We start from the raw sequence: 144,179 nt of genomic DNA on the forward strand, positions 1-144,179 counted from the left end.
GCCTGGGTTTTCCTTCTGGTGAATAAAACAGCAAACCTTCCATTGGTGGAAACAAGGATGAGACTACTGAAGTTTCACAGCACTTTTGTCAACCCACATCCAACTATCACTTTACAAAAATATGTTTATATACTAGCAAAGGGATTCTTGAAATAAGGGGCACATATTGCATTTGAAAAGGAGGATACAGGAAAACACCTACATGAATGACAATCTCTGTCAGATATTTTGTAACTGAGAGTCCTTCATAGATGAGTTATGACACATACCACTTTGTTTTTCACAGACTGTTCCCATGTCCCCTCTCCAGCTTCCACATGTATTAGTTAACCAGAAGCTTTGGCTCTACCATCTATAGTTCATAGCTGTAGGAAGAAAACTACTTCAAATCAAGAGTAACTGCATGTTGTGCTTTAAGTGTAGCAACACACATACCTAATTCACTATGCCTTTTGTTGTAGAGGATTTATAATGAACAATTTTTCATGAATACTTCAGGGAGATGGAACACATTTGGGAAACTCCACTTCTCGTTTTTCCACAGGATTTTCTGGCATTAGCAAAAACATGCTACAGCCAGTATTAGGCCTCAGTTTTTATTCAAATTTAGAACAGGCTGTGACTTCTGAACAGAGCTACTTCCATTCAGACAGCCAGGGGCATAGACCTCTTGTCTTTATGAGAGAGAAAATACATGTGTGTGGTTAACCGGTAGGTGCAGAGGTCATGTGTAGGTAACCAGCTGCTGAATTGGGCAGACTTGTGTGGAGAATGCCCAGCCTCCTGGGATTTATTTTTAGCTTCAACTTTTGCTTGGGAGGGTATTTTGGGCATGGTATGTTTTTCCTGTAGCTGGGAAGTCAGTGTTTTACTTGAAAGTGCTCTGGCAAATTTTCTTGTTCAGGACAGTTACCTTACAAATTGATCCTATTGCAGTCTGCAGGGCAGATTGTAGAAAAGATGCAGAAATACCTTTAGCCACTTTTTCACAAGTAAGCCAGACACTCTCACCAGCTGTGCTCTAGGGCACATGTCTTCTGCCCGCCTTTATGGCAGCCAGTTGCTTTTGCCTGAAAATTTCAATCTGCTTGTAGTTCAGCAGTTCAGCTACATTGTGAAAAAGTTTTCTTCTCACAGTGTCATCAGTGGAACAGCCTACATACCAGGCTGGATGTAGCTGATTCCTAAAAAATATGGCTTGAATTTGTCATAAACCAGGGTGTCAAAGCCAAAGAGCACAAACCAATTAGAAGCCACTGGTAAGGGTGTTAGAACAAGCAGAGTAAGAATCACTGTGTTATCGATCATCTGTCAGAGGACCATGCCATCAACACCAAATATTCAAAGGTAAGAATGACATTTGTTGAACATCCATTTGCAGCTACAGGCCATCCCTTCTTTATATATTTTATACGAAACTCTCTGTATTTGTTGATGTTGGTGTTAGGTGGGAATAGACATCGTCCAGAGAACCAAGGTCAAACTTCTCAGTGGCAAAACATCACCAGTCTCTGTTCATAACTGTTCATGGTGAGGAGGCAAAAATGGATCACACATACATGAAAGTGCAGTTCCAGTTTATATCCTGAAGGAAGCAAAGACTTGCTAATGTACTTCTGCATAATGACTGTACAGTCACATACTAACTCTGTAATGTCTTTGAAAATGAGTATGCCCTTTCCACAGGAGAGATCCACAGGCTTGTGAATCCAATAACTATGTTCTTCTGCCTCTCCTTGCTGTATTCTGCTATAAATTTGACATAATCATTGGTCATGATGAATGCCACTGGCCTAAATTCATACAGAACTGATACACTCCTTTCATACATTTCAGATGCCTTGTCAAGTAGTGTCTTCTGGTGATCTGGACAGCCTCTGGGTAATGGTTGAGTCTCTGCCATAGTTTAGTGCTGTGGAGGTCTGTCATGTGGAAAAGGGAGTCCCAGCAGTACAGGTTCCACTCTGAGTCATCTTGTTTTTCTTTTTTGTCAAATTCAGCGCAGTCACACTGCAGTAAAGTCTCACTGTCTATTGCAGAGACATTCTCATGGAGACAAAACACCACCAGCTTCAAACATCTCTTGTATCATAGTCATGTACCATCATTTGAATCTTACTTCAAGGTCCCTTTCCAGCCAAGCCATTCTATGATTTAATGACCTTTTCTTTCTCTTTTCATTCTTTTTTTTTTTATCTTACAACTGTCTTCAGCCCAATGGCTGTAATTCTGTAATTTTTCCAAGTCCAACTTGCTTTGCACTGCTGCATTACTGACACATTATGCTAACTTAGTGTGTTGCCCTGCTGCAAGCAAAGTCTCTTGGTTAAGGTTACAAAACTCAATGCAAAACTGTCAGTAGACAGTAGGAAACTGCCTATTGATTCCGATGCTCTTTTCCTCCTCTGACATATGCTGATTTAACTCGCTGTTAATCTTCTTCTGTTCCTTCAGTGAGCTCCTCACCAGTTCCTGAAAAGCAGGGCACCTTCTTGTCTCATCACTTTCCTCTCAAGAAAATAATATTCCTTAGAAATACATATAGATTCTGAATGAAATACTATTTCCCACTGTCCGGGGTTGAGCTGGCAAAATGCCAACTGGAAGTAGATGATGGACCACATCTATTCTTATGAGCAAAAAATGCATTTTGAGTTATATTGAGCACACCAATACTCACAGAGGCAGTTCATGAAGTATACTCCTCCCTCCTCAGCTAATTCAATGTATAAAAGACATAAACCAAAGACCTGTCTTAATGGCTGGTGGCATAGAGCAAAAGAAGTCCCATTGGACCTTTAGATTTGAAAGCATTGCTGTTTCTATCTCAGTTTTATTTTCATGGAAAACTACAGAGCTGAAACCCTACAGTCTATTTGTCCCCGAGAATTAGACTCCATGTTTGGAGCAGAGTGTCTTGCATGAGAGAAGAGTGCTTAAACTGAGAACCATTCTCAGAAAGCGTTGACTTCCTTTCAAAAAGTAGCAAGCAAAAAATTACAAAATAGATGGTTGATATGCTGGACAAGACTCCTTCATACCTTATTATTCTAGGGACAGCCTTGCTTTTCTTTTCAGGTTGAGTTTTAGACTCAAGAATGAGTAATGTCTGCCTTCCAAACAACTACAGAAACCAAGGGAAAAGGCCACACCTGGAAGTACCCAATGCAATGTGCAGTTGAGTTGGCAAGGGACAATTTTCTGTGGAAAAATTACAATTCATTGAAATTGAAAGCTTTTTTCCAGGGAACAAAAGTAATCTTTTTTTATCTATTTAATTTGAGTTTTGTTTGAAATTGTCAGAATAACCTACTTTCATTTTTTAAGAGACAATTGTTCAGAAAGATGTTTTGTAAATACCAATTTAGTTTTAAAACTGAAAGCCCAAATGTGAAATAATTGGTCTACCATTCAAAATATAAATTAACATAACTCAGAATTTTCACAAATCGCTGAACAGTTCAGGATTCTCATTATTTTATTTGAATGAGGGAAAAAAATTCTTGCAGGATAAAACCCCCTGTTTCTCTCTCTACGCTGACTTTTGTGAATTTCTCATATGATGTGTTTATGTCATCGCTGTCCAATGCATTCTGATGCTGCTGAGAGGCTCTCGGGGGTAGCCATAGAGCAGCGGTAAAGCTCTTCTACAAGCAGCGCTGTGGAGTCTGTAACAGCAATGTTACAATGTGGACAGAAAAATCAGGAGTGTATCAATGGGGACTTGTAGAGAAGTGTCCAGGAGGTACTTCAGGAAGGTTAGGAAGCAGGACACTGGTGTTAGGTGTATAAGACTACTTTTAAACAAAGGATTGTAGTGTGTGGCTTAAAAGTAGTCCTGGACCATCTTATATCCTATAGTGAGGCACTTTGTTTCCTAAAAATAGAGTGATCCGAAGGAAGCTTTGGTCCAAAGTGTGAGGAATAAGGCTTCTACTGGAAAGGGACTTTAGACATCATTAATGGTTGAGACTGTGGCCAAAATTTGAATTTCTGTATATAATGATTTTCTATATTGCAAAGTAATATATAATTATATAACTCCAATAGTAATACGTATGTTGACATATTTAGTGATGTTTTACAGTCAGATTTGCAATACCCTGCCATCTCAGGTTTAAGATAGCCTTGGAAAGGAGGAAGTGATAAGCAAAAATGCTGCAAAAATAACTGTTAAGAGAAGATTTTTTTAATTCTAATAGCAGCAAAGGTATTTATTGACAATGTTGGAGGCAAGCCAGTTCATAGTGGGCAAAAACTTGTCTAACTTGTTTGTGTAAAATAAGCCATTTATAGCCTTAAGTTCATAGTTAACACCCTCTAATTTCTATATTAATGACTGGGTGGAATCTTGGGCTGAGCTTTTCTTTTGGCTTTGAATTTGGGTAGTGGCCTTCTGACTTCATCCCTCAGGGTTGGTCTTGAAGCGTCTTCATCACTGTTGGACTTCTGCCTCTTCTTTGTTTGATGACATGACCTGTCAAACTTGGCTTTAGTGCTGCAAAATCTTGGCTCTTTACCATTTCATCCTATTGAAATGTCTAGCTTAGTTTAATGTATGACTTCTAACTCATGGTACACTAATTTCTATAATTACTAGACAATTTGTCCTAGAACAAACTGGCTTTAGCACTTTATGCTGTTTAGTGGCTGTGCTGTGCAAACAACACTTTGCAGAACAGAATTAGAAATTTCACAGAACTAGGGGTTTTTTTGGTCTCTTTTTCAGGGAGAAAGATCTAAACTGTACTGGCATTATTTCTTAGAATTCCCTTACAGATCAAAGACACACTGCAGTTGAATTTTCCTTAGTGAGAGCTTTCCTTGGGCAAAGAATTTATAGGGAACAGGAGAGAAACCTGGTAAGTAGTAACTGAAGTGTGGTTGTGGTGTAATAGGACTTACATAAATACAATGAAGGGGAGAGTAGTCTTGCTGTGTCTCTTGTAGTCAGTCATTCTTTTCAGCCCCAGAAAGTTGGAGGCTTGCTGCTGAGCTTGTGCACAAACCTAATGTGGTGGTCCCAGGAAATAATTGTCTTTGTTTCCGTTTTCATTCCTCGGAATACTTTACCCTGCCTGCTGATTAAACAGCACTATGCCACATGGCAAGAAAAAAAGGAAAAGCAAACAACAACCAACCAAACAATAAACCAAACACACCAAAAAGCCAACCATACAAAACTAAACAAGTTTTACAGTAGTTTGTTCAAATCCTGGGGCAAAGATTATTAAACTAAGAAAAAAAATGGTGTAATTGGGAGCAGCCATGGTAATCCTTTGGATGAGTAACCTTACAGGCTGCAGATAGCTTTGTCTTTTCTACACTGTCCAACATTGCTATTAGCAGTTTCAGTGAAAGGCACCGTTGAACATTAATCTAGTCTGTAGTAAACTGTGCCATCACAGCCTCCACTCGGTAATTATAAATTAAGCTGTTAGTAATGTCTGAAAAATGAAGCCTTCTTTGGTGGTTTGCTATTATCAACTTGTATTAATGAACTTCTTCCACACCTCTGGCACTCAGGGAATGTAATTAAATCTCTGGCATTCAGGGAATGCTGGTTTACAGGAAATGGGCTCACCAAACCTCTGCTTCAATTTTCCTGATGGTTAAGTGAAAAGAGAAGAAAACACTTTAACAAATAATACCTATCTGCTGTTTAAGTGAATGAAGATAAATTTCACTCACTTTACTCTGTCCAAATGTGTGCCCAGAAGAACCTCCATCTTTTCACCAGCCTTCATTGCCAAAGGGTTCTATGTTTAGCCCATTCCTTAATAACTTGCAAATCCACCCGCAAGTTTGCAGACATTCTTCCACAATGCAAAATTACCACAGCTGTTTCTGACCACCCTCAAGTTTAACATCCACATACTACTATTGCCCACCAGAACCCAGAAGCAGAGACATTAGAATCGTAGAATCAGTATGGTTTAGGTTGGAAGGAACCCTAAAGATCATCTAGTCCCAACACTCCCTGCCATGGACAAGGACACCTCCCACTATCCAGGCTGCTCAATGGTCCATCCAACTGGGCCTTTCCTCTGAGGAGGGCAGGATGCTGCCATCTGTGACACCTAGGAACATAGAGGTACGAGCTTGTCTGGTGAAACATGGGGTGAAGAAGGGTGAGTCTACCTGTACCCTGCTGCTGGTTAAGTCTTAACACAGACAGACCTGTGCTGCTCACTGCCTGCCAGACTGAACCCGGGTTTGTAGAGTCTTCCTTGGCCATGAAAGAGCAGAGGCTTCATGTCACAGCAATGTAAACTCTCTACTTTTTTTCATTTCAATGAAGACGTGTTCCTAGCTGAATTTCTGTATAGATTTTTTTATGTGTACTGTGCAGCAAAATCCTTATTGCCTTGACAGTAATAAAACCCAAACCCAAACATATAAATTTTATAACTGTGTACTGTCTATAGCAATAAATAGCAATTTTCATTTAGGTCATGTCCAAGACCAATGGGCCCCTTTATCCTCATCCTGCCCAAGGAGTAAACATGTTCATTGCATTGCAGCTTTCATTACCAAAATAACAGCACTTTTCCTCATGCTCCCTGTACAATGTTTTCCACCTTCTATTACAATTTGGGAAATGACTACAGTAAAGTCCTGTGACAAAACAAAAAGTAAAATGCAGCTCTTCAAACCACAAGTCACAGTGTCCTATCTCCTGTGCTAATTCAATGTCAGTGATACTCAGGTCTTCTCCAAGGTCAGAGTACCTTTTCTGCTCCTTTGTAGCTCCTCATATTTCATTGGAATCTGTGCAGTAAGGAGCTGTTTGTTGGGATGGTATTGCTGAATTTTACTGCAGACAGATCTTGAGCATACAGAGGACCAAACAATAAAGAGGTATGCTGCATTGACCCTGGCCACCAGCAAAGCACTTTCCAAGGTGCTCACTCACTTCTCCCACCAATAGGATGGAGGAGAGAATCAGAAAAGTGATAAAATAGCTGTGTTGAGATACAGTTTATTAATTGAAGAAAAACTGTGTGTGCAAGCAGATCAAAACAAGAATTCATGCAGTACTTCCCTTTGGCAAACAGATGTCCAGCCATTTCCTGGAAATTAGGACTTCAGTGAGCATAGCAATTACTTGGGAAGAAAAATGCCATAACCAAGAATATCCCCAATTCCTCCTCATTTGCCCTGAGCTTTTATTGCTGAGCACAGCACCATGTAGAATGGGGATAGCCCTTTCGTCAGTCTGTCTCAGCCATCCTGGTTGTGCTAGCCCCCAAATTCTTGAGCACTTGCAACCTACTCACAGAAGGAAAAGAGAGGGGATAAAGAGAAAACTTGGACACTCTGCAAACACTACTCAGCAATAGCCAAAACACGAGTGTGTTACCAATTCTGTTTTAGTTACAAAAATCTAAAACTCAGCACCATATGAACTGCTATGAAGAAAACTAACTCCACCATTGCCAGACCCAGTACAGGAGTAAAGAGTGAAACTTATCAAGCTAAATAGTCTCTGAGGGAGGGATTGTCTTTTTCTGAGGTTGTAGAGCATCTCATGTAGCAGGATCCTGACTTCTGTGTTGGGTTGTTACAAATAAAAAATTATTACATTCACACACATGAGATTTTCCCTGATGTTGATCTTAAAAATCCTCTTTGCTTCACTTACTTTTGAACATTTCTTTGTAAAAGAGAATCAGAGGAGAATTCAGAGATGTGTTGAAACATGATGCTGCGTTTCTGTACGAGAAGGAAGCAGTGCAGGGTGAGAATCAGCAGCAACCTAGAAAATCCATCTGTAAGTGCTGGGCACCTGGGAGGCTGTCAGGATTGTACAGTTTTGCCATTTGCATTTCCAGCAGAGAGATTAACAGCTTGACTTTGAGCTGACAGGGCAAATGTGCAAGAGAAAGGTGGATCTGTGGGGCAGCCCACCTGTCACTTCCTTTTCTGCAGGACATAATGAACTTTACTTTGTTCTATGAGACCTGGAAAAGAAGCTCATCATTAGAAAATCCATGAATTAATGTAAGTGAAGTCTAGAGGAGGGTCCAGATCTTTGGGAATAAGAAATATAAGACAGCAAAGTAGGATGAATTTTATTGCTATTTAAAAATACTAACAACTTGGGGATTTTTTTTCCACATAAATTGCATTATTATTGTCTTATGGTATGGTGCTTCATCCTTCTGTTTTGGTTAATAACGGAGAGGAAGTAGTTTCAAGTGTTAGCTCCATGGCAGGCAGCAACTTAACTAGCCATGTAGTTCATTTCCAGAGGCAGCACTAATTTTGAAGATGAACAGCATTTGTCTCCAACTCCTTTTATGCTGTCTGCTTCACTCACTGTATCTGAACATAGTGTCATTACCAGTAATGATCATGATGTCTGCACAGTGCTCTCTCAGTAAGATGCAGGGACACTGCTCAGTAATTGCACTGTAGCACTCTTCTCTTTGCAGTAAACCCACAAAATTCCAAATCTGGGAATATGGATAAAAATAAAGAGAAGTTGAAATGAGATGAGGGAAATCCTCATCTGAGCCACTGCTGGATACATATAGGCCTCAAGGAGTTATTACAGCATAGGTCCATCCTTTTTTTCTTTTATCAGTCAGCTTGCACTGTTACCTGCACCCTCCTCGTTGCAAGGTTCCCCCAGTAACATACCCTGGCTGCTCACCTTGAAAACAGCTCTATCTGTGGATGGGAAAATGGGGAAGGTTATCATGACTGAAGTATTTGGTCATGTAAATGGTATCTCTTTTAGCATGAACTTTCTGTAACTGATGACAGAAAAACTGGAGACAGGAAAACCAAAAAAAATAGAGTTCTGGGATAGAGGGATGACATGGACACAAACCCAGCTGTCTGATGACCTGAGACAAGCTGGTAAACTCAGTGGTCAGTGGATTCTGTGGTGTGAAGATATAAAGTGTAGATATAGCCAGTTTATAAGTTGATGTTATTTCAGCAGGTGTCAAAGAAAGCAGCATAAGAACAACATAAATCTTTATCATTAATGGTTCCACGAAATGATGTGTGTTGTCTGCAATCAGCTGAGCAACCTCAGTTGCTTCAATCATCTCATTTCACATGTGAGTTTTTTATGTTTGATTGTAAAGCTGTGGTATTAGATCTTATCTACAGAGACAAAAATTGGGAGGATCCTAGGACTCTTTTTTACATTTATTAAGACTTTATTAATTTTTTTTTTAAAAAGAGAAAACATTCAGTTGGTCATCTTCATTGAAACAATGGAGTCAAGTATTCTTCCCTTATAAAGCTGAGATGTCAAAAGAGATTTTTACTCCTAAGACATTTACATTATATTGGCCTTGAAATCTGTTCCATTACCATCTTTCTGGAGGCAGTATGCATTGGAAGGCCCTTGGAGACATGCTTGTAGGGACTGGCCACTTTATTTGCTTTGCCTCCATCACTCTGACCCTGCTGGATTACATGTATGTTTCCTGGGTCAGTGGTCCTCCATTTTCCTTCTTTGTATCAGTAGGTGTCCCAGGTGAGCTCTTAGCCTCTATCCATTCAACCACTCCATATGTCACCATAGACAACACAAGCACAGACAATAAAATATACAGTTTGATATAGACTTGCAATTTGGTGCTATAACCAAAGGCGATGACAAATCCAAGTGATTCCCAGAGACGGTAATTTGCAAAGGCAGCCTCCTTGTGTTTCTCAAATAAAATGCCATAGAGTCCTGGAAGGAAGGAAGAAAAGACATAGCTTGTGAAGATTAAGTCTTTCACCATTTATTTTCTGCAAAGGGAATAAATAGGTCACAATAGGGAAGACAGACTCTCTTTCATAAATATCAGAGAAAGGATAACACAAGCCTTGTCTTAAAAAATTTTGTGCTACTGTGAATTGTTGTAAGTGAAGAACCAACAAGACAAAACAGAGAATATCAGAGCAAAAGGAAATGAAAATGTGAGGAAGGAAGAAAGGATGGGCCCTACTGAAGTGAGATGGCAGGAAGTTTATTTTTCAAATTTTCAGCCACAAAACTGAAGGCTCTAGCACTAGTGAACGAGAAAGTAAGGAGGAAGAGGAGATATCCAGAAATGGCTTTTAATATTGTAGAGTCTCCATATATAAGTATTGATAAGGTCATAACAAGTCCTTGCAAGTTTTCACAGAACAGATGGTTCTGACTAGGGACAACATGGTCCTCAGGGGCCAGGTTGCTGCCATGCTTCACCAGTTTGGGGAGGAACTTGCTTGGAACCTGCACACTCTGTCAACCTGTTATTCCAACCATATCTTTCACCTGCCTGAGAATGTGCAGAGACTGTTCGTGCAAAATGCATGTCCCTTTTATTCACAACAACTCAGTCTCAGAGAGCCCCTAGGTGAGGCTCCCACAGTCTTGCCAATGGTGGCAATGTCTGCTTTTCCTAATTGCCAAGCTGAGAGAAACAAACTGACCTAAAACACTTAAATTAGAAAGTTGAGAAGAGTGCTAGGATAGGGTTCAAATTCAGTATACGGAGAAAATTTGCATCTCTGAGATAACCAGGTTTTCAAATTTTCAGCTCCTGGATGGGTTGGCAAATAGAATATCCTTGATGCATACAGAACCCCTAGGCAGCAACTGGTAAACTTGCTTTACATAGAGACTTAGTTAAACAGATCACCCTAATGCAATTGTGTTCACTGGGAAGTTTCCATTAAGTCAGTTGCACAACAACTGGGAGTCAGGGAGGGATTCCAAGCCTCAGGTCTGACTAGTAGAGATGACAGGAAAGGGGAGAGAGCCTGCTTTCCTCTCTAGCATCAGTGATGATAAAGAAGGAGGTGCTTCTTCTGATTCAGCTGTGGCGTGCAGAGAGGGAAGGAGAGGAGTATCAGGAACCTTGACACTTCTCATCCACTTCTTTAACAATGTATCTGTTTGAAATACGTACATTCAGCCAAAAGGCACAGAGGAGTACAATGTTCTCTGAAAGTCTGGGTAGATTCAACTATCCCTTCAGTTTTGTTATGTAGTGGGAGACTTCAACTGTATGTAAGAACCTACTGAATCCTGATGACTGCAAGAGGACGTTTATTGAATTAATTCAACTTAGACATAATGGAAAATCTGGACAAGTGCAGCACAAGATATGCTTAGTTCATTGAATTAGCTGAGTGGAGTGTACTGTGAATTATATGATAATACTTCATAGTTTTGTCTAATAAATGAACAAGTACAGGTTGTTCATAAAACTCTCCTAATATGCCCAGTATTTTCTTCTGGAAAGGAATTAGTGAGGAGAGTTTAATATAAGAAGGTTTCTGATGCCGTGACAGTTCTATGTGTAAAGATTCTAGCTTTCAGGCAGTACATGTTTTCCCTTGCTATTTTGGAGCCTTCTTTTCCAACCAAAACAATGGGAGAATTGAATGAGGATCTAACCCAAGGTTCAGTTATAGGAAGGGCTGACTTGGCCAGGATGCACATGTGGTGTTAGCTGGCAGTGACATAGGAGCTCAGTGATGGTTTTGCCTCAAACTTAAGTATTTGTCAAAAACAGTGTGGTGCAAATTGCCTGGCTGAAGTTTCAGCAAAACTTGGTGGGCTGGCTGAGTAGAGAGGCTGCTAGGTTTGCATTTTCACAGTTCACTTCCATGGAAATTATCTTGCCTGTTTTCCTATTTTTTCCCCTGGTAATAGTTGGCATGGGTATATGACAAGACTACTGGAATTACTTGAGTCAAGGTTTATAAACTCTTTAGACAGGTTCGCATCCTTTTTCAATATGTACATCAGCCTGTAAAGAATTTGATGTCACTGTAGTCTATCTAAATACCTCTGTGCTACACAACTGTTATGCAACAAGTGCAATTGTTGTCAATGGGTGATAATTGCACCTGTGCTAAATTAAACAAGAAAGGGCAATACAGACTCTAGAAATGAAGCAGCTTTCACTGGAAATAAGTGAGTGTCCACACACGCGAACAAAACCAGGTTAGGAAACCTTTATAAGATGAAGTGGCTCATCCACTATGAGCCTACATGTCCTCTAGGGGGTACTCGAGTATTAACTATCCACAGCAGCACAAAGTAAGCCATCTTCAATTACCACAGAATGCCTCCAGTATGTGGCACAATGCCACTGTATGTATTCACTGATCAATCTACTGAGACCCTAGCAGCAGTCATGGGAGTTTACCAAAGGTAAGCTTAGTCACCAGTGCTGTTTTAGAGGTCTTATCCCACCTTATAATCTTTGATACTGGGAATTCCTGGTGTGATGTATATCTGTATAAAATTTATGAAGGAGAGAAGATATTTAGTCCTAAGTGGGTATGTCAAAATGAAGGTCCTGTTCTGGGATGCATCACTGTTGGTTAATGTCACTTCACCTCTCTATTAAGGTTTCATGTCATCACTCAATATTTCACTGTGACAACATGACAAAGCAAACTTTGTGTAATTTTATAACTGGGAGTTGTGAAACAGCTGAATAAGGTACAGACAAAAAAAAAAAAGGAAAAAGACACTATGCAAAGAAAAGGAACATTTGGGTTTTTTTCCAAGCTAACACACAGATGAAATTTCCACGAGTGTCCTGTAGGAATCTGGGAATGGAAATGACCTGTTTCAGTGCTGTAATAGAGATCAGTCTTTATCACATCACTGCAGAGTTCACTCACCATCAAGCAAGCATGAAGCGTTGTCCACTGCCTATCTCTCATCTGGGACTTTGGGAACTACAGCCACTTCCCCTCTGTAATACTTAGGTCCTCCATACTTATTCCTTTTTATCTATTGAAGGCCTCAGGTCCATCTTTGTGAGGCATGCAGAGACCTTACTGAGGAAATGTCCTTACTGAAGGCATCTCAAATGTATGTAAATCCTTGTAAAAAGGGCACAAGATGATGGAGCCCAGGTCTTTTCAGTGGTGTTCAAGAAAAATGGACAAGAGGCTTTGGACACAACATGAAATACTGGAGGTTTCCTCTGACATGAGAAAAAAACATTTTACTTTGAGGGTGAGCAATGGTACAGGCTGTCCAAGGAGGGTGTGGAATCTCACTCCTTGGAGATAATGAAAAGCTGTCTGGACATGGTCTTAAGTGAGTGGCTGTGGCTGAGCAGCCCTGCTTGAGCAAGGAGGTTGGACCAGCGGATGCCCAGAAGTCCTTTCCAAGCCTATCCCTTTTGTGATTCTTAAAGAAGCCCACTGTCTGAGAGCAAGGCTTTCTGAAAAAGATAGAAGCAGGACAAATTGTCGGCCCTTTATCACAGTGGAAGACTAAGACGTGGCTCTCAAGAGAGTTGAGAAGAAGCTTGCTGAGCTTCTGAGTCAGAAGGATGTGGCTGAGGAATCAGGAAATGAATGAACAGTTTTACTTTATAGAGAGCAAATCCTCACTGATGTCCTTCCATGAACCTGAGTGATGAGAGCACTTTAAAATTTTTACTTAAGGCTCAAGGCTCTGGGTTAGGATGTGAGAAGATGAGAGGGTGTTCCATGATGTATGTGCTAGCTCTTGATGTATGTGCTAGCTCTCCTGTAGGGGATATGAGCTGGAGCTGCTGGAGGGGCAGAGAAGGATGCTGGCTGGTCACTTCCTTATTTGTAGATGCAGGGACTCTACATGTGCTTGAAAGGAGATTGCTGTCAGTGCTGGGCAATGGATTGCTGTGCTTTCCCTTTGGCTCTCCAGGAAGCACATGACAGTTTATCTGCTGGGTGAAATCATCTCAGCTCCTGAAATAACCAAAGCAACCAGAGGGACAGAGGCCAAGGCACATAACCTGATGTGTGCCCAGAGGAGCTAGTTCTGCCACATGCAGTTTCCTATGGCATCTACCAAAAATTAATTTGAGACAGAGGAAAACAATATTGATGAAATAAGAGGCAAAATACAGGAGCCGATGGGAGACCACTCAAATTTCTTACTGACCCAGGCTCTGGCATTGATTTAAAAAGACTGTGAATGACAGTTATGAGCAGACTTTCCTTCAAGTCATCACAGAATGCAGCTATTTCTTGCCCTCTCCAGCACTTGAAAGTCTGGCTTTAGGGTCTGTAAGAGAACTTCCTCTAGTTTTCATTAAGGGATAAGTTTAAACAATCCCTTACAGAAGTCAGTTTGTATCAGTTCATTATCTGAACTGTCAGTACATAATAATTAATTGCACAGCATCACAAAGCAGAATAAACCCAATGCATCAGATTAAAATCCAATGGTATACTTTCAGTAACAGGCTCATGGGTTAACAATGTAAGAAATAAGGCAAGTATACAGTCGTATTTCCCAGTGAAGTCCTCCTAACTCTGGTAATCAAAGATGTAGGGACATTCTGAGTTGGAGATTTCCTCTGGATCACCAGCCTTTAATAGCTGCAAGAACATTTTCCCCTGAAGTGATGCAATTGCAACATAAAAAACCTTCACATTTTTGGCAATGAATTCCGTACTTTGATTTTCCATTGTGTGAAAAAATATCATTTATTTTGATTTCTATAAAGGCTTCTGCCTAATAGCTTTACCTGGTGCCACTAGTTCTGTTTCTAATAGAAACAGTGAATTTTGAATTTCCTTCTTCATATACTTAATTACTTTCTGCTTTCTGTACTTATAACTTGTCCAGGCTAAAGAACTCTAGCTTGTAAGCCTTCCTTCATGAGGAAATGTCCCATGACTCTGTTTCTTTTTATCACTTTCTTATGCCTTATCACATTGGATTATGGTTTTTGAAATGAAGTAAATCAGAACTGTATGGATTTGCTTGGTTGCATAATGTTGTCTGTGGTTTTCTTCTTCAGTTTTTGTCCTAGGAACTCCTAACAGCCACTTTCCTTCTTCTTTTGTTAGTGAGCTTTGAGGTGATCTTTTATCCAGAGTGCTCTCCGTTATTGCAAAAGACAGACTAAACGTATCATTCTCCTTAGTTTCTAATTTTCTTGGAAATACTTATAATCTTCCAGAATATTTATTCTGAATACTCATTATCACCTTCTGCAGTAATCTTTCCTCTTCACCTTGAAGAGATGAGTTTAATTTTGCTTTCTTATTCCCAACTTGTTCTTATTTCTTATACTTTCCCATGAGGTAACATATTTCTTTTACATGCTATCTTAAAGTCATTATCATTTTTATGCATGCATTGTTCTATAGAAGCAAGCATACAGATTTTTGTAACTCAAGAGAATACATTTCATTGTCACCACGACTTACCATTAGTTTGTGTTTGCCAAACAGCATCAGATAGGCCCCAAAGAGCAGGGAATACAAAAAACACAGCGAGCTGCTTAGGATGAGGTTTCCACAGCAGTAGTGCTATTATACAAGCGGTGTTTGTAACTGTGGCTGTTGGTTTAGAAAGAAAGACAAGACATACAGAGGCCATTATATACAGGGCATTTAGTGGTAGATAATGTTTTTTATTCTTCACCTCACTACAGCACAAGACAGTCTTAAAATCTTCCTGGTTCGCTGAGATTTGCGCTGACTGAATTGATATCACATGAAATACAAAGCAATGCAGGCCTTTGACAGTCTTCAATTCATAATTCTGAGCACTGCCCTGAGTTGAGAGATCCTCATTGCTGATATGGCTGTTAGATCAAACAACACAAACTGCTCCTTAGGAGGAGATGGGACTGCTGAAAGACTTGCTGTCACCATGTGAGTCGGGACTAAACACCCTTCTGCTCTCCTTGCCAAGTCCTTAAATGAGGTTTCCAGGGACAGAAGAAGCACTTAAGTATATCTAGAGGGTCTGGCAGCTTTTGGTCTTTCTTTTAAAAGGTGGCTTGTAAATGAGTCACTGATTCTTCCCCCTGCAGGTGCACTTTCACAGACTGAGTATAGAGACCACTAATCAGAACTGAGAGGTTCAGAGGTCTTCCAGTACTAACACTATAGTTTGGTTTCTAATTGTTTTTATTATTACTATTATTTGGTGTTTTTTTTAAATCTGGGTTTCATAAGTGTGAGACACATAGAGATGTGAGACACAAACCTGGAGCAGATAGAAGAATCTTTGAACTAGAGACTGTAGCAAAAAGACTTTAAATTTTTTCTTCCTTGCCCAGATTTAAAATTTGCTGTGGAGAAAATGCCTAGAATATCTAGATGCACACTGATCCAGCTAGTGGTGTTTCTAATAATACAAATTACTGTGTAGTGAAAATAAGGTATTAGTACACTTCAGTATGCATAGTGCATATGGAGGCACAAAAGAAATATCTCTTGGTATTTTTTATGCCTCCGCTACTCTGTTACTCAATGGAACAATGTTCTCTGGAGAGGGAGATGTTCTTAAATATGCAAGTCTCTTCTCAAAACAAAATGAAAATTACTGTCCTATACACAAGCCCTGAAGTTATTCAAGCCTGACATTCTGGTGTATGACTTGCTTTTATTTTTCTCCCTACTAGAACACGTAGTGAAAAGGACACCGGGCCAACCTTTAAAAATTTTGCTGAAATTTCCTAGTTCACCATTGCCTGAGACTCAGATCAACAACGATTTGCTTTTACTCCTTAAAGGTGAGGAGTTTTCAGCCCAGTGGAGAAATTCTTCTCTGTTATGGTGAAAGTCTCAACATCTACGTTGTTAGGTCATTTTTCACTGTCTGCACTTGACCTATAAAGCACCGAAGCTACAGGTCACCTTCTGCATAGATAGTGCCCTCAAAAGCAGGGTGAACTTACATCATCAGCAAAGTGATATAAGGCAAAGGCCTCAATTCAGTGCTTAACTGTGAACTATGCTGCCTCTCTTCTCATGAATGAAGTTCATAAAGTTTGCCTCTAGACTGATTTTGGTTTTAATTGACAGCCGACAGCAAGTTATTCCTTTGTAGCACATGCAAAGGGAGGAGCACTGTTTTTGCTCTATTACATGAGGTGATCAGACATACAAGAAACCTTTGCATACCTAATGCAAATAGAAGTTTTCTACCCGTGAACTGAGAGATCTTTCCAAAGAGCAGAGAGCAGAGGGAATTTACAGCTGCAAAGCAGATCATCACGTAGCCAACGTACTGTATCCCCAGGGCACAGGTCACATATGCCTGGAAGAGAAGAGACAGTCATGCCACATTTTCTTCAGTGGAAATATACAGCTAAAGTTCAAGGGTCTTATCCTGAGTATTTGGTTAATAGCCAGCATGGACAAGATCACAGGAGCAGAGCTGGAGAGTTTGTTGACAAGTCCCTGATCTATTGACACAGTTGGCCTTCAGCAGCAATAATCCTAAACCGGTTCCCAATCAGACTGATGCCATGCAAACAGAACAGTAACAAGCAGAACAAATCAGAACACTGCTTGCTATACAAACAAAACTTCTGGAAGTAGCATTAGGAATTTTTTGCCCTTTCCTTCATAGCCCAAGAGATGAAAATTGACAGTTGAAACTATGGTCATTACAAAGCAGCTCCCAAGAAATGAAGAGAACCTCATTTACAAGAGCATATGATCAGTGGAGGTGACCATGGAGTGCCCCCTTCAATCCATTCCAACACAGCAGCAAGTGCACTCTTCCATCTGCTTATATGCAAGGTTTGAAAGCTGAAGCACCAAAGCAGCAGCTCAGGAAGATTGTCCCCTTTCTTTGGAGGCTTTCTCAACAAATGCCTGGAGAACACACTTGTTGTGTGTCTAGGCTTGTAGAGAAACTAGAAGAGCAGAGGTGGTTTTAATCATTTCAATCCATCAGATTTTGGACCTGTTGGACTACTGACTGGCGAGAGCTTTCAGCTAGCCACATTGAGGACTTGCCCTCTTACCATAAAGGCTGTGAAAATAAAATACGTGATATATGTGCTGACTTGCATTTATACAAACTCCAGGGAAACCAGAAGAAAGGAAGATATAAAAGCTTTGCTGGCTTCTGGCTTTTCTCCCAGTTTGTTATTTACAACAAGCTGAAGAGTTTGAACCTGTAGCTCTCTGCTGTGGCCTCCACTGGTGAGTTAAGCTCTCTACTGCACCTTTTTTGAGGCTGTTCCAAAGGACATTTACTGCTGGCCTCTCCTGTTTGAAGATGTCACTCAGAGTTCATTCAAGTAGAAATAAGCAGTAATTTAGCAATCCACAACCATTGAAAACCTCTTCATTTCACAAGTAAATATAGATCAGATGCAACAGTAAGATGCAAAGGCAAAAAAAAAGTCAGACATAAATAGATTTTCATTCTCATCCACACCTTTGTGTAGTCACCAGAAAGAAATCCCTGTTCAAACCCACTGTACATTGTCAGAGGGATTAGAAGACACTGCCTTTTGTCTTTAAGATGCTTGAAAGTTGCTAGGAACGTAGACCAAAAGGATGGTGTCTCTAGTTTTTCTTTCTCAGTCTCTGCTTGATCAGATTTGATCTGGTCCAGAAATATAATAATCAGCAACACAGCTAGCACACCACTAGCTGCAAAAAAAACAACAACAACAAAACAAAAAGTTCATGAAAAACTGAGGAATGCTGGAAGAATGATGGGAAGTCACTTGCTGCTGTTATTGTTCTGACTTAGTGCTTAGCTCTCTGTGGGATATTTTGGCAGATGCCTCTGATTCCTCTTCAGTGTAAAGGCCATTTCTGTGTAAACATGGCCTGATCTACATTCACATCTTCTTCAGACAGCTGTACAAATCCCCTCAGCTTAACTGTGACTGTCCTGTTGTGACAACCGCTGGGCCAGCTGTGCAGCCGCAAAGGGTGATGGCTCACCCTTCCAGGGCAATCCAGGGGCGCAGGAATGGGGAGCTGGCCAGAAACAGCTCCCTTGGGAGCTATCAAAAGGCTTTAAATCAACATGAGAGAAGAATATTCACTTCCAGTGCCAAGATTTTCATGGCTAGGAGGGTTCTTCTTTCAAATACATGGAAAGAAAAATAAATGCTGTTTTGGATCCCAGATTATGTTGTGCTTTTCTTTTTTTTTTTTTTGTTTCAGCTCAGAACCATGTTTAGAGTATAGAATATGTGCTGTTTTAAAGATGAAGATGAACGTTACAGCTTTGAACCCATACTTCCAAACAGAAACAGCATACAAAAAAATACATAGGGTAGGTATTAAGAAAATGATCATGCATGTATGAGCCTAGATTTTTTGCTTGTGTAGTGAATCGATACAATTTTCTTCATGCTATTGTAAAGATAAACGTGTCTCATAATATATATGAAACAGCCATAGATTCACAACTGACTGCTTCATTATGAATGCAGGGCATGGCTTTGTTTCCTCTCATACCTACACTAAGTAGAATTTCATTGATGGAACAAGTAGAGTTCAGAGTAGGAGGAGAACCAGGCACCTCTTCCCATCCACTCTGGCTGTTTAATGTGCTCCTATGGTATATGTTATGGCTATTGTCTCTTCTGTGAACTTTTAATGTCCCAATACATCAGTAGGTTTACAACAAATTGACTCAGTTTTTTATGGTTTATTATTTTTCATCCATGTCTCCCAGAATGAAATCATATTCCCCAGAGTTCTGGTTCCCCACTGTGGCTGAGCTGTAAACCCTTCATGATGTTAAGTCTTTGCTGGTTCTGCCAGGGTGTTTATTAGTACATATGGGCTAATTGCAGGACTTACATGGGTGAGCACAGGACATGCACAATTTCAGGAAAAATATTCTAACAAATATGTCAAATGAATCAAGAACAATTAGAGGAGATAACAGCATGGCTTAAGAGTGAGTGGTATGAACATAATAGAAATACTCACAGTCCTTGAGAAAACTAAACAACAAAAGACTTAGTATTGCCTCCACCCAAGCTGGGCAAAATACATACTCAGACACCAAATACAGGACACGTTTAAAAATGTCTGTGAATGAAATATTAAGCTATTTGCTTTCCCTTGAGGTAGGAAAAGACATATCTTTTATTAAGAGCTTAAAAGAAAAATGAAACCCTACTGATGCTGGGTCAGTAGACAGCAGGGTTACATTCATTTTGCATGAGCAAAACCTCAGGGAGTGCTGTATATGTTAGTCATCAAATTTAAATTTAAACTTGTGAGACAAACCTGCCTTTAGGAGAAAGTCATCAGCTTCAGTACACTTTTGAAGGGAAATGGGGGGATATTCTTTACATTTTCTCACCAATTAGGAATGGAGACTGGGGACAGAGGAAGAGTTTGCTGCAATGCCCTTGTCCAGTGAGAGCTGGGTCTGCCGTGTGATAAATTCTCTGCATCTGCCTCAGCACAGAGAGTACATCTATGTTCAGAGACTGCAAAGATATTTTAACAGAGCTAAGGTGGTATATTGTCTTGCCAGATACTTTCCTTTATCCACAGAATAACTTCTTTTGAGCTAGATACTTTTTAAAATTTTCTCACTCAATGTATCTTTACACATCTATTTGTTTTTCCAATTTTTTATGGCATCAGCCTTCCCTGTGCTTGATTCTCTTATAGCTTTATGCAACAAAGCTCTAGAGCAGCTGTATTTAGTAAATGGGAGCCATGTCAATTTGCCTAGTGCTTCTCTTCGCCTTTGCTTCTCACACTGAGGTATTCAAGCATCACAACTGAGTTGACAGAAGTTGTCAAATGTCAGCTAGGATCTAAAAACCTCCCCTCAAATGATTGTTTGTTCTGGCAGTTGTGGTTCAGGTCCACCTCTAATTGCAATGTAGTTCTTGTGCTAAAACTGTTTATTTGTGGTAGAACACCAGTCAGTTCTAGTAGGCAACCCCACATGACTAGAAGTTGGTGAGTTCAAGTATTGCTATCTGGGCTGCTCTTACCTTCCTGGACCTCTGCATGCATATATATAAATTTGCCCTATGCCATCAGCAACTAGATCACTATTACTGATCCTGAAAATAGTGAATTTTAAATTATCTCATGCATGACTGGATAAGCTGCTGGAATCCTGTAATTGTAAATGTGTGCATAACTTTGAGTCTAGTCTGTAGAGGAAAACTGACTTTAGGTGAAAAAATGGGGTCACCACACTGGGCTTCAACTTTATTCCAGGTGAAAAGTGTAAAGAATGTCTTGCTCCTTTAGGTAAAAATAACACAGCTCTGGTATAAAGCATTTGAAACTGTTTAGGAAGGAGTCATTTACAGGTCTCACATATCTTATTTCCTTTTAGCAAATTGGATTGAAGGAGAAAGTCAGAAACTTAATCTGCAAAGTCATGTTTGATTTCAGAAGTACTAGGTTCCCCATCAGTGATGCTGATTAAAGATTGTGTGTATTACTTACCAGTGTAGACCCCTAACAGTGTGTAGATTAATGAGTTGGAGGGTTTTGCTGACTCAGTGGTGTTGGTGCTATCAGTCAGGCAGTTGTATGCTCCACAGCATGCCAGGTCTTCTTCTGAAATTTCCACTAATTCAGTAAGAACCAAAAGAAAGGTGGGTCAGTGAAGAGATCAGATAAGTGCACACTATATGTAAGGATATAAGCAGAAGGGAATCCAGTGCTTGGTGATTAGTCCTGGTTTCAAATCCTTCCTGATTAGAGGTGATTAATTTCAGAATCCCAGTTTAACACAAAAAATTTGGGTTTAACAGAAACAGTAGCTCAAGACTAAACACTGAATTAATGGTTACATGAAGGAAAGGACTAAAGTTAAAGGCTGAAATCTGAATCCAAGCTCAGTTTGCAGTATTCAAAGTTCAAGTGCATATCTCTACCTCTTAATCATAACACCCCACGAGGCAGGTCCCTTGGTTTACACCACCACTGATTTGACGGCCCAGAGTTCTTACAGCCATTACACATTATCCCTCTCTAGATGATTTCTGTATTTGTTATAGGAACAGAAACACTTCAACACGTCTTTTTGATTTATAAATTCAAATTATGATTACCCAGGAACAGTTTTTCAAGAAACCTGCTTTTCCTGGATTTATTATTTTATTACTAGTTTTATAACTTTCTGAGAACATACTTGAAACTAGATCAATTCAGCAGTGTTTGGAGTAAGACCTTTGCTTTGTTCCTTCCTATCAGGGTTGTGATGGGCATATGTCAGAGTCACACACATGCATGTGCTCATGCACACTCAGTGTCACCACAACACCATGCACACTTTCTCCAATACACTCTTGATAAAGAATGGATACTAAATCAAAGTGGAAGCCTGAATAAGCTGTGTATTAGAGAAGGATGATCAAAAAACCATGCAATTATTTGAATGCTTTCACTGTAGAATTTGTCATTGGTCCAACCACAATAAAGGGTAACACAGTTGGATTACAATACAATAAAAGCTGCTGCCATGTGAATCAGCGGTTTAACTAACTCCATAAACATATTAAGGCTTAACATGAGATAAAATTTAATAATGTAAAGAAAATCATTACCTTATTACCACCACTGGCTACTACTATAGACCTTAGCAAAAACTGGACAATCAGATCCTCAGCAAAATTACTATATGCAAAAGGTAATTCACATGAGTGAAGTATGGAAGTATGTAAAATAAGTTTTTTATCTGTTCATGCATCATCTGAAGATGAACATGCAATTAATGACATGGAAGCTCCAAAGTAGGGTTTGCACTGTTTCTCTGGAATTAAGGCTGCAATACTGATGAGTGAGCAAGGATGACTCCTGTAATTTACACTGAGTACTGTCCTCTGTTGTATTATTACCTCATGGTGTAACTTTGCCTTGCTGTGTCTGGATGCAATGATGGAGGCAATGAGTCAAGTGTAGGTATATGTCTGAATTCTGCACATTTTGACTCTGCAGATGCATACTACATCCTTCTGACCACTCAATGAAATTATACATTTTAAGTATATGGACAATATGGATGGATACCTTTGTTGCACTGTGAGAGGAGAGAAAAATATGTGAGTGATTGGAGATTCTTGCTTCCAGATTAAAGCTGAGTCTCACTGAGAAGGCACAGTAGAGAAGCTTATGGTATAACTGTTCATCACTGTTGCAAGGATATGCAAGACTTTTGGCTTTGAGAGCTGTACACAGCACATCTTCCAGGAGCACAGAATTTCCTGACATTCTATGTAATTAATAAAAAAAAGTGAGTAAAAGGTTTTCCTTAGAATTTGGAGGAACATCCTCAAACAAAAAACTAGGAAGGGATTTACAAAACCAAAAAAAAAATATTTTAGTCCTCTTATTAAAATTATATGTGTTGTGAGGCAGAGAGTAAAATGTTGCAGTCTGTGCAGACCCCACAGCTGCTCCACAGCCTCTGCCCCGCAAGTGAAATTAGAACAGACAGTCCCTCCCGAGACATCACGTTGCTCAGTGATCAGGTCAGCAGGGCTCTGCTGCCCTTGAAACAGTCTATTAGCATTCTGTTCTAATGGTGTTCATCTCTTGTTATACAGGTTTAAATGAAGCCTGATTCTCCAGAAGTCTCACACCTTGTGACAACTACTTTGCCAAAATCAAAGATTCAAAGATTGAAACCTGATGCCAGCTCCCTGACATTTAAACTAGTACTATCTGAATACTCTTCAGAGGATATACTGCTTAACTGAGCCAGGAAAGAGAGGTAAATTCTTGGTATTCATAGTAGCAGTGTATAATGGAAATCTCTTTCCATGTCAACCTACTGTGACTTTGACAGAATAAGGAATGCACAGGAGACTGTAATGATAATACACCGTAGCATTTTGAGTTTCTTAGGTGGCATTTGAGTATTAATTTATCTTCACAATTGGCCTTTTAAAGCTGACACCAATTATATGCATGGGAAATGAGGGCACTGCTGTTGAGTGATTTCTTCAAGCTACATTGGCATCTGCTGTCTCAGCCTGAAATACAGCAGAGGAGCCCTGGCACGCAGATTCCTGTCAGCAGTTACTGCTATTTCTTTTTGACAGTTCTGTAGTGCACTCATTTTCAGCAAGCACCAGCATCAGCTTGACTACCCTTGAATGTTTAACAGCAAACTAATCCAATTCAACTTTGCACTGGTGTTTTGACGTTTTGCCTTTTGTTTTAATCCACTTTAAACAGAAGTCAGATGTGAAGGACTGTCACTGCCAGTAGCCTATCTATGCCTTACAATATATGGGTGGAATTAAAACAGAATTCAAGAGATTTCTATTTTTGAGCTATTTGTCTGAACACACTTTATGACTGATGAAGAGTTGATAGAAAATAGACACTTTCAGAGAGCAATTTAGCCCATCTATTTCAGACATCTATCTTCAGATGAGTTAACTTACATCTGAAGTGCCTGTTTCCACTGACTATGGAAGCTCAGCTGCAGAAATTTACCTTTTATCTATCTAGAATCAGCTGATTTTTATAAAAAAAGTGTCAAAATTTTTAAATATATTTTACCTTTGGTGGAAGATTGGCTAAATATCAAGGATGAGATAAGATTTCCCCAGATACCGGAGGACTGAAATACCAGAAAGAAGACCCCAAAGTATTGGTTGATAGTGTCTTTTGCATTTTTTCCTGCTTTTTCAGCATATGAAGTGCCAGCAATGGTGAGGTAAGTGCATTTGGCAGACCAGAGTGGTGCTCCTCCTAAGCCCAGGATCACAGAGGTAGGAATTAGTGTGTACCTGCCAAAGAACACTTTATTTAACATAGTTGTTGTCCATTAGCATAATAATCATTTGCCTAAGGATCCAGAGGCAAAAATAGACATAAAAGAAATAGACTTACCTTAGGTCTTATGGTATGAGACCATAAATCTGTTACATGAAATCGAGAAATGTCAATCTTACAAAGTTTGGGACATGCAAGCACTCCCAGCTCTGTCCAGGGGCTAGGTCTAAGCTAGGCTGGCTAGGTCTACACGTATGGGCCTTATCTTCCTGTAACTGAGAATTAAATTGCACCTGCACTTCCGAAGATTAATCACAGCAACTTTCCTCCTCAGAGTTGCATCCTCTGTCTCTGGAAAGTTGTTCATCCACCTCTTAAAAGCACAAGGCAGGAGCTAACCTCTCCCTGTGGTTCTCTTTTCCCACAGCTAGTGGCTGGAAGGTAGCCTTCCCTTCAACCTTTTGAAAAACAGCCCTAAAAGTAATTTGGCTTTTAAATGAAATTTTCCCCTAAAGAGGAATCTCTGCTACAAACATGAGTTAGAGAAGTAATTTCAGGTGGGTGAATGGATGAATTCATTCTGACTTTTTGCACATTTTCACCTCTCTGACCAACCTGCTACTGGATTTATTTATCTCTATTTCTTGCAGATAACACATTTGCATCCAACTTTCTAACCTGCAACACAGTGGTAGAGTGGGAATTGAGAAGAAAAAGAAGAAACAATTTTGCCCTTACTTATTTTGTTCAAACACAATAGACGGGGTTAAAGTATTTAAATTGTACCAGCTAGCATAGAAGTTCCCTAAGGAGAAGGCAATGTAGCAACACATAGAGATTGCAATGGTCCACTTGCAGCCCAGCTTCTTGATGAGGATTGGAGGGAGGAACATGGATGATAAGATGAGTGCAGCATAGAGAACACTTAGGGAAGCAACACCCAGGCCTTCTTCTGAGTTGAGACTGCTCTGCATGAACAAAATCAGTGATTGAGACAAATTTTACCACAGGTACATAGTATTATGATATACAGACAGCGGCTTCCAATAGAAATAGAAAGACATAGCATCTGGGGCTGGGTATTACTCTCTCCCTTCCCCAAAGCCTGATGATGGATATATGGTTTTCCTCACAGTGATAGGACAGTTATGAAAATCTGATACAAAATCTGGTGCGGATTGCTCAGATTCAAATCGTTAGTAAGTCAGACCTTAGATTATTTATTTGTATTTCTCTTTGAAAACAAGTTGAATGAATGATAACGTCTTTTCGTGGCTCTCACTTATTCACAGAATCACAGAATATGCTAAGTTGGAAGGACCCACAAGGATCACTGATTCCAACCCTTAGCTCTGCACAGGACCATCCCCAAGAGTCACACCATGTGCCTGAGAGTATCATTCAAATGCTTCTTGAACTCTGTCAGGATTGGTGCTGTGACCACTTCCCTGGTGAGTCTGTTCCAGTGCCCAACTCCCTGAGTGAAGAAGCTTTTTCTAATATCCAGTCTAAACATCCCTTGACACAACTTCAGGCCATTGCCTTGTATCCTGTCACTGGTCACCACAGAGAAGAGATCAGTGCCTGCCCCTTCTCTTCCCCTCATGAGGAAGTTGTAGACTGCCATCAGGTCTGCCCTCAGTCTCCTCTTCTCCAGACTGAACAGACTAAGTGACCTCAGCCCCTCTTCATACAGCTTCCCCTCAAGGGAGAGCAGGAATATATTCAGATCTACATTGGAAGAGCTGACTTAAAAACTGTGGAAGATTCTTTGCTTTAACCTACAGATCTGATAATTTCTAAATTCTTCAGAGGCCAAGGTCCAGTATCCTAATATGCTTACAGCAGCCCTTGGTAGCTGGAAATAATTTATTCATCCACATTTTGACAAGGGAGGAATAATGTTTTACTGATCTAACCAAATGTTATAGTTTTAAGCTGAAAGTTGTTCTCCTCTTGTTTTGACACTGTGAAAGTTGAAATGAGAAAATCAAGCTGGGAGACCTGGAAAAGCTTGAAGAGTGTGACTGTGTGAATATAATGAGGTTCAACAAGTCCAAGTGCAAGGTGCACCTGAGTCGGGGCAATCCCAGATATAAGTACAGACTGGGAGAAGAACTTATTGAGCCTAACCCTGCAGGGAAGTACTTGAGGATTCTTGCAGTTGAGAAGCTGAATTTGAGCAACAATGCATGCTCTCATCCCAGAAGGCCAGCTACTTCCTGGGCTGCATTAAAATAACTGTGACCAGCAGGTTGAAGGAAATGACTCTGTCCCTCTATTCTGCCCACGTAAGACTCCCACCTGGAGTACTGCCTCTAGTTCTGGGGTTCCCAGCAGAGGAACGACATGGACTTGTTGGGGAGGGTCCAGAGGAGGGCAATGAAGATGATCAGAGAGATGGAGTACATCTCCTAGACAGGCTGAGAGTTGGGATTGTTCAGGCAGAAGACCCCAGAAAGACTTCATTGAAATCTTGCATTACTTAAAGGGGACTTATAAAAAAGTGGGAGAGTGATTTCACAAGGGCAGATAGTGTTAGGACAAGGGGCAACAGTTATAAACTAAAAGAAGAAAGATTTAGGCTAGATATTAGGAAGACATTTTTATTATGACAGTGATAAGGCATGAGGCAGTTAAATGCCTCCCTGACATCCGATTCCGTCAGATCTCAGAAGCTAAGCAGGGTCAGCCCCGGATTAGTACTTGGATGGGAGACCTTCTGGGAAATGTCAGGTGCTGTATGTTCTAGTCCTGAGGACTTCCCTGTCACTGTCCAAGCTCACTCGACCGTGGCAGATGAACCTCAGGACTTAAACGGTGGGGCCAGTTCTGCGCACGCTGTGCCTCACCTAAAATCCACTGCGCAGGCTGGAAGGACAGCCCTTCCCAAATCTTCGTTCGTGAAGACGAGCCCCCCCCCCACCACCACCACCACCAAAGCTGAGATAAGGCATGGGAACAGGTTGCCCTGGGAATCAGTGGAAACCCCATCCCTGGAAGAGTTCAAGGCCAGGTCAGATAGGGCTTTGAGCAACACAGCATTGCAGAAAGTGTCCCTGGCCATGGGAGGGCAGTTGGAACTGGATGATCTATAAGCTCAAACCATTTTACAATTCTGTGTTGCTTATCAAAGTTTTCCTATTTGTTTTCATTTAAAGCTGATGTGATCCACTATGATTTTGGAAGGGGAACTGGATGCTGAGGGGGTAGCACTAGAGAGCGCTGGAGGAGACCAAGGCTGTTGGTACTTCACAGAACACTTTCAGGCCCTGTGGTGGCTGTGCAGTCTGGCCATGCAGGACTGTCATGGCAGTCGTGCTGCACCCTTGGTGAGGAACAGGCACCACGGCAGGGAGGTGAGTAGGTTCTCCATTGAGCAGTGTCAAAGTATTTGAGAACTGGAATGGTTGTTTTGTAAACTGAGAGAGAGGCTTCCTGATCTCAGAGGTTTTTTTTCTGAAACATCACATGCCTGATTTTGTCAGCTATAGCTTCCAAAAATTAGAAGCCAGGCCTTCAGAATTGTATAATTAGCTGAATTGTTACTGTCTAGGATTTCTTTGGGGGGTCTGAGTAGTGAAAAATGGAAATGAATTATGAAAATTTTTAGTGTTCTGGCACTTAACCTAAATGTGCACTATTTTAGATAGTGTGACTGACTTGCAGCTTCTTGGGTTTATTTTCCTCTGCCTCATTAGTCTCCACAGCTCATAATACCTCCATCCAGTTTTGTAGCTGATTTGCAGAACTTACCTGAACTCAGAATCTGACAATGTCATAAGAGAAAAACTGTTCAAGGAAAGGATAAGAGAGATGTAGAGGGACCTGTTTCTGAAATGAGGTCAGCAACCCCTTGTTATTGCAAACAAGTGCATCCTGTTTTGTGTCAAGTTCCAGCTTTAAGGCATACAGATTGCCACTCCAGTGGGAAAATCCAATCCAACTGATCATGGTCATATGTTAATAACCTGCCTAAAGTTGCTTATGAATAGTTTATAACCATTTATTAGTCATGAGACCAGCAAAGTCTTCTAGTCTGAGAAGTCTCTCCTTGTGTGTATCTACTCTGAAGTATTCATAGACAGCAACAGTAACCCTCGGTCTTTTACTTTGGCTAAACAAATGCTCTGTAATGGAATCCTGAGTGTTCAAGTCATTCTAGAAAGCCATCTCTACTGCTATGTTTTAGGATGTTAATGCCAGTACAAACCACAACTCAACTGCCTTTGATTTAAAGTAATATTTTTTACTATTATGTTATATCACGATCCCAAGAATTACTCTATTATTTTATACTTAAATTATTCAATGGTTTGGGCACAAATTTTTATTATTTTACATTGTTGTGCAATAATAATAATCATAAACCCACAGCAATTTAGAAATACTCAAAAAAACCTCTTTCCAGAAATGGAATTTGTTTTCCATTTTGCAATATCTTCTTTTGAGGAAAATCTCAAGTAAATTTTGTTTTTATTCAAATAACTTTGTGGATCTAAAGAAGTAGTAAGCCAAAAGTATTCAAGCTATTTGAGAAATACTAGAATACCACACCAAGTTAATGTCCTAACCCACCTCTGAAAAAAATATTATACATGCCTTCCTCACAGAGACCATGGGAAGATGGATGTGTTTCATACTACCAGCTGTTCTGATGCCCTTCCAGGCTAACTGTCCTGCTAACTAGTGGAAGATCCCCACTTACCTGTAGACTCTGGAGTCCTCCATAAGCAGTAAAGAGAAATAAAAATCCAAAAGAAATGACCAAAACATTCTTAAGATTCCTTTCCATGTTGATTCATAGAAGACAAAAGGTCTGCCAGTGGGCAGAGCTGATCCAATTATTCCAGGGGATGATTTGAGTTGGAGAAAACCAGCTTATGTCTTGTTGGAAAAGGTCACTTCTTTCTGTGTTTGTAGAGGAAAGAGTTGTTAATTATTTGAAGATTGGCCAGTGAACTTTACTTTTATCAGTACTGAAAACTTGTTATGGAGTCGTTACTCATTCACCTGTAGTGACTCAGGCAGTAGTTGGCAGTCCCAACATCCATCATGTTTTATTACATAGGTATATAAATCACTTGCAATACTTGGACCAATTTGAGTATTGAAGTTGTACATTATATGGCTTTCTACTATGAGTAGCACAGAAAATAAAAAATAATACAAGCAGTGAAATCTCTTTCTGGCATAAAGATACAGTAATCCATAAAGGGCAAAGATTGAATGATCATACTGGAACCTGTATTTGCCCTGTTGCTTAACTAAGGTTGCAAAAGCCTACAAGGAAATGAGATTGTGTTACAACACTCTCTGCATACACCAGCTCTGTAGCTGTGCACCACAGAAAAACAAGCCTGCTGGTTGCTTAGCAAATGAGAGAATCTTAATTCATGGGAAAACTCATGACTTTGATCTTTGAAATGTATCAAGTCATATTCACAAAAATAATTCTCCCTCATCTTTCTTATCAACTCAGAAGCTAAGAAGAAAGGTGGATTGAGCAGATAAAGGAAAAAGTAACTTCTCTTCCCCTCCCCTGGGCTTAAGCCTGGCAGAGTGAACAAGACTCTTCCTAAGGCTGTGGCAGTGGAGGGTTTTGAACTTGGGAGCAAAGTGAAATCCAAAGAAGTCCATGGTCTAATGTAAACATATTCAAGTGGAGATGGTCTGTAGAGTGTTCATAGTGTCCATCGGGGATGCACAGCTAAGACTTGGTCCAAATCCCACTAGATGGCACAATTTTGCTTCCCACGGGGACATTTGAGGGTGAGGGGAGAAAGATTTAACACATTAATTCATTTAATACATTAAAGAGGTCACAGCTAGTTTCTGCTTTGGAGAAAATAGCAGTAGTGCCTTTTCATTTTATCCCTTTGTCTTATAATCTTAAATGAAATAATGCAGAAAACATAATCTTTTCATTCTCTATTGTTAATGATTCTTCTGTGTTGCAAGTCTAGATAGCAGATTTTTATTTTACAGGCTACTATGCTCAGCATGCAAACACATTGAACTAGATCACACTGATGCTCTTGTTTGGCAGTATTTGTAAGTCTCTGCAAGGTGCTTAGACCTTAAACTGGTGGTACTTTCCCCTATCTTTTTAGGTTTATGTACCCTTACAATTTTCAGGTGAAAATATTTCACAAGAAGTTTACACCTGGTGATAGCATACTTGTTTCTGTTTTGGACCCCTTAGAACAAGTCTACAAGATTATAGGGATTTGCAATCACAGGTTTAAAACAATTTGGAAAATGATTGAGAATATGTGAGATTAATGCTTATCCTAAACAAAACTATAATTATCACCTGCTCCAGCAGAGGCAAGAACCAGGAATAGTGCAAAGAGCACTCAGTTATAAAAGCATTTATTTTAGTTTTCCTTCTTGACATTAGTAGTAATAACAACAAAGATTTTAAAAAATCAACGTTAACTGAAACATTATTTTTAAAAGTTGTGCTGGATAGGTTATCTGATCAGCACTTCTGCTCTGGAGGCTTTCCACTGATCAAAGGCATTTCAGCCTGTTCCACATCCCTTACCCACACCTTTGGGTTATTCAACTGACTGGTCCCAAGCCTCTCCTTAGGAATGTGCAGAATCTTTACCAAGGAGATCTGATAGGGCCAAGAATCTTTTCCTTTGGTACCAGGCAGCCAAGGCTCCAGCAGGCCTGCTATGTATCACCCTTGACACCTCTTTCATTCTTTCTGCCAGTCACTAAGATTACGTGAGCGAGGCTCAGAAGCTGTGCACTGCATTTGGGGCTTAGCTCTCGCACAAAAGACTGCAGCCACCAAACTGAAACATCTCCAAGAGCACCATCACAAACACAGGACATAGCAGAGGCTGGTTAAATTGATGACTCCATCCCACAGCCAATTACATTTGTTTTCCAGTGTTTATTTTCTCAGTGTAAATGAGAACACTCTTTGCTCAAAGGATTATAACACCAGAGGCTAATCTTGGGGTGGGAAGGGGGTTGTGCTTCATTATTATCTTTTTCCTATTCACTCTATTCTGGTTAAATATATTGTTTAGGCAATTCTTTTAACAACAATAGAACAAAACCACAACACCCAGAACACTCATCATAGGATTTTCTGTCTCCAGAGGGTTTTAATTGGTTAGTTCCTTAGTGGTATAGAGTGTCACTTGAATCTATCTGTAGAAAGGATGAGTGCCTATACAGTGTTTTCTTTCTTGCTGTGTAAGCCTGGCCTCATCGCTCTCTTTGTCTCCTCCTTCACCTGCACTTGTGCCCTGCCTATTTTGGAGTTGAAGCAGAATGACTAAATGTGACACACGTCTTGCAAAGCCCAGCCAGTCCAACAGGTGCATTGGAAAATCCAGGCTGCTACATGTTGAGAGATGGTTACAGCTTGGATGTGACACACATAACACTGGGCTGAACAGATCAAGCAGTAAAAGCTGTTTTCTCCTAGGAAGAGGGTCAGAAGGGAGTTGCCAATCAGTGAACTCATTTTGCCCACAAAGTTAGAGGAAAATAACTTTTGTTGTGCCAAAGGCTCTAGAGTAGTGACTTGCTCCTGTTTGTCTCTAAAGGTCTAAACATCTCACTCTCCTCCAGTATTTCAGATCTCATTTCCAGATTTCCTGTATTTGCAATCTGTCCTTTCAAATACTTCTCCTTTTTCACCATGTAATGCATCCACAGGTACTGTCCTTTCAGCTGTTCTCCAAGGATTCCCTCCACACGCTGATGTCCATCTCAATCTTCCTTTATGTCCTTGATGTATGCTGTCCTTCCTTCCTTCCTTCCTTCCTTCCTTCCTTCCTTCCTTCCTTCCTTCCTTCCTTCCTTCCTTCCTTCCTTCCTTCCTTCCTTCCTTCCTTCCTTCCTTCCTTCCTTCCTTCCTTCCTTCCTTCCTTCCTTCCTTCCTTCCTTCCTTCCTTCCTTCCTTCCTTCCTTCCTTCCTTCCTTCCTTCCTTCCTTCCTTCCTTCCTTCCTTCCTTCCTTCCTTGCTGTTCCCAAGACATCCTGCTTGTGTCTCACTGCTTCTCCCTTTTTACTTCATCTCTTGAGTGCCAGCAGACATTTTGATTCTTAAAGGAGTGACCTGAAAACTGCTGGTTATGTTCCCATCTCACAGGCTGTTACACTCCTTTTAGCAGAGCTAGCTGTAAGGTCTCTCTCCTCCCTTAGCACTGCTCTTAATTTCTCACGAGGCCCTTTTCCTCCAGCTCCACTACCTATCCCTTAAGGAGGAAGAGAGACACTTGGTCTTCTGGGCTAGCAGACAGCTCATGGTAGAAAGGGAGCCAAATGGAAAAATATCAGAGGGTGCAGGCTTGAATTGTGACTTTTTTATCAGTAAGATCATGTAGGAGACTTTTCCTGCAGGACACTTGTCTGCTCTGTTGAATGCAGCTGTCCAAATAACCAATCTTGTCTTTATAACACAGACAGGATTTAATTTAGGATAGGATGATGTGATACCAGTCCAGACTCATTCATAAATTTTGATGAACTGGAGAAACAGTTCCTTAAAGTGTTGGGCTTCTTAGAGATGTTACTCACCTCCTGAGATTTGCATTGGTTTTGGCTGGACCTTTCAATGCATGAACACGTCTATGAGAGTATTCACAGATACTAATTCAAGACAAGGGAGAGATTCAAGCACTTTGAAGATAAGCCCCTGCCCTGTGTAGCAGCCAACCCCCCTGCAAAGGACAGCTAAGGAGATCGGCCTCTTCAGGCTAACAGCTGCCTGGAAACGATCCCTCATTTCTCCACCAGGGCTGTCTTGCATTTATTCTCTTATAATAAAGTGCTTTCATCTGATTCAGAGAGCCCAATCTCATTTTACCTTCTTAAAACTGTTGCCTGATCACTGACATTATACATGTGCCTTGCCCTGCAGTTTGTATGTTATAAAATAGCTTTGATAATCCCATTTCTAATGCTAAACCAGCAACTGTGACTCAGTTGGTATGATTTGACACCCTGGTAAAATAAACATGCCACTGTTGTGATCTGTGCTTTTATAGTGAATGGGTAGGAAGGCGGATCCCGCATATAAACACTGAACTTTTGTATGGCAGTGGCTGTGAAGTCTTAAGAGCCATTTACTGGAAAGTGCCTGACTGCATACTGGTTGTTCACATGAGCATGCATCAGAAATTCCTTGTACACACCCATGATGAGGGCTTGGAGGATGGGACTCCGTCAGCAACCCAAATCATATATCACATTTTCACCCTTTGTTTTTGTTTCAGAGGTGGCTGCTCATGTTACTAATGTCCACTCTCAAGCTAGCACAAGAAAAGGTCTATAGTTGTCAGTCAGGAAGCCCCTACTTTAACAAGGCTATCACCTAAAGATTTGTGATGAGTTTGTCAGCCTTTGGAAATAAAAAGAGGAGGAGAATTGGACTGCTTAAAAGCATATTACTGTAGACATCCCGGGACATCCTTACCTCTGCTACCTTCTACCTTTCATTTGTGCATTGGTTGCACCCATGACTGGAGACTGACATAAGAGGACTATTTACCACCTATTTACCACCCACCCACTTGCCATCGATGTAAATATCCAGGGTAGATAAAAGGGAAAGGTAGCTTGAATCTCTTTCTCTGCAAGCCTTGCTTTTTTTCTCTAAATATTCTACAACACATGAAACAGCAGGAGCTACCAAGTTGCAGAAGTTCAAGCAGGGGCTCTTGACAGTGAAATATTTTAAAAGAAAAAAAAAAAAGGTCTGTACAGGCTGATATGAGAGAAAAGTGCTGTTATGGGCAAAATAGAACATCTATTAGAATTAATCAGAATATGAAATCCTGCAGAAAATTTTGATGATGGAACTACTTCCCTATCCCAGTAGATACTGCCAAGTGCTTGAGACAGGTGTTTTACCTGGCTCTCTGTGTGACATGAAATATGGGGAAGGTCCATAACTTTCCCCTAGCGTGACAGAGAGTCTCTTCCAGGTCTGAACAACAGATGCCTTCTCTTGTCCCAGTATGAACAAATCATGCAGCTACCCAGGACACTGTTTCCCTATCAGCTGACCCTGACCCTTTTCCCCTGTCCACATTCCTGCCTTTTCCCTCCAATCACAGGCCCATTAGTCTGAATATCCTTGAATTCAAACAAATCAAATTACCTTTACCAGTGGCTTCCTGTACTTTGAAATTATGGAGTCAAGATAGACATCCCTGGAAACAGGTACTGAGTCCAGCTGAGGGAACCTCTTGATGGTTGCTGCTCTGTGCTTCTAATCTTACACTGACCTTTACAGAAGCTGCCCCAGTATGCTCAAGAGGGTTGCAAAACTCCTATCCCAGCCTTCTTGGGAAATCCTTTATCATTTTTGTCAGTCTCTAGGTGAAACTTGAACCAAGAAGCAAACAGCATCTAGGAAGACAGGACACATACAACTCCACCTCTTGCTTATCATCTGAAATAGTAATAGCTACCATTTTGTTTTGGCTCTTGCTTGCATATTCACTTATTGTGAAATGCCAATATTCCATCAAACTACTCCCATCTCCACAGAAGTACCGAGCCTGCTAATTAGAGCCAGTCTATCCATTTCACGGAAGTTGTTTCATAACTTCATGATGGTAGGGCATATCAGTCACCCACACTACAGTATGATGGGCACATAGTGAGGACATGAAGGTGAAAAGTGACCTCCTATTACCACTACTTCCTTATTCATTTAACAGTACCACAGGAATAGTTAACTGCATAGGGAGTTTCAGCCTGAGTTACACCTGGAAAGTCATCCTTGTTGGTTTTTTCCTATTAAAAGTCACTCATGAAGCCTGTTTTAAGATCCACTGCAATCACTGGAAGACTGCCTACTTTGGAAACAGTTCCTTCAGTCCTCATACTCCAGTGGATGGATACCCTTGGCTTTCCCACAGAAGAGAGTTAAAATTTGGTGAAGTCAGCTTAAGCATTGTAGGACAACTCTGAAGAAATGTAGAGGAAAAACTTTCAGATCAGTCAACAGGAAATCTAGAAGCAATATCTAGTTCCTAACAGACTGCTGATTTCCATAGGCTCTCTGTGAGAAAATATACTTCCATTCTGTTTGCTGGATTCCCTAAGGCCAACAAGCAGATCAGACTGGACTAAATATGTCTGTAGCTACTTAAACAAAAAATAAATATGATTAACTGCTAGAAATCACAAAAATTATGCTAAACATTGATTCATCCATGCCAGACCTCTGGAGGTATGGTAGTTTTAATTATTCAACATTAAAGACTGGTTTAATTGAGTTTTATCTTAAACATTCTCCTTCAGAGATAGCTTTTTAAGTGACTGTAAGTCCTTTTTTAAGCAGACAAATAGAAAGAAATCCAGAGTATACTACCAGAAAATCTAAGTGGGTTTTTTTATTTTGAGATCTCTGCTCTGCAAGGGAGGCGGAAATTAGGGAGTAAAACTACACCATATGGAGAAGGAGCAACAGGGAGTTCACTGGTGCAGATAGAGAAAAGCAGACAAATTAGTCATATCATTTTTCTGATTACCAAATACTTAAACTATCAAAATCTTCATATCATCTTTAAATATTTTAATGAAGATAAACTTTCACAGCTCTCTATTAGGAGAGCAGAACATGCATGAAGAGGCTTTCAGTAAACTTACAAAATCCATGCTGTAAAACCCTGTAATTAATGACAATTAATTTTGATTTTTGTCATTAATTATTCTGGTTTGTTTGTAAATATTCCCAATTCCCTCTGATACTTTCATCTCCTTGAAGCTGAACCTTTCCTGAGCCTGGAGGCTGTTTTAAGTTATGTCCCCTGGTGGTGTCTTTGACCAGCATGGGACTTAGATGGTGCAGTATGCATGGGCTATTTGTATAGAAGGCCCTCCTACAATGAGAAGGAATGGTAAAAGTAAGAGGGACTTCAGTATGAATCTAGCTGTTCATGGTAGCTGTTGACTGGAACTGTAATGAGACATAGTTTGGTACCTAATGATGCAGCCTATAACCTAGCTGTCTGTTGTACAGACTGCCTCTGCAGAGATGAAAACCCAGCCAGGAGGAGTCATCTGTTTCTTGTCCTTGGCATTGCTATTGGAGAATCACCAGGACCTTAATCCCAGGGGCCAAAAGTATTCAGTCCTTGGTTTTGCAATGAGTATAGCTCAGATCTGTGCTTTGGGTTGCAAGCATAGTTTTACCCTTTTTAAGTCAAGGTCCTGATATGGGTTTTTGATTAATTATACTTTTAAATATTTCTCCTTTCTATTTACGTTTTGGGTGTAGGTGCAGAATTCCAATGGAGATCAGCTTCTTTGGCAGGATGAGTAATGCAAATCTCAGAGAAATAGATTAAATATTTCAGCCTAAAGAGTTTGCTGAAATTACAATTCAAAATACATAAAAGTCCTTTCTTTTCAGCTTTTAAACAGAAGCACAGCTCTCCTAAAGATGTAATCTACAAGGCATGTTAAAGGTTCTTGACATTTGAAATTATAGCTCCAGTACTGAAGAGAGACTGTCAGTTTGCAGCTTTGTGCTTTTTCTCCCTGCAAATGTGAGCAATTTCTTTTAGCCCTCAGTACATCACCAGTATATTGTTGTTTGTGGAGCTGCCTGGATTCAGTAGATGAGAATCAATAAATGAACCATTTACTGACTGTGAAATTGACTTTTATAATTGAGAGAATGCTGAAAATGTATGTATATCTGATGGAAGCAAAAATCAAACTGCATTGCAGCAGATCTGAAATGAGTAAGTTGGTTCTTTTGCAAAGAAGTTAGAGAACTGCATGAGCATTGGATGGAAGGTATCACTGGACATCAGCTACTACAGCCTTCCACTCCAAGCAGTGTTGCCACTAGCACTAAATCAGATCAGCCATGAGGCCTGAAACAACATAACCTGGACTGAAGTTAGTGTTCCTGCACCAAGGACTACTGCAACACTTCTCTCCAGTGAAATAATACAGGACAGTGGGAATTTCCTGTTGATGGTTTCACTGATTAATCCTATTCTTCAGGCAAGAAACCCTGCTGTTGAGATATTACCCACACCCACAAGTGAGCATCATTGTCAGTCCCTAGATGCTTATGAAGAGAGCCTATTGTTTTACAGACTGCTTACGTACTCTACATAGTCTTACACAGTAAGTAGTATGGGGTGGCCTCCACTTGTTTAAATTGATTGTAGTGCAAAATTAGGCTTATAGTCATGAATTGTGCCTTAGTCTTCATTTTTAGGTTCATACCTTGAATCATTTTACAAGTAATGGACTAGTGCAAATCACTGTGTTAAAACAGCTTGTTCTTTGGAGGACTGAGAATTCTGGTCTATATACAGAGCTAGAAAATCTATTATTTGTTTTTGTGGGGTTTATATACTTTTCTTATCGAGTTGCCACCAGACCTTTTTTTCTTGAGTGGATCATTCTGATACTCCAAACATTTCAGGATTTTATGAACTTCCTTTCAGAATTCAGAGGCACTGTTTGACTTGCTACTCAGGTGTGCTCTTTCTGTCTGGTTGAACTCCTTCCATCAGATCAGATCTCAGGTATTGAAATTATTTGACACCTTGCCTTGGTAACTTCCCTGGACTTGCTCAGCATACTAATTCTACTCAGGGATTCTTCCATATCTATTCAGAGCTTGCCACTTTCACCTTTGTCATGGCTGATCTTACTTTTACTCTGCTTATCTTATCATCTTTCCCTCTCCAGTGTCTGAGCCATGAGTTGATAAAAAGAGAAGCTGAATGTAGCAGAGACAGTTGACCTGTCAACTCGAACCTGGAAACCTGCTTCTTCAGCATCTGACTCTCTTTAACAAAAAACAGGCGTGGCAAATTACCAAAGGGATTTCTGCCTCTTCCTGCTTTCCCTAAGAACTTTCTGTGAAGACCTATCACAAAGCATATAAAGGGTGGGGAGGGGGGGGGGGGGGGGGAACTGTCTTCTGCTGCCTTTCAAAGGCTCAAAGGCTCCTTTAGAAGAGCACTGGGAGATACTTCATGAAAAACAAAGCCAGACATCATGTTAAAAGCTGCAAAATCGGCATGAAGATCCATAAGGGCCAACACAGGCTTAAAAGGATGGAGTTTTAGGAGTGTGTAATGTGTAGGTACTGTGTCCTGACATTCTGTGTTTATATGCACTTACTTTACACTTTGACAATTAATACAGAGAACCCTTTATAACCTGGGGCCAGACCTAATTTTTATCTAATATACATGAGCTATTGAGCTTAAAGATCAAGGCACATATTTGGCAATTTGCTAACATGAAATACCACTTTATTTGTATGTGGCTATTAAATTGCACTGTATTTAGAAATGAGGTAATCAAATAATACTCTGTTGTTCCCCAGGAGATAGAATGTGGGTACCAAGAGGAAAAGTTGAAACAAAAATGTGGCATTCAACTTAAAGAGCTCCTCTAGTTCACAATTTTTTCTGAATCTCTCCCTGAAAATGTCCAAGTAAAGAGTTAGTGTGGACCTCTCTTGGCAGTCTATTTCAGACCTCACCTATCATAAACTTCCTTGAATATATAACTTGAGTCATTCTTCCTTCTGTAGGAACTGAATACTGAGGCCTCACAAATGCCACGTAGAACAGAGAGGTAACTTTGTATGACCTGCAGATGACACCCTGTCTATAAAGTCTTGAATGACACTTGTAAAATCATCTTGAATTCTAATCCTGTCTTAGTTGTAGTCTCTTCCAGTGTCATATCGTCTGCAGTGTAGTCAGTTCCTTCTCTGTTCAGGCCTCCAGATCATAAGTAAAATCAGTAAGCAAGAGTAGATCCAGGACAGATACTAACAAAACCTCACTCAGTGTGTCTTTCCACTCCCATTGTGAATCAGGGTAAGTAGTCACTGAGTGTAGCTCTCTGTGAGCTTGCACACAAACTGCACTGGTTTTGTCAACACTCTAGCTGTCTTACAAAAATGTCACATGAACCAGGGACAGGAACATAACCAAATAAAAGATAAGTGACTCCCACTGCTTCTCCTCTAGCTTCTAAGTCTATTAGCCATTATAGAGAGGAAACTCTACTGGTGTGACACAATATTGTTTTTCTTAACAAATCCATTGCGGATGCTACTCATTTCTATTTTCCTTTCAAAAAATATTTTGTAAAAAATTTTACTAACCAAATTTCAGAAAAGACCAGACCTGTTTAAGGATGTGCAGTTTAGTCTGTCTGAGTTCTCAGGTGAACCTTTGAAAAGTGGTCTTGTCTGCATTGAAAAGATACACAGGATCCCTGTAATCGAACCTTCAACAAGATGCATTTACTCTAACAGCAAATTCTCTTTTGCTCCTTTGCAAATTGTAGTTTTCCTTTGTTTCCGTGTTTTCTGCACCACATAATCTTTCATGTGTTATCATGCATTTGTACCATGTAGCCTTCAGGGAACTGGTGAGGAGGAACTTCCAAGACAGTGCTGCGAAAGCAGCTACAATACTGCCATGTTCTTCACTAATTTCCAGGCACTGAGAGCCCAGCTGCCCTCTGGGGAGAAAGGCATTTTGGTCTGAAACCTGAAGTTGGGCAGCAATGGCTTGGCATAGCACCATCAATACTGTCTCAAACACATCCTCACACAATCTTGTCATCTATAAGAACAGACACATATATATGTATCTATTGCATTGGGCAGTCCTACCTACCTAGACAACATTGGACTTTTAGTCATGCACAAGAAAGTCACCGCTAGAACAAGATAAACAAACATGTGTGTTTTCTCCAAATGGAAAACTCCAAACCATCAAATGAGTGTTTAACACCCAGTGCTAAAGGTAAATATTGTTGTATGACTTCTGCTCATCCTTAGTTTCCCACAAAACATGGTGAAGACTCTAATAAGATTGTGTTCATCAGTACTCAAGGTCTACTTTACCCAAATTTCCTATTCAAACAGACATGTAATGTTGCTTTATAAGCAAATAAAATACAAATGATTTCTTCATCCCACATATAAACATATAAAATCCTTCTGGGAATTACACACTGTAATCTTTCTCATATGCTTACTCAAATTCTCCCCAATGTCAGTTTTTACTGATTCCCCAGAACATCCTTTTGCACAGTCCTGCACACACATTTTGGGTGTTTGTGCTATGCTACCCAGTAAATCCAGGGAGTTTGAATTGTGTTGTATATCATCACATGCACAGTCGTATGTGGTGCCTCCTCTCTGTTCCTCTTGAAAGCTAATGGATAGGAAGGTGTATTGCTGGCTGATAAGCTGTTATTGCCCATTCAGAGGCACTGTTTTCAGAGTGAAATCTAGGATGGTCTAATAAGTTTGTACTAAGAGGAGAATAATCTAGGATTGCTTCAGTCTCAAAGGTCACATCAGATGTGAACCACTGTACTTTCACTAAAGTCAATGAATTTAGGCTGATTTACAATAGCTGAGCATTATTGCCTGTATGTAATTAATCTGTGGGATTTGGGGTATTTTATGCCTGATCCGGCATCCATTGAAAGCCAAAGCACACTAATGAGACTGTATGAACTGCCTGTAAAGACAGGAATATCGTCTTGCCTTGCTGGTGAGTGCATAGAAGTTCTGTATTTCTAGTCTATCCAAAATCATTCTAAGAGTAAACAGTCCTCTCCTCTTATATTTGACAGGAAAACATAGAACAGAAGAAACAGCATGTTGTGAACCCTTTTATAACTTCTGAGGAGTTAGAAGCAGATCCACAGAAGACCATGAATTTGCAAGTTTGTAACTCTCTGATATCACTCTTATATTCCTTGCGAGAGGAGACCTAGAGCTGCTTCCTGCTATTTTGCGTTAACTAGTACGTAGGATAAAACACAGGATCTGGTATTCAGTCTGCCTCTTTCCCCACAAAGTGAATACCTGCATCACTGATTTACAAAATCATTCATGTTTTCCTCGATCTAATACATGGCAGAGATAGATCATAAACTAGCAAGCTGAACACCCTTGCAGGAGGTAAGTGAAATGGGCTTGAGTGTCTGCAGAAAGAAGGGCGAATTGAACATGTTTATCACAGACAGTCCTACAGAGGTGTATTAGGAGCATCTCAGCATACTTGGGTAAAATCCCCCTGAGGAGACAGGCCCTACAGGAAGCATTCCCTAGCCTCTTATTGCTAATTATAGGTGTAATCTACTAAATGCAGCCATCTGGGAAGTGATACTATTTAAAGTACTTAAAGACCCTCTAGCTTTGTAAGGTACTGTGTAAAATCAGGTGCTATCCCAGTTTACAAAGGCTGTGGTAGATTATCTATAAATTTCATTGACTGGTGGGTGGGACTTAGGTTTTAAAGATTCCTGGCATCCTTTCATGGATGGATGATTTGGAATATTAAAGGTAGCTTCTCTTTTATTTTGCTTGACTGCTTTGCTGAGCTGTCAAATATCTGACTGTTGTGAACTGGGATTAATTTTTTTTCCCTTCCTAAACCCTCCAGAACTTTAAGGTACTGAATTAGGAGAATACTGATGTCAGCACAAACAAAAACCAAAACTCCTCCTTTGGAGAGATCACATGCAATACCAGTCAATCATGCTGAAGAAAAAAGGCAAGATTGGGAGGTGGAGGCGGTGGGCAGGGAAGGAATGAGTGGAGGGAAGGGAATTTTAGATAGGAAGAGACAACGACAGAACAAAAAAAAAAAACCAAAAAAAAAAAAAGGCTGAGAAGCCATGTGTTTGCTATCTACAAATAAACACACTGCAGTAAAATATTTGTGTAGGTTAAAGGACAAAGATGGTGCAAGATCAAAGAACTATGAAGTAGCCACAGTGAAATAGAGGCTGCATATAGGCAAGCTGTCAAATCATTGCAGGAAAAACATTCTGGGGTGTTTTTCAGAGAACGTAACTAGCGAGAAACCCAGATAATTTAAAAAATAACAGTATCAATTTACTAAAGTGACAAATGGCACCTGTCAGGCTGAATTCACTAACCCAAGATGTCCTGCTTAGTCCTGTGTCAGCCTTTCAGTAAAGGTGTTTTTCTTTTTAATTTTCTGGGAGGTTTATTTTTTATCTAGGGACAAAATGTGCATTCTGATTGTTGTTCAAGGGACAAACTAAAATATTCAATTTCAGTGTATGTTATTCATTCAGGAATGCACATTCATGCAGGAAGATACTGTTCTAGCAGCAGATAAGCTGGAGGAGAGACTGTACTGATCTGGGCCCCAGGCTGTCTGAAATGATTTTTCAATGTCCTCCATTCTTTCTGCTCATGAAATCACAAAGACAGCACCACTGATTCTATATATTTAAAATTATAATCAGAACCCTTGCTGTACCTCCTAATATAATTTTGTCTTTAAGGCAACAAGATTTCAAGAATGAGAAGTATGTTTGCCACTTGGTTTTGGAGATACAAGCTTCACTTTTTATTGTTATAACAGCTCACTGCGTTTTTTTAAAATGAGAGCTGAGATCCTTGTACATAACTCTAGAACCTCGAACTTCACAAAAATACCAAATAGCATGACAGAGAGTAAAACAAAGTCTCCATCAGCATGCCCCTACATTTTCAAGACAAACTCATAAACCAAATCAACCTCTCCAGGAAGTATACTGGTGTAATCAGTATTTATATAACCCATCCTTGCTAGCAGTGGGTATGGAGAAAAGGTGCAATGTGAGAGGTGTATTGATTTGTTGTGGGAGCAGGGATCAGGAAAGGCATAAGGGTGAGAGGCTTCCCCATGCAATCTCCATTACTGGAGACACATGAGTCGGACTTTGCTTGAGCAGGCAGAAAAGGAGGGACTACTCTCGAGCTAAATCAGGAAAACTTGGGTCCTAGAAGAACTATAAGGAAGAAGACAAGTTTTTTTGAACAAACTATGACTTCACATACTTGTTTTTAGTAAATGAGACCCAACAACCAGCAGTGAAGGCTGGAAACAAAGGTATTTCTACTTCAGAGCACCCTGGCAGGTTGACACTCCCCAGCTACTTGGAGCACTAAAAGTAGCAATGCTGGAAGCTCCCCAGTTCTGGACATTGTGTTCCATTTAACAAAAATCAGCCTGACTGTGTCCAAACAATTGGGGGGCCTGTACACAAAGTTATGTGGTCAATTAGTCAAACATAACATTGCACAGTGTCTTGACCTTTCAGAACTGGAATGAATTTGCCAAACAGGAAAGAGTAGGAATGAAACAGAACAAGTAATTCAGAAACCCTCTGGGTATAATTTGCCCATGCCTTGAACCTCCAGGCTCATTTCAGGTCTCCCAGCAGAGGAATTCGTAAGTGTCAGCATATTTCCAGGGGTGAGAGCAGAATCCTGCATAACCTGCTCCACTACTTCTGCCTGTGTGAATTAAAAGAATGTGGTGTTTTATCCCCAGTTTGCACTGACAGAAATGTGTGTCTCTATGTACCTCTGGCAAGTGTCTATCCTTGTTGGGTTATTAACCAAACGTCATTGCCTGTGACTGATACACAAAAGTAAGGACATGAGAACAGCTGTACTGGTTCAGGCCTCGGGTGCCTCTGCCCCATGATCTGTTTTCTGACTGTGCCATAGGCAGCAACATGGGGAAAAATCAGGTTGGAGCAAGAGCATTCAAAGCTCCTCTCTTATGATATTGAGTTGTTTTCAGGTTATTTTCCAGAGTCTGACACAGTATTCTTTAGTAACCCTTAGCTGATCTCATCTTCAAGTACTTTGGGTCTTTTGGCTCCCCAAAAGTACAAAAAAGTACTTTGGGCCCCAAAACTGTGTCAACATAATGATGCAGAGTTTTTGGTATTTTATTCTCTGTCTTTTTCCTAATAATTTGTAATACCTGATTTACTTTTCTTACTGCTAAACCAGCACTGAGTTTATAAAATATATATTTTATAGGTGGCATGGTTTAACCCAAGATGGGAACTAAATACCACACAGCCACTCAGTCACTCCCTTCCACCTTGGTGAGGATCAGAGAAAAAAGATTATCCCTATGGGTCAAGATAAGAACAGTATAATAATTGAAACAAAATATAATAGTAGTAGTAGTAGTAGTAGTAATAAAAATAATAATATAGTAAGAATAATAATAATTTTAACGAAAAGGGAGACAACAAAAAGAGAGAGTGAAGTAAAACCCAAAAGAAACAAGTGCTGCACAATATAATTTCTCATCACCCACAGACTGACGCCCGGTTCAACCCATGAGTAGTGATGGGTCCCTCCAAGCCAACTCCTCCCTGTTTATATACTGGGCAAGATATTCTATAGTGTGGAATTCTATGGTCAACTGTCCCAGAGATGCTCCCTCCTAGCTTCTTGTGCACCTGATTGATGGCAGAGCATGGGAAACTGAAAAGTCCTTGATTTAGAGTAAGCAGTGTGTTACCAACATTTTTCTCATTCTCAACTCAAAGCACAGTACTGTATTAGCTGCTAGGAATAAAGTTAACTCTATCCCAGGTGAAACTAGGACAGGATGAAAATTCATGTGTAAGTAGGACAACTTTTGTCTTTATTTTCTTTGAATTCACCTAGTCCCCCTTTCAAGCTTTCCTCTAGCACCAAATACTTGACTGAATTGAGGGGCACATGCAAGGGCTGAGAAAAGAGAGAAGCAGCAGTGCCTGTAGGTGGAAAGACAGCTAATGCAGTGCAAGCTGAAGAGCAGTGTCCAGCTTTCCTTGCAGTTGTCTGTCCTGTTGTCAGCAGGGGTTAAACATTGCCTTCACTTTTTCTGCAGAAGGTTCTTGAGGAAAGATGGGCAGCGAAATGTAGAGAATGAGATACATGAATGGTACATAAGATACTCTGGTTGCTGCTGAAGGAAGGATGACTTCCCAGCACCTGCTGAAAGCTGCTGTCATTTCACCTTACCCTCTGTCTGGCCTGGGCACACCACCCTGTGCAGTGCTTCTATAAAGCTGCCAGCAGATGTGTCCCTCAGGAGCAGAAATGATCAATGCAGCCTATGTGTCAGTAAGACAACAGCTGTCTGGATTGTTCGGGGGTTTTTTTCTCTTCTCACTGTGAGAAGATGTTATTCCTTGATAGCTTCTCCTGTGGAAATAGCCATTGCAGTCTATTTCACAGGTTGCTACAGTTCAGAACATTTTCAGAGAGGTCTACAGGGCAGCCCCCCTGGCCCCAGCATCCCACTCCTTCTTTGCACTGCTAGCCCCCAGCCACACCTCCTTGGCAGCCCTGCTTCCAGGACCTGAGGGCATCTGCAGCTACTCACAGAGAAAAGATTGGAACAAAAGGAAAAAAAAGAAGTAACTCATGAATAAATGGAGCTATATCCACCTTCATCTGACAGTTGTACAACTGCCTTCCCTGGCTTTGGGCCAAGTTGCAAATTATTTTTGCCAGTCTCCCCCTGCGGAAAGGCTGTACAGGGATGCAGTGAGGGCACCTGGGCACTGAAACTAACTTTCCATGCTAGGTCAGAGCAGTGACTCAGTAGGAACAGTGATGCTTTGTGGGTTACCAACAATGGTACAAATGACACCATGATCAAGCAAGGGGTTTCCTAGGGAAGCCTCCTCCCTCATGTTATTAGTGTGTCAGCCCTCCTCTGAATGCCACAAACTTAGGAAGCTTGTTTGTATAATATGTGGTAATGGGAGATTACATTTGCACTTCTTCCAGGGAAAAATAAAATTAAAGTAAATTTTAAGTTGGAGATGGATTTATATTGAAAAAACAGGCCTGGGCACTAATGTCAAAAGATTTGTACTGGATGCTCAGACTATCCATTACCTTAAATGAGCACAATGACCATTAGATCAAAACACGAAAATTTGCATGTGAATACATATGTGAAGTGCATTGTTTGAATTTTTCTCTTCAGGATATTGATTTTATTTGAGTAATACAGTAGTCTTCTACCTAGGCATTCAGTGAAAGGGTATAGTATCAGGATACCCTAGGGATACTCCCTTTTTAGTTGCCTGAAAAAACTATTACTTACAAATGCATTAAAGTAATGGCTTCCCCTTAAACCCATTAATTCTCAGTGATATGGGTCCTTCCGTGTATTTATTCACCACATCCTTGTTGTGAAAGCTCATCACGGCACTGCACCACTTGGGCTGAGGAGAGGTGTGTGCAAGTGGAACATTCAACACTGTGATCAGCAGCATGACTGGAGAACATCCAGCCTTTCCGGACCTGCTATTGTTCACCCACTGCACTAACATTTTGCAGCTCCTAATATTTTGCTGCTCTAGGCAACCACCTGTTGTTACAAAGCCAGTCTGCCATGGAAACACTTCCAGTTCACCAGCAACTGCCATGAATTATGTCATTGCAGAGATATTAGAATGCAGTTAGCAAGTGTCTGTGTTGGAACCTGAAACAAGAAGTACTCTATTGCTTTGGGAATATACTGCCTTCGCTCTAGATCATGACAATGGAGCTTGGTGCAATGCTTCTGTATCACTTGACCTTCTGTTTATGCTATGGCAGGTAGAATCGTGCACCCAAACCCTGACTTTAATAATTATTGGTGTCTTTCGTGAAACACAGTACTAATACAGTATAAACCAGTACAGCGACCAACCCCATGCCGACAACAGCTCCCCATAAGCCCAGGATGAATGGGCCATATGAGCTACTGTGCTCAGCATGGCCAGGAACAGGGAATGATGTGTTGGAGCTGTCACTGCAAGGCAGTCACGGACTCAGCAGCATTCTTTCGTAGGACCACAAGCATTGCTTATGAACAGCAGTGGAAGGATGACAAGGACTTGTCCCAACTATTCTGCACACACACAACTTGTGGCCCTTTAAAGCTGTCCTGTCTGACCTCGGTGATTCAACATAAGGGACACCAGAGAAGTAGAAAGGAAATACCACAGCACCATACAGTTGTTTCCAAGTGAGAGGGTTTCTGGTAGAGAGCCAGGTGCTAATACCCTGCCTACGCCAGCTGTCAATGGAGTTGTGTGGGGGCCAGGTGCTTCTTGCTGTATGTGTGTCAGAAGAGTGCCTGTCCTCATGCAAACCAAAATAGGCTGTACTTTTCTGTAAGCTGAGGTCTGCTATTCCACTTGTGCGCAGGATATGCAGTACATCTGGAATAATTAATTTCTCAGCCTATTGTTACTTTCTTGTATATCAGATGTTTGCTGCTTCTGAAGCCTGTTGACTGTATTCAATATCACTTCCTGTTTAACTTTGTTATTCCGGTCTCCACTTTTTTTTTTAGGGTCCATCTTTTGATTTTCCCTTGATCTAGAGAATTTGCCTGGAGTATGGATGAGTCACAGATACCATATTTCCTCTTCTCTGAAGCACATTTACATTTTTGAAGAATTACAGCTGACAGCAATCAGCCATACGTTCCAAAATATCCTTTCAGGGAGGAGAAAGGAGGAACAGTGATGCTGAAATCAGCCCAAAAGGTTAATGTCTGAGAGAGGAAGAGAGAGAGAAAACACAGAACCTTAGAAGGGCAGCCAGATGCAGGCAATCACTGTGCAGCATTTGGTGGCAGTGTTTCAACTGATAATGTTCCTGTAATCAGAGACATTCTGTCATACCTGTCAGCAGCCATTCAAGCATATCACCAGCAGCTCCACATTCAAATACAAGAAGCAAAAGGCAAAAATATCCAGGGAGTCAATTAATTTCCTCTGCTTCTAGGCTAGCATTTTCTGAAGTGAGAGAAACTTAATTTTTAATGGGGTGTAGAAGATGCTTCTAACCCTGCATTACCCCATCAGAGCCATTGTACTGGTTTTCGCTGAAATAGAGCTAATTTTCTTGACCATAGCTAGTATAAGGCTGTTTTGGATTTGTCATGAAGACAATGCTGATAGAACAGAGCTGTTTTGGTTATTGCTGAGCAGTTCTCAGTGTCAAGGCCTTTTCTGCTTCTCACCTGCTCTGTCAGCAAGTGGACTGGAGGTACACAAGAATCTGGGAGGAGACACAACTGAGACAGCTGATCCAGCTGTCCAAAGGGATATTCCATACCATATGGTGCCATGTCCAGCAGTAAAACTTAGGGGGAAAAATTTGCCAGGGCTGCTATTGTTCAGGTCATTGGTTGGCTGGTAGCAAGCTGTTACAGTTTGGGTTTTTTTTTTTTACTTCACTTATTTTTTTCTTGATTTTGCTTTGTTTTAACTGTTGTTATCTCAGCCTGTGAGTTTCCTAGCTTTCCCACTTCCCATTCCCTTTCTATTCCTGCTGAAGCCAGGGGGATGTAATGAGCATCTGAGTCATGCTTAGCTGCCTGACAGGGCTAGCTCAGAACAGACACATAGCTCCAGAGGTATTCCATGTTATGACTATCATTTGAAGTCTTGCAGTAATGTACTATTTAAGCTTTTCATTTTTGTCACAGAGATCAACTGAAAATGGAAGTTCCCTGCTTGTGTCCCAAACTCTTTCCTAAATAAGGTCTTGTGGTTTTGTTTCTCACATTTCTGTGGGATTTTTTTATTTATTTGTTTGTTTGCTGTTAGTTTGTTTGGGTTTTTTATGTTTTTTTTGTTTGTTTTTAATAAAGCTGTAGCAAGTATTTGCTTAATAGAGAAATCTACTACTGAGGTCATTAAGGGCTAAGGTTTAAAGGTTCATCCTCAAATTGTAAGGCTGTAAGGGGCTCAATAACGGAAGTCCTTTCTATAGGTATCAAAGTGAAAATCAGGCTTCTTATATGAAGTCATTGACAAGACAGGCTAATTCCAACTGTCTCTTTCCATGTATCAGAGTATCTCACATAAAAACCCATCAAGCACTCATCGATATTAGAAAATATTTCTGTAATGATCGGTGATGACCCACTGCAGTCCACTGGAGCCCTAGAAAGGGTCATCCTGACCTTCAGTCATGACTGGAAGATCATGTTACAATCTCACTGCACCAAACAAGTTATTCCAGTAAATCTTTTGCATTGTACTTCAGCACAAGGCAGGCTCTGTAGCTACTTTTGTGAAGAATCATAGGTAGGAAGGGGTCTGCTGTTTGCATCTGTGAGATTTCACTACACAGCTGTGAAATGCTGCTATGAAGATGCAATGTGCATAACCATCCTGCTTCCTACTTATTTCCTCATTCCCAGTATCCTGCTTTGCATCACCCAAAGTAGCCAAAACATTAACAATTGCTCTTATTGCTTACAGACGGTGCATGGGAATGACGGGACAAGAAAGTGTGAACACTCAAGGAGTGTGTTGTGGCAAGTTGGTTCCCTGGAGGTTTGCTTGGTGGGGGATAATCTGAGGTGGGAAGGACAGGATAGCAGAAGAGAGTGAGATACTCATTATGCATAAAAAAATCTCTGTCTACTTGTTTACGTGTCAGAAGATCTGATAAATCTCAGAATACTGAGGAAAACAGTGATGGAATGGGAAATAGTGATTTATTTTTGATTTTCCTCTGCGTAGCTAGAGCCATATTTCCCAAATCCATGTTGAATATTTCACTTCAGTAAATAATCTGTCCCTTACTTTCTCAAAGTCTACATTTGCTCTCATGCAGTTCTCAGGAAAGCATGACCCTTTCTTCTCTCCACGTCTAAAAGACATAATGTTGAGGAGAGGCATGAAGGCAGTTCTATATGAATGGTCCTCCAGCTCTTCACTTACTTGTCAGGGGCAATCTGGTTTAATATGACCACTGCAAAATGAATAGAGTTACCTGAGCAGTGTTCAAATGGGTCTTGCAATCTGTGAACATTAGAGATCCCTAAGCAGACTCCATGTAAGTGGGTAGCACTGTCCTAACAGCATACAGAATCTTTGAAGAAAGACTAAGGAATGAATGGATAAGAGATTGAGGCTTCTAAACTACTTGCACCAGGAAAAGTATTGCCTGTGAAGTTTGCATGGCCACTTGCTCCAATATCATTGGTTATTGGGGAGAAAAAGCACAAATGTTTTGAACGCAAGCCTGCCTGCTGTGGTTGGTGTCTGGCAATGGGTTACATTAATAAATACCCAGTGATAGCTTCACTGCTCTTGTAATCATTCTAACAGTATTTTAAATTATTCTTTGTATGCTCAAGGGAGTGTTATTTACAAACAATGCAGTTTATCTTCACTACTTTTCTTCAATGTGTATAGGTGTGTCAGCCATGGAAGGGCTAATGAAATAGCCTTAGAAACTAAAGAGGTGGAGTTCCAGCAAGACTTGTCTTTCCCAAGTGTTTCTTGCCCAAGACATTGGGAGAGATGGAAGGGTCTGACCCAGTAAGTCCCTGCTACAGGGAAAATCCCTCTTGACCATTGGCCTTCAGTGCCATTTAGAAGAGTGTTCAAATTCAGAGCATGACTGAGGAACAAGAGGACTCCTGCTGAACTTGTCCTTTCTTGGGAATGGCTTGAGAGCAATCTGTTAGGGATTTTTACATAATTCATGTCCCTACAGCTTGCCCATCCCTAGCCACTATTGCAGAAAACCTCAGGATTAGCATAACAATAGTGACTGTGGTACTGGCCTTTAAGATCAACTCAATGCTTTCAAACTTCAAACAGCCAGACACCTGGCTGCCTCAATAAGCATGGATTAGCAACTCTGACTATCTCCCTAGACTGCATTCTGACAGTTCTTCTTCAATGAAAATATGAGGAGTCTAGCCAGTGGAGCTCACTGCCCCTACTAATTAATGGCACACCTCTGACTTTTCCATTCTTCAGAAGTTATCAGTGACCATTCACGGGCCCTGGTGACAGTGTTGGATTTTTTCCCCAGGATTTAGTGATCTAAAGCACTACTGCTAACCTCTCTTCTAGGGCCAGAAGTAGTGAGAGTACCAGCTATCAACCATCCAACCACTTCTGCCCATACACTTATTCAAAGTGGTGCAGGGTTTTAAGTGGAAGGTAGTGTCTTATTTATGCTACATTTCCCTCTTGACAATGTTGGAGTTATAATGTGAGAAGTTTGAAGAAGATAAATCCAAAGTAGACAAGGGTAATCAGTTTTTCCCTTGGGATTTACTACTGCCAGTTATGGTTGCCATGCGAGAGTAATTTGGCATAAATCTCTAAGGTTACAGATACTATAAACCATATGAGAGAGGAAAAAGATCTAGGACTCCCCTGTTCCCAAAATCTTTGTCATAACCACTTGTCCAATGTCTTTGTTGTCTCACTTAACATTAGTGCTGTGAATGCTGTTAAAGTGTTGGGATACTAAGGATAGGACCCTGACAAGTCTGAGATGAGAGAGATGGAGTTGGAACAAAGGCTCATGCAATATAGTTCAGCAAGACTCAAGGTAGAATTGGTCACATCAGCACCCAGGAATGTCAAACCCCCAGGAGTCATGGCCAAGATGCTTGACAGGGTTACTTTCAGGTACTGATAAGGCTTCAATGTACCTTGCTTTATAGCTACTCTCAACCTCCCTTGCTAACTCTGTGCCCTGTATCTCTAGTTTCTCCTATCTTGGTTCTTTGGAGAACATTGTGCCTTCACTAAGAAGACACATGAGGTGGCTTAGTAGCCTGAGGTTTCTTTGGGTGATGTCTTGCCAAGGGTCGAATTCTGCTTCCATTCTGCAGAATAAATTCAGAGCTTTTCAATAGAAAAGTTAAGGTTTTCACTTCAGGCTGACTGAAGGAATGGCTAGAGTCTACCTTAAGGCTTCAAGACCTTCTGTTGTATTCTTCATCAAAATCAGTATATATTGGTGAAATACTTTGTGTTTGACTTGATCAGCACTTCTATAGAATGGCTAATTACTTAAAATGTTCATAATAGTTGTGCACATCCAGGTATCTTTATCTTCAAGATACCTGTTTACATTCTGTATTTGTTATGAGTTTAAAGATCATAAAGATGGTCAAATGATTTAACACCTCAGATTGTAACACTTTTTGAACTTCCTGCTCTGCACAAATTCTGTTCTTCCCTTTCAAGTGTAAAAATTAGTTCAGTGATTAACAAAGCTACAATTGAAATTGGGAGATCTCCCTACAGACTACAAGGGTTACAGGAAGTGTTGTTTCCAGTAATTGAACATGGTGATATAACTTATATTTTCTCAGCCACAAGTTTGCACAAATCAGAAATAATGCTTCTGTTCTTAGATTATCTGTTTATCACAACACCACAATCTTCTTACCAAAGATGATAGTTCTTCTTTTATTTATGACCTTCCAGGACAGAAAAGGTTTCTGAGAACTGGAATTGCTTGGCCTCTAATATCACTTCCAGTCAGATGGGCTGCCCTTCATGCTGCAGCATTTGCCATGGTTTGCCCAGCAGCATATGTTCTGTGCCAAATCAGCTCCCCTGTAATGCTGGGACACATGCAGCTTTTGCAGGTATAGGCACATAAGCATGTGCTCACACAATAATTTGGTACTGTTCTTTCTTTGAAAGAGATGTTTTCTTGTTGCTTTGGTTCATTCAGAGGAGTTTTAATGTGAACTGGGAAAGCAACTTCTGAATAATAAGAGCAGGGGTTTTTTTAATGATTGGTTTACGGCTTGGTGGTTTGGGGATTGCTTATTTTTTAGTTATTTTTTTCCCCAGCATTTAATGTCTTTGAGTAATATAATCCCCATGCAAAATTATATTGCTTGTTCTGGAACAGGTCTAGTTAGGTCCAGTGAAGCAGAACATTGATATGATGGTCTATTATTGCTACTTTCTGTGTTTTAAAGCACTAGTATTGTGTTAGCATTGGCTGAAACTCAGAAGATAATGGGCAGCCCACTGACTGGCTCTGAGCATCCTGCTCAGAGTTTGGAATGGGAGAAGGTGATCTGTTCAGTTTCTCACTGCAAGTGTTTACTGCTGAGCACTGTAGCTCCATTCCTATGTCATATATGTGGATGTCAAGGCCATCCCTGAATTTGTAAAATTCTTAGTCATTTGGTTTCTGGGGAAGGTTAAAAATAAACTGAAATGTGAGAGTTCTGGAATTTTCCCTTTAGTAAAGCAAGTAACATTGTGTGAAGTGCTCTTGTATACAGCATTGCAGTCCCAAAATACAAAGGGTTGTTCAAAAACCTAAACAGAATGTCTGATTTTGATAAAAACCAAAGTCATACAAGTTTGTGCAGATGTTGAGTATCTAGCAAGCTGCCTTCCCAGGCTGCCCTTCAGCCTCACACAGGACAAAAATTTCAGTGCTAGTGAAGCAGGTGAAGTGGTGAATGTAAAGTCCCAGGACTACATCTTCCTCACTGTGCAGCTTGGTGGCTTGGTCCTTCCCACTGCATGGCTGTCACAGAGGTTACTGAAAGAGTGGAGTGCTCTCTGCTTTGCTTTGTGGGAACAAATGGCAGCCACAACTAAGCTGTAGCACTGAAAAGTAATAAGGTGATATCAGCCTTTTTTTTTTTCAAAGCAGGGAAGGAAAGGATAAGGAAAAAAAAAAGAGGTGGCTGCATGCGAAGGTTTGCCAGCATTTGTAGAAAAGGCGGAACTCAGTTTGATAAAGGAAATAAACTAAGACGTACAGCATTCTCTGTAACATTTCACTTTGTTATCCAGGCAGGACCTGTTTGAAGTCAGTGGGAGTCTTTCCACTGCTTTCAGAGGATTTCAGATCAGGACCATCCAACTGTTTGGGTTGCTGATGTATGTGTGGCCTTTTACCTGCTGCTTTTAGTGAATGCTGCAAGACAAAAGTATTATATTCTCCTCTGCTCAGAAGGCACCTAATGTGTTGAAGCAAATGGATGGATCCAGCAGTTCAGTGTTTATTTACCCATAGTAGTGTTGAGTTTACATCAGCAAAGGAGTTTGTTCAGAGGACGTGGCTATGGAAACAGGACACCAGGAAGGAATGACCTATCCTGCTGAGCAAGGGCTGGTTTGGAGCAAGTGATCACACTGAGAGCAGGAACATGCCTTAACCCCACTCCTCACAGTACAGGTTCCTTTTTGACACATGCAGCTTTGACAGAAGGCTCTGCTCTGTGACAAATACTGGGTTAAGAGCGGGTTAGAGGGTTTTGTGTGGTTTGGAGTGGGGTTGAAGTTGTCTTAATCATATCACAACCCTTCAGACAAAAAAAAAAAAAAGCTGCTCAGCTGCTCTACAAACTCAGGGAAATGCCATTCTTTTCTCTGTCCATCTACAGAGGTAAAAGGGGAAAAGAAGAGAGGAGATGCTCACAGAGTAGGTTAGCAGCAAGGTCAAGCCTGCAGATTCCTATCACAATGCCTGCTTGCAGTTTTCCAGACAGGTCCTTTTGATTTCCTGGGGAAAAAAAGCCCAGTATTGGAATTCACAAATAATCGAGTTTTTGTTTTCAATGTCTAAGAGACAAGTGAAAGATCCAGCATCAAGATCAAATAAGCCATTAAGTGTGCTAGTTGAGTGTTACAGGCCTGCTGCTCCAGACTATCCAGTACTAAAGTACTCTGCTGTAGTGCTCTTCTACAAACTGATTGTTTTGTCTTTGCAATATTCCTATTTGGGGATTTTTTTTGCTGATATTTTGTTTGTCCTTTCTGGAATGTTATTACTTGTGATTTTGCTAGCTGCTACTGAGTTCAGCCAGTGTGGCCACCACCAAAGACTCAGCTCAGAAGGGCCACAAGCAGGCTAAGCACAGGTCTCTTCTCTGGAATGGTTTATACAAATCCAGCTAAAGTAGGATGTCAGAAGTGAAGGACAGTAGTGTTACAGAAGCCTCCACTTGCTTTCATAGGAAATGTACTGAATGTCCAGCAAAGGCTTTCTACAGGGGTGGTCACAGCTTCACTGGGGAGCATGATGTAGGAGCTGTGGATGTGCATTAGGGCACGGCACTCCAGCAATGCAGAGGGGTAGCTGAATTAAGGAGCAGTATTTCCATCAACACTTGTATGTCACCCCACAGAGGATTTGTAGGCAGGCAGGCTCCTCTCTAGCTAGCACACTACTCGGCTTGTGAGCCAAAAGGTTGTGGTCGAAATGAAAAAATTGTTGATGCCTTTTGCTGTTATACCTATTTAGGAGTATTAATATATTCATCTCTTTACTATCTTAGCACATGTTTTCCAATCATGGCCCTATGAATTCTTGTCTCTCACAAGGTGTGGTTGTGTTTGACAAGTAACCTTGCGCTGGCTGGTTGAAATATGAGCCCACAGCCTTTAGACCAGTAATACTGCACAAGGTTGTAATGTTTGCCTCAGGCTCCAGGGTATCAGTTAGCTGCAAGGCTGCCAAAGGACATTCCACAGTCAGAGGAAATTGAGTGTAGGTGGGCAGCCCAAAGCTCAAGTGCATACTTTATAAACTCTCAGTTATTATACTTAAGGGGGTGAGTCACACAACAATCATTCTGCTATCAAACTCACTGTTGGGTGTGTTGGTTTTTTCTTTTAAGTCAAATGTCAAGTAAAAGTTGTCAATGTTTCCCAGAAGTTTAATGTCTGAAAGTCGGAAAAAAATGAAGCAAAACTAGCTAGCTGATACATTTACATGTGTATAAATACTAAATTAGCTGTGCATCGCTTGGTTTTTTAAGTGTCAAAGATTTTTAAAGTATTATTTTGTTGTCTAGGGCTGAGAGACTATGGCAGAAAAAAAGGGCTTGGACATCTCTATTGCCTGATGCCAACCAGATATCTTTCAATATTGAGTGGGCCTTCAGTGCTGGGGAACAAGTGATTTTCTAGCTCATCAGCATCACCAACTGAGTAAGTAAGCAGCCACTCACAAGAGGCATATATAAAATATCTATATATTGTGCATATACAAAATATTTTTCACCCAGGGATTAACCCAGCCTGGTGTAAAATAGAAATAGCTGAGGTTTTGTTATGCCTAAATCTAGTTTTTAAAGTAGAGAGCCTTTTCCAAGAGAATTCCCAGGGCAGTGTCTGCTGCAATCAGCATTGGTTATGACAAACTCCAAGTTACTGACCTGTGGCTGCCTCCAATCTGCTTGATGCTTTACACAACCCAATGTTTTGGTGGGATATGCTGATACTAAAAGTGAGCCTGGGAATAGCTTCTCAGAGGGTAGGAAGGAGCTGCATGAGCCTTGAGCACCACCATCTACCCTATACTCATGCTAGTCCTTTTCCAATTCTTGCTATTTATTTCTTGCACACAGGAAAGCCCTATTCCCCACAATGAACAGTCACAAGGATGCCTCAGGGTTTATCTTTCTCCTGGGTTTTTCTCCTGTGGTATTTCAGGCAGGGGAATGGTGCAGTGGTGCCTTTGTCAGGAATGTCTTCTGCTCTTTTCTTGTCCTGTAATGGAAGAATTTTAACCTAATGAGGCCAGCAAAGTCTTGCCCAGCCTAGTACAGGCTGAGTCCCCATGAGTCATGGACCAGTACCAGCTGACATTTCTTCCAGCTGGCAGCTTGTAGTCAGAGGCAGAAATAGAATACAAAGAGTATCAGCAGTGATAGTTCTCCTTTTCACTTGGTTACTTCATGGATTAACCTGTTTTAAAAACCATTAATATCCTCACAGCGTAAATGAAGAGACGTCTGATTCACTTAGGTGATGTTAGAAATTCATTCTCTCCTTTGAGGCCATTTTTTCCTGATCTCTGCTTTGTCCTTCAAAGACATCCTGGAAAAGCCAAACCTCTACACTCACATTACATAGTCTTCATGTTGTCCTGGATCATCTTTTTTTCTAAACTACACCCCAAGGGAGCAGAAAGGCTATAGAAATGCCAGAAAACAGGTGCCCTTCTCAGCCATGTGCCCTTCTCCATTCACAGCAATGGCAGCCAAGGGGACAGTCAGTAATTTCATTGTCAGAACTCTGTGTCTTGAAGGCAACACAAATGCTGAGGGGTGGGGAGCTGATGGCTCTTTTTGCTGCATATAAAATAATTTCTGGTAGGTGTAGTGTGGTAATTGTTACAAGGGAGGCAATCACTGTCTTTGTATTGTGCACATAAACAGCACAGCAGGCCTTGACGGTATATCGGGCTCCCTTGAGAACTACCAAATTTGTGTCTGGGTACTTCTTAAGCCCATCTCCCTTTCCCCTCCTTTGAGTGCTTGAGTGCTTTTCAGAAGAAAATAGTCTTCATTTTTTGTGACTCAATCTCTCTTTCTCGCTGGGAAGCTGAGGCATGTGGCTCAGGTGTACTGTACGGGTGTCTTCTGGATGCTGAATGATGCCTCACAGTTCTGTGCAGTCATGGAGCATTTCCTGACATTATTCACTGGAACACCTATTTGTGTCACCATCTTTTCATCAAAACCACTTTTTCCCACTGCTACTTCAAACAGTATTATTCTTGTGGAGGCTGCATTTCAGTGGTTTGGTGAGCTATGCATAAATTATCCTTTGTACCAAAACATTTAAATTACTGTTTTTAATTTGAAATGAGTAGTGCCACAAAAACACTAAACGTTATCAGTTGCTGTTTTTACTTCCTTCCTTTGAAACAGGAATGAATGAAACAGTTGGGATAAATAATACTATATTACTCATGCCTTGTGTTCTTAACTAATCTGAATCTCAGATGAGTATTTCCCCTGCAGGACAGATATTGCTCTCTCTCTGGCCAATTTGCAGTTGAATATCACATTTTGTTTTTAGCTTTTCCCTGTGGATTCAAACTGATGTGCTGTTCTCCTTTGCTTGCCCATCCACCCCCAGTACAATGTCTTGTCTTACATGCTGCTTTCAGGAAGTGCTTTAAGGCACTATCTTTTGGGTTTGTCTGCCTCACAGTGCCACGCAAAGTTGTCTCAGCTAGGACTCTGTCCATATTGCTGAATATGATAAAAACTTTTTCACTAACATCATTGGGAGTTCAATTTTCTTTTGGTATGCTCTTGCATATCCTGAATTCCTAGAAGCTAGTCCTTCTTCCAACCCACCACATGTAATAACTTACTAGTGCACTGAAGCTTACAGATTTACATATCTTTTAAAATTCTCACATCACTTTCAAGAATTAATATTTCTGGTTCTGGATGTTCTTGTTTTCTGTGTCAGTGACTGATCCTTTTATCTTTGCAATGTTTGTAGGGCCATTAAGTAGGGCCACTGAAATGTGTCCCAATAAAAAACACTCATTGCCAGAGCAAAGCACAAAGCACAAATGTCTTGCTCTGATCTCAAAGTGATCCTCACTGCTACAGCCCAACAGACTAAGTGAAGGTTGTTGAATAGTAAACAGGGAGGTTTTTAGGGAACCATGTTCAATTTCAATCTTCCATAAGGTGACTCGTAGAAGTGGTGAACAGAGACAGTTACTTTAAGAATTTGTCAACACTTCTTGTCTGCATCCTTTTAGATAAATGCATTTTAGTTTGTTTCTCCCTTTCATGTAATAATCATGAGCTACTTCTGCTATGCATGCTAAGTCTCTTCTCTCTTCACCAGATGTGCACTAGAGGTTATTCAGTGCAGTTGAATCCCAGGTGTTGCTCATTTTGTGACACACTACTCATTAGTCAAGGTGAATGATGTTGTCTCTGTGTAGAAGACTGTCAGTGCTGTCTCATTTTCAGTTTGCATCTCATTATAGTTGCCCAGGTTCTGTGGTCACCAAGTTTCCTTTTGTTGCTTGTTAGCTCTTAGCAGTATCTCATCATCTTTCAAGGATGTGATAGTCACCTCCGCAGGAAGAAGTACCTCACTAGGTATGTTGTTTTGATGAGGAAAAGCACAGACATAGTGTAGCATCTAATGATTTAAATAAGCAATTAGTGGTGAAGGGATATGGAGAAAGAAAGATAAAATATTGTCATCAGTGCCAAAAGAAGTTATATGACATAGGGACAGAAGGGTACTACACTGTAATCATAGAGCTAAAATGCTTAGGTTTTCTTGTAGGTCATATATAGTTGATAAAACAGAAGAAGACCTTTAGTGGAGCTAGTGTTGAATACAGATGTAGTAGAGAGCTGTGACAGGTATGGCTGCTCCCTCCATATGTCATGGATGTGTGAGGCTGTGTACAGTGGGGGAAATATTTTCCACAGGATAATGGGGTGAGAGAGGCACTGGACCTACAGCCTGCTTATAGTCACACACTGAACAGGAGATGTCTTGCTATTTCCTCCTTCTTACTGTGGTGAAAGTCTCTCTGCCAATGTCCACGTGCCATTCTTCTGATAATAAATGTCCATAGTTTCTTCCTGTGCCATATCCTACCTGAATGCTGTTGATTATGCTCTTGAAAATCCCATTTATAGAAAGTCCAATGCCTATCCTTAAGTCGCATGTTTTTTCATGTGTGAGGAGCCTCCTTCCCTTATCAAAATTTTCCAATTTCCTTCTGCATTGAGCAAGTCATAGCGAACTCTTCTTCATGCAGGCAATTAAGGCAATAGTGATGCAAATTATCTTCTTTCATGTGAGAAGGTCAAAACCACTAATGATGTTTCTTGCATCTCAAAAGGGTCCCTGACCATCAGGAGCTAAGAAGTCATGCATTTCTGGAAAGCAGGTTCCACTAAGACGTCTCCAGTAGGTCATCCTCAAAGTGATGTACTCCAAATTGTCAGATGCATGCTTTGTCCCTTGATAAACAAACTGACTTTGCTGCTTCCCATCACTTATTTGCTCTCTCACTTTTTGCAGAATCCTCTTTTCCTTCCATGTGTCTTTTCTTGTTCATGCAAACTAGATGTCTGCCTATCATTCTTCTTCCCCTGAGCATAATTTTCTTCTCATGATTGCTTTTATATATTTTGACTCCTTTTACCAGGATTATTTAGTTCTTATCTCACTGTGTTGCCAAAAAATATTTCTCTTTTTCTTCCAGATGTTCCCCTCTTGGTTAGGACTGATAGTATATCAACTTTGGTTTCTGCAGCAGGCTTTGTTTCCTCCCTTACTCCAACAGAATTGACAATGTTTGCAATTCTTCAAAATTAAACTTTTGAATACTTGTATATATTCCAGGGATCAGACTCTGTTACCATCAGGTCTTATTCACAGTAGGAGGAATCACTATTGAACATAAAAGTTTAACTTAAACACAGGTTCAATCAAATGTGGTACTGACACATTTATACAAGTCGAATGACAGTTGATTTCTGAACTGATCACAGTGTTGTGCATAGATCCATCCCCATCATGAGCTGGTCCAGATCTGCTGGTTCTATAACCTACTACCACTGAGATACATGAAAATAAGGATTCTGTTCTGAGTTTTAGAGGCTGGTTGTGTCCCTTTTCCAGCAGCAGGAAGTAAGGAAAATTTCAGGTGATCCCACTTTGCAATGCCATCTCATTCTTCTCCACTCTTTCTGCAGTATGGAGAAACCCATTTTCCTTCTAGACTCATGAATAAGGATCAAGTAGTAACCTAACAAGCAGGAAGAGGGAGTTGACTATTTAACTGTATTCTTCAGTTTTTGCCATCTTTCAGGTGACTTTATAGCCCACTGTAACTCAGCCAGGCTAGAGCATCTTTGAACTAGCAAGTGGCTGTCTCTGCAGAGACAGCATACATGCAAAGACATAATCCTGCCACAGAACAGGGTCCTCAGGAGTGGATGGACAAGAGTTTCCACCAGTGTTCAATGATGTGACTTAGATATCACTAACACCTTGAAGAGCATCCTTGTCAAGGATCTGCACATCCATATTGTGTTGCTTAGTGCAGAGGAGTTAGAGCAAGTTGTACTGCCAACAGTAATGCTACATTCATGCTGGAAAACAACTGCAGGGAGATAAGAGAGGAAATCTGTCCAAAATGGGAAGGAGCAAAGGAGGAACACCTGTGCAATGAAAGACATATTTTACCAACCTGACTACAGAACAGAAAGAAGACAGACTGTAAAATGCCTACTGTAATGTACATTTGATATAAATTCAAGTTAAGTTCAAATTCAGTTTTCAAGGTTAATTGTACAGTGGGGGTGTATTGGTTGTTTTTTTGTTTTTGTTGTTGGCTTTTTTTTGGGGGGAGGGGCGGGGGGTGTTTTGGGATTTTTTGGTTGGTTGGTCTTTAAAGGATTTCTAGCTCTTGTTTGAATCTTCTTACAATGAGCTATACAAAGCCAGTGTATTTCCTGCCTTTAAGGAGAAGAGTTATTGGACTCCACATTTTGAGTAGGTTTTCTTTAAGTTCATATTCATTCCATTCTTTTCACTGAACTTTTATCTGTGCATCTGGGTGTGCAGAAGCATATGTACTGCAAAAAGCCACTTGCTCCGACTTCTTTTGTTTCCCTCTGATTAGACTGGAGCCGAGAGCTGTGTAAAGTGGCAGTGGATTTTGATTTCCCACTGCCCTTGTCAGGCTGGATTTAAAGCAAAATAGCATCCAAGCTGTGTATCTCTGGTCTCCCACTGTAACTCCCGTGGAGATAAAGAAAAGGGGCTACTTCGGCAATTACATTGGAAGTCATCTCAAAAATGAGTAACATCTCCATGGCTCCCAGCCCCAGAGGCTCCATATGGACTCATCCAGCTGAGCATCTGTGGAATTCTGGCTTTAGTTCAAGAAGCAGAACTGCTATTCACATGTGTCTTTCTGAATCTCCATTTCTGCCCCCTCCCTGCCCTGTCCCCCATCCCTGTGCCCACAAGCCATCCCAGTATCCATGTCCATGAAGTTTTAACACTGGGTTGCTGCAGATGAAAGACAGATGTCAGCCCCAGAAGGTCAATATAATCCCCTAATAAAACATCCAATGGTATTGGCAAGAAAGCCCCTTGAGAACATATCTTCTGGAAAGACAACAATTAAAAGAGGTGATTGGGGTAATTGCACTTGATTGAAGGGAGAAATACTTTTTCTAGCAGAAGAATGAGCACTTAAAAATGTTCAGCCAGGCAAGGACAGTTATCCAGTTGGTGATGTGCAAGTACAGAGAGCAGTCAATCCATTTTAAATTGCTCTTGCAGTCAGGAGAGTGACAGGAAAATGCCACCAGGATAGCTTTTTCTCTAGGTACAGTCAAAAGGACTTTGGTGATGGTTGGGATCCAGATTGTGTGGCACAACCCCTCTTTTCCTTCTAGTGACTTCTCACCAATTCTGTTCAGTTAGCGGTAAGGTGTTTTCTTCCACTTTACAAGCCTGCAGAGGCAGCCTGGTGCCTGACTGTGAAGAGGGGAATTCCTGTTTCCCTCCCAGAATAGTTTTTAATGCACAATATGCTTCCAAGGTTTACCTGACAATGCTCTGTTGTTTCTGGAGCCTGACTCGTATAGCAACTGCCTATGGTGGTGGCAGTAGCCTCAACAGGAGGAGCTGTTCCTCCTGTCAAAGAAAACACAAAGGCGTGACTGAAATGTATGCAGAATACACTGGCTGAGGAAAACAAAGCTGTTTCTGTGGTCTTTCCCCCACTGTTATGTTTTAAATACTGAGTCATGAAATCTTTTCTTTTCCCTTAGTTGCATTAGGATGATGAAAGGAGAGAGAGATGATTTGTGAGTGATACAAAAATTGCAGTTTTATTTACTCAGAAGCCTTTGGAATCAATCCATCCTGGGATTTGTGTACTGCAGGAACTAAACAACCTGCTTGGATTTTCTTTAACTTGCATGAGTAAAATGCTTCAAACTTGCTTATGTCTTACAAAAGAGGGAAGGGAAGAAAAGCTTGATTCACTGGCATGCTTCCTTGCCATCCCCCTTTCCCTGTAACTGTAAAGATCTGAATTCAAATGCTCATTTGCACCATCAGAACAGAGAGAGGGAAGCCTCCCAGTTCTGTCTCCTTTAAGGAGATTTACAAACCACTGAAGCATGCCAGGAGTATTGAATGCAAGCATTACCTCATCACCCTGTAGTGTTATTGGCTGGAGATAACTGGAGGTGGGGCGCTGGTGCCTAACCATGCGGTGAATGCTGGGTTTTCTGATTATCTCTTTCTCTTTATTTCAAAACAACTGACCTTTTCAATGGATGTCACCTACAGGGACAGTCTGCCTTTATGGAATTGTCCTATAGAACTTGGAAGAACCAGCACAAATGTGATCGTAAAGAGATTGAATGAGTTCAATAGAAACAATTTTAAAATCCATACCCTTTAAATGTAACAAGCAATCATGTATTTAATATGACAGTTTTAATCATCCTTTTAAAACGGCTATTAAACCCCACAGAGAAGCTTTGAAGATTTTGTAGTCATCAAGAATCCATAGGGCTTCTTGATTACTATTTTTTATTAAGTCTCTCTATGCTTTATAAAACTAAATCATATTGCTTTAATTCATGACCAACCTTTGTCTCTGGTTTTCAGAAAAATCATCATTGATTGCAGAGAGCATGAAAAGTCTGGTGATGATATTGCTTACCTCTTATGAGGACCTGGCTATTCAGTCATTGAGAACATATTGCCCTGTTGGGAAACACCAGGAAATTGTGTGTGTGGCTCAGCTTTGCAAAGAAGATTTTTGGAAGGGCTGTCCCCACGTGGGTGTGCCCTTCCAGCCAGCGCAGTGGATTTTAGGTGAGGCACAGCGTGCACAGAACTGGCCCCTCTGTTTAAGTCCTGAGGTTCATCTGCCACGGCCGAGCGAGCCTTGGACAGTGCCAGTGAAGTCCTCAGGACTAGAACCTACAGCACCGGACATTTGCCAGGAGGTCTCCCATCCAAGTACTAATCCGGGGCTGACCCTGCTTGGCTTCCAAGATCTGACAGGATTGGATGTCAGGGAGGCATTTAACTGCCTACCAGAAAATTACTCTAAGGTAAATCCCAAAATACTTTCTGAGTTGTCACTCCTTTTACAGACAAGGAGAGCAAGGACAGTTAAAGTCACCTGCAAATGTGATAGCTGCATGAAAGTGGAAAAATCAAAACTAGAGGCATTTTGTGATTCCAAGCGGTGCTCTTGCCACTGGCCTTGGTTTTCACTTAGATCTCACTTCTGTGAAATTCCTTTTGGCATTACAGCAATTCAATGTAAATTAAGCAAGGATCTCAAGGTTTATCTCTAGATGAATAACACAGCCAGGTGCAGACACAGTTACAAGACCCTCTCCAACATCTGTGCCATACAAAGCTGTATGCCATGTGTGCTGCAAATGGCCTTTAATCCTTTATTTCCTTTACGGTGGTTATTAATAGAGGACTGAGTTCTGTCTTTGTCTCTCTGATGTCGTTTCCTTTGTTTCCTTTTAGGAGCAGCACAAGAGGATAGAGAGCAGACAAACTGCAATATCCTGATAATTAACTACCTCAGCAATATAGTGGCATCACAGCAGTGGTAATGCTGTGCAACAATTTGCATACATTAATTTTCATGTCTCAGGAAAGCAATTTTGTAGAAATTAAGAGAAAAATAAGGACATAAAAAGGGAGAGAGGAAAGGTTGAGCTGGAATAAATATAGGATTGTAATTGAGAATTGTATTTTAAGAGAGAGGGTAAGGGAAGATCTGAAAGTGCTTGGAGCCTTGTTAACGTGGGTGTAATTATTCCTGAAGCAGTTAATTGACAGTGTTGATCCAATTTAAAGAGGTATTTCAGCACCTATAGGACCTACCAATTTCAACCAGTGCCGTAGGTGCAGACTCTCTCAGCTTTACCCAACATTGTGGCCCTGCATTTGCAGCACTCGTGATGCTGCACAGGCACTGCACCCTCCCTACACTGATGCCTGGCTTGTGATTCCAATCCCTGAGCAAAAGAGAATACCCTCAAAACCTGTCACCATATCAAATGGTAACTAGGTACTATCAGTACAATCAGGTATTAGTAGTGTTTTCATTCCAATAGAATAGAACAAAATTCATCCTTTTATTCAGCGCTGGGAACACGGGGGATAATTCCACCAAAGACATGTTCAATGAGACTTTTTGTTTCCAGGTTCAAATACTTAATTACAACTGATAACCCCTCCCCAAAGTTAAGCAGTATATTTTGGGTGACTTTTAAAGATCTAATGGGCTGCTCTTATCTCTGCAGCCTTATATTTCTTTTTAACTAAACACTGTTACAGCTTCAAGCCTTAACCTAGACTGGTTTTCTGATTTATTTCTTACAGTTTAGCCTCTAATCTAAACAAGGTTTTGGTTTGTTTCTTAAAGTTCATCTTACAGCTAGAGTTAAATTCCTCTTTGTCTAGAGATATGCATGGTTAAGATAACTGACAGACTAAGGTACAAGCTAAAATCAAAAATTAATATAAAATACAAAGTTAGTACATGTCTGATTAAAAATTAGTAAAGACCATATGATTTTATAGAGAAGGGATAAAATCCTTTTTCTTGAGAGGTCCCTGAATCACCAGTTTGGTTGAAACACTCTGATCTGAAAGAGGGGCACATGGTCTGGCAGGCAGTATTGGAGGTAGTACCTCAAGCTGGTTTCAGATCAGTGGGAACCTGCACTCTCTGTGTTATCTACAAAGACATTTCTCCACACTCATATTCATGTGACCTGGCAGCATGTGTCCCTTAAATTCTCCTTCTGTTCTTTTTGATGATTTACTACTTAATATCTGTGCATTTGAATTTGCCTATCCATAACTTGGGTGTATTAATTAAACAGCTTCCTCAGAGGGATGTTGTAAGGTTTAATGAATTCATGCTTGCAAAGTAATTTAAGATTTCAGATGAAAACTGTTAGAGAAGTGCAAAGCGCATTATAATTAAAACAGAGAGGATGCAAAATAATAATAATCAAAAGACCCTGAAGCTGCTAATCATGCTAAAGGGAGAATATTTATACTTGAAGTTACTAATAAAAACATCAATCACTGTTTTACAAAATAAGGTGTTTCAGCTGCATAACGTGAGTTAATATTATGTTATTTATTATTATGCTTAGTATTTCTATTGTCTTTGCATAGAAAGAAAATCTATTAAACTAATCTTCTCTGGATTTATATGAAAAGGAGATCAGCACTGTGCCCAAAATACATCAGAGGAGTGCAAAACCCTGGCATGTTTGTTTGTATGGCTACCTTTTCTCACAGCAGAAATCTACACGATGACTCATTTGAGTGAGTGCAAAAGCTTTTGTGGAATCAGGGCCTTGGTATGCAGGAAAAATGGGTTGAAAAATTGTCCTCTTGCCATAAACAATAAAGTCCACAGAGGGTACCAAATCCTTGGAAAGAAATTCTGTGGCACGTGCCAAAGCCATTTCAGATACACAGATTTCAATCAGTAACACAGCAAACACAGGGATTAGTGTGACCTTCCGCACTTTCATAAAACAAAAATTGCCTCCACACATGCCCAGGTGAAAACTAAGGAGAGGAAGGCAATGATTCTTGTGAGGTATTTCAGAGAAAGCTGTTGGAGAAGAGGCAGTGCAAAACTACAGAAGTCCAGGCAAGAAGAAAATTCCCATTCCATCCATCAAGACACAATCATTTTTGTTTGTAAACATTTGGGGTTTGGTCAAAATACAATCCCTTTCTGTCAGGCCAAAAAGCCAAAAACTTTTGGATCCCAAAAGCAAGACCAAGACTGTTTACAGCAATTTGTTCAACTGTAAACCCTACAAAAACACAACCCTTGCTGTGCAGCCTACAAGACCTGTGCACCCCATCAGGCAGCTGGTCCCTTGTCAGGTAGGGTACCTGCTGGTACATCAGTGCTGAAATGGGGGAGAAGAGACACAACAGTATTTTGATTATTTGGAAACATAAGGCCTTAAGTTGGACTTTGAATTTCAGTTTCCCAGATGTATCTACAACACCTGGCTCTCATGTGGGCAAAGAAAAACCCAAACATTTTTACTGTACACTAGAAACAGAGTTTGTTTTCATGCAGCTTTACTTTATTCCTCCTGAGATGAAATGGGCATTTGTCTTGATGTGAGAGAATATCAGAAGCTGCCTGTTCTAGGCATGTCAAGCCTGAAGGTCCTCTGGGTGACCATCAGGATTCTGGCTGACATCAGCTCTGAGTTTTGAGAGCACTCTGGCCTCAGTTTCCTGTTTCACAGCTGGGAAACTCAAGCAGTGCTGGTCTTGGGACAGCAAACATACAAAGCCTTGTTCCTATAAGCTGCTTCCTGGTTCATCCTCAAACGATGAGGTTCCAGAAAAGCAGATTACATGGAGTGTCCAGTTTAGGGACGACTGTATGTGGCGTACAGCTCATAACATCTTTGGCACTGTGTTTTGATGATATATATATTTTTGGGATTTAACAGGGAATGAGAAAGAAAGGGGTAATCCTTCTCAATTGAAAAGACAAAAGGGAAAATGTGGGAAATATTCCAGCCCTCTGCCACAAAAATACCTTAATGTATTAGTCATCTGAGTGATTGCAACATGTTCTGACAGTTCTGATGCCAAATATGCAACTGAAATGCCAAGGAAAGCCAGGTGTCAATAGCCTTTCTAGCAATGAGTAACACCTCAGATATATTCCTTGAAAAAGCCTATTTTGTGTTAGATAGTTTGGGGTTCAAATGTTTACAAACCTGAACTCTGACTTCATATGCACTCTAGGGAGCATTCATGGGTCTGACAGTGGCTGCATTTCTGGAGTGGTACAGAAAGCCTCAGCCTTGGTATTGTGAAAGTAAACCTGTGGGTGCCTTCACTCAGAGCAGCTTTACAAAAATAAGAAGTTTTCTTAGTGTTGCGGGCAGATCTGATCCAGCTGTGGAGTTGGGATTGTGTTACATAAAGTAGTTCATGCCTTGAAACAAATGCCCTGGTCTGGGGGAATAGAGAAATAATCTTCCCATTAAATCTGTTCCTGCCTAGTGCATTTCAGATATTTAGCACTCAGATTTCTTTTTTTCCAGCAATATGAACAGATACAAAAAAAAAAAAAAGAAAAATGTGTGGCTAGATATAATTCTTCACTTTAATTATGCAACGTATATTGCAAAGGTGAGAAAATACTCCTTTCCCCTCTTCTCCAAAATGTAAAATGTACAAAGCAAGGACAGAAGTCCTGCAGGTGACTGAAGAAAGTGATGGAAGAGGTGGGAATAGAGTCTCTATTTTTTCTGTCTCAGCTTGCTCCTCTGTTAAGTGTTGGAATCTTGTTCTATGCCAATGGAGAGAAATTTGGAAAGGAAACCGAAGCATGTAACATTATGAGAAGAGATCCTAACTTGCTAATGGTAGATGTAGTTCTTGCTTAGAGCAATTATAAGAGGCATTAGCACTCACGACATTGAATTTTTACTTCTTTTTGTCATTTCAAGTTGTCAGTAAGGCATTTAAGTATATATGCATATGCTCACTCTGGAGAGCTATAGATGTTAAGCCAACAAGGACCATGAAATATTCTGGGTTTGAATTCTTTCCTGTAAAAGGCTACTAAACCTTATCCAGTTACTTGCATTCCAATTTCACTATATTCTGCTTGGTTAATATGAGTTTGATCCCCATTTGAGGATGTCAAAGGAAGAGTTGCTATTTCCTTTGGTCGTTTACCCCATGGGTTTGTGTCTTTTACTGGAGGAGTTAGCAATGAACCTGGTAAGAGGAAAGAATAAAAGTAAGGTTTATGTTTAACTGCATAACTTTCATGTTTGGCCATTTGCTCTTCAAGTCTTTTATCTTCTTGTTTATCCCAGGAAAATAATTTCTTTATACTTCTTCAAGTAATTTCTTGATGTTTGTCCCTTTATCTGAATTTCCTTGTTCTAAGCAAGCTGATCTTCATTCTCCCACTGTAACACAATTGCTGCCCAACTGAAAAGTTTTCTGGCATCTTTCTGCCTCTCTTTCAATTTTCAAGTATCTTTTTTTTTTAATTAAAACTTAGATAACAGATTTGTCTACAGTACCCTAGTATCGGTCTTGTCAGTCTCATATGCTCTGAAAAAGTTGGTTGCCTATTCAGTCTTCCTCTGTTCAGATACTGCTCACTTCTTGTACACAGTGAAGAACAATGGAAATGAAAGTGAAAAAGTTTGTTTTTCAAGTTTGAAATGTAGCTAACTGTTTAGTATTACATGCTATGGATTTCTCAAAGTAGAAAATTAAAATATACTAGAGAGGTAAAGGAAAGAAGACAAGAGCCTGAAAATAGCCTACTGTTCCAGAATAGCTCTGAGAATAGCTTATTTCCCATATCTCTAAACCTGTTCTTAGGCTAGTCGTTTATTGGATGAAATCTCAGTTTACTTCTCCCAACAATGTCTTAGTTAAGGTCACCTAAGTGAAGTTTGAATAAAACACAGTCTGCCCCTGTTGCAGCTCTGTGCTTTCTGTACCTGCATCAAAAATAGCGTAGCCAGCAGGACCAGGGAGGTGATCCTTCCCCTGTACTCTGCGTTGGTGAGACCACACCTTGAGTACTGTGTTCAGTTCTGGGCTCCTCAGTTCAGAAAGGATATTGAGGTGCTGGAGCAAGTCCAGAGAAGAGCAACAAGGCTGGTGAAGGGACTGGAGCACAAGCCCTGTGGGGAGAGGCTGAGGGAGCTGGGGTTGTTTAGCCTGGAGAAGAGGAGGCTCAGAGGTGACCTCATCACTGTCTATAACTACCTGAAGGGAAGTTCTAGCCAGGTGGGGGCTGGTCTCTTCCCCCAGGCACTCAGCAATAGGACAGGGGGGCACGGGCTTAAGCTCTGCCAGGGGAAATTTAAGTTGGATATCAGAAAAAAATTCTTTACAGAGAGCGTAATCAGGCATTGGAATGGGCTGCCCGGAGAGGTGGTGGATTCACCATCCCTGGAGATTTTTAGATGCAGATTGAACGTGGCACTGAGTGCCATGATCTGGTAAATGGACTGGAGTTGGACCAAGGGTTGGACTTGATGATCTTGGAGGTCTTTCCAACCCAATCGATTCTATGATTCTATGATTCTATGATTTCTATTTGTGAATGTCACTGCACAGCTGCTCGTTGTTCCAGTTATCCAATCTTTCATCTTCCCACTAATCTGTGAAGAGTATGGGTGGAGCCTTTCTTTTCATTTGAAGGAGATATTGAGCCATGAATGTCTCTTTATTGCTAATTTTACTACAAAATCATGTACATGATTATTGTTTTATCACACTGACAGTGATCTACCTATATTACTCTTCTAAGTAACAGAAGATCTTGAGTTTAGGATTAGAAACAACAGCTACAAGTAGATGATTGAAAACATATTTTCAAAAAGTTCAATTTCTTCTGTCTGAAAATGACTGGCCAAACTGATATTGATCAGCTAAATTTCCAGTAGAAATTTTGAACTCTTGAGACTCTCACAACTTCATTGAGATGCTTAAAGAGAAGCAGAGATCTTGTGAGTCAATAAACATCAGAGACAATGAAGTGGATATTTCCTAATTTAATTAAAAGTGGGGTAGAACAAATCAGATATATGGAAAGACATCAGGAAAAAGGCAAAATTCTAGGGTCAGAAATTACCTAATTATAAATTCTTAGTTCCATAACAGTCCAGTGCATTTTTTATAGTGGGCCACTGGTCCATGCCTGCTCCCACTGTGGTCAATAGAAAAGACTTCAGGAAAAATCAAGACTAGAGTATTTTCAGTTGTCCTGTGGTTTATATATAGATAGATACATATACACACACATACATATATGTATATCTTTTTTTTAATGTGGTTTTCCAGGCTAGGCAAAACACAGCTTCAAAAAAAAGTCAAATCAATCTTTGCTTGTCTGTAAATTTTACTGATTCTTTGTGAGCTCCCTAGCTCTTATTTCTCTAGAGCAGGAGAATGAGGGGGATTAGCAAAATGGGGCATTATTTATTATAATCTGTACTGGGAGTGATGGCAGCCGTTGATTGATGGTAGTTTTTCATTAACAGTTAAGTAAAGCCAATAAATACAATACCCTGTGCAACGGCAGATGGTAAGCTACAGGAAGACTTTCTACCTCCACCAGTCCTCCATGTTCATATACACTTTGAAATACCAACTATAAAGAAAAGAGTTTTAAAAAGAACCACCTCTTCAGCTACCTTATTCCCACATAACTTTTATGTGTCTGGAAATGTAGTCCAAATATAAACTGCTAGGATAAAACAGACTGCTTGCAATAAAAAGGGGGAGAAAATATGCCTTTCCACTACAATTTGAGTTGTACCTACAGTGTAGTTTCTAGCCTATTTTATGGTCTTTTTCTTTGCAAAACTGAGTGGATGCCTAAACCCAGAATAAAGCACCAGCTCATGCTGAACCTCAAACTTTTACAGCTTCCTATTCCAGAATTATTAGCATAGGTTAGGGTAGAAATGCTCTTTCCTTAATGTTCTTTATGTCTATCTTGGCATTTCTCCTGAAAATTTACTCATGTTCATGATGAAATAGCTTTACACTCTGGTTACACCATAGAGAAAGAGGTGAGCTCACATGGAGAAACCTAAGCCTGGACATTTGAAGTGGAATATTTGAAGTAGAAAAACAGAATTTGATTCTTGAATCTCCGTGATATTAGCCCCTAGGAAGATGTCTCTTTTTATACCAGCATTGGTTTCTACAAGGTCTATGATTACTGGCAGAAAGTTCTTGCTGGTACCAATAACTGCACTACTTTGGATACTGTCATGATGGATATAGTATAGGATCTAGAGAGATGTTGCACATTATTTCCCAAGCATCTTGTAGTGTCTTGCATATCTAATTATGCTTATGCTCTTCGAGCATTTTAATTCATATATTGAAGAAAAAAGAAATATAAATAATGGATTGGACTAAGGTACTAAACATTTAAATAGTTCCTGAGTCTGCAGAGGTTTCTGCTGTATTCTGAGTCAGGAGCTAGTAAAAACAGCAGTGCAAGTATAGGCTCTCTCTGCCACTAACTAGGTTACCTGATGCCTGAAGCATCAGTGCAGTTTCTGTACATTATTGCTGTTATATAGTGAGAATGATGCAGCACCATATTTCCAAGTGAATGCACAAACTTCTTGAGTCATAGTTATGCTCTGAAGGGAAGGACAGAAACTCATTTTTGGTTTATCTGCTCTGCAGTGACTAGAAAGTTAAAGCAAAACAATAAAAAGATAAATCAAGGTGTCAGAGTCTGGTAAATCAATACATCCAGTAAATCATAAACTCTTCTTATTTATTGTTTTCTATGAGGAAAATCAGTGAGACATTAGAAGGCTGTTTTAAAGACTGCAATATTTATTTTCCATTCCAAGTGGTTGCAGCATCACTGAGAGTGGAATCATGTCTGCCTTTGCACATAATTACAAACAAAAAACTTTTTACTACTGACATCAGTGGAATGGATCTTAAGGAACTATTATCCTTCTCTGAGATGGCATTGTTTCCTTCTCCTGTGGAGCTCATGGTCTCCTCACTGTGAACTTCTCAGCTAAATCTATGAAATGGCAACACACACCCTCAGCAGCTGTAGTAGCTCTCCCAGCCTCTGCCAAGTGTCCAGCCCTGCACCAGGGGAACAGCACACATCTGACCTGATGTGTGATGCCAGTAGATTCCATGGTCTCAGCCAGTGCAGCCATCCACTCACAGTTTACCAGTGTATGGAAGGAGGTGTGCTAGTCTGAACCCATGCAGAGCTCTGGCTTTGTAAAGCACCCTGGCATAATTCCTCTTCAGCGGCTTTTGATTTGGCTGAGAGTAGAGGGGGGAAGGGGCTGTCTTGCTTTTTTTTTCCTCAGCTGGGCACTTCCAGCGTCATTTTCTTCTGTGCATCTTAAGTCTCCAATCAGGAGCAATTATGATAGCACATTATGTAAATATTAAAGACAATTGCAGAGCTTTAACTAAAGCCAACTCTGTTTCTTTGTCCCCTCCCTCCCTCACTCCTCTCGATGTAGTCAGGGACACAATAAACTTAATCAGCTGCCCCAAATTATGCATGCATTAGCCCGTGAGATTCAGCAAGGCCAGGCTTCTCAAGGACAAAGAAATATACTGAGCTCCAGCACCTCACTTTGTTTTCTCCAGCCATCTTTTGTGGTGCGTCATGGGAAAAATTCTAATGAGTCTCTTCATGCTGCTGGAGAAATTCCTTTCAGGCATAAGCCAGTAGCTTTCTCTACTCCTTATTTTCCAGATATGAGTGTTCTGTTACCCTGTCCTCTCATGAAGGAGGAAAGCTGCATCAGGATAGAATGGACTAGCACTGACTGATCATAATCTATAACAGTTTTGTTTTTCTGGAGCTGATTTTTCTCCCTTCTCACACTACTTGAAGCTTTTTGGCATTGCAACACACTGACGAACATGTCATTTTGCACCTATAAAACAGTTTCTCTGCATCTACTTTCACTGTTCATGGATTTGATTGTGAGTGTCATATAGTATCTTTTTCTTAATATGCTGTCAAGCTGAGGATGTGGTATGAAGTCTTCTGTTTCTAGGGAAATTTCTGGCACAGTGAAGGTGCAGTATTTACTAACCCTCCTTAAATCTTCCAGCTAGCAAAATTAGCAAATTTTCAGGAGGGAGATGCATACTACGCTTCTGACTTATCATCAGGAGGGGAGATAGATTGCACACTGACACTTTTTTCCTAATCTCTTTGGTGTGGATTTAAAGACAAAATTATTTTCATCTCTGCCTCTGGGCTCTTTCTTCTTTCTGTGACCTGTATGGCTCTGCTTCACGCTCCCTGACAGTTTCAAAGGTGCACATGCTTCAGATGAGCCTGGTTCTGTGGCTTTAAACAAATTAATTGTTTCCTGGTGCCGGATTCTGAACTGGCTGTGTGCCCCGTGTGTGTACCTGCAGAGAGCAGGAGGAATAAGGAGGGGTCAAGGAGGGGGGGCAGCTGGGGAATGTGGTCATGTTGTCCTGCTGGAGCAGTGGTTGGGCTGCTGGAGCCACCTGGAAGCATGAGCTGGTGCTCTGGGCTCTCTGCCTGCACCCTCAAGCTCGGCTGTCATTTTGAGCATCCTCTACATGGTAGGGGCAGGAAGCTGCTTTGAACAAATGGTGTGGGTGTTCTTGTTTGCTCATTGACAGAACAATAATGATGTGCTGCTCTGTGTATTAGGAGGAAAAGCCCTGAAAATGCAGCCTTCTTGGAAATACTTTTGCTTATTTATGTTAGTGTGTCAGTCTTGAATTACGAAAGCAAAACAAAAATAGGATATTTTCCTGGTCTCTGGCTGGCTTGCTCACCAATGTGTCACAAAGAGTTTAACAATAGTCATACTCAATGTGTGCCCAGTCTGGGAAAGCACCAACAGGAAATGAGGATGTAATCTGAAGTATGATATCATCCTGTCTAGAAAACCAACATCCCTCCTTTATTTCTCCAGACCAAAGACAGATATTTGCATATCTACATTGAAGCTGGTTTCCATGATAGGAATTAAATCTATACCATTTAACACACTGCTTGAGACACTATCTACTATTTTTTAGAAAATAAATACCTTGGCTTTGTTTTGACCTTTGTGAGGTCACCCTTTTGTGATCTTCTGTGAAGAAGTTGTTTCTCTAGCACAGCCCTCTGCCCATGGATGAGGAAGATGGGAATGCTCCTTCTCTGAAGTGCAGGGAACCATCCAAGAGCAGGACCCTTGCAAGGAATCACATCAACAAAAGGAGTCAGGTCTGGAGAGGCTCAAGGGAGAAAGGAAAAAAATCTGGGTTTGCCATCTATGCAAATCAGCTTGTGCACACCAAGGTGCATTCAGAGGAGTTCCCCAGCAAAGCTGAGAATTTGATATTCCTATTTCTGCTGTGTACTACCCAGGATTTTGTTTTCACTGGCAGGACAGTGTTAATTTTAGTGTGGATTAGCTTCCTTTAGTTTCCCAAGGTCAGCTGAGTGTCAGGTGCATCCCATTGGTTTGGGACACAATACTTACTTAATTTGTCTGTCTAACAACAAAATCCAAAGGTACTGATGCCAAAAGGGTTTTTGTTCTGATTTTCACATTTTGTAGATTTTAGGAGCACAGTAACTGTAGCAAATGTAGATGTATTGTGCTAATATTCTGGCAGCCTAAGTTCATTGTTTATACATCCTAACCCTTAGCATTTATCAGTAGCTCAAATTCTCTTAGTTGCTTAGTCTCTTTTTCAAGGTAAAGAGCTGAAGGATATCAAAAGGCCTACAGAATGAAACATAAACTTAGGTCAGAGTGACCCAGAAGTCAGAACTGGATGAACTCCAAGGGACCTTTGTGTGCCCGAGGAAGAGGAGCTGATGAAGACAGAGGGTCTTGATGAGCCCAGACCCAATTCCAGGGGTTGGACCTGGGCTGGACTGAGAAATGTGTAAAGCAATGATTGGAGGGATCTTATTATAAAAACCGTGGAAACTAGAACTGGAGAGCACATGCATGTCATCATGTATTTCTGTGGGCTGTAGGCCTGTGATATTAAAGGACCTTTACTTTTTAATTTACCCTACACTAACGCGGCTCAGAGTTCTGCTTTGGGAGGGGGTCACTCACAGCATCAGTACCTAGGCCCTGTGAGGATTTTAAGTGATGTAGGTGTGACTTATTACTTCCCACTAATGCTACTGGTTTTGTGAAGGCACAATTCTTAGGTTTTTACTGCCTAAACCATGCAACACCATACTAGGAATAGAGTAATTACTGACAACCAAGGTTTTTATTCTTCTGGCTGCACTTTAAGTCCCAGTTTTCTAAGCCCTGTCCTAGTTCAGCAGGTGGGACCAGTTATCATTGTGTAGGGGTGATCAAAGCTGTGTATTCTGCCCCCTCTACTCGTTTCCCAAGGACAATGGACCATTAGCAGCAGCTGCCCAGGGAGTCATTAGTACCTTCACACCCAGCCTGAGGGGGTGTGGCTGCTAATGGGTCATCAACAGTTCAAAAATACCCCATGACTCCCAGAGTTACTCACCCATTGTGTGAGTCCCTGCTCTGGGGGAGGGACTGGGTGCTCCTTGAGGTTACATAAGTGGTGGGTAAGAAGACCTTGGGAACTTCTTGTTGGATCCAGAGGAGCAGCAGGACCTTGACAGGAGGTGATCACCACTCTCGACCAGACTATAAGCCATCACCTGCACTAACAGGTTTTTTTCACTTCCTTTTGCTTTGGTCTTGGGGGAACCATGTGGGTCTTAGCACAAGGGCAAACAAACCCTTTTGGGTTTGTGCCCCAGGACACTGGGTTATACTGCAGGGTTTTGTGAGTTGAAAGCAATTTCCCTTTGTGTCAGTGTATTTATTGTAATATTATTAAATTGTAGCTCTCTTGTGCTGAGTTCATTTCTCCTGCTGGTTTGCCTTTAAACCAGCACAGCCCATAAAATCTGAGCTTATGTGGATACATGTTCTCCTTCCTCTGCCATAATATACCAAGGTGTAATACACTTCTCACCAGAAAATGTTGGCAAACAAGTGAAGAAATGAATTTTCAATCAGAAGTAAGATGAACTCTTAAAATTAGCGAGACTAAGATGATTTTAAACATATCATGAGTAGGAAATTTTGTATTGATTTATCTGGTAAATGATCTTCTTCCCCTTAAGCCTAGAACAAATAAGAATACAATAGCTACTAAATCTTGTGACAATCTCATCTTCATGTTTTAAGGATCTGCCATTCATCATTTACATTTAATCTTCTGTTTCAGGGGGAAGGTGTCCTTTCATCTGGCTGGCTACCTATTTTTATGGAGCAGTTTTCAGAATTTAGTGGTAAAAAGAGAAAGAAAGTGTCAATAATAAAGTTGCAAATGTTCTGCATTTTACATCTTGGCAATGGCTGCTTGTCCGTTGTGTAACTGTTATTTGTTTGGGGGTTTAATGCTCAGATTTCCCTTGCACGACTAATGCACTGAAAACCCAAAGGATTTGACTTTGTTGTGATAAGCCAAAATCTCCACTGAAGGAAATGAAATGAATTTCCTGAATCTCTGGACAAAAGTTACTACAATAGCTTTAGTACAGTTTTGTTAAAGAGGCTTATTGAAAAAAGGCACTGGAGAATTGTCCCATGTACTGCTGCACTACTAGAAGGTAAAAGTCCTCTGCATGTTGGTAAGTAGCAAGTCTTGTTGAGCAGGTCTTCAAAATCCCAGGTGAAGCGAATGGGAAGTGAGTGCCTCATAAAGAGATTGCAATAGCACTGCAGGTGTGAAGGGAAACCAGAGATCTGAGCACTAGGCTATACAGAAGGGGAAATAATTGTTCTCTTATGTGCCTATGGAAGGAGGAAAGAGAAGAATCTGGTGTTGGACAGCTGAATCCCTCAAAACACTTTAGTGGACGGAAAAAGATGGTTTAGAAAAAGGCAAGGCAAATGTCAGGTCTGCCACCAAACTGTGTTATGCAACATTGCACCAGGTACAAGTGCAATACAGTGTATATACAGTTAATATTAACCTTGATATACAGTTCACAAAAGGAGAGATAACTATCACAAAACACTGTGATTTGCAGAGAAGCCCTCCAGGCTAGAAGGAATAAGGTAGTAGAAGGAGTATAATAGAGGTATAATTTTATTACTGTGATCACAAGGCATAAGCTAGCTGGTGAGGGAAGGAAGAGACAGGGAAAAAAAAAGTGTTTGAAGCATTCAAGTAGTTCTTGTTAGGTCCTAGCATCAAACTATTGTAAAACTAGGGCAAGATGCCCATTTATTCATCAAAGCACTTCCCCTTGCTGCAACACACTGGTGAGAAAACTGTGAAGTTAATGGCACTATTAAAGAGATGTGGAATTGTCTTGCTTCTGCATTTTCATAAAAACGAAGGCAGAGGACATATTAAGAGCTAATCTGGTATTAGTCCTAGTGTACTATTTCCAACAGGGGGGAAAAAAAAGGACAAAAGAAGGAACAGAAAATGATTCTGCTCCTGAAACAAAAGTGTGGGTTGAAGTTTACACTAGTGCTGTACTCTCTGACTTCCAGACAAGAGAATAGATGGTCTGGCCAGGTAAGACACCTTGGAAAAAAGGCACATTGCAATTGAACCTATAGATAGATTTTGCCAAAACTTCATGTAAAAGGATGCTGTTTCTGCAGAATGCAAAGGTTTTGGAGGATTGGCAAATTTTAAGAGGTTCATTTTCCTCATCTCCCCACTCTCCTGGCTTTTGTGAGGTTTTAAAACAAAACCTCTTCCTGTGTTGTCTGATGCTATATCTCAGCTTTTTCTCTACTCAGCTTGAGGCTGCTAACTCCATCACCTTAACTTTTAAGCTGACAGAATTGCAAATAGTATCATGCCACTAGCCATAGTGAAGTATAGCCTGAAGAGTCCTCCTTTCCAGCACAAACTTGGAGCTCCAGATCTGGTCTGCCTTTAGGTTAAAACTTTCCAATCCTTTTGGACTGCTCACATATAGATGGACAAAGAAAATTCCCAATGACCTGGTGCAGAGTGTAAGCTTCTTAATACTTTGAGTTTCTCTTTGAGAAATGAATGCAATTCATAATTGTCTCTCAGAGTCACATGGAGAAGAGGTACCACTTGCACTTTTTGAACTAGTTTTCCTAAGGTTCTGTTGTAGTTTTACAGTATGGAAAGAAAGTTTTAGATCTTCATCTTTCTACTTAGGCCACAAACTCTCTGTTTTTTTCTTTCTCTGTTTGTCAGTGATGTAAGATTTAGAACTACAATAAAGTACTTATGCACCACATATACTACCAGGCTCTGACCTGCTTCTATATTATATATCTGGGTGGCATGCAAAGGTACAACCTGTGGACTGCAGTCCACTTGCAGTTGGGCCTTGAAGAAGAACATAAGGACTGATGGCTTTCAGACCCAGAAATAGGATGACAGCAGGCAGGGATGAAGATTTCTACAGAGAAATAACCAACTCGAGCACTCAAGTAAGTTTATATTTTATATTTTTCAAATACAAATTATCTTGGTAAAGGTAAAAGTCTGACATGCAGTTGTAGGAAACAAAGAATTGATCATTGAGATCAGCTGTCTTGACACAGATACTGCTCTTATTGGGGAATTACAATTACAGGCCTGTAGGCCAAAAAGGATATCTTTTCTAATTTCAGTGTTGGCTAAGCTTTTTAGATTTTCTCAAAAATACAATATGTGTAAGCTGAGTAACCTATCTGAACAGTTGGGTCATCAATGTTTCCATCATAGCCCCTTACAAATAAGCCATCCGATTTCCACACCTAGGTTTGCTAAACTTACAGTTAGGGCATCCACCACAAGCCCCATGAGCTTGCCTTTGCAGATGGTTGATAGAGGCAAGTTTGTACACTGCTTGGAGAAAAAATAAAAAAGACCAAACAACCTTTATTGGTGTTTACATCTGTAAAATCTGCCTTCAGAATTACTCCGTTGTGTCACTGCTGTGCTGCATTGTTTTCTATTGCCATTTGGCTGTTTGGAATAAATGAAAATTATCTAGTCAATGAAAAGGCTCCCTGGGTATTAATAGTGTCAGTACAATGAGATAACTATCTTCTGTTATCACAGAATATCACTCTCTTCCCCCCCCCCCCCCCCCCTCCCCCCAATGGGAACTGTTAATCCAATGCTGCAATGCTTCCTTTGGAAGAAAGGATGTAAAGAGATGTGTATAAATCTGGAGTGGTTGATTTGAAGGCAGCAGCATTGAGCCACCTGTAATGGAGGCTTGCTTCTTAGTGTCTTTTCAGTGATGCTGAGTTGAAATCTATGTGTGTGGTGTAACATCTTTGCGCTCTCTCTGTCCCTGGTTTGAAATTCATGTGCTAATTCTTGATGACTGCACAAGCACTTCCTGCTCTGTGTAAAACTGAGCAACCTTGCCTGCCCTTCCTCTTGATTTCTATTTAAAACCTATTGAGGAACTCAAACACTTATCATGGAAATGGGGTGGAGGGAGGGGAAAGAAGGAAAATCTCCCCAAGAGTGACCTGTCAGGCTAGACTCTCTCCACCAATTAAAAGAAGGGTATCTTTTTTTCTGAATACTCCTCTAAAAACTTAAATGCAGACAGTGAGGAGCATGCCCTGAGGGAGGCTGTAGGGAGGACAACATGCCTGAGGGAGTCACAGTGACTTGAGGTGTAGTTATCTTGACTTGCAATCTTCTCCTTAATTGTATTGTGAGTTGGGCTTCAAGATGGAGATTTAAAGTGGTATTAAAAGTCTATAGAAGTTCATAGGGAGCTCCCCACAGGTAGCAGTCTGAAGTGGAAAGAGAAATGCTATCTCAGGATACCTGCTTCCTCTCATTATGTCCCTGCAGCTTGCAGGATGGATGAATTTCACAAAGGGAAAGTGCCAGATTCAGCACCTGGAATGGGGAAACCCTGGATGTACAGGCAGATTGCAGAATGAGATACTGGAAAGTAGTGCTGCAGAAAGAGACCTGGGGGAATTGGTTGATGGCAAGTTGCATATGTGTCAGCAGTGCCCTGGCAGCCAGGAGGGCTAACCGTGTCCTGAGGGGCATCAGTGACCCATCACCAGCCAGACCAGGGAGGGGATCGTTCTGCTCTGCTCTGCATTGAGGCAGCCTTCGCCTTGGATATTGTGTGCAGTTTTGGGCACTGCAATATAAGAAAGGCATTAAGCTCTTAGAGAGTGTCCAAACGAGGGCAACAAAGGTGGAGAAGAGCCTTGAGGCGAAGCTGTATGAGGAGGAGCTGAGGTTACTTGATCTGTTCAGCCTGGAAAAGAGGAGACTAAGGGAAGACCTCATTGCAGTCTTCAACTTCCTTATGAGAGGAAGAGGAGGGGCAGGCATTGATCTCTTGTCTGTGATGACCAGTGACAGGAGTCAAGGGCATGGCCTGAAGCTCTATCAGTGGAGGTTTAGTTTGGATATTAGGAAAAGGTTCTTTGCTTAGAGGGTGATTGAGCACTGGAACAGGCTCCCCAGGTAAGTGGTCACAGCACCAAGCCTGCCACAGTTCAAGAAGCATTTGGCTGATACTCTCAGTCACATGGTGTGACTCTTGGGCATGGTCCTGTGCAGGGCTAAGGGCTGGACTTGATGATCCTTGTGGGTCCCTTCCAACTCAGCATATTCTGTGATTCTGTGTCATGTGAAGCTGAGGCAGACTCATGCCCTGCCATGGGAAAGGAGTCTGTGGTTTTGGGAGACAGAGCAATTGGACCTCCTGATAGGCAGAATTGTCAGGAAGGGGTGAATGTCACCACAGTTTGTCTCAATGAGATCTTTGAGGAAGTGAGAGTAATGATAACTTTGTCATTTTGAGGACCTCTGCCTCCACAGCCTGACAGGCAAGAAAATAAAAAGTAGAGACAGAGAATCACAAGATTTATAAGCTACTCAATTTAGAATTTGGCAGGTATTTTTACATAAAAACTAACACAGATCTACTATGCAGTATCGGATATATCTGACTTATTCTTTTGCCACTTTAATAAGAGTCCAAGAATGCATTTTAATATATTGTACTTGCTAATCTTAGTAACATGGCTATGGCTTATTATTAAAAATACTTACAATAATAATTCTAAATTTTTACACAGAACAGACCAGTTCTGGCCTCAATGGCTGTATCTCTACCAGCAAATAAACCAGACCAGGGCTCCTTCTGCAGTCCTGGCAGCAAGTGGCACAACTTGCAATCATATAAGTAAACCATCTTCCTCCCAAAAGAAAGTAATCCCATCAATAGTTCCCTTTTTGAAAAATCATCAGCATCAAAACATGCCCCCAGTATTGCCTGGGACTGCTGGCACAGGCCAAAACTGTGCCAATAAACAGACCACCAGATAAACGTGCAGATGCTCAGGTGCCAGTGATGGGATCCATGCCCTGGACCATTTCAGTTTGCCACTGTAGTTGTAGAGACTGTGATGCCTAGGGTTATTTATGTCCTGTGCTGATTTTCCAGAGTCATGGCTCGTGTTCTGCTGTGCACACATAAAGATTTGGAAAATGCAGCACCTTTTGTGGGTGGCTCATGATAAACAAGACAGCCACAGTAAAGCTTTATTCCCTTGGCTATAAATGGAAAAATAGAGTCATCTCTTCTCTTGCCATTGCCAACTGGTTCCCAGACCCTGTGGAGAGGCAGGCACCATCCATTCCCTGCTCAGCTGGCTGGCAAGTTTCTGCACAACACAGTAACTGGCAGTCCCTACTTTTCCTCCTCTGCCTCACAGAGGCCATTTGCATCTTTTGAGAGACACAGCAGCTCCCTGGTGCTTCAGTTGCTCCTTCCCTCTGGCAAGGCTTCCCCAGCTGTTGGGTGGTGAGTGCTGCATGCCAGGAGCACACAGAGGGTCAGGGGTCTGCTTCTCCACAAAGTCCAGTCACCCCACCAGCTGGTCCCAGCATGGACTGGTGGGCTGTACAGGGAGACACAGAAAAGGATGCCTGATATACCCAAGAACTGTAGGCAGTTTGTGAGATATATTTTAGCTAAGCACTCTTTTAGCCTGGTTCACATTTACTCATTGAATGCAACATCATGTGAAGTGGGGTGTAGAAAGACAAAAAGCAGCAAGCTCTTGCTGTGTTTGTCTAACTTGACCATTGCTTCCATTCAAATTACTTTTTCTGTGTTTTATAGAAACTGCCTAGTAAGGTCTCAGGAGCAGCTCCAGGATTTGGTAAGGGATTGACTAGGCACAATTCACATTAGGCTTCAGCAGGCTTAGCTGTTCACTCCAGTTGTGTCCATTACAGGGAGCAAGAACCCTTGGCAGGTGCTTCTGGATAGCCTTGCAGCTGCCTCAGTACCTCCTGTTGCAAAAGGAATCCAAGAGGTTGAAGATGAGTTTAGCACCTTTCAAAAAACAAATTGCTTTTATAGGAGTCACAGTCCAGCTCCACTGCTTAGAGCCACTGATGAGGATGTGATTTAGAGGGCTGTTTGAGCAGGTGTTGAGTAGGTTCTATGCCAGTTCAAATCTGTATCTCTCAAATGGGTTGGGGAGAGAAGGCACTTCTGCTTTCGATCAAGTTAATGAACTCTCCAACTGTGCTGGCTGGAGCAGATCTGGGGATAAAAATATAGCCTTGTCTGTCTTTTCTGAGTGCTGTACAAATATTGCAGCACATTGTATGAGAAATGTGAAACTCTGAGACCAATATACAGGATTCATAACTTAATTTCTTTTCAAAAAACTATTAATAGGAAATCAAACATCAATTTAACATAAGCAGAGTGTGGATGCCAGCCTTCCCTTTATAGCACAGCATATGCATGTCTTCAGTCAGCTTAATTACTGCTATGGCAGTATTGAAAATTAAAAGAAAACTTCCACCAGCATTATAAAGGTGGAAAATCCTGTAGAATCTTGGGTTTTGCTGAGCTATTTGGAGTTCACAGAAAACTTAAATTCAGTAGGAAAAAAAAACCTTTCTGTTGTCCACTGAGACTTGATTGTTTGATAGCAAAGGCAAGTCTGGCAAAGAACCAGGGAAGTGAGAAATTCCAGTTAAAGAGCTTGGGTCTTTTTTTTTTATTTTTTCCAAGAAACAAAAGACCATGTCCTTGTCAGATGACATCAATGCATTTACTGAGGGCTGATTAGAAGGTTGTTGAGAGAAACTCTGGCTAAATTACAGAACGAAGTCTTGCTTATGCTCCTGCTGGACTTCCCCTAATTTGCTGTTGCATTTAGGAATGGTATTCCCCAGTTTAGTATTCCCACTGAAACATGTCAAACCACACGCTACTTGCTTACTCCTCCCTCCCCCTGGGATGGGCTGGAGAGGAGAAATTGGAGGCACTAAAGGTAAAACTTGGGTATTGAGATAAGAACAAATTAACTTGAAACAGCAGTGAAATAAGAAATGAAGAGTAACAGCAACAATAACAATAAAAAGGTGTACAAGAATCACACCACATGGAAAAGCCCTGATGATATCTGACTGCACAATTCTACCCTGACTGGAAGGTAAGGTGATATGGAAAACCGCCAGGTCCTAGCTATGCCACTCCTGGCTGCTGAAAAAATGAACTCTGTCTGGGCCAGAACCAAGGCATTAGCCACCACTTATTTTACACCATCTACATTATGCCCTGATCCTACACCTTCCAACTAGATATTTACATACACACTTATATACATATATACATATATGTATATATGTATACACACATGGACAAGTATCATTTTCACAGTCAATGGAAGTGGTATGTTGAGTTTGTTTCAACCATGATTGTGGGATCTATCTGTCCTAGATCTCTTCCAGGGCCAAGGGCTGGTATGCTGTCTGCTGGTTGAAAGCTGGATCAGGAGCTCACAACTCGTGTATCTGGAGCAATCCATGCTCATTGTCCATGGTAGTTATGACATACAGTGGCAGTGTCCTACAGCAACCAGTATTACACAATTCGACATTACAGACTGTTCTAACCTGAAAATTAAGTACCCTTGAGGTACATGTTGCATTTCCCTGTCCCTCTGCATTATCCACCCAGATCCTTGAGTAAAAGCAGTCCCGTGGATGGGTTTGCCTTTGCTTAAGGCAGGACTAATCCCAACTGTTTTCCATGTCACATTCCTCATACACATCATGGGGGCTTTATCCCTTTCTGTGGTCTGGGGAGGTTTTGATTGGGCAGGGCCAGCTCAGTTTGTAGTGCTTGTAGTGTTAACCAGGTGGCCTCTTGCTAAATGTGCATCCCAGTGTTTGAAGGTTGCACTATCAATCATCGCTTTCAGTGTGGTGTTCAACAGTCCATTGTATTGTTCAATATTCCCAGAGGCTGGTGCAGGATAGGCAATATGATATACTTCTCCCCTTTCTCAAAAACTTCCTCTGCTGTCTTCCCCCACATGATGATGTCATCAATGTATTGCAACGGTTCAGCAGCCTCACCCTTTTCTAGTTCAGTCTCCATCAGCCCATGGCAAATGGTGGGGCTGTGTTTCCCCTCTGAGGAAGTCATTTCCAGGTGTACTGGACATCCCTCCAGGAATCAAACTGTGAATTGCACTCTTCTCCTTAAAAAAATGGAGAAAAATCCATTAGCAATATCAATGGTGGCACTACTTTTGCTGCCTTGAACTCCGGTTCATACTGAAGTTCCAGATATCCAGCACAGCAGCACTCTATGCTGTTGTGACTTCATTCAGGCCATGACAGTCTGCTGTCAGTGTCCACTCCCCACTGGAATTACACACCACTGGCCATATAGGACTATTAAAGAGGGAGCGAGTCTTGCTGACTGAAGGACCAGTTTCATGAACTGGCTGTCCAGTTCATGAATCATCCCATGGATAAGGGTCATGGAGTTCCAGTTGATGCACTATTGTCAATAGTGCACCCTTGTGGTAGCAATTGGTACCTATTGTTCTTCAACCCTCAACAGTCCCACAGCAGAAGGTCTTCAGAGAGACCAGGTAAGGTATTCAGCTATCCAATTTCCTCTCCACAGCAGCTGTCTCAAAAGTCCAACAATGCTCTTGACTCTTGGGTTTGTTTTTTTTCTTGAAAAGGCTGTGGCAGGAAACAAGAAAATCTGGCCTAGTATCAAGAAAGTGCTGTTGTCTTGGAAAGTTTGCAAACCTACATTTCTTCATCACGAACTGTATTTAGTTCAGTAAGGAGGAAGCGTATTAGAGAAGAAAAATATCTACATGACAATCCATGTGCATGTGCATGTGTGTGCGTGTATGTGCGTGTGTGTAAAACTGCATGTAAGACAAGCTTAAAAAAAACCTGTGGATAAAATTTTCAAAAGACTTCTTGTCCCTGTTTCAATATAGGAAGCATACAGCAGATTCTTGCAACTTTTACTTAAGACTTTCACCTCTCTACATTGAAGAGGAGATGAGTTTGTGCGTGGATTATCATGTAGATCACAGCAACACCACCCTGTTTACACTGACTGCTGCGACTACAGCTGTGGGTATCACAAGTTAAAATTTGTCCTTCTGGCTCCTGGATGTCTGTCCTGCCTGCACCTTAGCCTAAGGAGGATGATGTCTACTAGTTGAGCTGAATCTTCCTTTCCTGAGCAGCCACTACTGGGGACAAAATCACAAATTCCTGTTATGTTCTACTCCACCTTGCTGAGTGAAGCTGTGTATTTAAGCACTCATTACTTACACACAGGACTGAAGTATTGAACTGTTTAACATGGTAGCTAGCAACCGGAAAGCTCTTGTCTTCGATGATGTTAAATATGTCCCTAGCAGGGCTAGGCAATGTAGAAGGAAGACCAAGAATGATACCACTAGAGAGGGTAAGTTGTTGGTGGGAAGTGATGCCAAAGGGGTTTTCTGATTTTTCGTTTTTATAGATTTTAGAAGTATTTGTAACTGCAGCAAATGTAGTGTTCATATTTATAACAGCTTATGTTCATTGTTTATACATCCTAACCCCTACCACAGATTAGTAGCTCAAATTCTTTTAGCTATTTAGGCTCTCTTCAAGGTACAAGAGCTGAAGACTATCAGAAAGGCCTGCAAAACAAGACCAAACGTAAACCAACAACCTTGGGTCTAAGAACACTGAAAAAACTCCAAAGCCCGAGGAAGAAGAGAATGAAGAACAGAGGGTCCCAGTCCCAGTGACTCCAGCCCCAAAATCCTGGGGGATGGCACAGGGGTGGGACTGGGGCTGGACTGAGAGATGTGTAAACTGGGGATTGGGTGGGCAATATTATAAAACCCATGGAAATCAGTGTTCTAGGAAGAAGTGGGCAGCATGAAGATGACATCATGTATTCCTAAAAGCCCCAAGCCTGGCCATTAAAGAATGTACCTTTTTATCTTATCCTACATTAACTTGGCTCGAAGTCCTGTTTTTGGGGGCACTCACGGCAACAGAAGGAATGGCCAAAGCTAAAGAAGAGCTTGCACAGAAAAAGAGAATGAAAAATAATTTTGACTGGAATAAAATGTTGGCTGCCACTGGGGGGATATTTTGGAGTATTTTCACAGTATGCTTCACAGTATTTTCATTTCTAAATTCACATCAGCATCACCAGAGATAGCTGTTGAGTTTTATGGAGACATCAAAAGGAGACAATAATAGAAAACACCTCTCTAGCCATTTTTCATAGAAAAAAGGAAAAGGACAGATGACTAAGGGTAAATATAGAAGATGGTAGAAGAATAAAAGAAACCACATGCAGCAGGGAAGGGAACAGAATGGACTTTCAAAATTATCTGACCTATACTTAAGCATTAGTTCATAGTCATGAGGAGACTAGAGCAGGACACAGCATGAGGATGCATTATTGTTCTTGTTCAAACCTTGTTTACAACAGTATCACCTAAAATTCACTGAATTTGTGTTAGAGACTTTTGCAAAGGCTGTGTGTTATATACTTCCACCTAATGTGTGAGCTTTGAAGAGATAATTAAAAATGGTTTCCCTATTTCATAGAGTTCAGCTGTACTTCCATTCCCTGTGGACATGCAGCACAACTGTGTGCATGGCCACCTGCAGAGCAAATCCACCTAACAACTAACATGGGGAGAAAATCTTTCTGCCAGATCCACACTTCCATCTCTCAGTGCCTGAGCTGGTTTGTGCCAGTTCAGAGCACTCATCATTGTGCACATGTCCTAGTCAGAGTGGCCAGGAACAGCTTATTACTGTGTGGGTGTAACCTAAACTGTGTATTCTACAACCCCTATGTCATTTCTAAGAAATGGTTAATAATGGATCATTTGCAGCAGCTGCCCAGGGCACACCTGACCCCTCAGGCTACAAGCTGGGTGTTAGAGAACCCTGTGAGACAGGGTCTTCATACCAATGACTCAGGTGTGATAACTCCCCTCTGGGGAGGCGTTAGCACCTTCACACCCAGCCTGAGGGGTTTTGTCTGCTAATGGGCCATCAAGGATTCCAAAAATATCCCATGACTCACAGAGTAAATCACCCATTGTGACACTCCCTGCCCTGGGGGAGGTATTAGGCATTCCCACCTGAACCTTAGCATATATAATATTGGGGTTTGGGGAATTTGGGTACCACTCTTTGGATCCAGAGAAGGACTAGAACCTCAACAGGACTGCAACTGTCACTCTCGACCAGACTGCAACCATCATCCTCACCAGCAGGTTTTCCTTTCCTTTTAGTTTGGACTCAGGGGAACCATGTGGGGCTCAGCATAGGGTCTAATGAATATTATTCTGTTTGTGCCTTAGAGTGTTGAGTTATACTTCTGTTTTTTGTGGGTTAAAACTAATTTATCTTTGTAGCATTGCATTTATTGCAGTATTTTTTTATTAAATTGTAACTCTGGCTTATAATCTCTTTTGAGTTGGGTCCATTTGTCCTGCACGTTTGCTTTTAAATCAGCATAACACATAATATCTTGATTAAATACCACAATTATACATAACATACCCAGCATGGAAGGGAACCTTGATGGTGAGGTTGTGTCTGTTACTGGGGTGGTATATGCAGTAGAAGTGATGAGCAGACAGCTGGAGACGGCATTATCCCAGGATTGTCTTTTGTGCCAAGAGTTTCCATGGAATGTTTTGAGAACCCCTGTGTACAGTGTAAGATGCAAACAATGAAACATTAAAATTGTGAAAATAGTAGACTGGCAAGTGGAGAAATGTTAGCAAGGACTCATATTCACATGATTTTTAGTAACTCCTTTATCCTTTCAGATTTCTTCTAAACGTTGTGGTTTCCCTCTCTATACTGGGGATAGTGTTGCTTTTCTTTCCTATTAGATATGGTATATTTTTGATGTCCAGACCAAGAAGAATACAATCCTTTTCCCTTGATCAAGTGTGTTTTTCTCCTTGCTAGATGGATAGCTGTTTTGGTTCCATTCAGCTAATGTTACATATACTTCACAGGGTTTTGTTCTCTTCTAAAATTTGTGGGACTGAGATTGGTTTGTTACTCACACATAATACAAGCTGAGAGGAGCCATAATGCAGGAGTATGATTACAGAGAATAATTCATAATTTTTTTCTTCTAGGCAAACAGATGCAGTTTGAAAATACTCTGTTTGCAAGGATGGCTATCCATTTTCAGCCCATAGCAAGCCTGAACCATTAAGGAGTTTTAGGTTGTAAGAGGGTTCAGGCAGCTGCCCTGGTCATTTTCAGTCTCCAAAGGTACAGCAGAAAAGTTGTTAAAGGGAAGAGCCATGTGCTAGAAATAGGAAAATATTAAAGGAATGAGCAAAGGAAGGGGGTGTTGGTTTTCAATCCTAGTTTTGTGGTCTCCTTTTTTTCTCTCTCTGAAATCAAGGATAAAAATATCTATATCCTCAGAGAGGATTGTAAGCATCAAATATTTTATAAATCATGTTTAAAATTAGTCTAGGCATAAAAAAATCCCTACAAATGCAATCCAAGAACCATAAAAAGAATTTTAATTTCTTGGACAGAAAACCAGCCAGATTCAGTGAGACTAAAACTAGACACTAAAATATGTTAAATTATGGTGGTCATTTTAGGGTCAGTGGGGTAAGAGAGAGATTTTTAAAATGAAGTCTAATATCTTTTTTTTATCCTAACCAAGCATCTGAAAAAAAACCTCAGTTACATTCACAGTTCTGTTTGAAATGATGAAATGCAAATGCATCCTTCCCTGTAGGGGCTTGTGTGCTCAGGATCCTTCCAACCTTTAGCAGAGCTCTTCCTACCTCAGTAGAAAAATGGCCTGGTTATGCACAGGAAAAACCCTTCCAGAGCTGAAAAATAGCATTGAAGATGTGGACAGGTTGAAGAGGATGCAGAGAAGGGCTACAAAGATAACCAAAGAACTGGGAAGCCTGCTATATGAGGAAAGGCTGAGAGAACTGGGTTTGTTAGCCTGGAGAAAAGAAGGTTTAGAGGAAGCCTTATTACCATGTCTCAACATTTAGAGAAAGAACATGGAGACTGTTTTACAAGAAAAAGACAAGCAGTAATGAGTAAAAGTTACTCCTGGGAATATTCTGATTGGACACAAGAGGAAAATTTTTCACAATGAGAACAATCAGCCATTGGAATAAACTCCCCAGAGGAGTGGTGGTTTCCTCAACATTGGACAACTTTAAGATTCAGCTGGACAAGGTGCTGGGCTATCTTGTCTAGACCATGCTTTTGCCAAGAAAGGTTGGACCAGATGATCCCTGAGGTCTCCCTCAAGATGACGTTCTATAATTCTAATTCTGTGATTCGATGACTTTATGGCCATGAGTGCTGGCGAAACACTGGAATGTGCCCCTTGTATGTGGTACAAGGGCACTGTCTAGGGAAATTAAGTATGGATTTCCCATATCAGTGGAAATCAGAATCCAACTTGCTGCTTCTCTAGGATCTTGACAGTTATTTTGTCTACTCAGTTGCTTCTTCTCCTTGTTGCTGCCAAATGAAAAACTAAAAATTATCTGAACTTTTGCTTGTTAAAAGCAAGGATGATGAGTTTTTCATTTAGGCTCTGTAGATGCTCATTCCCTCATGAACTGTTACTTCAGCAGCTCATAGTTATTGCTGAATAGAAAATATTTTTAAATATTCTTGTCTGTCATACTAGACTTTTCTTTTAAATGGTGTCTGCATATACCTCTTTTAGCTAGGCCCAGATTTGTGTGAGGCACTCGAGGATAAAGTATCCCTACACATTTGGATAGACTGACATTTGGGTTTTTCAGAGGTTACAGCCACGCAGAATATTCATCTTTTTTCCTTCTTTTTTTTACCCTTCTCCAAAAAAGGAGATCATGCCTTGCCTCCTTTATACCATTTAGGACTGGGGAAGAAGTTGCAGTCGTTTAGTGTATGCACATCACTTAGCATTCTCCCAGCTAGAGAAGCCTGCAAAAGTGCAGCAGTTGGAAATGACTCCTCAAGGGTCAGAGGGATGGGAGGGAGGGAAGTGGAGGAAGACTGATCTTCTCAAACAGGGTCAAAGACATTCTGCTGCCAAGTAGTCCTTACCAATCCCATGGATTGCCTCCGTCTCAGCACACAAACACCCACACTGTGGCTCTTCTTAGTTTCCCTCTTTGGAGGTATTTGCATAGGAATAAAGCATCCCTTAAGAAAAGCTGTTTGAAGGGCACTGGGAAAAGAGAACTAGTTGAGGGACCACTAAAAAGCAAGCCCCAGTTATGACATGAGATGGCAATACAGGCTTCATTTCAGGAAGGCCTATGTGTCAGCTGTATTATGCTGCTTATCCCAGTCACTGGTGCTTGTTCATGCAATTAACTTCTGCAGAAAGAAAGCTGCATATTTTGAAGCCTCAGCTAAGAATGAGGATTAAATGAAGGTTCAATAAACTACTTAGCAATTACTATAATGGCACTTTGTTGGGAGCAAAATATGGGTGGAACAGGCAAGGGCTGGGCATGTTATCATTTCTGGCATTAGGTTAATTGCACTGCTGATACTCTGCAAACTGCTGACAGAGCAGGAGTGGCTTCTTACTGGACTCTGCCCTTGTTGATGCCAGAGGGGAAAGTCTGGTTCCCAACTCTTTAAAAGTCTTCCTGAGAGTAGGAGAACACTGGCAAATGACTGGGGAGATATGCAGATGAAACTTCTCAGTATATGTGAGGCCAGATTCTTCAGCTAATGAATGGTAGAGACAGTGTCATGGTTAAGTAGGATATTCAAGAGTATATGTGAAAGAGAAGAAAATCATTGCTATGCAGGGAAGTGTCCTCTAGATGCACATGCTCTACTGTATTGGGCTCAGCTGCAACACCATATTGCACTAGAATTATGGTGATTCCTGTTTTGCCAGGTTTACCCATGCATACAGGGTGGGATGTCTACCTACAGTGGCTGCTGAGCACAAACTAAGGCAGGTGCATGCTAAAGGTATGAACTCACAGGTGGAGCATTTCTACGGCTGCTAATAAGAATGAGCCACCTTATTCCTTCATCATGACAGCTGAGTCTGCTCTCTGAAAATGAGCCATAAAGGACTTTCAGGGTAGTCAAGCCTCTACAGAGAAACACATGGGCTAAAACAGAGGGGTTTTTACACCATTTTGTCACACTCAGAGAAGCAGAAGACAGATTTACTTTCCCTGTTGCTCTGCCATAGATTGGCATAAGTTTATTGCAGCTAAAACTGCTTGACTTTTTTATCATGCCAAGAAAATGAAATATGAAAACCTCTGGGCAGTGGAGAGAATAACAAAAGTTTTCATTGTAGGAAGTGTGATAATGAAGTAAATTATACAGTTATAGAAGTTGTGACTTGAACTTTATCACTGTTTTCAATAGTAGCCTGACCCAGATCCCCTCTGCAGCCAGTTTGCAGACGGTAATGAGACATCAGTGAAACAAGCTATGGTGGGAAAAAATATTGCGGGCAATCCATCTGCCAGGGCTGAAGAGCATCTGTGAAGACCATGCTGAAAAAGACATGCATTACTTGCAAATTTCAGATGGAATAAAACGTACGACTCAGTTGTTTGTGAACATGTGCATGAAGCACAAGGCAGAGCTAAATGCTCTGAGGAAGGGCCAGTCCATGAGAGTCTGAACCACCCACACCAACGCCAAGTGGGAAGCAAGTGACTGCGAAATTTGGAGGGATCTGAGCTTGGACCAAAATCAAGTGCCAAGCTGAACTTTGGACTGTGCAAGTTCCAACCAGGATCTAAACTAAGCAGCTCAAGCCCTTTTTTGAATAAAAGTTGCATGCCACATAAAATTGCATTCACCAAATTGAGTGCCTAAGAATACAGTTCCCCTTAAAAGTATGTTTTGACAGAGTTAGTTTTATAGGCTGAAGTATATGGAAATCATGTTATAAAAAATATATGTAAATGCCCCATAGGGTATTAAAGTTTTTTTCTAGAGGTATTTTAATGATGTCAAGGGTTAGATCTGACTCCATTTCTGCTTAACACAGAAGTGAAACCTGTTTTCTGTCAGGAGAAAAGTGTTTTGGCACAAGGGTCTTATAGAGATCATCTGAGGCCAATTATAAAGTGGCAGGTGATAACCCCATCAGTGAATACAGTATATCCTTCCTTTCTCCTTAAAAACCAGAATTAATTACCTGCTCTAACACACACACACACACACACACACACACACACACACACACACACACACACACACACACAAAAAAAAAAAATCAGTTTGATCAGTCAGGTGACAGGGTGATTTGTTTGCATTCCTTTTCAGTTTAAAACCATAGGTTCTGTTTAAAGCAAATTCACACGTTCTTTTCTATCTGAAAGCAACTCTTTGAAAGGTAGCAATTAAGCAGGCTGGTGTTATTTATCCAGCTAAGCTATGCACTAATTTGGTAGAGTGCAACAGACTTATGGTTTTGGAAGGTAAAGAGAAGAGTTGAGATGCACCCTAAAAAACGTTTTGATGAAATGTACAGCCAGGCCTTGATGAACACTTCTTTTTTTTCCTCTTTTTTTTTAATATGAACACGTGAGGAAATTGAGTAATTGAAGAATTGTAGATACTATGCCAACTTGCATGTAAACAACTGAACCTGAATGAGATCAAAACATTATTGTGTTCATATAGTAGGTGATCAATATCTTTTATTCAATATCTCTAAGTGCCAATTATAACAGTACAAAATGGGTATAAAGTACTGCTGAGGTAGTGATCTAGATATTTTCCACCACCCTCAGAAGGAGTCTCTGTAGAAGACAGCAAACGCTGTGAAATAAGGCCTGGGGATATCAAGTAGCTCATCACACAGCACTACACTGGGAACAAAATTTGCAATGATGAAACGCTGTGATTCAACTACTTAAAATGTGTCATTAACGTCTTCCCCTGTTGAAGAAGATGGGGAGAATAGAGATGGAGAGGAGTGGTTTCTAGCACAGAGGAGTGAATGAGTGACTGCCTGTGGAGTCTGGTGAGGTTTCAGGGGATCTGACTTTCCAGCTTCACTAAGATGCAGAGGCAATAAAACTGGGTTTGTTAATTTGGCAGGGGCCAGAAGGGTCATGACAGGCTCCAATGCTCTCACATGGTCTCTGCAGGAATTTGAGAGGGTTCAGATGCAGGAACCTTGCTAAGTCCTTATGTAAAGGAGCACTTTAACTCAGAAAGCTGAATCCTAATGCCTAAATTTTGATTCATTTTAGGGTTTAGTCTGCTTTTATTGTTCACACTCTTCCTCTTGAAAACCATTACCTATATATACATGTTGGAAGAGAGCACTTACTTGATTGTGATGATTTTCCTCTCCAGCAACCATTTATTGACTTACCTTGAATTACAGAATTGGAAAACAGCTGACTGTGAGGCTATGGGAGTAAATACTGCAATGCACAATGAATTGAAAAGTAACTGGAATGAAAAAAAATCCATCCTGAGCCTTTCCTGAATGGTGCTTGGGAAAAAGAATATGTTTCTGTACAGCACAGCTGGTATTTGACATGTCATATGGAAGGTCAGCATGCACTTTCAGTTAATGTACAGGTGCCACATTTTCCTTTTCTTGACCTTTCCTGGGTTTCAAATCTGCCTTAATCCTTTCCTCGAGGGAGTAACATAGCAGCAATAATCACTTAATTTATGCCCACCCACAAGTGACCACAGGGGAAGTACACAAGAAAAACTTCTATTGCTTTCATTAGGGAACAGGAACAGAGATTATGTTAGACAAGAAAAAAGAGAGACAGAATGAGGGAAGAACAAGAAAAAATAAGGAGAGAATGAGGGGAAAACATGCATACATTTTTTTCCATGTTGGAGTTGGTGTATCCTCCAGGCAGCTTTCACAATAGCTAAGAGTGTTTGGATATGTATGGCAGACCAGAAAAAATAGACACTTTGAAAAGTGCACTGTAGAGAAGAAAAAAAGGTTTGTCTCACATTTATGAAGATGAGTATTTGTCATTTGAAATGTGTCTTGCATGTGGTTTGCACCACTGCAGGCAGAAACAGCAATATTTCTCCTAAGTCTCTTGTAGCAAAGGCAGGAGCCCAAACTTTTGGCAATTTCCCTTGCTTTTCTTTGCTCTGACACACAAAACCTCCAAAGAGCAATTTCTGAAAAGGTATTCTTTCATCTGGAACCTTTGTCAGAATGAAATCTTCCAGTCAGCTCTAAAAGGGAAGATGGTGTTTACCAGTATACCACATTGCTCAGCTAATGGATTGCTATGAAAGAAAGTGGAAAGATATTATAAAACAGTGGTCATTTTCTATTTTACTGGGAAAGTGTACTAGATACTACTCACTGTATTTCCCAACTGCTGATTTCTTTTCCCTTTTTTGTTTTTGGTTGTTTGGTTTTTTTCCCTAATAATAGCTGTTTTTAAAAAGTTATTTGCAGATATTCTCTTTTTTTCTGTCAGTGTCTTGCTCTGGCCAATTTGGAAAGCAGCTGCAGCCTAAAAAGCAATCATTTGCAATGTCACTGGGACATTCAGAGAATTTAAAAATATGTCTTCGGTGGAGGTTACTGCATTAGAAAAAATAATTTAAAAAACAAAACATTGAAGAAAAGAGCCCCTTACCTTTTAAAGTTTCACAACAAATGTGTCCTTGACAAATGTGTGGAGGGTAGCTACAAAAGAAAAAGTTACCTTAGATAGGAAGAACTAAGCTGCTTGAAAAAAGAGATGCAGCAACTGCACTGCAAGGTCTTGCAGGGGAAATGGAGGAATAGCGTCAAAGACCAGCTGCTTCCATTGGCAAGTTGTCCTAGAGGTCCCGCATGGAGTTAGGAACTTCCAAGAAGTCAAAAGATACCTAGGAAGATGTGTTAGCCTAATATGCATGCCTGGGGAAAAAGCCTGATCACTGCTCCCTTCCAGAACAGCTTTTTGTAGCTGCACTAGTGGGAAATGGGATTTCCAGAACTGGAAGGCCACTACAAGGTTTCCTGTGTGAATATGGTCTGTAGTGAAGATCTACTTTGTCCACAGATAATTTCTTAAAAAGAAATCATATTTAAGAGGACCTGTTTCGTTCAATGCCATGTTGAGTGACCACCCCACAGGTGGTGGTGGTGGGGCATGAAATGGGGAAGGTCAGAAAGAAAGGAAGAAGGACAAACTGTGTCCTACTCCCCTTGTTTGGAAGAAAGGCAGGAGGGTATGTCATGGGTAATCGTCTCCCATAACAATGAGGTCAGGAGCGGGACTGTCCTCCACAACTTCCTTACCAGGCAAACTAACTAGGCTATGCTTCTCCACCTCCAAATATTTTATTTTGAGACTTACCAGGGAGCAACTGAAAGTCACAGATCACAAGAAGGCTATCAGAGATTTCTCACTCAGGCCCTTTGCTTTCCGTCTCTCAAGTGTTGCATATTCCTGTTTTATTTTAGAATAAGGTCCACAGACTTGGCTCCAGACAGCAATCAGCTAGCAGAGCGCAGCATGAAAACTATCCCAAAGGGCCTCCAAGGGCCAACTCTGCATCCAGGGAAGTGCCAAAAAGCCTTGGAACAATGACCACAAGCAGCTGCAGTAGATTTTTGCCACCTCAACATTTCTTCAGAGATGAAGAGAAGCTGAAAAGAAGTAACTATTGCTGTGACCTTGCTTATGGCTCAAATGTAATGGAATCCTAATTTTTATTTAAGTGGGGCCAATTTAACTAAGATTTTAATTGGAAAAGACTGTAATGTAATGGAGCAGAAATTAACCCACAGAATGCATAATTCATCTCATTTACAAAGGGGTTTATTGCTGGTCCCTTAGACCCCAAGCACATCCCAGTCTGTGTTTGGGATAAGAAATACCTGATTTCTCTTGTCTCTCATCAAATTAGACTAGCACAGCCAGTATATAGAATATTTCCATTCCCCAGAAAACTCCATGTGTGGTCTTTGTTTCTGCTCAGCAAAAAATCCAAATATTCACAGGCAAAACCACCTAAGGTTATCTCAGTCTCAGGCTTATATCCCCATAATTTCTTAAGGTAGAAGAATTCCACCTTGTTATGATGGAATTAGAAAAAAAATGTATAAAAATATGCTCCTTTGTGCATTCATATATACCCCACATCACCTAGGAGAAAATCATCTGTTCCTCCCAAAGTGAAGTAGCAACTTCCATCTTTCCCCCTAAGCTATGTTATACGAGTTCTTTCTCTGAATAAGAGTATCTTTCCTGGCCTGTCACCTTTTTCTGTGGACCTGTTATCAACATGAAAAGGTGTGGTACTGTGCAGTGTGAGAGTCTTTTCTTTCCTCTGCCTTGCTGTTATGTGAGCAACACAATGGGCTTGTCCCAGGGGCAAGTGAGCTGAGAGCTCCCTCAACTTCAGTCCTCAGCATGTTAATTCATCTCATCATCCTTGTTTTCTTTCAGTTCTTTAAAATCATATCTATAAAGCAGCTGTATCCAAGCCTGATGATATATCCACCTTGCTTGACTCTTTTTCTTGATCCAGAGCTGAACTCACTGTGGTTATGACCCGCTCCTTAGCATGGAGGTTGAGATGCTGGAGCAGGCTGTCCCTGTTCCTGTAGTGCCACAGTCTTTTCTGGTATGTACTTGGTGCCTCATGTGATCTGTCTGTGTCTGCTGTCCACCTATGAATGGCAGTAATAATCCTTGACTCACAGGTAGGGTGAGTTTAAAGCCCTGCTTGTTTAAGGCCACATGGACATGAATTTTGCTTGTAACACTCCAGCTGTAGCAGCAAAGTAGCTGAAACACCCAACACTGCAGTACATGAAGAGTAGCACAGCAAATGCGAAGTACTTGACTTCTGGCATTCAGTGCAGAGGTTTCTTCTGGTGTCCAGAAGGCCATAATATTTGAAAGGAAATGTTTACAGGAGAATTTGGGGTAACAGAAACATGTTGACACATCAGCATTATAGGTCACGGGGGGAATATCTCAGGCATAGCTCCTCTCCCCATTTCAGCAGCATTTCTGCTAGTCTGTGTGACTGGAGTCCACAAGCATGGAGAGCACATCTGGGCTTTTCAGAGGTTTGGCTCTGTGAACTGGGCTGCAGCCTGCTTGCATTTCCCAAGCTTAGTTTGAAATATAGAGTCAAACTGCTAAAGCTCAAAGAAGGACTAAAGCTGGAGAAGAAGTCAAATCTCTAATTAGCAGTCCAGCAGCCTACAGCAAAGTAATAACCTGGCCATGCACTCTCCTGTTCTGTCCACCTCTCCGGCTGCAAAGCTCTTGCACATAGTCAGCGCAGCCTAAGTCATCCCATAATTGTTCTTGTCCTGAATTCACTCTCTCACTATTTCTTCTCAGCTCTTCATTCATCTGTGTTGATCAGTCAATTAGGTGTTCAGTGAAGCTACCCACCATTTGTTTGACTTCATGCTCTTATACACAGTGCTCCTGCTTGTAAAAATTGCTAAACAGACCAAGCTGATATTTAAGACAGCCAGTAAACATGTCCTCACTAGTGACTGATGAGGGGTGTTTCTGCACACACTAATGAATCCATATATTGAGATAGATGCATTTTATTACATCAGGCTTTACACCACTTCCTCAGGGATGACTTTTACAGTTGCAGTAAGATTTTTACAGCATATGAAAAGACTCAGGTACTGAAATGTAAATTTATACACCCTCTAGTTTTACAAATATGGTGTACAATCAATGGTCAGTAGAGTTCAAAATAAACTCTCTAGGATTTTTGCCCTTTTAACTGTAGAACTCTAAGTTAAATTCTGAAGAGTGTAGAAATAAAACACATAATATGGTAAGAATTTCAAACTGGAAAATTTAGGTGTTTTATAATCATTCCTACAGACTTAATTTAGCTCTTCATTCAAAAGAGTTCTGTAAATACGGTCAAGGATTGCAGTTTTAATTAATTTGATATTCATTGTATTATGTGATGTTATTTTTATATTGATTCCAGATAGTTAATTATTAACTTAAATTACTATTATAAGTTCATCTTTTGCAGTTATTCCTAACTTTCCCAATTGTGTTCTTTTGCTGGTCTCTAAGTAATGAAAATTCCTTGAACCTGACTTATTTGCCATTGAGAAAGGACAGACTCTGAGATATGGCCACCTAAATTACATGGAAGTATAATTAATGACCTGATTTGATGACCTTTGAACTTTCAGGATAATGAAAAATTAACAGAATCAAACTAGCCAAATACCACTCTACTTTTTCTGTACATGAAAGCTGAAGTACATGGGAGGTAAATTTGTGAAACTGGTAACAAAATTTAGTCCAAGACCTGAGCAATCATTGGCTTATCCAGGAGAAACATAGCAAACTATTGATGGGTGAATGTCTGATTTAAATTTTGTGCTGATATATTTTGTCTCTAACAGATTGGTTTCTGATATCTATTTCCAAGGCAGAAGGGAAGTTTGTTATGACAAATAATTAGTAAGGTTTTCAAAATTCTCTAAGCAATTAATTAACTCACAGCTTCAAAACATAGATGTTCTCCACACTGCTTTCTAGGACTTCTTCCAATATTACTTTAAAGGTCTCAAACTGCCTTCTCCTGTTCCTGTGAGAAACTGCTGTGCCATCTTAAAGACAGCATTGTCAGCAAGATATCATGGCTGTTTCCTTTAAAACATTCCTTCTCTCAGGCTCATCATGTTTGGAGACCCCATGGAAAAGAGATGATTCCCCAGTTGTTGTGCAGAGTTCCAATGAAGGAGGTGGTAGGGGAGGACTGTCCAGAGAATCACATCCCAGTCTATCTGGCTGTAGCTGTGTCACCCTGCCACACAGCAGGTTCTCCAGATAACCCTACTGGCCCCTGGGTGGGAAAATGGATTTTGGAAACCTTAACCAGAATGCAGAAGTGACTTGGGAAGAAAAGTCAGACCTATTCAAAGTCTCAAGGAAAAAGAATCCACTGCTAAAACTCCAGAAAGCAAACAGTGGGGTGTGGGCTGATTCTGCACAGGGAACATATGTGGCAGGTTTTTGCCTGAGATGAGATGCAACCAAGTACCCCAGGACCCAGGAACAGACACAGTGAACTTCTTTGAACAGACACAAGTTGTCCCTTATCACCTTACTGGTGGCTACTTGTGTGTCTGAGAGCCAGCATCTCCCACTGGGTTTCTACATCCCACTTAGCCTTTACTTTGGGAAAGAACTGTAACTGTTGGGTGCACACCCATGATTCCCTGCCTCTAACATGTATGATGGTCTGACAACATCAGTCCTTCTACTAATATGTTATGGGTTCACCTAGGTGTGCCTAGATTTGGGCTCTGGAGTTTGGACTGGGCCGAAGCTGTCAGCTGACTTGAGCTGGGCTGAGCTAACAGCTGACCTCTTCTAGCCAGTAACTTTGTATTCCATACCACATTATGACATCATCTCCAGGGAAGTAGGAACCAGTGTGGGAGTGGTTAAGTCAGTCACTTCTCAGCCCTCCTCTTGGGAGGACGCACGATGCTGTCCCAGGGGGGATGGAGAGGACCAGGCCCACCACTGGCTCACAGGGTACCTCAGGAAAGTAAAATGTGTTGTTCTGGGTCTTTCTGCTTGGGTTTGTCTCCCTGGGGAATAAGCTTCTTCTTAAGTAATGTGTAGTTAGGACAGTAGAATTTGTGTGTTCGTTAAGAAGTTGAGGTGGGGAACTTGTTGCAGACTTGTGTGAGTGTATATTTGTACTCTCTTCTAATTGTTATTGTCTCTTTCTTTCTGTGAAAAATATATGTAGATTTAGTATAAATGCAGTTTGAAGTGGTTTTTTTCTTTCCCCTCTCTTTTCCTCCCTTTCCCTGGTGTTAGGAGGAGGCTTTTCTCTCTGTGCTTGGGGGGGTTGGCAGTTGCTTATCTCAAACCAAGACAAATGTTTTGCCAGAAGGCTGGATCTACTGTACGCTTCTAGTACAAGGTGTCTTACACAGCAGCTCTATAAGTCTGCCTTTCTTCTGCCTGTTGTTATTCTATCAGTTTAGTACAGGCAAACCTTCACTTCCTGTTCCAGTTAAGAGCCTCTGAGGCATCCCTTTGCCTGTGTCACCACTCTTTGTGAGCAGTCTTGCCTCTCATTAATTATTGCTCTTGGATCTCCCCAAGTAGCTGAATCTGGGGAAAGAAGAAGGAGACCCCTTGCAGGAGTCTCCCACAGTTTACATTTATGTACCATTAGGAGATATGTCCCCTCCTATTAAGTTTTAATGGCTGTAGCTATTCTTTCTGTAGACCTCCATACCATGACAGAGCACTTCAAAGAATGCAAAAGTCTTTGGTCTTGATCAGTCTATTTCTACACACATATGCAAGATAAAAGATCCTCAGCTGAAAATATCCAAGAGCTTCAGACAGTCCAGTCACTTCTTCCACACAGATGTGTTTTTCATCCCATTAATGAAAACTCTCCTTCATCAAGGCTGAAATTGTGAGCCTGTAAGAGCCAGTTAAGCACTTTATTGCTCAATTCACTAGGAGCCAGATCTCTGCCCAGATGTTCTTCATTGCTTTAACATCTTCCTGCCTTCCTGGGCTCCTAGTGCCACACTGTTGCTCTCCCCTTCACATACTTCGTTCCTTTTTTCCTCCCCAGTTAACAACAACTAGTTATGGCAAGCAGCAGAAGTGGCAGAGGATGCTTGCTGGTATCCTTGCCAGATGATGTTTCCATACAAGTGGGTCAGTGTCATGACTAGCGCAATCATACTGGGGGATACTGTGCCCTCATTCATGACCACAATTGGACTCTCAAAATCCTTCATATAAAATAGCTGGCAAGAGCATACTGTTACCTCTTTTTTGACTGTGTTTAGCTGGTACAGGCTACTCTGCCTCATGCAGGCTATACACTAGATACAGCCATGTGAAGATTTCAATTTAGTTCTTCAGAATTGCTTTTTCTGCTGGGTCTGATCTAATTGCTGTCAGGATGCATAGCTGGCATTTCAAGGGGTAACAGGAACACCTAGAAAGTGTTGTTGAGATTTAAAATCTCCTTAGGACAGTTTCTTCCCTGTTCAGAAAATTTGCTAAGCTTCTAAAACTTGTAAAAATAATTGGTCAGTGTGGGGGAGAACTTAGACTGTAATACTAATGTGCTGAAATTCAATCACTGCACACACAATGGCATCCCTTCAACAGATACAGCTTAGCAAGGATTAGATTTACAGCCTTTTTTTTTGACAGCTTGATCTGCAGAGATAAATTCTTCAGCAGTTCTCAGGACTTTCCTGGATCATTCTCAGCCAGACAGATCTCATATGTCTCCCTTTCCAATTCTGTTAACCTTCCGAATACAGTTTCGTTCTCTGGATGTCTTGCCTCCTCTTACTTTGGACCTTAGCACTTTGCTTTCCCTGAAAGTTTTGGCAGTTTTCAGGGTATTGTCCTAAAAATTGATTGATGGATTTTCAGACAACTTAGCTGAATAGTCACTTCAAGACTAAGCATTGTATACATGGGAGTGCTTTTTAAGGATAGACAACTGCTGATTAACACCTTGGGATAGTAGGGCTGGCTGTTATTTATCATGTTTGTTACTTTCCCATCTCCAAACTAGTCAGCTAGACACTTTGTTCACTCTCATTGTTTCTGTTCCTACTTTTGGCAGTGTATTATAGGGCAAACTCTGAACTGGGTAGGACTTAGAATATTATTGTCATTCCCAGTTTCTCTTTTCTGTGTGGGTATGGCAAGCTGATCTGTTAATTTTGGTACAAAGAGCAATTAATGGAGATATTGTGGACTCCTAGTTGGACCACTTCAGTGTTTCCCTGGGACCAGCTCTAACTGTTTCAGGTAACTGAAGTGTGTAATGGGTGTAATTAAACACACCACTCAAAGCTAATTCCTATACCTGGCAGGTCTTTGAGCTGTGCCAATTTTGGAGGTACAATATGTGCTGTACCTCTGACAGTACTTAGCAATAAATCTCCAAGGAAACTCCCTGGAAACATAGAGCATACAAATCTTAGTCTGGTCATGGACTGTTGAAACACTCCAAGGTAGAATACCAATGTGATGACCTTGAGTTGAGACCTAAAGTGATAAAATCAGAAACACGAAATTCAAAAGGAAGATAGCAATTTCCAATACATAAGCATAGAAGGATGCCTTAAAGAGTGATTAATGTGGCATCCCATTAGCTTTAAGTACTTTAGAACATCTGGCATATTTCCCGCTTGACTACAAATTTCTGAGCACTGCTGTTATGTCATCTCACAGTACTCAATTTCTCTCCATCTCTATAATTCATCTCAGCAATTGTTGTTCATATGAAAGTAATTATATAAATGCATTTGATTAGATTAGCTTTCATCTACTACAGTTTTGGTTCTTTTTAATATGGGCATTTCCCTTCCAAAAATAATTCAAAGGAACTGATGGACATATTGTGCCATATGATGGAGATTAGAGTCCCTCAGCACTCCTAAGCCAACACATTTCAGCACACTTAGGGCCCAGCTGATGTACCTGGGGCTGATCCACTGGGCTCCTCTCATACAGGTACCTGAGCAAGGTTTTATTCAAGGAGGCAGCCAACTTACTAAAATTTTAATGAAATTCTGGGAGCTGGCATTCCTTTTTCAGGTTTTGCTGATTTGCATTACCCTTGGAGGTTTCATCTTCTCATAAGTCAATCAGAGACCGGACTGAACCTCACAGTGACCTTGGACTGTCTCTTCTGTTACCACGTCTTGGGTGCTTTAACACTGAGCAGATTGGGTCCAAGTGTAAGAGGATAAAGCCAGAGTGATTAGGGATTTGTCCATGACTTCAGCAATGTTGGATCCTCTTGAATGCCTTAAAAGCCCTCATGAATTATGGACATAACTGTGCATGCCAACACATACTTTTGAAATGTTAATTTTTTTGATGTCTTTCACCTGATTTAAAAAAAAAAACCAACCAAACAAACAAAAATAACACCTCAATATGAATTATGCTCTTTATGACTTTCCCTGGCTCCTGCCCTATAAGTGTGCTGTAGAACTGTACCTGGTGGCAGCCACAATAGGGACAAAGAGTGGCTCCTGATCCTCACACTCCTTTTCTGACCATGCCCAGCCTCCTGCCCTCAGTGTTGCTCTACAGTCATTCACACTGGTCCATTACAGAAACAACATTTTGAAAATGCCTACCAGTTAGAGCATGTCCCTTTTTCTACCCTATTGTGATGAAGGAAAAAGGAAAGACCTTCTATATAGGGCTGATCACATATGGCTCCTAACCACCCACTCTCCTCTTTTCAGCATCAGCTGTTTTGCTGTGGCAGGCTGACGTGACTTCGCTTGGGTGCTAGACAAATCTCAGTGTGCAAGAGTTTAGACTTGAGCAAGTCATCTGAGGAAATATAAGGCAGGAGGAGTAGAGGAGATGAACATACTAAAACTGGGATATGCTATCCCTAGTCCCTCACTGCTGCACCAAGAGGGACAAAAGGCAGGAGCACGGGGAAAGAGAGAAGGCCTCCTTTGCTCCATAGGCACTTGAAGTAATTTGTGCTTTGTTGTATTCACAGAGTGACAATGGTTGTGCCATTGCACTGAACAGAAAACAGTCCCACATTGTGTATTTTGGGGGGATATTTTTTTTAAGTGCTACTTGCAGTCTTTGACCATCTCATCCCAAGTGTGGTCCTAAATAGGAACTGCTCCTGTAATGTGTGAGTTACAGGTTGTTTCCTCACTCAGGCATGTGCCATGATTTCCCATTGAAAGAACAACTGCTGCACTCTCCTCAAGGAGACCAGGCAAAACTAGTCCAGGGAGGGGCTGCCAGTCCCATTGAGCTGCTCAATCACCTTGGCAACATTCTGTGGCAAGGAAGGGTGGAGAATATACCACAGATAATCATAAACCATTTGGGGCCTCTGTTCTGTGGACTTACTCTGCATCTTGGTTTCCCATCTGAAAAGTGGGGAGAATGGTACTGCACCATCTCCCATCTGGGCTGTAAGAATGTACGGTTTTCAACCCTATCTCATGCTCTGGGTACTAGTTAAGAATATACATTCTTGTGCACCGAGGCAGACCGTACTTTCTTACTTTTTTTCACAGCTGGAGTCAATGGAAATACCCTGATTTATATTATCTGTGTATTACATGCCTTTAAATAACAGATGAAAGCTTTGGTATCACTCAAATTCAAATAGGCCCTATAAAAACGTTCTTTTCTACTGGACAGATTCTTAGCTCCAGAGGAGAAAGGTCCTCCATGCCTTGAGAGGATTTTTATTATTCTCTAAGTCATTTTATACAAATCTAGATCTACTATCAATGGTGTAATTAAGCCCTGTGAAGTTAGGGGAGATAAATTTTGAGATGAATTACATGTTTGGAATTCCTAATTAACCTTTTGATCCCTGGGTCATCCAGAGCAGGTCACCTACAGCCAACCAAAATATAGCACCAGCATCCAGAAAAGTCACAAGAAATCCCACTAATAGGATATAAGATTAATAGTAGGGAGAGAACATTGTAAGAGGTTTGGATTTGGATAAGCATGCACAAGGTTGGCTGCTTATCTGAAATGTATCCAAATGACTGTTGCCTAAAAACTTTGTAAGAATGAGTTTTTTAAAGTGACTTGTGGTCGCTTTTTGTTTTAGTTGGTCAAAAAGGTAAAAATGCAAAACACTTCCACTTTGGGAAAAGTCCCAGTGAGGAGATTCTTCTTTCAAACAGACAGGGTGCTGTAACAGAGCTACTTAAAGACAGGGATTTTCACTTACTCTGAACTATGTTTAGTACACACAAACCCTTTCTATTAAAACACATTTTCAAGGCTGCAAAGTCATGCACTTCTATTCGGAAATGCCTGGAATAAAATCATCTACACACTTTCAGCTTATCCCATTCAGAGGCTGGATTTTGTGGTGGTCCATAGCTCCCCAGTGCCATACAGCCTGTGTTGCGCTCAGCCTGCGTTGCGCTCAGCCTGCCTCAGCCCTTGGAGGGGATGGATGGTGCTCGCTTACAGAGAAGCTGTGCAACACATCATTGCCTTCATGGCGGTTTTGTGCAGTCTCACACCTTATTTACCACACACCACTGCAGCAAGAATCACTCATATCTTCACGAGCCTTCCTATGAAATTTACCATCAGCAGTGAGTTGCTTCACGGGTGTTTAGAATACCCTCTCACAATAACTCTTATAAATGAAAAGCAATTCCGTACCTTTCTACACTTGAGGCAAAATATAGATGGAGGTGAAAGCAAGTTTCCCATGTACTACAATTGCAGTTTTAAGTGTTCATCACTGCCAGTCAAACTGAAGGGGCTTTAGGCAGAAATCATAAAATTCAAAGTAAACAATCCCTATCTCTGTCAGAATAGCATGAGGGAGGGTGTCTACTACATTTTTCTCTGTGAAAAGTACAGATTTGAAACAGCAACACTTTCTGAATAATGTTTGTTGTGCTGTTGTTCTGAATGCAAAAACCACTTTGTTGTTATTATTATCATCTTAGAAGGCTATATTTTATTTCAACCTGAAATCTTTAAAATTATGAAGACATTAAGCAAATGTTAAACCTAAATATAGAAGATTTTTTTCTTAGTCACTATGCCATTTGACAGCCGTAAGTGAGAAGTCTGGTTGAGGGGACTAGCTTAGCATTGCACCAAGGTCCCAGACTGGGGAGGAGCTGAAATTTCTCCACAGCAGTCCTCAGTTGCCTTCAGCTTGTATTTCTCCCAGTCTCCTGCCTCACTGGAAACAGATTTCCCCATTTTCTCAGCCAACAAGGACATTCAACTAGGCTAATAAGTATGTTCCTGGCTCACCTAGGATCCACGTCAAGGTGGATGAATCTGCTTGAAACTCACCACAGTCTCCTTGCTGTCCCCTACACTAGGTTCTGGTCCCCTGAAAGCCAAAGCAGATGAGTAGCAGGGAGAGGAGCAGAGCAGCATCTCAAGATCCTGCACTGGGCCATAGTTGAGACATACCCTAGATGCACACCCATATCCCCTCATTCAGGTGAGCATTTGCTGCTCCTAATTTATGGCCCTGACATAAGTTGTGTGGGCTCAGTGCAGGTGTGAGGAGGGGTGTCTATTTCCCATTCCTCTGGGAATATTCCTCTGGGAATTTATGATCTATGCTGATTATGGTATTTGCCTAGGCAGAAATTCTACTAGGCTTTTAAAGAGGAAATCCATTCAGGGAAGTTGGGCAAAGGTTTCTTACTCCCTGCAGCAGAGGACATGTTTTTTGCAAGACTCTGTCTCAGTACCAGTATTTCACACAGTAAATGGTGAGAGTAGGAAATAAATATGAGAGAGAAAGGGAAAGTTGCCAAGATGAGGCATTTCCTTGAGATGTGGAAGGCTGTGTTTACACATTTCAAAGTGCTGTGTCCCTTTGTTCACGGGTAAGAAAAATTCCAGGAGGATAGTTACTCTTCTTTGGCAAATGCTTCTCCTTTCCAGATGCTGTTTCCCAGGTCCCTCTCCAGAGGTCTCATCCATGTTGAAACAGGTGAAGTATGTTGGCACTTACTGCAGGAGGTCAATGTTTGGAAACAAAGCCAGGCAGACTTTGTTCCCAGGAATCAGTGCTCTTGGCAGCATGCATGCTCATTCAAGGCAGCTGCAAAACAAATCCTGTTCCCAGTAGCTGTTGTTACTATGAGAATGTAAAAGTTGTTCATCCACCACAGACAGGAACTGGTACTTGTGCTAAAAACCAACATGTACCCACTGTGGCAGCATTAGCAACACTGCCTGTGCAGGCTATTCCTAAATATAGTGTAGTCTTTTTCAGGATTAGCTCTGATTCATTACATAAACATAAAGCTCCATGATTAATAAAAGAGACCAAATCAAAACATCATCCTTTTCCTTGAAAGATGTTATATGTTCTCACAGAGAAGAGTTTTTTAAGTCTCTTTCTTTCAGGCACTCTGCAGTGCCATGAAGATGTGAAGAGCTCCACCTGCTCACTGAGCTGTGTTGCAGCATAACAGTGAGGGAAACATGGCAGATTCACCCCTGGTGTCACTTTGTGGCCTGATTGGCAGCACTCCCGGTGTGAACTTGTCCTAGTGAGTTTAAACAAAATTCTGAGTGTGAGTGAGATTAGGAATGGTTGCAGAGGGGTCCCCAGACTCAGCACATTGCTATCCTGGAAATGTCCGTATCACAACACATTGTCATGTGCAATTGCCAAGTACTGCACCTTAAAGAGAAAAATAGCATACATATAGTATATTTTCATATGCAGGTTACTAAGTACCATCTTTGATGTAATGCATGGCAATACAGCTTGGTGTTATACAAGATCATTCACAATTAGGATGTGTTGTAATCATGTTTTCTCTTTCTTATATCATTTTGGATCAGGTCATTGTACTGAAAACAATTGAACAGATCTGCAAGTTGAGCAGGCAAGGGAAGCAGAAAAGCGAACACTCATTAATAATGCTGGTAATGCCTCCATTAATGCCTGTCACTGCCAATCTCTAGCTCAATGCAATTATCAAACATCTGATGGGATGAGTGATAGCCTGGTGCCATGCAACATGCAGCCCTTGGAAAGCAGTGAGGCAAACCTAGTACATCTGAAAGGAATTAATGGCAAATTGATGGCAGACAGGCAATATTGAAGTGGCAGCCGGAACAGCTGTTGCTGATGTTCTACTGTTTGATTCCATTCTGTCATCCTGCCTAAGCCAAGCAAAGGCTGCCAACACATCCTGCACATGCAGAAAACCTGACCACTTTGCCTTGGCTGGCTTATTCCTGGTGGGTTCTTTGGCTTGAGCCACTGCCTTGTTTTTGTGAAGCTTGCTTTGATTAAGCTGGTAGTTGGTTTTAATAATAGCCTTCCATCCTATTGTCCTCTCTTTTGTCTCCTCATTATATGGTACAGAAAAATGATACATAATTCTATGCCACATTAGAGTTAAATTTTGCCCCCTCCCCCTCTGCTTCATGTCTCCAAAGCAATACTGAAACAAGAAAGGGAGCAAGGCTCAGCTGAGCCATACTACAGCTTTCTGTCCCCCACTCCATGGCCAGTCACTTCTTTGGGGAAGATACAAGTGTCTTATCCTAGCAGCAAAGCTACACTAAAAACCACAGAAAAATTGGGGGGAAAAGAGTTAAGAGCAGATTAAAAGGTTTAATGAGTTACACAGGGACAATGATTTATCAGGGAAGAAGAGGCAAGGGTCAGCTCCAGCCAGCCACCTACACATTCCTTTGTACTTTCTTTATCCAGAGAATTGTGTGGTTGTTCAGAAATCACTTTCATGAGGTCAATGTGTTCACTATGCCAAAAAGAATTGCCCTCCTCACCACTTTCCTCAAAAGAGCAAGATTAGTGCTTTTCTTTCATGGTCAGGCTGTACAAATCCAAAATTACTCCACAGAAGGTAATTGAGTTCTACCAATAAAGGGAAATAGGCTAAAGTACCTCTATGCCAGTGATCACATCATCCTGGAAACTGATTCAGGAGCAAGCCTGACTACACAGTTGTAATTGCTAAAGTGAAATGGATGTGATGATGTACAACAGATAGAAAAATACCATTTGCTTATTGTACGATAGACATTCTGATAGCAAACCACAGATTTTTGTATCCCACTGCAACCTCAGTTGACATATAGAGCAATTCATGACAGGTCTTAAGGGAAATTTTATAGAGAGTTGAAAGTGGATTTTAGCTCTCTGTAAAGTAGTGCCCTGATTGTGGAAGTTAGTCTAATCATCCAGGGCTCCATGTGTTTATGCAGCAACATAATATAATACTATATTTCTTGGAGTGATTCTAATTACACAAAAACTTTCCATTAGATTTGTGATTATTTTGTGGTATGATGTTCCTAGAGACCCCAAGGCTGGGTCAGGGTCCCACTGTATTAGGCAATATGGAAATGTGTAGTAAATTACCATCCTTGCTCTCAGAGCCTTTATATCCAAAACTATAATGTATTTTCAATTTATATTTCATAACAGTGTATTGATATATTACTGTTCATCTCAAAGACTCTGTAATCACATCTCATTACATGGAGAAGTCACAATATAGGGTAGAAGAATGCAAGTTCTAAATATTCATTATGCAATACAACAGTGAAGAGACTTTAGCTCAGGACAGAACAATAAATGTTTTACTTATAGAGAGTGCAAGTGCTAGGGGAGGATGAACATCCATACAATCCAAACAAGGTCAGAATGTCTAATGTGTGTCTTGAAACATTAATGGATAATAAACTACACCGTTTCTGGCTTTCTAATACAAATATGGAGATTATTGTGCTTGAGTATGAACATTAGCTGCTGCAGTCATGAAACTGCTTGGCCGGCATAGCCGAGGAATATCCCAGACATCCATTTCACCTGTCTCTGCTCAACTACATCACTTCCCTGCTAGCACTGCTGAAGTTAAACAACCTCAGCATTACCAGTTCAAATCTCTGTACTGTGGTTTACATAACTGTGCTTGCAAAAATTGGCTTAAAATGCTTTGTAAGCTGAACCTTTCAAGGTCTATTACGTAGCTCTTGTAATTCTTGTTACAGCAAAACAGTTCTTGTAATAGAAGCTGTCAGAGTTTTGTTGTTCTTATTCCTTGTGTCTTCAAAATTGGGATGAAAAAGCCCAAAACAATCAAAGTAGGTGCCACACACAATTGGTATGAAACAGCAGCACTCCTGACACCAATGGCATCATTTTCTCAGTTGAGAAGAAAGCGTAGGCACTGAGCTGAAATGCATTTGAGCTGACTAGACTTTTTTGTTAGTCTGTTCAATGACTAACAAAATTTTATTAGTTCAGTGTTTCCCATGGAATCTGCAGTATTGCTTACAATGATCTTCAGCAGAAGATGTAGTTTGGCTTTCATGTTCTATTTCTCAGTGTGGAGCAGGGAAAAAAAAAACAAACTAGATTCAGTATTTCCTTGGAATATTCCTGGATGACAAATAGAGTTCTTGTGAGCTGCTGTGAGGCATTCTACTTAAGACATGAAATGCCTGGTGCTTATAAGAAAAGTGAAGATATTTGGCAATGTGAAATAAGATTTCCACAAGGACTACTCCATCTCCTGCCCATCTTGCTTAATGATCACAGCATTTTCTCTAGAAGAAATGCAGATAAGTTAGTCTCATCCAGATGTAAGATGGTTATAAAAGGTCTATTTACCAAGCACAATGTATGGTTAGTAGCCATCACCAAACTGCCATTTACTATGTCCACATATAGTTTAAATGTCAATGAATTTCTATAGGGTCAGCAGACCAAAGTGAGGATGTTTTAAAAGGAATACTTCCCCTCTTCTCAGTCTGCCACCAAGATGGAGTCTGTACACTGGATGCCTCTGAGCTTCCCTTATAGAATTGGAAAATTTTATCTTAAGAACTCTGTGGGTGTGGGCACATAGAATCATGAAGTAATGTAGGTTTGGAAAAACATCCAAGATCATCGAGTCCCACCATTAACCTAGCACGGCAAAGTCCAACACTAAACAATGCCTCTAAGTGCCAGCAACGGACCTTGAGCATGAAACCTACATGTCATGGACAGAAAACCTCCCCGTTTGGTTACTCACAGACCTTGAATGAAAACAAGGAATGAATCACAATAACTGCAGAGCCTATGAAGAACAGTGCATTCTCAAACACCCATAGCACCTCAGTTGCTGATCATTTGCCTTATCTTCTCTGCAAAAAAACAGCATGTCAAATCTCTCAGGATGCCTTTTAATGTAATGACATAATTTATTGTCCCTTAAAGTATTGCATTCTGTCATTAACCATCATTACCACATAGTGCTCTATCACATGTGGCAAAGAACAACTTGTTTTCAAAGAGTTTAAAGACTCAGCGGTTGAGGTAGAACAAGGAAGGTGAAAAAACTGGAAAGATTGTTGTACTTAGTTTAATTTTTTTGTTGTTGTTCTTATGCCTTCTATTGATACATTGGGCATATTCTGTTGTGACTGAAGTGTGTTTTTGTGTGATGTGGAATAGCTGTGATGGCCTTCTGACAGAGTAAAACATCTGGAAACAGGGGAAGTCACAGTCTCTGTGTGCAGAGCTACCAGAAATACCAAAGCAACAGGCTCATATTTCCCCATCATCTTTCATAAGGGTCAAGATAATGGAGAAGTTCCAGTGATATGGCTGCAAGGAGGAAGAGAAGGAGAAGGGTGTGCTAAAGCTGGATCTGACGGTGCAAGGCAGATAACCCAATCTCTTTTCATCTCCAGTCTTTCCTTTTCTCTCTGTTCTGTATCCTACTAGTGATCTTTCTGTTCCTTTTCTTGACCCTGTTGCTGCAAAAACATTTAGATGCAATTCATTAATCCTGCCTGGTTGTTTGCAGTGTGGATCAGCTCTTCATTCAGGGCCAGTGCAAGTGTCTAACTCCAGGACTTCATTTACAACACTGGGATTTTGAAAACACAATAGTGATCATCTGCCATTTGGGTTCCTGCTGGCATCAGCTCTGTCTGCCAATAAGAAACTGGATCATATCATGTTCTCAGTGTACGTGGTTGAGAAATGTTTTACCTCTCCCAAAAGAGATGTTAAAAGTCTGCATATTTCTCTCGCTATATGTCAGATCAAAATTTTTCTATTCTAATTAGAAACAGTCTCCTTCCTTGATAATCCCAAGTTTGAGGCATTCATCTGGGATGATGAGACTGCAGGTGTAAAGCCCTCATATGTTCATATAGGTTGTGCTCATTACAACTACCTGGCTTTTGGGTCTATCCAAAACCAGGTGCTACATCTAAGAATGCCCTGAGTTACATTCCTGATGAAAATGTCAGGAACAGTGAATTTCTGCAGCAATGAACACTGGGGTCAGTGAGCGGGCCAAGTATAAAAAAATACTTCACCAAGAAATTTCCTGAAAACAGAGAAGCATCGCATTCTTTAAGTAGTTGCATAGAAAAAGATTCTAAATGTCAATATGGCAGGTTCTATTTTCCCTCAAAAAGCTCCATTTGGCTAGATAAGCATGGGATTGCTCTTACAGTGATGTAAATCAAGTAAAATGTTCTGTTGTACCAGCAGCCACTGGAGATACAAGATCCCATTTTCTTCATCAGACCTGGTCCAGATGGTCTGAAGTAATACTCATTCTACATGTGGCAAATATTTTCCATGCAGGTGGGCCCACACACTCTTCTAAGCCAGCCTGCCCTCTATATACTGCCAGTTCAGTACTGATCCAGTTCTTTACAAAAACCTTGAGCTAAGTCTTTCCTCCATTGAGGGAGTAAATAGTTCCCGATAGGGAGGAGTCCATCCTGCAACACATTGTTGTATCTTTCCTAATTTTTTTAGCAGGTACAGATGTTTTTCAGTCTGACTGAAATGCTTAAATGGCCCTTCACTGAAGTCAGAGAATTTTCCCAGCAGGAGGTGAAGCAGCCAAGCATTTGATTGTTTGGTTTATTAAAAAAAGAAACAACCTACCAAACAAAAAACTGACCAACTTTAAATCCTTTTGACTGACTCTACTTAATTGTTTTGGGGTCCTTGCCAATTTTCTTTGTCACTATGGAACTTACAGTTAATGTTGACCAGTTGACCAGCAACTTCCAAGTTAGCCTCATAACCTAATGCCAGGGAAACTCAACTGACTGGTGAGAGGAGCTCCAGGGAAACTCCTACTGCAATGACAACCTATTATGACTTTCAGTCAAACAGTCAGAGTATGGACTCTATTTTGCTACTTTTCTTTTAGATTACTGGCTTTAATTGAATCCATAGAGAGCACGAGTAAAAATCACTAACATTTGAGGGCTTCTCAGTGACCTGTGAGGTCATAGAATCTTGTTCTGCTGCTGAGAAACAGATAACCTTGTTTTCAAAACTGCTGCTGTAATTTCCACCCTTTGTCAACAAATTCAGCAGAAAGTCCAACACTGAATGAATGTGAAGACCAAACTGACTTAAGCCGATCCCAGTAGATGGATGCTGGTGCAGTGCCAGATTCCTTCTCATGCACTTCTAATGTTGGAGCTGTGTCCTCAGTAAATGGAAGACTGCTGAATTCATCTTTCCATGATGCTGGAAATCATGTCAGTCATTTCTTTGAGATGTTTAATGTGCAGTACAGAGATGAAGGCCCTTTTTTTCTTTAGCCTTTTTCTATCAAGGACTAAAATGCAAGGAGAGTGAGGATTCATGGGTTGAAACCTGCAGATATGTCCCTGTGTGAAGAAAGGCCCTCCCCAAAGAGATCAGTCAAGAGGGAATGAAATCGAACAGAAAGCCTGCACCCTCCTCACTGCTGCACAGGCACCACCATTAGATGGACCTGTTCATGCTACCTTTAATTAAGATTTAATAGGCATTGTCAGGTGCAAGAAAAAAATCCAGGTGCTTGGGGTTTTGTCAAGCACCACAGAGGTCTTTCTTGTCCTGTCTCAGATACAAAAAGAAAAAAACATGCCTTATATTGCACACATTGCATAAGCAATGTGTGTGCCTCCCAGGATGCGTATTTTAAAAAGTTTTCACTTGGTGCTTAGATTCACAGTGGAGTTGTGACAGTTCCAAAAATTTCTATACACTGGCCTATAAGTTCCTTCCCTACTCCAAATGCACACCAGAGCAACTTAGCTGGAACGTCTCTCTGCAATTACCATAGCACAGATGATGCTGCCACTTGGTGATCTGCTGCACTTTGTCTTTATGTCTCAGTCTTCAAGAGCATAAAACTGCAGCAAATACTTACATGTGTCCCACTGAAGAGTTTATGGTTTTATTATATTTTTTTAGCAAAAATACCCAGATATTATAAGGCACTTCTAAGTAGAGTTCTATGCAGAGAGATAGGTGAGTTATGGGAGCAAAATTTATCTCAATGTATCATTATCAGTGCTAGAACCCAAGAATATTCAGTCAGGAATAAATAGACTCCATGCAGGGTGGAGCTGGCTTTTGGTTGCCTCTGTTAATCGGGACACCTGTAAATTATTTTAAAGCAAATTAATTATAGGAGAAGATTAAAACCATAATTTTTATTGGTCTGTTTCTACAAGGAATGACTTAAGGTAATGGTCGTCGACTGAGGGGAAGCAGCTCCCAAGAACACCCTCCACACTCAGTGAGAGAGTGAACCAAGAAGCACTTTATTAAAGAAAGAGCTGACCTATAAATGGTCGGTTAGGGGAGGTACTCAGAACTGGGTGGAAACTTAAAGGGGATTGGGTAGAAGTGTGCCAGCAACCATTAAACATCCAAGAAGAACAGGATCTTGGAAAGAGGAAGGAAGTCTGAGGGGAGCGATTTGGAACTTGGATGTGATTGGTTGAGGGCAAGAGCAGAGTGGATAACTGGCAACCTGGAGAGCCAGTGGAGAAACACTCATCAAATGACAGCAGAACTAACCAATAGGGACTCAGGGATTGGGACAGAATGGGCAGAAAGGGCAGGCACATTTCCAGTGGCTGTGCCAGCAGAGGGGCACAGAGACAGTCACCTCGGTGGGGCCACTCTAGTCTGGGAGATCGTCCTGGCACCTCAACAGTGCAGCGACTCACCAGGGGCAAGCCACAGGGGGGGAACAACATGGGAGAGGGATGAATGTGTGAGGTAGAAACAGCACGGGGTGGGTACGCAACCAAAAACCGATACAAAATCTTTTGCAACATCCAACATTCAAAATTCCAAGGGCTTCAAGTCCACTGTCCATCCCTATTTCCATCGGCTCTGATTCCTCTCGATCCTCACCCATCCACTGCTGACAATATCCTTTCCATCCTTCATATGTTTTTCATTTTCCCACAAGAAGGATGTTTTTTCACTCTGTAGAGCGAAGTGTGTCTATAAAGTATTATATCCTGTTGCAATCTATTTGATGCTCTTCCCTCTTAAAAGCCGGTTATGCAACCAATGGAATTACAGACTTTGACACTATTTAGCACTTAGCTTAGGCTGAGACATCCAACTCACTGATTAGACCACTCCACACCATACTTTGTTAATTACCTTTCATTTCTCTCCCTGTGTGTTGCAAGCCAACAGCTGAGGAATTATAGGAGCAAGAACAGTGTACAGTTCAATTACGTATTATCACAAGTTGTATTATACTTCCAGAAATTGTCTTTCTTCTGTTATACATTCACCAAGCAGAATTGCAAACTCAAGCACTATAGCTGAGACATTTAGGCCCCAGCTTTTATTTTTAAAGGCTTCTACAAATTCAAAGTAGCTACTAATAACTTTACAGGGAGTCTTGGTGGCACAATGTTAAGAGCACCAGTGACTTTGTGACTTGCTGCCACCAGCAGGATAACTCTCTAATGCCCCAGTGTACCATATTTCCATGTATAAAGTCTGCATGCACCTCGTGATGGGACCTTATGTCTGAAACTCCAGACTACAAAATAGAGTGGGGTTTGAGTAAATATAAGGCTTGTGCTGTCATTTATGACAGAAAACTGTGAGGAGGAGAGAAAAAGGTTGCTCCATAATCAAATACACCATGAGCATGAACAGCACCTGAGGATTCACAGCCCAGAAAGGCCATGTTTTGTCTAACTCACCTCCCCTTCAGGAGGACCGATGCTCTTGGATATGCCCCTGCACAACAGCTTCAGCTCTCTTCAGAGCAAGTGGCTAGAAACAGGATCATCAGGTTTTATTCCTGTGTGAAAAACCCTGCTGGGCAAGCAATTTTTATTCAGTGGGGGTATCTATAGGTGTCCTAGTTCAGCAGGAGGGACCAGCTAACCCTGTGTGGGGGTGATCAAAGCTGTGTATTCTACCCCCTCTATTCATTCCCCAAGGTCAATGGGCCATTAGCAGCAGCTGCCCAGGGAGCCATTATCACCTTCACACTCAGCTTGAGGGGGCGGAGCTGCCAATGGGCCATCAACAGTTCAACACCCCCTGGCTCCCAGAGTTAATCACCCATTGTGTGAGTCCCCGCCCAGGGGGAGGGACTGAGTGCTCCCTGAGGGTACATAAGTGGTGGGTAGGAAGACCTTGGGAACTTCTCGTCGGATCCAGAGCAGCAGCAGGACCTTGACAGGAGGAGATCACCGCTCTCGCCCAGACCACAGCCCTCACCTGCACCAACAGGTTTTTCTTTTCCTTTTGCTCTGGACTTGGGGGAACCACAGGGGTCTCAGCACAAGGGCAAACAAATCCCCTTGGGTTTGTGCCCCAGGACACTGGGTTACACTGCTGGGGTTTTGTGAGTTGAAAGCGATTTCCCTTGTGTGTCAGTGTTGTTATTGTAATATTATTATTAAATTTTAGGTCTGAATTATAATCTCTCTCGTGGTAAGTTCATTTCCCCTGCTGGTTCACCTTTAAACCAGCACAATAGGAAACCCTTGAGAAAGAAGATGAGAGTGCAGTGTTTCTTCTAACCCAGAAAAATTATAGTAGGGACAGCTCTGTAATTCAGTCACCTGAAGGCTTGAGAGGACAGATCAGACTCTACATGTATCACTCAGCAAAACCATGAAAAACCCGCTGGTGTTTGGCAGAAAAAGGCAACCTTCACCACAATTTTCCAGAGATGCATTTCCTTCTGCAGAGCTGTCCTAAGTTTTCTAGAGACCCCTTTAAAGCACTTGATAATTTTGCCCTGCCAAAAATAGTGCCAAATGGCCGTGTCAAGGTTTGTGTGCCTCTCTCTGTTCAAGAGAAGCTTGGCCACTGACTTTGTTTAGCTCACATCCCTGTCACATGCCATAAGTACCAAAGAAAGCAAACACTGACCCTGTTAAAAGAGGCTAATAACACCAGGCCAGTCCTGCCCATGGTTATGTTGCTGACACAGCTACTCTGAACAGATTTGGAAGAAGAAACTACTTTGGACACCAATATGAGCCATCATTTTGCTGCAGAAAGCAGCCTTCATGTAAAAACAAAAAAAAGAAATCATGTGAATGTAATGGGAAATCTGAGTGGAAAAAGAGGAAGGAGTTGTACTGTAGACTTTGAAACTATAAAACATGTCTTTTTTTGCAGGGTGGTGATGTCAGAGAAATGCTCTGTGACCTGGGGATAAATAAAATGTCACTGGGCTTCCATATTCAGTGAGGTAAACTTGTCAAAACAGAGTGTTTTTCATGTAATTAAATATATTTTCTCCAAAATCTTTGTCATTTTTTGTATCATTTTGTTTTGTTTTTTTAAATGACGAGTCAGCATTGGCACAAATCTTACCAGATTGTGTCTGTATTTATAAATTTACCTTGTGTGATAAGATTACATGACTGAGGAGTAAATCTTCCAAAATAACAAAGTGCTGAAATAGATTAGTTTTAGAATAACTTCTTTAATACCCTGATTTTTTTATTTTTAAAATTACTTCTCTATACTCTTTCTGCATTAGAAAATTGCATTGTTCATTGCCCTAGCATGACTCACAGCATGGAACCAAGTTCATACATTTATACTAAAACATTTAAACATTACAGTTTGAAATAATATCTATAATCATACTCAAAACTTCAGAATGCTTTCCAATAAAATATAAACTTGTTACAAAAGTTGAATTCCTAAAGCTGCAATATCATCATAAATACTGACCCCTCCCCTCCCTCTTCCCCCTCTCAAAAAGAAATTCCCTCAAATACGTTTTAAAAAATGTACTGTATTCTGAAAACCAAATTTTAATTCTGGATTGATGCCAATCCTGGAGCTGTTAGCTTGCCTGTGAGTGCTGAACTTGCAGTGAGATGTTTAGATGATGACATGGTTTTAACTGATACACACTGAAATACTGTCTTGATGTTATTAATGTGAGGGAAGTGACTTGGACTTGGATCAAACTCAGTATTACCTTTGAAAGTTGTTAATTTTGGTCTGGTTTTCAGTACTTCTCATAATCTAACACAACAGAGAATTAAAATCTTGAGTAGGTAAGGGCACTATGATCCGAAATAGTACTCACAGGACACAGGTGCTGTGCCCCTGCAGCAGCAATGAAGAGAGAGCATGACACCCATGGTCACATTTTCCAGACAAAGGGAATTTTCACATCCATCTCTTCTGCTGGAAGCTGGAGATACTGATGGCATTTGATATTTTGTGCTGATAGAGGGCTGTTTTCAAAAGAGCAGGAATCCATTTGGCCTGTTTTCAAAACCTACTTGAATATACTCTCCTGCTTAGATTTGGTAAGTTGTGAGGGCCTTGTTACCATTAGGAGAGTGCCACAAAAGCAAACTACTACAAAGGAATCAAGGCAGAAAATGCAGCTAGCAGAAAAATTATTTCCAAGTAGCTGTGAAACAGAAGCAAGAAGGAAGGGAAAAACAAATGAAAGTGCATGTACAGGCCTTGTACTGCCAAAAGTATCTGCCTGCCTAAATTGAGAGCTAATGTTCTAGCCCCATTCATACCATTATATGCTTCTTAACTAAAAGCATATTTTGATTAACCCCACCCCAAAGGAGAATGTGAGGCTTTAAATTACAAGATGAGAATAGGTTCATGAACTCAGGCAGGTTTTATAAAGAGGCCACAAGGTTAACAAAACTCCATGGGGCTCAACCATCCCTTGTACAAACATTAACTAATTGGCAGTGACATGTTTCTCTTACTTCTTATCCTGCTTCCAGAAGGAGATCATCAGAGCAAGATACCTTCCCCTGTCAGCTGAGCTGCTTGGGGGCACATCACCACATCCACCAAGTAATGCATTGGGTTGGTTTGTCATGGAAAGGTGATATTACAGGGGAAGGTGTTGAGTAGATATTGAGAGGTGATAGAAAGCTCTCTCCTGTTGAACTGTTAGAGCTATGCTTTCAGTGAGCAAAAGGCATCTTAGTCCATCTTAGCTGGAGAGAGGCTGTTTTACAGAGGAGTAGTGCATGAATGCTCTTCGGATGTCACCTGAACCCTGACAGAGCTCCCAAAACTGCTTTTCTCCCATGGACTCTGTTCACCAGCTCTCCTGAAGGGCTCACAGAGCCCCACTGCTCCGCTCACTGTGCCCTGCTTGGTTTGTCTGGACCTGCTTACCATCAGGGAAAGACAGCAGGCACTGAAGCAGCCACATGTTTATTTAGAAATGCTTGCTTGGGCATTTGGTCCCAAAGATAACATCAGACCTCATTAAGCCGTACTCTGAGCAAATGTTTTCCTTCAGACTGCTTGTCAGTTTTAGGATGACAGAAGCACATCTTTCAAGTTTCTTGGTAATCCCAGTGAGATAACATATGCTGGAGCAGGAGTGGCAGGGGATTTGCAACCTAACACCAGCCTGGTCGCTGCTCTTTGAAGACTGAACTGTTTTGCTGCAGTGTTTAAAAGATGAGAAACATGTCCCTGCAACTAGTGACAACCCTTGACACCATCACCATCGGGCTCCCCAGTCAGTTGGCTTTCTCTTTTCCAGATGTCACAAGGATAGCTCGGTCATCCAGACGCATGTCTGCAGCTTCTGTATCCCTGCTTTCTCCCACCAAATTGTGCAGTTGGTTAATTTGGTTAAACATTTAACAAGTTCTCTCTTCATTATTGCAGCTGTACCTTGCTGGTCAAACCCCACAGGGCTCTCGTAGGCAGATTTCACTCAGTACTCAGCCTGCATTTTAAATACAGGATTCAACCCACTATTTACAGCCAAGCTTCTAAGTGTCTAGTAGTTCATGACAAAGAGAGATGCCTTTTGACCTTTACTGGCTCACTGATGTGAGCAAAAAGTATTATCCAGAAAAGCAAGACTATATTCTTCTCTTGAGATTTTTCTTTTCTTTTTCAAAAGAAGAATAAAACCCCAAAACGCTAAATAGCTTCAAAGTGAAATGCAGAAGCATGTCTTCTTTGCAGAAGACACTGGGGGTCTATAATGTGGCTTTTGCACAATGGCTAACCTGCCCAGAGTGCTAACTGGAAGTACTTCAAAGAAAACTCAACCTACAGAAGTTCCCCCCAAACTGCCCTTTGAAAGATTAGACCTCCTGAAAATATTCTGCCTGTGTCACACACACAGCGAATCCAAAGCCTCTGCTTGCTCTTGGCTTACAAAAATAGAAAGTCAGCAAATATTTGATTCTTAGCCTATATTTTCCCTCTATTCTTTACCTCCTGTACTCCTAATTGAGGCCTCAAACATCACAATAAATATTTCTAAATCATTGATTCATTGCCTGTAAAAGATCTGTAGACTGTTATATGCTTCATTTAGGGAACATATTGCAGAGCTAGGAGTACTTTTTATTATTATTATCCTATTTATACTTCATTAAGGAAACACATAGCTGAGCTATAAATATTTATTCATTTTATTTTATTCCCATGAGGGCTCTGGGTTTGTAAGATAATAAAGTGCCTGCCTACCATTAGGCAGGCCAGTATTTTATTCAAAACCAATTGGAATCCTGAGCTTAAGTGCTGTACTAATAAATTCATCAATAACCACTTTCAGTCTCAAATCTTTGTATCCTGGTATTGCTAGATCTTTTTCCATTCACCATTGTGCTTTTCTTTTGTCCAGGACCCAAATGCAGGGTATGCCAAGGGCAGTCACACAGTAAAGGCAGCCTCCCTTGCTAGGGACCTGAAGTTTTCATTGACTTAATTGACATTACAACAGCCTTTTCTGAAGGCTTCGTCTTGTAGGTTTGTAAACAACAGAATATAATTCAGTATTTCCCATATAGGTTTCTTTAGCGTTATTGTTGGTCCTATTTCTTCCAGGCATTGAGAGTGTTTTACTTTTCCCCAGATAAATTCATATGAAAAAACAGCAATTGTGACTTGAATGCAAGAATGCATTGTCCAGAGAACATAGAGGTAAAAATGTGTATGGTAAGCTAGTGAGCAATGAGTGTTGATAGTGTCATAAACAGGAAAAATATGAGAAATAAGGCAGGGATAAAATTAACTTGATTTGGTAAAGTCATTTGGAGAAAGAGCAGCAGTGGATGCTTTGCAGTTAGTCTTCCACATCCACATCAGGTCTTTAAGCTCTGGGCTAGAATATGAATAGACATCTCTGCACTATTAAAGTGAGAGCTATTAACTACACACAGCATCGTTATAGAAATGTTGTCTTTCCAGCTACAGACTGCAGACCTAATCATTCAAAGTCCAGTAATTCCTAGAATGAAAGCCAAAAATTTCCACCACTAAGAATGTAATCAGGAGAAAATAATGACATTTTATGGCTAGGTTTTTAAACTTGTGAAGATATTACAGACAGGCCTTTCTTAGCAAATATTTGTGGAGTTAGTGAACTAGTTATGACATTTTCATAAATGGAAGAGAAATAAAAAAGTTGGTGTTTTTTTTCCCAGTGCAAACTCTGGGAAATGTGTGAGTTCGCAAAGCCAAGTGGCCTGGGCAGCCCAGTGTCTTAAATGTAAAAGTTTGTTGTTTCTTTAAGCCAGGACTTGAAAACCCTTAATAATTTGCAGCCTCAACAAAGGGAAAACAAACACCCAGAAAGAGGTCTGAACGTAACTGGACTAATGACTCCTTAAAAGAGAGTGTTAGGAATTAGATATGATTGTGCAAAGAATAGAAAAACAGATGCAAGCAGCTGGTTTCCCACTTTACACTTCTATGGAAGCAAATTTGTCTGATTTAATATTTTTAAGGATGATATTGGTTCAAAATGAATTAGTACATAATAGAGGAAGTGTTGATGAAATTTGTAGGTCACCCAAAACTAAAGGCAGTGCAAGTATAATGCAGGATCTAGATATCACTCAGAGAGTTGTAAATGCCTTTCAGAATAATAATAGTAAAAGAGCTGAAATACATTTGTACAATGTACTGTAGATTAATAACATGAACTTTTGTCCTGTCACAGAAGTTCATCACTTGAGAATGATAACTGTAGAGGCCTGCATAATGAAAAAGTAAAAACTAAATTTTATCTTAAGTGTTTCCAAGTAAGATATTTTCAATAGAGTAAGAAAAATATGAGTGCTGGACTGTGAGATACTGATACCACTTTACCTGAAATAACTGCAGTATTTTGGAAGCCAGGTTTGAGAGATCACGGATTCAAGCAGAAGCGTATGCAGAAAAGGATTACTAGGAAAAGCAAAGAAATAAAAGTCCTATTTTATGGAAAGAGAACTAGAAGAACTTTGCTTGTTTGCTTTGCTAAATTAAGCCTAAGAGTTATATGATTGCTTTCCATAAGCCTGTAAACAGAAGAGAAAAGACCTGGGAGCTGAACAATGCTGGTACAAGAACAAATGTGTATAAATTATCTATGAATAAATCAAGGAGGAAAGTCAGAAGATTTCTATTCAACAAGAGAGTGAGGTTCTGCATCTACCTGGTAGGAGTAATTAGAATGAAGACTCTCAACAGCTTTCAAACACCTTAAGTGGGAATACAGTGCTAGTCATCCTGTCTGCAGAATGAAGTCCATTGCCCAAAAGCCCCTCTCTAGTCTCATATTCTGACTTCCACTCACATAGCAGAGAGCAGAGGTCCTCTCAAGAAACTTTTAAAGCATTATTATAGACAGGGAACTAAATATGAAGGAGTACTAGGATGAAAATTAAACTCAGGTGGTTTTACCTATGTTGAGCATTACTCCCCTGCAAAGAAAATGACTGACTCACTTCAGTGCATTTATTTCTTGTTCCATTTCATTTACTGTGAGCAGTCTTTACCATAGACTCAAGGAGACAGTGGGCAAAGAGTCTTGCTCCATCACAACATTTCAGTACCAGACAGGCAGTATAAACCAGGTTGCTTGCTTTGTGATCTCAAACTGCGATCAGAGCTGTTGTGGCTTCAAATTTCACACCAACAGGTCCTCTTAATATTACTTGTTTAATGTTTCTTACCACTGGATATTGGAATCGCATGCAGGAACAAGAGATGACTTTTTGTATTTCTGCCAAGCATTTGTGCCTGGGCACCCACCATTTTCACTCCAGTGGGTATTTTTTCTCTGGTCCTTCCTGAAGAATTTCCAAAAGTTTGGCTGTCCCCCAGGATTGTGGGTGCTGAGAACCCCTGACAGCCTGGCAACTCTATGAAGAGGCCAGTCTGAGTGAGGAGAAACACACTAAAGTTTCTCCGGGCAAGAGGGAGAATTACCTCTCTGCAGGAAGACTGCCTTGCTTAGCAATTGAACATTTCTGCCAGGTAGAAATGTATGGATAATTGATGCTTCTTTTATTCACAAGCAATTCCTTTTTTATCTCCTAGTGGAGTAAAACCAAGTTATTTGCTTTTTAATAGCCACTGAATTGAAGAGAAAAAAACCTGTTTGGTTCAAATTATGGATTTCCTAAATGAAATCCTTGAATACTTTCTACAATGAAGGAAACTGGAAAATAAGCCACCGCCTTTCCAGGGGACATGACTCATAAGTGAATGAGTAACAGAGTAGGGTAGAATTAGGCAGAAAGATTATTTGAACTAAATTCTGGATCTGTAGTTTTGGACACAAACTTTCAGTATCTCATCCAAGCTCTCTGAGCTCTGGGCACAGGCACAGGAGTTTGTTCCTCATTAAGAAACTGCCATTTGCTGCAAAACTGTTAAATACAAATAAGAAAAATTAAAACCTTAAGTGATTTGGTAGTCCAATGGCTCAAGCACTGAGAACAGCTGGACACTAGTCTTTACTCCAGTTAGTACTTACCCATATACACAAGTCAAATATTTTTGCAAGGAGATGCTGAAAAGGCCTTCTTGTTAGACCTTTTTATGGCTTAGCTTCCAGGGCACTTTCCTCAAAGTTAGGAGCTGGGAAGCTTAAGTTCAACTTCTGTCTATTCCTGGCAGAAAATTTGTTTGATCCATGATCCTCTCTACCCTTGTTGGGTTTGCTGACACCCAGGCAGTCAGAGGAAGGCCACCCTTGCCTTGTCAGTTTTTCAAATCTATCCTTGAACCTAGTTTCAAAATTGAAGCAGTTTCTTACAGAAATGCCAAAGCAACCCAGGCTGCGTTTCAAATTCTTCCTTATTTTATCCAAACTAATGAAGGTAAACTGAATTCATAGGTATTTTTAACTGTTTTAGTTGATTTTGTTTGGGTCAAATAACACACCACAAATATTTGCCAATCTTCAGCCTGGAGGTTATTTGGATAAAGTCTCTTCCCAGTCAAGCCTGCCCTGGTTCCAAGCTCAGATCTCCTTTCTTCCCTGTTCTGTCTTACATGGGCAGTCTTTGCTTGTACAGAGCCTTTTGTTTGTTATCTGCCTGTGGATCCAGAACTGATGTTCTTTTTCTTTCAATCTCAAAAGCATGTTGTGCAAAGACAGCACTGTGCTGACAAATAACAGGGGAAAATAGCATTATTTAAGTACAAACATCTCAAACTTTTGTCATGGTGCTCTATAAATACAAAACAACAGCATACAGTGTCTGCTCAGATCAAATGTTTGCAATGAAAGGATGTCTGTGAATCTATTTAAAGGGGATTAAGATTTTAGCTGGCTAGATTCTGGGTCATTGGTTTAACGTCTATATTATTCAGTACTGTAGTATCTGTCGGCTAGACAGATTGCTTTAACATCTATCCTACGGCATACTGTGCTAATTATGCTTCCTATCCTCTGCAAGGCATTTTCAGTTCCAAGTATAAAAAGTGCTATGTGAGTGGCTGCTGTGCCTATGACACTTTGTTAGCTGCCTGGCTCTTCCCTCCCACACCCCTTCGCCTCCTGACTGCCATGCACACATCCCCGCACTGTGCAGCTTTGTGAAGTCCTTGTAGGCACATCTCTCCAACAAGCCGTGTGTTCATTTGCCACACTAAACTGTTAGAGGACTCAGTAGCAGTCAGCAGCAGCGGCTGTTATTAGGCTGTTATTAAAGCACCATGAGCACAAACACACCTAGAACTGGCCCAATAATTTTTCTGTTTGTTTTAAGGGTCAGTGAGAAAATCAAATGGGAGAGGATGTGTAGGAAAGCGGATCATTTTGTGTCAGAACATTTCAATCAACCAAGTATTTTTTTACTTATGTTTTGGGTTTTTCTCATGCTCAGATTACTTATTTCTTTTCTTTCTCCTTTCTGCTGTGGGTTGATTTAAAGGAGAAAAAAATAAAAAGAAGACTGACAGTTTAGCACAGAAAACACAAGGACATATTTGTTGTGCTGATGGAGGCTGCCCTCCTTGCTGGAGTTGCGGGAAGCAATCTGTATTTGTCAGATGCAAACTGATTTCCCATTAAGGCAGAACCCCACCCTCCCACCCCCCCCCAGCCCCCCCCACACACATGCACACTACACACTTGCAAAGGATTCATTTTCTAGCAAATTTGCTGCTCACTAAAGACACCCTGGTTCTTCCTCTGCCAGCCCTTTTGCAATCCCTAGCCCTGCTGTATTAAGATCAGAGGCAGATGTGCCTGCAACCCACATCCAGGAGCTCTGTCTGCCACTGCAGAAGCCTCTCCTGCGCTCCTGCCCCCATTGAGATTTCTCAGGCAGAAAGGCATGTTCTGTTGTCCTCAAAGCATGGGAACAACAGACCTGCAAGGACAGAAGTGTGATAAACAGAGAATAATGTGTCCTGCTAGACAGAATAATGAGATTACATATGAGCTGCCAAATCATATCAATTAAACCATTGGGCCTTTTAGTCCAGCAAATCCATCCTGCCACAGTGATCAGTGCTTCAGGGAGAGTGGGTAGAGAGAGGGAGGGCAGGACTGACATAACCTGCTTAAAATAACCCAGAGGCTCCCATTGCTGCTTGCCCAAGCAGGATAGGTCTAGGTCTGGCACAGGGCATGGTGCCTGTCAGGGCAACCTAGCCATGAGCAAGGATTCCAGCTGCACCAGGGAGCTCAGCAGTCACTGACTTTGAGTCTCTGCCCCAAAAGGAGAGTCAGGGGGTAGGTTGTCCCAAGCAGCAGCTTTTGTGGGTTGCAGAGATTCTGGAGTCAAACATGCCAGCAGCCTGAGGGGCATGGTCTTGGCCTTCTGCCTGGATCTCCTGGTTCCAGATGAGTGAAGTGTTCATCACTCCTGGGTGACCACTGATGATGTCCTGAGCACTCACAAGGCCCTGTCTTACCATGACAACTTCAGTGCATGCAACACGTGGTCACCTGACCCACTCTCTACCATAACACAGCTGTTTCCCATGGAAAATACACTACCTGCCGACAGGAAACCTGTCACAGGAAGATCCAAGAGGCAGAGTGAAGAACTCAGCAGAAAATGTCCCAACCCCTCAGCCAGCTGCCCCACCAGAGCTCTGCTGTCACCTTCTCGGGCAGCAGCCCCAGCTGCTAACGCAAGGAGAGGAGCACCCTACTGCATGGAGTGATTGTATCCTTATACATGTGTTCTTCCCACAGAAGGTTTAATTAAACATGTTTTGGCTATTTACTCAAGTAGCTAAATAATGTACTGCTTTTCAGACATTGTTGTTGTCAGGACATAGCTAAATATATGATATGAGAAAGGGTCTCACTATAGGCCGCTGAAATTAATTTTGTTTATAGGGCAATATAAATTATTCCCCATCTGACCTGTGTTGGATTAGCATACCTGAACTGCACTGACCATTCCCAGGTACTTATCCTAGAAATAGGATGGAATGTTAAACTTTTCTGTCCTTTCTCCTGCTGTTTTCAGTACATCTCTCATTTAGAAAGGTTTAGTGGATTGTTCCAAAAGCATTAAAAAAGCAAAGCCTGCTTCCCTATTGTTTTCAGTCTTATGATGGGATTAACTGATATCTAACAAGACAGAAGCTGCACATTATGCTTTCCCTGCAATCCAAGTGCTCTTAGTGCCTCTTTCCAGTGCAAGTCCAATGGTTACTGTGGAGTAAGCTGCTACATCAAATCTCTCCACAAAACTCACCTTTTTCTTCCTCCTGCTGTGAACTTCCACCAGATGAAGGACCTGGGAAGAAATGAACAAGGAGAAAAGAGGTGATGGCAGGGGAACTCATCAAAACCTCCAGCAGATTTGGTAAGGTCTCTCCAGACAGTCCATGAGACCAACCCTATATCACATTTGGATTCCCTGCACAAGGATGTGCAATTCTCCATGACTTGGCCATAGACCAGATGCCCATGACTGGCTCCTCTGCTGTTATCATGGGGATACTGGCCACTAAGGTCCCCTGCCCAACTGAGATATGTGATCTACCCCTGTGCCCACACTTTAGTGGGTGTCCAGCAGTCAGAGCTAGAGGAACAGAAGCAGAGGGGACTGAGTATATAGAAGATTAGGCAGCAAAAAAAGAATTGCAGTATAAACTGATTGGAAGCGACCTGCAGCAAAGAGCAAGATAAGAAAGATAAAGGGAATCAAAGATAATTCCTAAAGGAAACAGGATGAAAAGATGAGCTCTTCCAAAGAGAGAAAAAAAACATTTCTCAGGTGGGTTGGTTGATGCCAGGGACGACACTCTCACTCCCTGATGTAAGATGCAACTGAAAAAAGGTTACATCTACATGGCAAAGATGCACAAATGACATTGATTTCTAAGCCAAGGTTTTTTGCTGCCTGAAATGGCAGCATTACTTCAAAGCTTCAGTATTATTTTCTATGTTGTTTTTTAAGCACAGTTCATACATAGTTTAAAAGGCAACCACCAATTACAACAAAAACAGAGTTACAATGGATTATACTTTACCTCATTACAAACAGTGCAATGAAGAGATTTTAGAAAAGATTGCTGCCTAAAGAGTGGCAATGCCTGTTGGTTTTGGCTGTCCCAGTTTGTGGAAAGACACACCGTTAGTATGAGAAAATAAAAGAGGCTTATTTGAGTTAGATGAAATTTTCCTGCTTACCCTGCCTCCAACAGGGCAATGCTGTGGGACAGTGTCAGAGTGGTGCCAGCAAACAGCCATCACTCCCTGGCATGTCTCTTCAACAAATAAATGTACTTCTGCTGGGGCAGCTTATAGTATAGTTGTTTTTGTACTGTCACATAACTGAAGAAAAGCAGAGCCACAGGCTATGGAGTGGTGAAGACCTTTATGCTTCAGTGTAGCCTGGAGACGTGAATTTGGAAGTCTCTGGCTCTTCACCACCTAGACCAGAAGTTCAGTCTCTACAAAGGGCACCTTGGTGTATCAACTTCACTGGTATTTTACTTCTGAGAAGTGGTACTAGCATGGGCAAATATGTCTTTTTCAGCACATTTCATATGGTAGAGGGAAAGGTGTTTTAAGTTAGGGAGCTGTTGGTGTAGAAAAAAGACTGTTGGTGTAGAAAAAGGCAGAGCTGGTGCGTAGCAGTAGTGGGCATTGGATGTGAGCTCCTGAGTAGATGTAGCATTAAGGACAGGGGGCCTCTTCAAGACTCATATGAGTGGATGTTTTTCTTCCCCTTCAACAACCAGAGGAACTATGCAATATTTAAGTGCTTGGCAGGAGCAGAAATGAAGGGCTGAATCATATTCTGGGCCCTGTGCAGAGGCATCAGAGAAGATGCCTTCAGTGCATCTTGCTACAGCTGGTCTGGTGAACCTTCAAAAGGACTTGGCTCCCCTGAAGTCAATAATGCTTGTGAGGTTTCAAAACAGATCACCAGCAAGGTAACAAAGGAAGCCTGTGGGAAAATACTGGCAAGAGATAACAGATACATCTGAAAAGCCATGTCCCCCTCCAAAATATTGCTTTGGAGTGGAAAAGAAAAGGTCGTCAGTTGATTCAGTGTTGTGCATCAAGTCAAAAATGCCTATGACATTTTGGAAATGCCGACAGCTTGGGGAAATGAGGTGACTTGACATGACCTCAGTCCTGCTTGTCCCAACAGAAATTTAAGCAAAGGCCCCATAGCATCACTGGAATTGTTAATATTGCTGCTCTGCAAAGGATCAAGCTCAGCTCCAGCATATGCTGAGGCACTGACGGCTGGGAGGATTGGGCTTGGAGGCACTTGAAGGAGATCCCCTATATGGTAAAAGTTCATTCCCCAGCAGCATCCCATCTGGGAGGAAGAGGAACTGAAAGGACTGCTATTGCACCACTGCCAGCTGCGTGGGCTCATACCTGGCTGCCCTGCAAAAGGAAAGGAAAGAGCTAATATTGAACAAGAGTCTGAAAAACACATGCATTTTTGCTCCAAGGGTTAGGGAACAAGATGTGAACTGTTCTTTTATGAAATGATTGTGTGGATGAGTATGTCTGCATCAGTAGACATACTTGCTTCACTCTGAGTCATACCACAGTGGGGCTGACTAAAGATGGGCTCAGGCTACATTGTTCAGATGCATATCTGAGTGGATTTATGGCTATTTGAAATATAAGAGAAGAGCAAAGTTGGTTTAGCTCAAGGCTTTGATCTAAGGCAAAGACTTGTGGCTCTCCACTGTGAATGCCTCAAGGTTAGCAGGTAATACAGGTTTTTAAAGAAACACTTTGCAGGATTGGAGGCAGGGACAGCTCTGTGCCCAGTCCAGTAGAAGAAAAATGGGGTCATGTGCTTTGGAGGGAGCCAGCTCAGCCCCATGGAATGGGATTGGTAACTCAGTAGGCAGTGAGTTGTGGTGTTTGAAGGGCACTTCCTGCAGTGTAGGAGCATATGTGAGATCTGGCTGGCCTAGGCATTCACTTGGAGTGGGAGTGCTCAGCTGGGGTGGAAGAGTCAACAGCTTCAAGCTCCTCACCTACCTGGTGCAGGTCTGGAACCTCAGTCTATTACATCCAGAGCAAGTCTATATTTCATTTATCTGAGGAGACCTGCAGTGAGGATTTGCTTCAAATATGGGTTTTCTAATGGAAAAAAAACCCCAAGTATTGCAGCAGAAACCCACAAGCAAGTATTCAGCTGGCTCATCCAGAAGAAGGCGAGACATGCTCACACCCCAGCTGTTTCTACAGCTTTTGATGCTGTAATAAACAAGTCATTTGACCCAACTTTTCCTTTGCTTTACCCCAGTGACAGCTCTGCATTCTCTGCATGCCAAGGAGGGCTGGCAGAGACCAGGGATATTCCCACCCCAGAGTGAGGACACAGTGCCACTGGCCTCAGATGTGTGCAGCCAACATCGAAAGCCAGAGCCCTCAGGAAGAGAAGAAGGTGCAGCTGGCAGCACTGGCTTATTTTGGGGTAGGTTTTCTCCTTGAGGAGCCAGATACATGCAGTACTTTGAATGATGTGTAATAATGGCATTGCAGTCATCAGGGCAAATTCCTTCCTCACTGTAAGAAAGGAGTTGTGAAATCCTGCTTCTAAATTTAGGGAGAAATTTCTACGTCAGCTAGAGTCTCTCGGTGAGTGCGTTATAAATGATTGCCCAAGATGTGAGCAGAATAAGCAGTGACATTACAAAAGTCAAGACTACTGTGTGCTGTCTGTCCCTACCTGACCTCCTTAAAATCGGAGAAATACAAAAAGTTGGGGAACTAATCTGGGCCTCCAAGGAAATGCAGCACAAATGAAACTGAATGGAGATACCAGCTCTGTCCTGGGCCCTAGTGACACCCTGCCATCTCCTCTTTTTTTGGGATTGCTTCACAGTTACAGACAGAGCCGTGGCCCTGTTAGTTGTGCAAGCTTCATGCCATCTGACAGGATGCACATCCAGAGTAATTCCCTTAGCTCCGGCTGCAGCTGCTGCTTGCTGAAAAGGATGGTCAGGATGTCTGTTGCAGCACCGAAGCATGGCCAGCAGGACTCTCCACCTTGGTTTACTGGAGGAGAGTGAAGGGAGAAACTTGCTGGTACGTGCATGACCTCAGCAGAGTTGCCCAGAACTGGGAGTCATCCTTCACCAAGGCACCAAATTCAGTGACAGCTGCTGTAAGGTGGCCAAGAATTAGCCAGGCAGTTGTTTAAATATCTGTTAGTTTTATTTGCTTAAGTGATTTGATAGAACATTCAAGACAGGTTGGGTCACATCCATAAGCCACAGGCTGTTTGCATTAACAGCAGGACAGAATAACAGCATAGTAAGACTCCTTTTTTAAAATTTGAAGTTCTTTTTTTTTCAATAATAATTTTATAACCCTGAAGTTACAACCAGCTTAGCATAAAACTGTTAATTTCTATGACCAAGATTTACCTATCAGTCTCTTTTTATACTATGCACATTTATACTGGCCTGCTATGTTTCCCTTTTGGAGCAGTAAGGATTTTAATATCATTAGCCTAATATTTAGTCAGAATATATATTTTATGATCCTAATAAAAATTACTTATAGTGAAGCACTCACCTAATAAGTCACAATATGTTGGTCCTTTAAGGCATTACACAATATTATTTGGCTTGAGAAAAGCAATACATTATAAGATGCAACACCATGTCAAACCACAGAATAGGCAGAACCTGAACCTCACAATCAAATAAGTGATATTGTAATGACTGTCTTTTTGGCATTTAAGATTTTGTATATATTTGGAACAGAAAGCTATACAGTCCACAGTGGAATATTCGTTTGTGCTAGGGACCAATTTAGACTTGTTCTAGGAGAAAATAAGATTTTCCATTGTTTTAGCTCTGTTCCTCAGCTCTCCTCCTCTCATACCCTGTGAGAGGAACCCTCCAGTTCCCTTCTCCCATCTCTTTCCTGGCCCTAAACACTGGCTGGCCTCTCTTCTCTAGGAGGAAAGCTTTGCAGCAGGATGGCTTCCAGAAGAGGGTCCAGCCTTGCTCCATGTACTGCAGCTGTGAAGAAGTAACCTCATGCAGGACTTTTCTATAGATTTTTCTGTGACTGCATTATAAGACAGGAGAAATTATAATTGCCTTTCATCCCAGAAGTAGACAGCCTCAGAAATTGCCCCAAAAGGCCTTGAATCAGTAAACAGCAATTATGTGAGCTCTCTCTTCGAGGAAGAGAGTGATGTCATGGTAATTTTGAATAAATAAAAGCACTTGAAAATTGTAAGAGCCAAAGCAATTTTGTATTGTCATCCTTTCAGATTTGACTATTTATATGTTGCACTTCAACTCATTAAGGCTGCTTCAAAGGCAGCTGACTCCAAAAATTTGTGTCTTTTGCCTCATCCATGGCCTTTCCCCAGGCTGTTAGGTTCTATCCTCCATGCATGACCCTGACTTCCTCCCAGGCATCTTGCTCGTCCTTCACCCTCTGCCCACTTGAACCCTCCCATGGCATCCCTGATTCCCAGTCTTTGCCTTTTCTGTCAGGCTTGCTCTCTTCAAGCAGAAGGCAGGCAGCTGCCCTAGCGTAGCTGGTCTCTGCCCCAGGGACAATGGATGTCCTTTTGGGTTGCCACATGGACCTCCTCTGCATGCCTTCTTCTTCCCTCCATGACCATGACTCTCACTGTGCCTATGGTGCTCTCTCTCACCCCACAACACGGTCCCTGGGTTTCCCGCACCTCAGCATCCCCTGAGCCCCACAGATGACTAACCCATCTATTCACCTACGCAGTCACTCTCTACTTTCCTCAGCTCCTTCTGGTCTCCATAAAAACTGCCCATTTGCCTTCTCTGCATATCTGTCTTCTGCTAACGGGGACATATCAGTGTTGGCCTCTTCAGTAACCCATTTCTTCATGACCATATCACCAGCTTTTGACCACAGCAGCTAAATTTCTTCATTGTTCATAGATTATGTAGTTGGATGTGATTGCTGGGACCATCTGGTCTGATCTCCAGCATAATTTAATCCACAGGTCTTCTCTGAATTATTTCCTGCTGTCTTTTCTATAAATAGACCTTCAAAAATGCCAGCTCTTAGCTTGCTCTTTTCAATGATAGAGCCACCACCACAAGTGTTAGCTGTTTGTTGCTCTGCTTGCTGCTTACTATTAAAAATACATGCTTTATTTCTAGACTGAATTTGTCAGCTTCAACTTCCAGCTGTTAGATCCAGTTACATCTTTATCTGAAGAGTCCTCTCCCATTTCTGTTCCTCAAATAGATGCTATGATTAATTCATCTCATAAACTTTGCTTTGTTAAATTAACTGTCTGAGCTCCTGTGTCCTTATGCTGTGGTTTCCCACCTCTGGCTTGGTCATATTATTCTTGCACTGAGTGCACCACAGAAGGGTACAATAATGTAACTATCTAGTCCTAATTGATATTCTCTATATTAAAAGACAATATTTACTATTCTGCATTGTAGCAATGACTTGGGACAGATTTTCCATCCCTTCACTGGGTATATATGCTACAATATGTAGGAGTGATCCAGCAACCACAGAGAGAAAAAACTTTTTATCTTTGCCCTTGTGATATGTAAATCACCTTGAAGAGTTCAGAAACATATCAGTGATGTATCCTACTTCCCCTCATGTTCCTGCTCAGTCATCTAAACTAATGCTGAAAAGGTTTTCAATGCACTTTTCTACATTCACACAATACGATTCCCAGCTCATTTTTAAAGAAACCATTATTCTGTAAATATGACCTGTGTTCTTTTCCCCTATGTGTAGGACTTTACACCTGGTACTTTTTCCTTGCCTCTAGCTTACAAGTGATACAAATCTGACACTAGTTATCATGTTTCCAGGTATTTTGTTGTTTCATAAACCTTCTGAGGTATAATTCTACCATTTCTTCCAGATCAGTGGCAGTTGTTTGGTGTAGCATATGTACAAAAACTAAGTTTCATGGAATAACTGCAAATCCAGGCCTCTTTGCAAAGGTTTTCCCATTTACAACTGCATTTTCAAAACTCCAAGTTAACCAGTTTCTCATATCTTTAATCTACCATGAGGCTTTCGTGTCTTTCTGGTTTCTTACTCAAAAGACTAAGAAGTACCACCCAAACGTCTTTCAGAAGACTGTTATTTCAATCTTATTCTGTATCAGTCAAGATTGGAATTTAGCTGATTTTTAAGGAATGAAATCATATTCTTTAAATATTTGTTTTCTTTTAAACCTGTGTGAGTTTGTAGTAATTGTACCTTCTTTCTTTCTTTAGGAATGCAATTCAGTATCACCTATTTGATTATTCTGCAAAAGATCAGTGCAGTTTCTCAGGACTGATACCATGAGATCATCTAATTTGCCTTTTTTAATATTACCATCGTATCGGCTTCCTGCCAGTGCCCCGGAACTTCCCCAGTGTTTCAAGATGCATTGAAAATTGACATTACAGATGCAGAGAGCTATTCATCACCTCTTCTGAAGCTGCTGATTACAAGTTCTCTGGATCTTAGAAGCCCAGAGAGAATAACTACTGTTTAACATTATCCTTGGTTACTTTTGGAATAGAATGTATTCTATACACCTTAAAAATAACAGTAGTGTCTGTCTTTTTCCAAATACAGAGCAGATACATCTATTGAATGCTTTTCTTTTTGTCCTTTCTGGTCAAGGACAGTGGTTAAGATCCCTTAAAATCTCTGTCTTGCTCCTACTGTTACCTTCTTTCTGAGGAGACCAACTTGCTGAAACGGCAGAATTTATTTGGCTAGAAATCTGGCAGATACATGCTCATACTCAGGGGACAGGGCTATGTACATCTCATAATAATGAACTCACTCGTCAGCTTAGCTCTAACATTCAAATCACTCCAGTTTGAATCAGGAAACCTCCACAGACTGATTTTTGGAAAGAGATTTCTGGTAATAAAAAAGAAAAAAGACCAAAAATAAGGATTTTTTCTGAAATGGTTCTTTTTGTTGGAAACTGTTGTTGGCCTGACACCGAACCTTCCTTCACCTATATTGCATGTTCTGCATGTGCATACAGTACAATGGAGGCAGTATTAAATATTCATCTTTGCTCTGAAGGAAAGCTGTCTGAAATGGTTTTGTTTAAATCTTTGCTCTGGCTTGAAATGAAAAGGGAAGTTAATGCTAATATATCTCTAGCCATGTAGCACCACTGTCATTCTCAGAGACTAGAGGCAAAAAGTAGAACTCTCTCTTTTAAATGGTTTCTGAATAATTCTGAAGTATTGCAGCATATGTTCCCATTCGGAGCAGCATAAGTCACAGAACAGTCTTCGCTTATGGAAGGTTCACATCTGAATTACTTGGCCGTTTGGATTAAATTGCATTTAACTGCTTAGCAGAGCCAATGAAGGCACTAAGGGAGTTGCTAAAAATCTTTACTGCAGTAGGAATTTGCTTCACTATGTCCAAATTGCTAGCATCAAAATCCTCACACCACTCATAGAAATATGGCTGGTTAAAAGGAGCTATGGATAACGAATTTTATGACTGCTGCAATTGATAACAGCTATTTTGTTGCCTAATAGCCATCACACATTTGTTAAACTAGGCCTGTGAGCCATAAGGAGTTTCTCCTCTGTGATGAGTGATAGGAATCAGTAATTTAGAGATACTGCTGGGGAAAAAAAAAACAAAAACAAAAAAACACATCACAAAAACACTCCTATTTTGTTGGGGGTTTTGGTTGTTTTTTAATATGGGTAAGGATTTTTTTCAGGTTATCAATGTAATAGAGTAAGACATGCAATTGAACTGAAAATTTCACAAGTTGAGAGACAGTGGCAAAAGAGCAGATGGTAATGGAAAACCTATATACAGCCTGACATGCAGCTCTAATCACAGCTCAAGCACTTGTGTGGCAGAATTGTGTGCCTGAACACCTATGCTTTATTAGCATTTTATTTTTAGTCTCTTTTCATGTTGAAGTCCCACATAGAAGCCCCAGCTGCAACCCGTCTGTGTGCTATGTGCACACATGTATAATTAGAGATAAATTCTGCCATGATGCTGGTTAAAATAAATAGCAGAGGAGAGGAGAGAGGATTTCTCATTACAGAGGAGAGAACCTGCTGTTTAGGCTCACCTCCCCAGGCAGAAGCAGGAGTTATGCTGAACAGACAATGCTGGATACTGAGCGGCAATGAATGGAACAGATCATTACATGTCAAGGTTTCTTGGGAGAAGAGTTCTCAGGATATAAAGAGAAAATCTGTCTGAACGGAATAGGATTTTTACCTTCTTATTTAAGCAGTTGTCCAGCACAGTGAATCTCACTTCCATAATTTTTGTGCCCTGTGGCAATGTAAATGTTTACCACTGTTGTTGATGACCATAAAACTCTGGCCAAGCAGTTTACAGCAACTGAGAGTACTCACTGGCCACTCCATAAAATGATTGGAGTTCTACAGTCTCTGGAGTGCATCTGCAGTTCATTGGATGTGAAATACTGCACCTTGGTGGCTTTATGAGAGGTCCAGACTGAAGGAAGTTCCTCATCCTGCACTGACAAGCAGCGGCCTGAGATCACAAAAATAAGTTCAAATTGAACAGAACAGTGTCCTTCAGAGAGCAAAGGCTTAGCCTATAAATCATCCTGGATGCTGGGGCTTCCTTTGGACCTGGTGTTCTGGAACTGTATTTGATAAGAGTAGACCCAGACACACATGGCAACAGGGGAAATGGAGGCATCAAGCTTTCAGGCTTGGACTTTGAGTAGGGCACTTGATAGAGCAGATCTCATTTCTGCTGTAGCCATGAAATTACTGTGGGCCTCCCAGAGCCAGGACCAGACACGAGCACTCCCTGGGGGCATGCTTTTTGGGTGTAAGAGCTAGAGGAATAAGGTCACTGAGAAACCAAATGACAGAGGAGTGCAATACAAGAGACATAAAGATATATGGCGAGAGTGGATACTTCAGAATGAGTAGCACCTTAGAGGCATGATGGCTTTTGTGATTTGACTTTTCATTTTCTTGCAATGATGTTGAGGAAGTTCCACAAATAAATCATCAGCCTCAAAGCTAAATAGTAATTTCTTGTTATAGGAGAGAGAAGCCTTCGTTCAGTCTTGTGCTCCAGCCATCAGGATTGTCCTTCTCACGCTACACTTGTTTCTGGAATGAGTGCTGCTCTTCAGCATCCAGATCCTCTTCCTGCAATCTGGCAGTGCCTCCTTGACTTTTCTCTGAGTGTTTCTGAAAGCAACATTTTCTCATACAGATAATTAATCTTAAGAATTCAATCACCAATTTTGTACTGTTTGTAGAAACTCACAGTTGAAAATGGTCTTTGGGTTTTTTCCCTCTAAGAGTAAAATAGTATTTAATCTGTCATAGAGTTGTGGGACTGAATCTTTGCAAACATCCTCAATATTTGAAAATCTGAAGTTTGCAATATTGCAAATATCCCAGACGTTGAAGAGCTGAGATGGCTATATTATTATTTTAAATGCTGAAGTACAGAGGACTGCATGGAATCCCACAGCCTGATTCAGAAGCCTCATTGTTCTGCATCCAGATGTGTTGCAAATGGGGTTAAGCCATCATGTAGCTCTCTGTGGAGATGGCTGCTATTTATCATTGCCTCCAGCTGTTAGGATGGAATAGGGAGTCTGAATGTCACATATACTGTATAATGCTGTTTTAAGGTCATCTCCGTGGGCAGATGCTCTAGACAGAATAACATACAAGTATAGATGTATCTGTTGCGAGGTGCTAAGTAGATTTGAGATAATTATTTTGTAAAAGTCATATTTCAACCAGAAACACTGCTGCAGTCACTCTGACCCTGGCAACTCTCCAGTCACCAACAGCTGGCAATTAACACTTACACAAAGATGTCTAAATTTTGTTCAGCCAAAGGCTTCTGCGGTGACTTGCCTGGAGCTTTAAGGTTGCACCTATTTTACATAAAATGTAGCAGATTGTTGTTGATTTAATCTTTCCTGTGGAGCTATGGCCCACAAAGGCTTCTGCTTCTGGCATGCTTTGCTGTACCCTGATCAAACCATCGCCCCATTGTCAAATTCAATGGGCCACATTTAGCCTCAAGGTTGTATTCTGGTTTTCTGTGAATTATGTTAACTCCTGACAAAGCACACAAAGCCCTTCAATCCAAATGTGGAAAGGCAGCAGTTAATCACGTCTCTTTGTACATGAAGAGCAGAAGAGACTTTGCCAAGATATAATAGAAGTTCTGATGATATAATTTTAACAGTAAGTATGAACAGACTGCTGAACATTATGCAACAGAGAAAGTTCCTGACCTGAAAATGTACAAAGTCATTATAATCCAAGGAAAAAGTTTTATGAGTCTAATTTGATTCACAAAACTCCTGAAGAAGAGAAAATGCCAGTCAACATGAAAGACAGATGGTGATTTCAGTCCCCACCTGGAAGAGTAAGGGATGATCTTTTCTTGTATTGCCCACAAGATTGGTGATCATGGGGCTGAGTTCACCCTCCCAGGCTGGAGATGGACTGAAACTACAGCACCTACTGACTGCATGGGTGCTATATTAAAGTGTAGGAACTCTGCTCCAGCCATAATTTTATGGAAAAGACTGGCACTCCTCCTCCATCCCTTCCCCAGCTGTCCTGTTGGAAGGGATGCTTAACTATCTAACAGACTGTGAATCCTAGTCTGACAGCCTGACTTCCCTGCAGTTTGGAAATAGATGTCTGAGCTTCTAAGAGAGATATTATTTAAGAAGCAACCTATTCCTCAGTGTGTCCCAGTGGCTAACCCACACACCTGCTAGTCACAGTGCAGGGTGCTGGGGAATGCCTCTGGGACTGCTGGCTCTGTACATAGTCATAATTCCATCAGGTAAGAAGTTCCAGCAGGCCAGGAGCCTGAGCTTGGCAACTCCAGCTTCTCTTTGTTTTGTTACAAAATCTGTCACCATGCACAAGGGTATGCCTAGACATGTGATGTTTAAGATGGGCTGGATGTTCAGGGACTCTCACCTGATCTTTGCTTGGTGTGCCAGATGTGCTTTTGCACTCAGCCACCTCCCCAGTGTTTTTTTTCCCTTCTTGCTGTGCTGAATATATGGAGACATCATATTCAGTGCTGATAAAAGTAAATTAGTGCACAGAAATACAGAAACTTAATTCTGTGTGCCTTACAAGTCACTTCAGACTATTTCTACCTTTCAAGAGTGAAATCTTGAGGGCAGAGAGAGATCGTTCCTGAAATGGCAGCTCAGTATTTGGAGAGGTCAAGGAAGTAAATAGAGCATAAGGAACTAGGAGGAAAGGAAAGAGATAAGAAATCACAATCCATTATTACTCTCCTGAATAAATCCAGGGTGTACTTGCATTTTTCAAACTGAGTGCACATCTGATGGCACTATCAGTCATGGCAGAACAGGAAGGATTGCAGTAAGGGGCGCTGAGATGATGCAGTGCATGGAAAGGATGTGTGAAGATGTTAAATATAAGAAGACTACTAGCCTAGAAAAAGAATGGTTGCAGGGAGAACATTACAGGAGCCTCTAAAATCATTAGGTCACTCAAACGAGTCATTCATGGAACTCATTACTTCTTGATATCCTTGACAAGACAATTAAACAAACTCATGGAAGGCAAGTTTGCCGTGGGTTAGCAAATACAAGGACACTACTTGTCACTCCTAAAGTCTTGAAGGTGCACGTGACTGAGGTTGAGGATGACAAATCAAGGCTGTAGCTCTGCACATCTGTCCTGTTACTGTACTCTTTCTCCTTGCTAGGAGTTGTGACACTAACAGCAACAGACAGAGAACTGTGCTCAATTTATGATAAGCCTCCAATTCTCTTTTGCCTTTCTTGAAAAGGCTTCAAAGGGAAGAAAAATATCAGCCGAGACAGCTGCTTGCATCTCTTTCTGCATAATGGAAGAGGTTATTCTTCAGACATGTTCACCTTGGCTTGAATGTGTTGGCCTTGTGCATTGTTTTCTAAGGCACATACTTCATGAAATGCTTCTACATACAAACATTTCACACTATTTTCTTTCTCCCCTCCTTGTATTCCTTGCAACAATGAAATATTTACATGTTGCAAAGGATCCCATAAAAGCTTACCAAAACCAGATCCCCCCCATGCCTTAGGGGACAGAGATTTAGGCTAGGGAGATAAATAGGGTGACAGAGAGAGTCAAATACACAGTCTTTAGCAGAATGGGGACCTTCAGAAATCCTAACAGCCAAGTCTCTGTGCTGAATTCCAGCACTGCCTCTTCCCAACCACTGCATGCAATGCACTTATCTTCCATCCCTGTTTGGAGTAGACAGCCTTTTATTTTGTTACCAAATGTAAGCACATGCCAGCACACGTTAAGACTATCAGTGCCTTAGATGGGTCCTTGCTGCCGCACAAGTGAAAATTACATGATGGCTCCCTACATGCCCCGCCTGTACCCCGGAGTGAGGAGCAGTCACTGGTGCCAGTGTGCCCAGGGCACCCTTACCAGCATGGGGCAGAAAGCCCATACCGAAGCACCAACAGCTGAAGGCATTAAAGCCTCACCTCCCTGCTGTTAGCAGGAAATCCAAATCACCTTTGCAGCTGGAAGAGTTATGAGCCTTTTGTGATCAGTGCTAATTTAACTCTTCAAGACTAAGAGAAACTCACATAGTCAACTACAAGGAGATTTTTATCCCTTGTGTATCAGTGTGTTGGTGGAAGGAAAAGGAATATTTTAATGAATTATTCACTACCCCTCTCCCCCTTGGAATGGGCTGAGTGGAGATAGGCTTCCTGCTGAACAGGTTGAAAAGAACGCTGCTTTTCAGAAGGACTGAGCCACCTTTCTGCTGAGCACAAGTAATTCGACACCGGGACGTGCATTAAAAGGATAGTGGTAAAAGGTGGGGGAGAAAAGTTGGTTGCTAGCAGTGCATATCTTAAAGAAAAATAGAAACCAGATGATGATGCAGAGTGCAAAAAATGTGTAGACAGAAATCCTCCACGGCTTCAAATGCCGTGATTGTTTCACCAATAGCTGGATGAAAATACATTGCCTTGTCCTGATGAAGTGCTAAAAACCTTTCAGGGACTCAATTCTTCTTGAAAAACTGATTTCCCCAGGGCATAACAGAGTCCTGCTTGCACCGTGACTTCTCAGGGACAAGCTGAGGGCAGCAGAGGCTACACTGCAGGACGGGAAGGGTGTCACGGGAGGACTCTGGAAGTTGAATTCCTGAAGCAGAGACAGACTGTACAGGCTCAGCCTCTTGTACGAAACTGTTACAGTGATCTAATTACTGGAAGTGAAGTGTGTGACATCTGGAGAAGTGCCCGAGCTTCAAAGTGACTTAGGCAGCCAGTGAACCATGCCCTGCACCAGTTCACCACTGCTGCACCCACCTACCCACTCATCAGCTGCAAACACGGGTTTGGTCATCAGCCGTCAGGCTTGGTGTTGCTTTCGGCTGAAAATGTAGTGTGTCATGCTTGTAACAAAAAATATCTCTGCAGAATTTTCCCATGCACTCTAGCAGGGAGCCATTAATTAACGAAGGGCACACACTAGTGTGATGAGCCCGCTGACACCTTCTGTGCGGTCAGGAGTGAGATGCTTATTAGGATTTCTCAAAATTACAGGCGATAATCTCTACATATCTCAGGAAAGGTATTGCACTCACCATGAGATAACTCTCTTCTGGATCTCATTAGGATGGGTGAAGATGAATTATTCACTTGCCTGGAAGTGCTGGTTGCCTAGGGATGGGTGATCAGGACCTGACTGCATTCACCGTGGGCAGACAAAAGATGGTTGCTGTTTGCTTCTTCAAAAGGGCTAATTTCCCAAAGTTAAAAAATTATCAACAAAATTAATTAGGAGGGAAGGTGTAAGGAGAGAAATGGGAATCCTTCAAGAGAACTAATTAGCTGGCCAGAAAGCTGCATTTTCACATTCCAGAGATAGGAGAGCTTTGGCTAACAGACCTCCTTGGCTCATCTGCAAAGAGAATGCAATTAGAAATAATAAAACATTGTATCATACATGGAAAATAGCAAAGGATACAAATAAGTAGCTATTTAAAGCACAAGGTAAGAGACAATGGGAAGAACAAGAAATATAATAGAAGCAAACTCTTGTGTAGACTAGAATCAGGCCACCTGCTAGATAGGGATGATAAAATTGTTAGCACTAACATGGAAAAGACAAAAAGGGCAATAAACAGTCTACAGGGAAAAAGGTAGAGAATGGATACTTATTACATGAAGCTGAGTCATGTAACAGAGTTGTCATGTGCTGTGTCAACATTTTTGGGGCAGATACAGTATTAAAACTGCAGAGTATGTAAAAAGGAACCACAGAAACTATTTGAAGGCTTAGGTACCAGGGCTATTTGATTACAAAATATTTTCTCATTTTGCAGGAATTAAAATTATATTTATTTGACAGAGAATAGCAAAACGTGAAGTGATGGCTGGAAACTGAGTGCAAAGTGTGTATTTTTAACAGTGAGTGTAACTAACCATTGAGAGGACTAGTGAAAATCACTGACCCTCTCAAAGACAGGTTTTGGCCCCAGCCACCTTTGCCACTTCAGCACCTGGCAAATATTCACTTGTGATTTAATACAAATAAAGGTTTTGCTGGGTGGCTGGAGAGCAAAGGGAGCCTGCCAAGTTCCATCAAAGTATCATCAAGAAAATAACTCTCTAGAAGCAGAGGGAGGGCGGGTTTGGTGTTTGGGTGTGTGGGTTGAGTTAAGGGTCTCCTTGTGACCACAAGCACAGGGTCTGTAACACTAAAGAGAAAAAACAGCTTTCCCTAAGAAACCCAGAAGCTCAAAGCTGGAAGTCATTTGGGACTGCACAAGTACATGTTTAAAAAGTGCATGTTTCTTTGAGTAGTACCTAGTGTACTAGGCATTGAGAAAGGAAGTGCCTTTATTCATTAAAAAAAAAAAAGTCCCAACTATGATTTGGCTGATTGTAAAACACAGCAGGGAGCTGTCTGGGGACAGTCACTGCCAGAATTCACCTTCCACTCCCTGAAACCTCAGCTTTCTCCATCAAAGGCTTGATGATGCCAATACATTTCTGGGTGTTCCTAGCTGGTTGGTGCCAGGTCTTAAAAGATTTGGGTTTGGCTGCTATGCAATCTGGTTCAGCACAAAAAGCATACTTACTCCCACTGCTAAAACAACTTCACAATAGAGGCATTTCCTCCTCCTTGATGAGAAATCAGGGCTCAAATGAAAACCAGTCTTTAAATATTTGTTGTTTCCTCCAACAAATATATGAATTGAATAGGTGCATTATACAGTTACCATCAGCCATTATGAAATATGTCTTTTTATATCCCAGGCAAATAAACAGGCTATGACTACTGATTACCTCTGCTCATGAGCTGGGTGAGGACAGCATCAGCTTCACTCTGGGCAGTGGTGTCAGCAACCCACACCACCTGCACAATTCATAGGCCATGATTTTACAACAGCCACGTCAAAATTAGGAAAAAACCACACTTGCATTTTAGGGGAAGAAAAGGAGAGAGAGTCTGATCTAAATGACATTGATGTTTCTGGGAGCTTTTCTAGTCAATTAAGTTGAAAACAGATAAGGCACAAGAACAAGCAGAGAAAGCAAAATAAGAAGTATTTGGCTTAATAAAATGGGAAAGCTGATAAGGAAAGGCAGAGGGTGAAACATATTAAATATTCTTCAGACCAAAAAAATAGGCTTCTAGTTAGTCAATGGCACCATGAGAATTTTTTGTTTTGTAATGGTATTTTGTAATTTTATATTGAATTGGGTTTTTTTCACATGAAAGAACCATTATACAGCAATGTACAACTATATGAAAAGATAAAGTGCCTACTACTTCTAAAACAGGAACCCAGCATAACAAGGCTATCTCACAAATGACCCAGGAGCAGGATCAACAACTGCCAGTGTTTTGAATGGGTC

The 144,179-nt window shown here is 41.1% G+C and overlaps 2 protein-coding genes and 1 long non-coding RNA gene across 4 annotated transcripts; 1 reads left to right on the top strand and 2 right to left on the bottom strand.

Moving 5' to 3' along the window:
- Positions 1-645: 645 nt before the first annotated feature.
- TTLL2 (tubulin tyrosine ligase like 2) lies at positions 646-2,105 on the bottom strand. The gene is given in 8 exon segments (XM_071580935.1): positions 646-888; positions 890-1,173; positions 1,176-1,426; positions 1,428-1,498; positions 1,500-1,726; positions 1,729-1,812; positions 1,815-2,075; positions 2,078-2,105. Coding segments are annotated over 8 exon segments (1,449 nt in total).
- Positions 2,106-9,153: 7,048 nt separating this feature from the next.
- On the bottom strand, positions 9,154-29,374 carry UNC93A (unc-93 homolog A). 2 transcript variants are annotated; one of them, XM_071549441.1, is made up of 8 exons: positions 29,159-29,374; positions 25,237-25,418; positions 24,235-24,464; positions 21,166-21,291; positions 18,152-18,369; positions 16,882-17,017; positions 15,175-15,306; positions 9,154-9,700 (listed from the first exon to the last, which is right to left on the bottom strand). In XM_071549441.1, the coding sequence occupies exons 1-8, from the start codon at positions 29,243-29,245 to the stop codon at positions 9,435-9,437; spliced, it is 1,377 nt and encodes a 458-aa protein (XP_071405542.1). In that variant the 5' UTR covers positions 29,246-29,374; the 3' UTR covers positions 9,154-9,434. The 2 variants fall into 2 exon arrangements, with proteins under 2 accessions (XP_071405542.1, XP_071405543.1); XM_071549442.1 differs by lacking the exon at positions 25,237-25,418 and having other exon boundaries at positions 29,159-29,235.
- Positions 27,512-76,773, top strand: LOC139669043 (uncharacterized). The gene is made up of 3 exons (XR_011697160.1): positions 27,512-27,809; positions 55,875-56,010; positions 76,687-76,773. It is a non-coding gene; the product is annotated as an uncharacterized lncRNA (long non-coding RNA).
- Positions 76,774-144,179: the final 67,406 nt, after the last annotated feature.

This window comes from Pithys albifrons, chromosome 2 (genome assembly GCF_047495875.1).
Source record: "Pithys albifrons albifrons isolate INPA30051 chromosome 2, PitAlb_v1, whole genome shotgun sequence".
NCBI classification, from domain to species: Eukaryota; Metazoa; Chordata; class Aves; order Passeriformes; family Thamnophilidae; genus Pithys; species Pithys albifrons.

Bases quoted from the DNA above. Each gene is read 5' to 3' on its own strand.
- UNC93A (XM_071549441.1), bottom strand. From the start codon at position 29,245: ATGGAAAGGAATCTTAAGAATGTTTTGGTCATTTCTTTTGGATTTTTA. The intron at 25,419-29,158 runs GTAAGTGGGGAT...TTGTTCATGCAG, and splicing joins GAGGACTCCAGAGTCTACAG to AGCAGTCTCAACTCAGAAGA. The intron at 15,307-16,881 runs GTATGCAAAGGT...CTAAACCAACAG, and splicing joins AAAACTTCTATTTGCATTAG to CCACAGTTACAAACACCGCT.